The sequence below is a fragment of the Oryza sativa genome, chromosome 3 (assembly GCF_034140825.1).
Source record: "Oryza sativa Japonica Group chromosome 3, ASM3414082v1".
NCBI classification, from domain to species: domain Eukaryota; kingdom Viridiplantae; phylum Streptophyta; class Magnoliopsida; order Poales; family Poaceae; genus Oryza; species Oryza sativa.
Window position 1 is genome coordinate 22,992,328 of NC_089037.1, and position 140,153 is coordinate 23,132,480.

The window sequence follows — 140,153 nt, forward strand, 5'->3', positions numbered from 1 at the left end:
GATGAAGATGTCGGGCCCCAGCGTCCCCATCACCGTCTTTGGCGATGTCAAGGTCGTCCTGGCCTGCGCGGAGCAGCGCGTCGACAACTTGGCGGCAGCCACCGAGCCGCAGGCCCCGGAGGCATCCGCATCCCGTGCCTCCTAGAAGCGCCTCGCCTCGGTCGACGAAGTGCCCGTCAAGGAGATTCCCCTTGGCGATGATCCGTCCAAGACCGCCAAGATTGGCGGTACCTTGGAGGCAAAATAGGAAAGCGTGCTCGTCTCTTTCCTGCGGGCGAACTCCGACGTCTTCGCGTGGAAGCCGTCGGATATGCCCGGGGTCCCCAGGGAGGTGATTGAGCACCGCCTCGCCGTGCGGCCGGGTGCGTGACCCATCCGGCAGAAAGTACGGTGCCAAGCCCCGGAGCGACAAGCCTTCATCCGAGAGGAGGTGACGTGGCTCCTGGAGGCCGGTTTCATCCGAGAAGTCATCCACCCAGAGTGGCTGGCAAACCCGGTGGTCGTCCCGAAGGCCAACGGCAAGCTCCGGATGTGCATCGACTACACGAACCTCAACAAGGCATGCCCTAAGGATCCCTTCCCTTTACCACGCATAGATCAGATAGTCGACTCCACTGCGGGGTGCGACCTTTTGTCTTTCTTAGATGCCTACTCCGGGTATCACCAGATCCGCATGGCTAGGGAAGATGAGGAAAAAACTGCTTTCATTACTCATGTATGCACCTTTTGTTATACAACTATGCCTTTTGGTCTCAAGAACGCATGTCCTACTTTTCGGCGCATGACTCGCATTACTTTGAGTAATCAAATAGGGCACAATGTAGAGGCATACGTCGATGACCTAGTGGTAAAGACGCGCCACCAGGATACATTGTTACAGGACTTGGCCGAGACTTTCGACAGCCTTAGGTCCACGCGCAATAGAGAAAATATGCACAATATGCGCCTTAGGTCCACCAGCAAACTCCTCGGCTTTCTAATCTCCTCCCGAGGCATAGAAGCTAACCCCAAGAAAATACGCGCAATAGAGAGGATGCGCCCCCCCAGCAAGCTTAGGGATGTGCAGTGCGTCACGGGATGCATGGCCGCCCTAAGTCGATTCATATCGAGGCTGGGAGAGAGGGCGCTGCCCCTATTCAAGCTCCTCAAACGCCCTGGGCCATTTGTATGGATGAAGGAAGCGGAGTTGCCTAACCCCTGGAATATCGAACACCTCCGCCGTTTCTATCCATAGGGTCGTGCATTTTTTGCTTTCTTGGAGCTCGGACCTACCCCCGCACATCCCTCGGCCTGTGCGGGCTTGGACGGGGGATGCCACCTGTTAAATTTGTTGTATCTAGTCCTTTCCTCAGTAATAAATTTTCCTGCTTAAGCGGAAGCCGTTGCCGCCCTTTCTTACTCCTTCCTATGGCTCGTCCTGGCTCAAAGGACGATTCGCACTTACTCCGGACCCCAAGTGGCGTTGGGTGACCTAAAAACCACCGAAAGGGAGCCTGAACGCAGGCCGCACCCCAGACTGCGCCGAACCCTGGGGGCTCGGAAGGGCCTGCACATGGCCATCCCCGACCCCCGGTCGTCGTAGCCTCAGTCTGGTCAGTCCCGCTGGGCAGCTCCCCTGGGGTGACGGTCTCGCCCCTCGCCACCTAGGTGCCTCGGGCCAAGCGCGAACTCCCCTTTTTTACCGGAACGAGCCCAAGGAAGGGGGGACAAAGGGGGTAGGAACGGGAACTTGGTCGCAAGAAAATCAATTAAATACGTTCGCCTTGGTTTTTTCTTCTTCCCTTGCAGCAGACATTCAAAGGAGAAAGCAAGAACGTAAAGGTGCGAAGGGGAAGCTTTATTTACAACCAAGATGGCACGATGGCCTAATGTTTGAAGCATTCGCTGCAAGCACATAACAAAATAAAGGAAGAAAGGCGGGGGCGGTTACGGAGTGCTCGAGCCCCCGAGTCTGGCGCCGCTGACCACCTCGTCCCAGTCCTCGTCACCATCACTGCCACCGCCGCCCTCGCTCCCGCTCTCCTCGTCCGAGGCAGCCGCCTCAAGGACCCGACGGGCGTCCTCGACCCTCTTCGCCAGATCTTCGGCGTGGGCCTCGTACTGCAGGCGGATGTCGCCCAGCGCCTCATATAGGGCGCTTGAGGCGATGAGCGCCGCCTGCCGCTCCTCCTCCGTCTCCCGCATGACCGAGTCCAGCGTCTCCTCGCGTGTCTAGATCTTCGTCAATTGGGCTTGGCGCATTTTGCGCCCCACCACCACCATGTCGTCCACGGCGCGGCGCCCCTCGTCAACCCGCGCGCGGTCTGCCGTGAGCTGTGCCTACTCTGTCTCCAAGGTCGCCCGCTCGTCCGCCATGGCTTGAACTTGGGCGTTGAGCCCCTCCCGTACGGTGGAATCGGCGGCGGCGAGCACCTGCAGGAGTGGCTCCATGCTCGCGGGAGTCGGGGAAGAAAAGGTCGCGGTCCGCCCCCGGGACGACAGAGTGCTGTTGGACCCCCCGCGAGACTGGGGGCTGCTCTCGGCCCCCCTTCCGCGTGGCCAGCCCCGAGGGCGCCCCAGATGCAGAGAGGAACGGTTGCCGCCGTCGTCCCTTGCCTCGGTCCCCCGGGCAGACTCGGCCTCGGCCTTGGGTTCGGGCCCGCCCCCAGCCTCTGTCTACGGGTCGCGCCCCGCCTCGACCCCCGGGGCGCGTTCCACCTCAGCCTCCAGGCCGCGGCCCGCCTCGGCCTCCGCCCCCGAGTGGCGCCCCGAGTGGGTTGCGCCCTCGGGGTCGCCCCCGGAGGGGGCGCCGCTGTCGCTGTCGCCCACGGCGGGTTACGCCTCGGCTGTGGTGGACTCGGAGCCAAACCCGGCGTGCGGCCCGCGGGCCCCGCCGAGAGACCGCGAAGACTCTGCAGCGCCGGATCGGCCAAGTCCCGGCCGCTCTGGTTGCTCGAACTTTGACCCCTGCGAGGGATCGGACGCCGAGACCCCCTGGGAGGAATCCCGCTACAGAAGAATCCCGATCACGTTAAGAAGGAACAAGAAGCCAAGATGGATGGAGAGCACTGGGTCAGGCGTTGGCGATCGTACCTACGAGGGGGGCATCTGAAGGTCCACTTCAGGGGCTCGATGAAGCTCCCCCGGCATGGCTCCGTCTGCCCTATCTTCCGGAGCCGCTTCTTCTTCCGTCCTGCCTCGGACGCGGCGGGGCATTTGTGGCCCGCCGGTGGTTGGCCCGCTATTCGCTCGGCGCCCCCTCCGCGCGGGGGAGAGGGCGGCCGAGATTCGGACATCTTTCGCTTCCCTTTCGGGTCGCCGGCCGAGTCTCCCCCGGGCCCATGGCTTGAACCGGGCGGCCTGGAGCCGCCGCCCCCGCTGGAGCCACCGGTCCGACTGCCGCCCGCGGTCGCGCCGCTACTACCCGCGCCGTCGCCACCGCCGCCACCAGCGGTGCCCCAGCAGGACCAACCCCTGCCAGCACCGACGACCGACATCACAACCAGAATACTCTCCCGGTCGCGGTCGCTGCAGAGGGAGAGGATCCCGTCGGGAATCAGCGTTTGCTCGACGGTGTCCAGGGCCAGCACCCGCCGAACCACCGTCTTCGCGTCCTCCTCGCCCCAATCCCAGCGCTTGCCCACGTGGGTGCGCATGGGATCGTTGTGCCTGGTGTATTCCCACGCGCTGCGGGACCGCTCCTGGAGAGGCGCGATGTGACGGCGGAAGTAGTCGCCAAACACCATCGACGCCGTTAAGCCCTGGCTCCGCAGGCCCCTGAGGCGATCCCGCACTGCGTCATACTCCTCGCCCAGCTCCGAAACCGCCAACCACGCGGCGGATCGTTCGGGAGGGCTGACGGGGAGCCGAAGTCGCGGACGATCCGGCAGCGCGGTGTAGAACCAATCCTTCTTCCAATCCTCCCACTTCCTGCGGAGGTGACTCTCAATGTACTGCCCCGCCACGCCTGGCCGGGGCTGGAAGTAGCATCCTCCCACCACTGCGCCTTGCAGCAGCTGTGGAACGAAGGACTAGAACAGCCGCATCGTCGGCCGCGCCCTGACGAACATCTCGCACAAGTGCGCGAAGATGGCCAGGGTCATCACGACGTTGGGTGCGAGATGCAAGGCATGAATTTTGTAGAAATCCAAGACCTCATGGAAGAACCTGGAAAATGGCAGGATCAACCCCACCATGGCGAAGGACAGGAGGTGCACGGATCGCTCTAGTACCGCGGCCGCGGCCGAGACTCCCCTACCATCACGACGGCGTCCTCCGCCATGATCTTGCAGATGAGGCTAAGGTGCCTCTCCACCGTGATGCGCGACGCCGGGAGCACCGCGTCCCCAGCGTCTTGGGCCATGATGGCCGGCAGGAAGCGGCGAGGAGTTTGGCGTACGGAACAGGATGGAGGGAGAGAAGCGCTAGGGCTTGAGGAGCGAGTATGCGGGTGTGCAGTCGGCAAGAGAAAGGAGACGAACTCTCCGCCTTCCTTCCCTTTTATCCCCGCCTCGCTCGCACTCGCCTCCTCGTTTCATGCCCCTGGGGTTGCCCCCTCGATTCCTGCGTCTACAGTTGCCTCCTCGATTCTCGCATCCACTCATCACGTCGCCCCACTAAACCCGCGCCCCGCAGTTAGTGCGCCTGTCAGTGGTACACTCGGCGTGGGACGTGCGATGTTCACGGGCGTGGCTAGGCGGGCCCGCCGTCGGTCCCATCGCGTGCCTAGCAGGCGGGGGAGTCGAGGCGGCGTTGGATGACGATTATGAGTGTGGTCTAGTAGACCCCTTGACTTTCGCGCCCTAAGTGCCCCCGTGAACGGCGCGGTTAGTGGCGGTCAAATCGCCGTTATGGCTGATGCGCTAGCCTGGCCACCCGGCGGCGACCGTCTGGATTCCCCGCCGGGCCCACACCCACGGCACAGGAAGTCGTGAGGCGCCACGTCAGACCGCCCTCAGGGGGCCGATGTCCGACGCGGTGCCGGGGGCTACTGTCGGTGATATGGGCCCGGCGGTATGCGAAGTACGGGGGAGTTACCTCCCGATCCAGCCACGTGGCCCTACAGCCTGGCCCTCCCCCCGCGCCTCAGAAGACGCAGAGGCAGCCAGGGGGCCTCAGGGTGCCACGTCACGCCCTTCGGGCCCTCGCGCTGCCTCGCCCCGAGGCCCTCGCCTAGCTGCCATGTGGCGAGGGGAGCGAGCGGGGAGGAGACTCAGACTGAACCACTATCAATGCGCGGCGCCCCAACCATCCCTCACCGCATTTAATGCGGTAAGGGCGGACGTGCGGTGCGGCCCGATTGACCCACGTCAATCGGGCATGACCAGGCTATGACTGGCCTGTCGCCGGTCACAGCCGATCGAACGGGCGGCCGTGCCCCCACGATCGCCCCTGTACCCGGCGGAGTGGGGGCAGGTATGCTGTGTCCCATCGAAGCATCATCCGGAGCGCCTTGTCAAGACGGTGTAAAGGGACAGGAGGACTGGTTTCAACGCTAGGTGTCTTCGTGGTAAGGGATCTCTGGGTAAAACACTTGGTGATATTATGTACCTGATATCAACTTTGTTGTAGTAGAGGTAGTGGGAGAATCGCTACACCTCTAGTCGAGGACCAGGTAGTAGTCGTAACTCGACCACTTGAAGTAAAAATAGTGGGAGAATCACTACACCGCTGGTCGAGGACCAGGTAGTAGTCGTAACTCGACCACTTAAAGTGGAAATAGTGGGAGAATCGCTACACCGCTGGTCGAGAACCAGGTGTAGTCTAAACTCGACCACTAGAAGTAAAGTTAGTGGGAGAACCGCTACACCGCTGGTCGAGGACCAGGTAGTAGTCTAAACTCGATCACTAGAAGTAAAGGTAGTGGGAGAACCGCTACACCGCTGGTGGTCGAGAACCAGGTGTAGTCTAAACTCGACCACTAGAAGTAAAGGTAGTGGGAGAACCGCTACACCGCTGGTTGAGAACCGGGTGTAGTCTAAACTCGACCACTAGAAGTAAAGGTAGTGGGAGAATCGCTACACCGCTGGTCGAGAACCAGGCGTAGTCTAAACTCGACCACTAGAAGTAAAGGTAGTGGGAGAACCGCTACACCGCTGGTCGAGGACCAGGTAGTAGTCGTAACTCGACCACTTAAAGTGGAAATAGTGGGAGAATCATTACACTGCTGGTCGAGGACCAGGTAGTAGTCGTAACTCGACCACTTAAATTGGAAATAGTGGGAGAATTGTTATACCGCTGGTCGAGGACCAGGTAGTAGTCATAACTCAACCACTAGAAGTGTGGCGAGAGAGATCACTACGTCCTACTGGTTTGAGAACCAAGAGTAGGAATCTCTCAATCACCTATAGGGGCGCTAAAGTTGGTTTATTACATGTGCATATCATGTGGCCAGCATGACTCACATACCTAACTTATAGCATATCCGGATGTCCGCTCGCAATCATGTCGGGTGATCAAGCCAACGACGTTCGCGAGGAATTATCCGTTAACAACCTTTTCTCGAGTAGTCCAGCCATGGCCGGTGCAATGAGATAGGTCGTCGGTCTTCGTTGGCAAGTTGGGCGCGACGACTCTGCATTTGTCGAGATCGTTCTCGATAATGGGGTGTACTCGACCATAACCTATTCGAGTGCTCAATTGTTCCTTAGTAGATACATGCCGGATGTATCTACGAAATTAGTAAATTAATTTAGAAAATCAATTTACTAAATACCTCTGTCAGCGATGCTAAACCGTATTGAATTTGCATACACCGAGGTCAGCATGCACATGTATCCCATGCATGTACGTGAACATATTCAGCTAACAAGGCCTTTAGTTCTTGTACTGTATCGTGGGTCCTAGTGCATGCTGATGTTGGCGCCATGTACTGTAGTCCAAAGCGATCTCGGCAAGGCAGCAAGGGCGATGTATTGTGATTTTCCGTCCGTTTGGCAAATCACGAGTCCGAGAAGGAGTTTAATCAAAGCATATATCTGCTCTGGGTTAGCCTCACAGTAATCGGACTCTGTTGGTTATAACATGACGAAAAGTTTGGCGTCGACATCCATCGCGGCGGCGGGGTTGGTCAATTTATGGCGAAGCACCACGACTGACAACCTTAAAATCGACGTGATCCGCAGCGGTGACGTTTTGAAGCTTGGTCGATCTCGCCAGATCGAATAGTTGATGACGATGATTCCGATCTCGTCGAGATACGTACTCCGGTCGAGTTAGATCTCCTCACAGCCGAAGTCGTCGAGTAGCTTGTTGTTGAAGAATCCATCTCTTAAACCCATCTCGTCGAAACCTTGAAGCACGAAAAAATCCACTACCTAGCGCGCCACTGTCGACGTTTGATGTCGCGATTCCGGTATTTGCACAGTATGGAAATACGCGAGACTAAGGTAAAAGAGACAGAGATGAGGATTTTTATACAGGTTTGGGCCCCTGAATTGTCAGGTAATAACCCTACATCCTGTTGGCCGAAGCCGGTCATTGCTCTTATTCATCATAATCACACCAGTACAATATTTGGAGTAGCCTATCTAACTGTTGTCGACATGGTGGTCTGAAGGTCTGACTCGTAGTCGACAACAGGGTAGCCTTCCTCCTCGAATCCGTGCCCGGCGAGATCAGAGATAGCGCTTTCGTCTCTCCTGACAGTATCCGGAGACACCGTAGGGGACTAACCGTGCTTATCCCTGAAGTCGATATCCGGTGTCTTGTCTTGGCGTATGTTGGCTTGTATGTTGTGGCTTCTGTTGTTCCGTGTCTTCTATGGTGGGTGTCCCCTCTCCTCCTAGGGGGTCTTGTATTTATACCCATAGGTGTCCCCTTGTCCAAGTAGAACTAGGGAAACCAATATGGATACAATCCGAGTAGTCCTTGTCGTTTCCATGTAGAACTCTAGTCATCCTTCCTTATGCGAAACTCCTCCTATATCCGAAGGTTGTATCCATATAAGACATGGTATGTGGTCAGTCCTGCCAAGATTTAGTCAACTACTATTAGGTATTAGGTATGTGGTATCTATAACCCTGACAATTATAGCTATGAATTTGTTGTGCGATACATTATTTATGTTAAAAATTATTTTTAGGTAATGAAATAAAAATATATATTTCTTTTATTTTTTAAAAAGTCATAAAAATAAGGAGTATTCATACAAATATAGAACTAGGAATGCTCACGATATTTTTATTATGAATGCTCCCGATTAAAAAATCTACTGTCAGATCTTTTACATTCATCTCAAGAGTTGGAAGCTCTAAGTGGAATACCTTCAAATGATGAATTGGATTTAATTATAAAGCACCTGCCTTTAGATAGAGCTCCTGGGCCAGATGGTTTTAATGGAATGTTTCTCAATAAATGTTGGAATATCATCAAACAAGATTTCTATGAGTTGGCTCACCAATTCTTTCTAAACAATATTCCTTTGGATAATCTGAACCATTCTTTCATTACCCTCATCCCAAAGAAACCTTCCCCTGAAACTACAAATGACTTCAGACCAATTACCTTACAAAGTTTTGCTCTAAAATTTCTCACAAAGATCATGGACAATAGATTGCAACCAGTAATCCAGAAACTTATCCACAAAAATCAATATGGTTTTATTAAAAGCAGAACCATACAAGATTGTCTAGCATGGAGTTTTAAATACCTACATCAATGCCAGCAAACTAAGAGAGAAATAATCATTTTGAAGATTGACTTTGAAAAAGCTTTCGACCTAGTTGAACATGAAGCAATCCTTCAAATCTTGCATGCCAAGGGGTTTAACCAATCTTGGATTAACTTGGTCAACAATGTCTTAAAATCTGCTTCCACATCTGTTATGCTAAACGAAGTACCTGGAAAAACCTTCAAATGCAAGAGAGGAGTCAGACATGGCGACCCACTTTCCCCACTGCTGTTTGTGCTAACTGCACAGATGTTGCAATCAATTGTAAACAAAGCACAAACTTTAGGCCTCCTCATAGCCCCAATCCCAATTGGAGATAATCAATTCCCAATCTTGCAATATGCTGATGATACTCTGATAATCATGAAAGCGGACCAAAAGGAGGTTTTTACTCTTAAAGCCATGCTCAACACTTATGCTCTCTGCACCGGGCTGAAAATCAATTTCCATAAATCTTGCATGATCTTTTTAGCAGGAACTTTTGGTTGCTCAATAGGCAAAAGGCCGTTTACCTATCTTGGACTACCTATGGGAGAGTGACTTTGCTCCCCTAATCGACAGAGTAGAGAGAAGGCTTCCCTCCACAACAATTTTTCTAAATCATGGACAAAGACTCTCAATGATAAACTCAGTTCTATCATCTCTGCCAACTTACTATATGTGCACATTAAAGCTTCCAAAAAAGGTTATTCAACACATTGACCATGCTCGAAGACATTGCTTATGGAGGAAAAACTCTAAAATGGAGACTAAGACACACTCTTTGGCAGCTTGGGATATAGTCTGCCAACCAAAGAAAAAAAGGGGGACTGGGGATAATAAATCTAGAATTTCAGAACATTGCCTTGCTCATCAAACATCTGGATAAATTCTATAACAAAAAAGATTTACCTTGGGTACATCTCATTTGGAACAAACATTATCTTGAGTCAGACAAACCCCCTCATGCTCACAAAGAAAAATGATCCTTCTGGTGGAAAGACACTTTCAGATTAGTACCCTTGTTTAGAGCTTTTTCTCAGGTTAATATGGGTCAAGGTGACACTGCTCTATTGTGGAAAGACAAATGGACTGACAATTCCCCATCTTGTTCTCATATGCAAAAAAACTAGGATACCTCAATTCAGAATTTCACTATGGCATCTGATTTGGATATGCACTTTCATCTTCCTCTCTCAAACCAAGCTATGCACGAATGGGAAGCTTTACAGGATAAATTGCAAAGTGTACAGCAAAACAATGAGCCAGACAAATGGACATTTATATGGAATTCGGATTAGTATCAATCCAAAAAAGTATATGTTTTTTTTGATCATTTGCAACCGGATAAACCTCTAACCCTACTCTTGGTTAGGCCAAACCAAGAGTTCAGCTGACCCCTAGGCCCCACCTCTCACCACCAACTTTCATCGGGGGATGCCATGTGGGCCCTTATGGCGGTTGAGGATGGTTTGGCCCCACTTTAGGTCGGTTTAATCTAATTTGTGGGCCTATCGATTTGTGTGGTCGCACGTTATTCACTGAAGGCATGTTTCTTTGCATGTCGGCTAATTTCTTCTTCACTTTTGTGTATGCTCTCTGCATACAAGATATTTCTCCAAGACAAGTGGAATTATATTATTTATAACTAATATATGTGTAAAAAAATGTTAGTTCTCATTTTATTTATTGAGGTAGTTGACGGTCAAAATCGGTACTTGATGACCGTCAATAATGACCATGGTAGTTATATACTTCCTTTGCTTTTAATATATTATACTGGATACATTTAACCATTCATCTTATTTAAAAAAATATGTAATTGTTATTTATGTTACTGTGACTTGATTTATCATTAAATTTTCATTAAGCATGAGTTATATTTTTCTAGGCAAATTGGTTTTGTATTATCGAAAGTTTTCTTTTTTATTTTTATAGGGTGAAAAGTTTGTTTTTCACTTTAATATCATCGAAGTTATCTGTATTACTTTTTTCAGCACTCTTTAGAACTTCTGTCACTTTAAAAAGCGAATGGTCAAATGTATCAAAATATCACGATGTCATATATTAAAAAAACGAAGATAGTATATGGGAAACTCTTGACCTGTATGCACCAGCCGTATTGCTTCTTCCTCCGTAATGCCATGAGCCATGCAGTATCATGGGCTAACATATTTTTGGGAAACTCTTCACCTGTATGCGCAAGCCCTATTGCTTCTTTGTCTTTCAGTTGTCTTGCACTGTAATATACTCTAGTTTTAGAACAATAATTTGCAAGTTTTCAGAGACACTTTAGTGAATCTGAATTTACTGTCAGCTGTAACTCTGTTTAAATGTCCATGTAAAGAAAGGAACTTGATGAAGAAAACATCCGGTACACAAAAATCCAACCAAAACAAATGACTAAATGAGTACTGGTACTATGCAATCAAGCTGCAAGTAGTAGGATCAAGATGCAATGTCAAATCAAAAGCTCACAGCGCCTAGAGCAAATGTGACGTCAAAATTATGAAATTTCTCATCAACGACACAGTCTCCTTCCTCAACCACAGCGGCTACTACGACGCGTCGAGCAGCGCCTTGCTGACGGCGCCCAGCCACCTCCTCGCTGTGCACGCGTGGCTATGCATCCCCCGCTGCCGCCACTGGCTACCGTGGTAGAGAGCGCCGCCGCGCCATTGTCATCTGCGGTGCTCGCCTGCCGCTCCAGCTCCGGTGCCCACCCTCCCTCCCGCCGCCGCTTCAGGTCTCCCCGCAGACGTCTGAAGAGGGATATGGGAGAGAGAGAAAGATAAAGAAGGTAGAAGGGAAGGGAAGGAGAAAGGGAGAATGATACGTGGGTCCTACAATATTCCTTTTTCAATGATAAATTATATATATATATATATATATATATATATATATATATATATATATATATATATATATATATATATATATATATATATGGACCATCCATACATGCCAAGATGTATGCGGGATAAATGTTCCTTACTCATCATAAATGAAGTACTACCATAGGAAAAGGCTGCATGAAGGTACACAATGCTACGGTTGCTCCTCCCTTACTTTTTCAGCATTCCAAATTTACCCTTGACATGGATTCTGGTTCATTTATCCAACTTTTTGTTCACGGTTCATCACATCAACAAATCTCATCTGAGTATGTAAAGTCTACAGTACTCATTATACCAATAAGATGTTTGGTATAACCCGCACGATACTTTTGTGCTCTTATTTAAATTTTGTACACATTCCAAATGACATTTCACAAATGTTATCTATTTAAAATACTAATATTACCTCATTTCTTTTAATTTGCCAACAATATAACTCTAGACGACAATAAGAGCATGATATATCTATAAATGACACTCTGGGTTTGATATTACCTGTAAAAATGAGGGCCACAAACGATATATCATATAATGAACTTGAAACCCAAAGATTTGCAGAGTATATGCAAAAAAAAAGATATATGCCCCAATCAGAAATCAGGTGACAGAAATTAAAAAATAGATATATGGAAAAAAAAGCACATATACTGAGATTTTTACTCATGGAGCTGACAGGTGAGAGAGACCAGAAATTAGTATGACTAATCACCAATCATAAATCAACAATCCGAGCTCACTTGATCTGTTCCTCTCGATTGAATCAAGAATCCTTACTAATCCCCAAATTACCAATCATAAATCATAAATTCATGCTCCTTTGCATGTAGCTCAATATTTTGAAAATAAGTTCACGACAGCATGCACTTGCAAGATGGAAGAAATATAATATGCAATATTGCTTTCCAAAAATAATAAAGAAAAAGGTTGAGCGGATGTCTACCTGCTTTCCTTAGAGACGAACAAGCATTCCAAATCAGAGAACTTAAAAAACCAAAAAAGAAAATCAAATAAGACAGTAGCAACAACCTCCACTGCCGTCATCTGTACTCTAGCACAAATCACCAACCAAAAATCCAAGAATCAAACATCACAAATCACAAATCACCATCCAAATCCTTGTTAATTATCTTGCAGGTATGCAGCTCCTGCTCACCTCCCCACCTGGCCGCATCAAAGTCGCACAGACGTGGCCGGCCATTGGTAGGGTTTATTGCTACCTACTTTTAAGAAGTATAATGTGCATTTTGTTTTATTAGGATGTCTCGATACAGTAGCATTTTCTACGTTTGAAAAAAAAAATCTCATTTTAAGACATGATGTGATCTATCTTGATACAACAAATCTGAATAAAAGCTCATTCAGATTTTTAACCAAATTTTCATAATATGTTAACGTAGTGTTTGATATTTTAAAGTACGACTATATATATTTTTATGCAAAGATCATACTCCCTTAGTTTTTTAATATATGATGTTATTTGCTTTCTAAAATACGTTTGACTATTCGTCTTTTTCAAATAATTCAAATCATTATCATTTATTTTATTATGATATGATTTATCATCAAATGTTCTTTAATCATGACATTTTTTTAATATTTGTTCAAATATTTTGAATAAAACGAATGGTTAAACTCTTGTAAAAAAAATCAACGGCATCATATATTAAAAGACGAAGGTATTATATCCACATTTTAAAATAGATAGAGTATTTTGCGATATTCTTTTTATGCAAAGAGGCATGCCGCAATGCATATGGAATGGACACTTCGATATGCCATCCTCACTTAACATGGATGTGACAAATGGTTTGATGGAGCAATGTAACCTCTTTTTTTGTCAGAGCAATTAAAACACTCAATGCTATAAATAATCAAGACCACTTTTTGAAATGGGAGGAGGCAGGATGTCAGAGGGAGCACGATGTGCTAGTTGAATGGGAAAGAAGAGTACTACTGTACTAGTAGCTGAATGGGAAAGAGGAATACTAGTTGGGGGGCATATCAGGGAACGTGTTTTGCAAAATGTACCTTGCCCTCCAGGGTCTATAGAGAAAAAAGCAAGGTTTGGTGCATATTAGTATGGTTGAAAATGTACCTGCCTAAGAAATCGTTGGCACACGTGTAGAGCATAGGATTTGGGTGCATATGAACCGAGGTTCATATTATCCAGCTCCTATATATATATATATATTCTAATACCACATAAGCGTCACGTCAACACCACGTAGGACTAAGATCATATCAACGCTGCCAAGTAGTTGTCACGTCAATGTAACCATCCTCCAAAGCCATCGAAAGAGTTAAGCTGGATCAGTTTTAATATTCGGAGTCGAGATATCCGGTACCGTTGTTTAGGCATACGAATCATATTCCGCCACTAGCTAAGGGAGCCAAAGTAAACTTATTTCGTGGAGAAATAGGCCCGGGCTATGTGATCCAATGGGCCAGACCCCATCCGGCTCATGGGCCTTCTCTGATTTCGGATCGGGTGAAAATGGGATCAACCCATGCCATTGCCTGCCAAGAAGAGCTGCGATTGCGAAAGCGCAGCCGCAGTGGAATCCGAGCTCCAAGCTGAAGCTGCAAATCCAGAGCGAGAGGGGAAGGGGAGGGGCCGATCCACCGAGGCCTCTCACCTCCGCGGGGCTCCATGGCCGCCTCTCACCCTAAGCCGGCGGAAGCAGTCCCGCCACCGGAGGATGCTGCCACGGCCGCCGCCGCTGCCGCCACCGAAGAAGAAGAAGACGAGTGGGGTAAAGTTAACAAAAGAGCCTATCTCATCTCGCCACTTCCGTACAACTGTTGCTTCTTGCTTGTGCCCATCGGGGGCACCCGCTTGGAATTGTAGTTATCTAGGACTTTGCTTGAGGCGCCGCGAGCGTGTTATATATCTGTAGAATTGCAGAGTTCGTGGCAATCTGACATTCTTGGTTAGGGGGATGTTATTGCGAGATTGCGACAAACAGACTAGGGTTCAGGGGTTGTTGATGTGTATCTTTTTTTCCATATCAGTGTCAGGAGTCCACAAATTAGCTAGCACTTGTAGTATGTTAGAACACAACTTCGACAAATTAGCTGGCACTGGTAGTATGTTGGAACAACTTCGATAATTTTGAGGTGGGGAAGCATGCAGCTTTTTGTCCATGTTGTGCTTTCGGGAGATAATCTATCAGTCTAAGAATCTGACTTGTAACATTTCATCCAAAATTTCACTTGAAATGCAATTGTTTGGTGCGTTGGGTGCCAAACAAGTTCAAACTCAAACTGCAATTTTATAGCATTTGGCACTTGATTCTTGATCTTCCAAATTCAATGTTACAACCTTATTTTTTTACAAACAGGACTCTTGCATTTTTAAGTTGCTCAACTAAATAACAACTCACAAGGATATGTAGGCCAGGTTTCTGTGTCAATCTTTTTTCTTACTAAGTGATGCTTTTGCTTACATATTAAGCTTTTTTGAACTTTTCTAGTGTCTAAAAATGTATATAATACACAAATGCATCATATACTATTAGCTAGCTCTACAACCAGTGGATCAGGAAAAAAAAAAGAATCACTCAGTATACTAGTGATTTCCAGTGTTTACATATCAAAAACTGAGCACCTACTATTTACCAAATTGCAGTTTTAATTCCTTGAATTTGAGTACCATGCTGAGTTTTGCTAAAGGTGGTGCCATTTTTCACTAGGTTAATTTTATCATCCTTGAGAAAGTACCGGGATGTATCATATTTTTTAGTGTAAAACTTGGTTTCTGGAGGTACACGTGTACTAGATACCTCCAGGTACCAAAACTTTTAGTGTAAAATTTTGGTACCTTAGAGATACTTTCTCAAGGACTGTAAAATTTCTCTTTTCACAAAGTTTTATGGTACACTTGCAGATGCTGATGGATTTGTTATTCCTAATTTGACCACTCAAGAAGATGACGTTACTGAGCATACTGCCCCTAAACCTAAGGATCCTGAACCTCTGAAGGTAAGTTCTAGAATGTCCTTAGATCTCTATGACTCTATCATGTATTTATATGTTAGTAATTTTATCTTCATTAAAAACTGTACTGCAGTTGATCATACTTCATTCGGATGTAAATTCAATTTGAACAGGAGAAAGAGGAGAAGATATACTTGGGACCTCATGGCGCTCCACCATCTCAAGCAAAGCAGCAGGAGATCAACATAGTTGGCCGTAAGCAGCGATTCAGAAACAAGCTGAAGGAAGCAGATAACAAATTCACTGGCAATGCTCAGGAGAACAAGGTGGAAACCCTGAGGGAGCTCATGGGAGCTAGAACACATAGCAAGGGCGTGCCAAAGAGCTCTCCTCGTGATTGGCTTGATCCTCACTGTCATGAGTCTGAATTTGATAGGAAACCACACTAGGCAACCTCCAAATGATGACCACCGTTACTTCAAACATTGATAAAATGTATATCTGTGGGTGTTATTGCTCAACAATATATATATACACATGGTCGTCTGATATGCGAAAGAAAAATGTTTATGTGGTGTAACCCGCCGAGCCGAAATTCTATGGCTTCTTTCACCAAATCAGATATATCTACTGAAATTGCGTTGACAGGTGTGTTTTTAGGTGTATAACCGTGGAGAGAAATGGGGGAAATAAGCTGTTGAAGCAGCTGTTATATCCGTAACCTGGAAGATATATCTACTGAAAATTTAGTATTTCAGGTTTGCTTCAAATGATTCATAGATGATACTGAGATTTGCATTTATGCTTTTGCATTATTGGCCTGTCTGGCTGGTTTCTATATTTCACGGCTGTATGTCTGTAGTTTGATCGGCAGTTCAGCATAGTCCTTGTTCTCTTTTTTTGGCAATCCGTTGGTTATGTAATAACTGCACATAAGCTGTTTTTACTGCAGACCGAATTGAGATTTGAAAGACCGTAATCAAAGAAAAGAGAAGCTGTTTTACTGCAGACCTTGTTGAGATTTGTAAACTGTAATCTAGTTCAGATTCTGCAACTTGCACGTTAACTGAATATCAACTGACAAAGCTGATGCCATAAAAACCTCCTCTTGTACATGACAAAACCTCCTTGGATCAGAAGCAGGAAGGATGTTAATATGAACTGTAATTACTTACAGATTTACAGTACTGGGAAAAAAGGTACTTGTTTATCACATACATTACGTACTGGTATGCTCAAGATCTCTATGAAATTTTACTCTTCAGGGCTCCCGGTAGGAGTGCAGTGGTCGCAGTGAGGAGTTTCTTGGCAGCAAGTAGCAACCTTCCAAGATTTGCTGATGTGATGAACTGATGATGATGCGACATGGACGGGAGGAGGTTCACCGGACGGGGACCTTGATCCAGCCATTAGCGAAGGCGATGGCGAGGATGACGAAGGGCGTCGACATGCCAAAGATGATGATGTAGGGCAGCGGCGTCTTCATCGGGTTCTCGCCCTTCCTCTCCCCTGCCGCCTGCCAATACCTGCATTTCCATCAGTTAGCAAGATCACAGTTTTTTTCTCTCATGTTTATTTCTCTCAACCACACATCTCTCTGAGAAGAACATAGTTCAGATTTTTTTTTCTTTATGTTTCAGGGAAGAAGGGTAAACAAAAATGCAGAGCTGAGTTGAGTTGAGTTGAGTTGCTTACTGCTCTGGCTCCTCTTCTCTGGTGATGAACTTCTTCTTGTTACCTGCAGGCTTCACCTCCCCATCTCCACCTGTACGCATCACTCAAAATCTTAGGAGTTGTTCAGATTAATATCATTTTAAACCATACCAATTTTTGGTAAAATTGTTAAAGATGTGTAACTATTTAGTTTTTTTTTTTACCAAACTTTGGTAAATACATAAGCAATACTGCCAAAACTTGGCAATATTGCCAAATAAATTTGGTAAGATTATTTAAGTATACTTCAAAGTTCAAACAGCTTGCACAGAAAATGGAAGGATACAAAGAGGAATTCAGGAGACCATTATTACCGAGATTGGCTGAAATCCTGGGCCGCCTGACGGTGATGACGCGATTGCGAAACAAACCGGAGCCGGTTTTCTTCGACGGCTGAACGGCGAAGGCGGCGGCGCCACCGACGGCGAGGAGGGAGCTGAGAGCTACCTTAGCCATGGCCGGCTTGGTGTGGAATGGAGGAGGACGAAAGCTCTCAGACTGTCACACATGTCACATGATATGAGCCAGAAACACAGAGATTATTTTGGATAAGATGGCTGCATCCCTGGCTCATTCTCTTCCATAGCAGAAGGCCATGGCTCATAGGATGTTAGTGACGTGGACCAGCTACATGCTGCCACGTCAGGCTCCATTCTGCAATGCTACTTAACTTGATATCAATAGTTTCGATTTTGATACAGCAAGAGCAGCTAACATAGTTGAGTTCAGTGCAGGTGAAAGCTAAGCTATGTTTGAATGGAATTTCATAAGGAATCGATCACAAACTTTCACAACAGATTTTACTTTTCAAAAATGTCTTCACAATCAAGTTTCCATTTCGACAAATAATGATGGATATGGGACTATTACCTATCACTGGTGGAGAAACCATATTTGGTCGGTCGACCCACCGGGACTAAAAACAATTTTCAGTCCCGGTTCCATTAAAAACCGGGACTAAAATTTTCAGTCCCGGTTCCATTAAAAACCGGGACTAAAAATAATTTTCAGTCCCGGTTTATAAGAACAACATGACTGATGATCTTTACTCTAAAGATGATTTTTAGTCCCGGTTTGTAACACTAACCGGGACTAAAGATCTAACTTTAGTCCCGGTTGGTGTTACTAACCGGCAATAAAAATCAACACGTACTATATAATCCCTATTACTTATCCTCTTCTCTCGTCCACATAACAAACTCTCTCTCTCTATCTCTTTTTTTCCTCTCTAACTCCCTATCTCTTTGCTGCTATCTCTTTCTTTTTTGGATCGATCGAGATCGAGCAAGAGCGAGAGCTGGCCGGCCGGGCGGCGGCCGTCATGGCAGCGGGCGGCGGCGCGGCGGTGGGCAGCGCCGCGGAGGGCCGCGCGACGGTGGCCGGCCGGCGCCTATGTGAATTTTTTTTTAGAATTTGTGATTTATTGCATGATCCTGTGATGTATTTGATTTGTGTGTGATGTGAACTTGTGATGTATTTGCGATGAATTTTGTAGAATGTAATTTGATTTGCTGAAATTTTTACATTTTAGTCTTTTTTGAAAACTTATTTTACAAATGGACCCCTAAGAAAACTTAAACCGGAAATGGTCCTTTTTAGGGCGCCAGAGTGGTTGGCACCGTCTCCCAACATGGTGGCGCCAGCCACCATGGCGTCATGCCCGTGCCACCGTGGCACTACGGCGTATGTGGCCGTGCTGACTAGGCAGAGGGGGGGCGCCAGCCACACTGTGCCGCCCCACGCACCACGGCGCCAGCCATGCTGGCGCACCCCTTCAGCGTGGGCCACCCTCTTTAACCCGCGTGGACCCCACCATCTTCTTCTCCCCACCCTCATTCGCACCCATCTCCAGCCCGAGCAGAGGAGCAGCAGCTCTCCCCCTCTCTCCCCCTCACCTCTCCACCTCAAATCCACTCCATTTGAACTCGTTTTTCGCGGGATTTTTTGTGAAAATCGAAGAGAAAGGTAGACTCCTCCATTCCCCCCTCTTTTTTTCATTTTTATTGGTTGAATTTGTAGATCGGAGGGTAACCCTAGAACCCCTTTTTTCCCAAATTTGTGATTTTTAGCATTTGTTCTTGGGATTAGCTTGTTGTAGTGCTACATGTTTGCAATGTACTCATTACGAATTTTTGAACCATATATGTGGTAGTGTTAATTTTTGGATGGTTTGGTTGGATGGATGGATGAAAAATTAGGGTTGAGGCATGAAAGTAAATTTAATTTGATGGACTTGATGCTATAGCCTATAGGTTAAACTTTTAACCATTAATTATACGAAGGGGAGACAAATTTGGTTGCATATAGAAATTGATTGTAGTTAATTAGAACTAGGTTGGGTTGTATGACAGAGTATTTGTAATATTTTGATGTGTAATGCACTAGTAAACTTGTTGATATTTGTACGTGGATTAAATATTTTTTGTGGAGTACTAGCTTTGGGACAATTTAAGTTATGCATTGGTTATAATATGTCGGTTTGGACTACATTTAGGAAGGAAGATTTAATTTTTGTTGTAAAGTTACATTTGATTTTTTGGTGTAGATGGATAGACTTGTTCGTGTTTACTACGGTGGTAGAGTGGTGGAACCTTACGTTGGTGCACATGTTGAGTTTGAGGATATGTCATTAAAGACCATTTTGTTTCCCACCCACTCAACTCTTGATGAACTAAGGTCACGAGTGAAAGAAGTTCTTGGATGGACCGAGGATAATGTAGAGATTCGTTTTTATGGGAGATACGATGTTGGTCAAGGGCATAAGTATATATTAAATGTGATAGGTCAGTTGGAATGGGAAGTTTATTTTGATTTGATAAAAGAGTCTCAGTTTAGATCTCTAGAGGTGTTTGCATCAAAGTTGGTACGTACCGTAGAAATTTTGGATCTAAACAAATCTCCTTATCATTACGTTGAGAAGAATTTTGTGACATATTCTTCTCGTCGTGGAGGGGGTGCAAGTAAGACTGAGTTGGTACGAGAAGACTTGGAGGGGAAAGGAGAGAAGAAGAGACCTTTGTTTGGAAATGATTTAGGGGAGGCAGGACCATCAAAGAGACATTGCGGTAGTGATGATATGGACGCAGCGAGGGAGATGAAAAGGGAGTTAGTACAAGAGGGGCTTGATCTAAGTGAATATTTGTCGGAGAGTGTACATTGGTCGTCGTACGGAGGCAACCCTGAATACCCGACGCAAGTAGCAGGCCAATATGTGAATCCAAATGATTACTTTATTGTCGAATTGAGTGGTGGTCACGATTCTGTCTCAGTAGAAGTCAATAGAGAGGAGGTTGACGAGGAGGCAAGTGTTGAGCAATATGATGTTGAATTTGCTGAAGACTCCGATGATGACCGTCCATTCCCTCCACTAACTAACAATGACAAGTTAGCATTAGAGGAATGTCGTGCGTTTGAGAAGGTGTTTGGGAGGAAGCCGGACATTCCTGAGTTTAGGGACCTAACACATGCCCATGGTGCAATACTAGATGGCGGCATCAACCTAGATCAGTTGCCAGAACCATTCCAGGTGGATGGTCTCAAAAAGGGTTTAGAGTTCCCATCCATGGTCGCATTGAAGCTATGGCTCAAGGAGTATGCCATCGTGCACCATCGTCCATATCGTGTTGTCAATTCTGCCGCAAATAGGAGGTACACTGTTAAATGTGAAAACCCACGGTGCAAATGGAAGGTCCATGCAACTAAGAGGTCTAGTGGCACGTGGAGGATATCACAGGTTGGTAAGGCACATAGTTGTGCTGCTGCCGAAGGTTCAAGGAGCCACCGGCAGCTGACATCTAAGTTCATAGCAAATAGATTATGCAATGCCATAAAATTGCAACATACACTCTCTGCTTCTGCGTTAGCTTTGTATATATTTGAGGTTTTCCAGTATAGGGTGAAGTATGGCAAGGCTTGGAGGGCACGAGAAGAGGCTATGAAGCTCATTTACGGAGAATGGGGTGAAGCGTACGTCCATTTGCCCACTTTGCTACAAGCCATTAAGCAGAGAAATCCCAGTATGGTCTACCACATCGATACTCATCCTGATAGGGTTGTCAACATTGATGGAGTGACCAAAAAAATTTTTATGCGTGCATTCTGGTGCTTCGGTCCTTCCATTGAGGCTTTTAAGCATTGCAGGCCAGTACTAGCTATAGATGCAACCTTCCTAACTGGGAAATACAGTGATGCCTTTATGACTGCATTATCAGCTGATGCGGAGGACCAACTTGTACCTTTAGCTTTTGCCTCGGTAGAGAAAGAGAATTCACGAGACTGGTGCTGGTTTATCGATCTTGTCCGACAGGTTGTGGTTGGGCCGCACAGGGAGGTTTGTATTATCTCAGATCGACATGCTGGTATAATGAATGCCATGAGGGCTCCTGTTCCAGGATTGTCACCGATTCACCACCGATGGTGCATGAGGCACTTCAGTGCTAATTTTCACAAGGCCGGTGCGGATAAGCATCAGACAGAAGAGCTCCTAAGGATATGTAAGATTGACAAGAAGTGGATATTTGAGAGGGATGTTGAGGCACTAAGACAGCGTATTCCTGAAGGTCCTCGTAAATGGCTTGAAGATGAGTTGTTGGACAAAGATAAGTGGTCTCGTGCATATGATAGAAATAGCTGCCGGTGGGGTTACATGACAACCAACATGGCCGAACAGTTCAATAGCGTGCTAGTTGGTGTTCGTAAGCTTCCAGTGACGGCCATAGTGGCATTTACCTTCATGAAGTGCAATCATTACTTTGTGAACAGACAAAATGAAGCAGTGAAGCGAGTCCAGTCAGGGGAGCGCTGGTCTGCCAAGGTCGCTAGTAAGATGAAGGTGCAAAAAAGCAAGGCGAACAAACACACTTCAAGGTGTTTCGATAAGCAGAAAAAGACATACGAGGTCACAGAGAAGGGTGGTATAACGCGTAGTGGTGTTAGATTCGGCGCAAGAGCCTTCAAAGTTGAAGGTGAGGGGAACTCATGTTCTTGCCAAAGGCCATTGCTCTACCATATGCCTTGCTCACATCTCGTCCACGTTTATCTAATTCATGCAATTGATGAGGAATCTCCCAACCGAATATCGTATCAGTTCTCTTCAAGAGCCGTTGTGAACACATGGGCAAGTCGCTTTGAGCCATACCTCGACCCCACACAGTGGCCACCGTACGATGGTGAAGAATTTGTTGCTGACCCAGATTTGAAGATTAAAACAAGAGGGAAGAGGAGATTGAAGCGATTCAAGAACGAATGGACTCGGGTCTTGGTGGTTCTAGAAGGAAACCACCTTCAGGTGTTCAACTTGATGCTGTGCTAGTGCAAAATAGATGCTCGTTATGTCACCAGGAGGGTCACAAGAAACCTAAGTGTCCTAAGCATCCAAAAAAGAAGAAGTCCAAAAAAAATAGAAGTGTTAGGGAGGCTTTTGTTTTCCTACTTAAGTCAATGCATGTTTTATTCTTGTCTATTTAATGTCTATTTATTTATTTTGGATTCTCACATTCATTTTATTTTAAGTTATGTCATGTTGGTAACTAACGGTGAATTTATTACTTTTTCATGTAGGATGGCCGAGGAGGGACAACCGCCGACTTACCTAGCCTTGGAGGAGTACTACGAGGCCCGTCATCGCGGGGCTGCGATCGAGGCGGGGAGGGTATGAATCGGCATCGATTCACTTGTATCTAAGTATCGGTAGCGTGTGTTTGATATTATATTCACTAATTGATTTACAATTGCTAATGCAGGTACTTCAACCGCTCCGAGTTAGAGCTCATGCCCCCCCAGTGTTCGACGATAGGTACATCCCGTACCTAAGGGCGGCCGGGTTGCTCGGGGTGGCCTTGGTCATGAACAGAGGAATGCCAGTGTTCAACACTCCTGCGTTGACAACACTTGTGGGCAGATGGAGGCCTGAGACACACAGCTTCCACCTCACCAGTGGTGAGATGACCATCACTCTTCAGGATGTGGCTATGATCTTGGCCCTCCCATTACGGGGGCATGCAGTGACGGGCAGGACAAAGAATCCTGGATGGCGTGCACAAGTGGAGCAGCTGCTTGGCATTTCACTCAACATTGAGCAGGGGCAAGGGGGCAAGAAGAAGCAGAATGGAATACCCCTGTCTTGGCTGAGCCAGAACTTCTCACATCGTGACGACAACGCTGAGCCATGGCGTGTTGAGTGCTATGCCCGTGCATACATCTTGCTCTTGTTGGGAGGAGTTCTGTTTCCAGATGCTAGGGGTGACATTGCTTCGGCGATATGGATTCCTTTGGTCGCCAACCTTGGCATACAAGCATTATGTCAATGAGATGGACTGCTTACAACCTCAACATGTAAGTACTTCCAATATCACTTCTAGTTAGACATTTACTTCTATAATTGAGATACTAACCTACGACATCTCTTCAACTTTTGTAGATTGGGTGGTTACCATACCACACAATGAGGCTTCAAGTCTGACCCTGAACTCGCTGTGCAATCGAGACTCCGATTACTTCATGTACCAGTGCCCATTGATTTGTTTCTGGGCAGTTGAGTACCACCTTCCGCACCGTGTCATGCGACAGTTCGGGAAGAAACAAGATTGGCCGGTTGAGAACATCTCAACTAGAGTTGAATTGGACAAGTAAATATTTCTTATCTTTGTTTGCTTTCATTGTCAATGTTCAATTTTGTACCATTTGACCCTTGTCGATGCTCACTTTGCTTTCATCACCTTCCACTTGTCAAGGTACGACAGGGTGAGAACAAAGAAAGTGAAAGACTGGGGGCTAGAGCATAATAGATACATTGATGAATGGAGGACAGCGGGAAGGAACGACAGGTACATCGAGACAATACACCAAATCATCTTTTCTCAGAGTACCTTCATTGGCTGCATAGGACATATAGACTATTCCTATGCCCTACATGGACGGAAGCCGACATAGAGGAAGACCGCGATTCTAATGAGGGGCGGAATCCCTACGACGTCTAGACTAGGGTCGGTTATCAAATGGAGCACGCCCCACTTAGAGATAGAGTCGTAAGTTTTCTTGCATTTGTCAAAGTGATTTCCATTTGCACCCTAAACCCTAACATACATCTTCTCACGCTTTCAGTCCAGAGAGCTCTTTAGGAGTGTGAACAAAATGGGGCATGCCCTCCAATCTTCGAGGGGTGGTGAGGAAACGGAGAACACACTCCGCAATATCTTAGAGGTAAAATTGATTTAACACTTCGCATTACTTGAGTTATACCTAACAAACTTCTTTTTTTAAAATGCAGAAAGTTCGTCAAAGATGCCGGAAACTTGTTGCAAGATTAGGTTGCGGGTCGGTTGGATTGGAAGACGTGTACCAACCGCGGAGAGTACCACCACCACTACCTCAATCCGCACCTATCTCCGCGCGTACAAGTATCGCTCGACACTCCATCAGGATAGAAGAGCGTGAAGAAGTTGGTGGTTCGTCGTCGTCACGCATTCCACAAGGGAGGGGAAAGGGGAAGGCGCCGGCTCCACCTAGCGACGACAATGACGACGACAATGACTCGACGAGGAGGATGAGGACTACGTCGCACCAGACGCTGAGGAGATAGACATGTCGCAGCTTCCCGATGCGCCTCAGGGGACGCAACCCACCCAATACAACTTGCGATCCACTCAGGCAGCGAAAAAGAGGTAAAATGAGCTTACCATTCTCAAATGTTATTTGATTTCACTCATTTTGTTTTTTAAATGTTTTAAACATTGGATTTTTAAATGTAGATACACTCCGGGCTCGCAAGCTATTCGGCGCCAACGGAAGAAGTGATTTGTATGAAGTTAATCTATTTGTTGGTAGTATGACGTATGTGGTGCACTATGTGATAGAAAATGTGATGGACTATGTGAGGACTATGTAATGGACTTTTGACATTGTTTGATGTGTGGAATATGTGATGGACTTTTGGCATTGTTTCATGTGTGGAATATGTGATGGACTATGTGATGGACTTTTGGCATTGTGATTTGTGCAATTGGAACTTATTTTAGTCTGTATGAAACTGTCAATTGTGATTTGAATTGCGAACGGTGAATTGGTATATTTGTGCAATATAGATTTTCGATTTGCAGGGAGGCAGAGGGTGGTGCCAGCCACCCTAGCGCCACAGTACGTGAGGGCGGCGCCAGCCGCGGCCCGGAGGTAGAAGGTCCTCGGAGGAGAGGGGGCGGCGCTAGCCGTTGCCCGGAGGTAGAAGAGACTTGACAAAAATGGGAGTGGGAGGAGAAAGTTGGTGGGGCCCACAGAGGAGGGGTGCGCCATACATGCTGGCGCCGTCGTATGCGGTGCGGCGCTAGTGTGGCTGGTGCCCCGCTCTGCCGAGTCAGCAACGCCACGTAAGCCCTGGTGCCACGGTGGCATGGGCAAGGCGCCAGTTTGGCTGGCGCCGCCATGTTGGGGGATGGCGCCAGCCACTCTGGCGTCCCAAAAAGGACCGTTTCCGGTTTAAGTTTTTCCAGGGGTCCATTTGTAAAATAAGTTTTCAAAAAGGACCAAAATGTAAAAATTTCAGATTTGATTTGTGTGTAATTTTTTTTAGGATTTGTGATGTATTTGATTTGTGTGTGGATTTGGATGTTACTTTGATTTGGGATTTGGGGTTTAATTTAGGGATATGCATACCACTTGATTCGGGAGAAAATAAAAAAGAAAAAAAGAAGAAGAAAGGGGACCATCTGTTATCCCTCTTTAGTCCCTCACCAACCGGGACTAAAGATACCGGGACTAAAGATCGATCTGGTTATTTCACCCGGGATTAAATATAGTGATCTTTAGTCCTGAATTCGTAGTCCCGGTTGGATAATCGGGACTAAAAGGGGTTACGAACCGGGAGAAAAGATAGTTTCCACCAGTGTATGAAAAGTAATGCAATTGCTATGTAGGTTTGTTGGTTTGTGTATGCCAACTGAAGCTGATTAAATTAACGTGTCCACTAAGTTAATGCAAGTTTGCAATATTTTTTTATAATCTAGCAGCGATATGGTAAAAGAATGACTTAGGTTGCTCTTGATCTTTGATAATTTTTGAGAAATACGTTGCGGACGTTTTTCTAATGGGTAACTTTTACCAACCTTGAAAAGATATCGATAGATACCACATTTTCTAAAATTTGGTACTTAAAAAATTAATTTTCTGACTGACTTACTAATAAGAAAACTGATCTATAGGTGTAATTAATTTTCTTGTCCATATTCAGACTCCATTTTATTCAAGAAATACCATATAGTACTCACTGACATACAACATATTAATTTATTAATCATACGGAAAGAGATGATCAAGAGGTCTACTCCTACATGGCACTCACAGAAATAGAGGAATATTGATCTGTTCATCATGCAGTCCGAATAAAAATCACTGCTGCCGCAGCATCGCCCTGGCCATAATCTTGTACTTGTCCTTTGGCGTGAAGAAGGCGGCGATGCGCTCTCTGTTGGGCAAACACAGCTTCACGGCATCGTTGGCCGTGTACTCGTTGGTCCACCGGCGCAGAGCGGGATACTCGTCATCGCCATCGTCGCCGGCGACCAAGCTCACTCCGGTAACCTCCTCCAGCACGCCGACCCAGTGAGCCAGCCCACCGGCGGCGATGTCCAGGTAGCCGATGGAGTCACCTGCAAAGAACCTCTTCCCCCCGAGCTGCGCTTCCAGGAGAGCCAGGTTCTCCTTGGTCTCCTTCAAGAACCCCTTCTGCTCCTCGCCCTCCAACCACAGCGCCAGCCATGACGGCCTCGTGCTCTGCACACGAACGATCAATATGGTAACAAACGGGAAAAATATGTAGTAAAATTTAAAAATTAATCTCATATCTAAGTGCAACCTAGAGATTTGTCACGTCACAGTAATCAGGAGTAAAAGTTTAACTAAAAGTAAAGATTTTACTCATGGACTTAGTGTGACATGGATAAATTTCGAACGTCCATTTAAAAAAAAAATCTATGATCATCTAGGGTTACATTACATATCGAATTCGCGTCGCATATTTTTCTAAAAGAAAAACATAAAATGTGTAAATGATATTACGTCCATCTTAAAATAAACCGACGACATACATAGGATTTAAAACTATGACAAGAAAATATTGCCTTGTGGTCGATGAAGTGAGCCCAAAAGCGAGCCATGGCGCGGTGGTAGGGGTCGGCTGGCAGGAGGGGCGGGCCGTTGAACGCCTCGTCGATGTACTCGACGATGACGAGCGATTCGCAGACGGCGCGGTCGCCATGGAGGAGAACGGGAACCTTCTTGTGGATGGGGTTCTTGGCGAGGAGCAGGTCGCTCTTGTTGTTGAGGTCCTCGTGGATGAACTCATAAGCTACTCCCTTGAGCCGTAGAGCCACCTCAGCTCGGTGCACGAATGGGCTGCCAAAAGCGCCGATGAGCTTAACCAGATTGGCCATATATGTGCTTGCTTCCAAATATTGTGTTCTTGTTTTGTATCATGGCCAAATCGTGTACCATTGGTATTTATAGGGGTACGAGGGGTATTCGATCTGCTTGCCTCAAATCTTTAATAAATTTCAAATGGTGTACTTCTGCTTCTCCTAAAAAAATGTATGTTTTTTTAAGAACAACCCGTACAAGATAGTGCGACGTTTCTATATATTGATATAACAAAAAAAAAGGGTATAAGGGTATAGTCCTTAGAGACTATAATCAAAAAAGAAAAAAGACAACAACAACACGCGTTTATGTCTGATCCTGCCACTGAAAAACAAAGTAAGGACACAACACCCCTAAGGAATGGATCTTCTGAACAATGTCTCCAAGGAGGAAAACAACGCCAAGAGCGCCGCCGCCGCCTGTCCTAAAGAATCAAGACATGGGTTTCACCTGAAGAAACCATTGTGGGAGGGGAAAAAATGTAACAATACCCCAAAGGGAATGCGGCGCCCGTTGCTAGCTCGCAAGCTAGGCCTTTGCCCGTAGTTTTCCTACTCACCCACCATCACCATCGCCTTCGTCCTTCCACTGTGGAAGCCTTGCCGCTGCACCACCCTAGCCTTGTCGTGCTCCCACCATGGTAGGCTCGCCACCACACCGCTCCAGCCTCCACGCCGGCCTCATCACCTCGCGTCATCGGCCTTCTACCTACGCATTGCGGCCTTCACCTCGAGACGTCAGCATCCTCCTCATGCACCGCCAGCCACAGCCTCCACGTATGGTTATAACACTGGCGATTGCCTCTCTCCACTAGCTCCGGCAATGGCCACAACCTTGTGCGCCACCTGTACGCCGCCAACCTACTCGTGCATTGCCTGCCATGGCCTTGCATGTCGTCGGCCTCCTTTCACGCTCTCTGCGCCGGCCACACGCAGATATCACTGCCCATGCGGCACTCCTGCACGTCGCACCTCTACTGATGCTTCCGCGCTCCTCGCTGGACCGCCGCACATCATTCCCATCACCACCGGCGTGACGCTAGATCCGGCTACGTGGGGACCGGATCCGGCCTCACCGACGTCGGATCTAACCGTCACTCGAGGTCCTTCCTCCGGTCTTGGCAACGCCCCGGCCGCCTCGTCTGCGGGAGGAGGTAGGGAGTCTTGCTGCCGCCATCCTTGCATCCACCCAACTTTGCCTGCGGCTGCTCGAGCGGCGGTGAGACAGAGGGGAGGAGAGGAGGGGCTGGTTGCCGCTCGTGCTGTTCTGGGGCTGGGCGGCACTAGCGCTTTTTTTTTAAAGGTATGTGTTTTTATTTTGTCTGGGTTCTTTCTATCAGCCTAGTCGGCCATTCTGCTGTCAGTTACTTCGCTTGGTTCTAATAAGCATTGATGAAGGCGTCACTGTACATGTTTGGGCACAATAATAGGATGCTTTTGGTAAACCATTGATGGAAACGATAATCTATTCTATGTTACCATCATCTTCATGCGCACTTAGACTAATGCAAGTGTGTGCATCTTAAAACATCAAGATCAGATTTACCAAAAGATATGTACTTATGTACATGAGTAGGTCGGAACGATAATGTACTATGTACATGCAAAAGGTCAGAATGATAGCTTACTGGCATGATAGTGATTTACTACCTCCGATTTAATGTTTAACGCTGTTAACTTTTAAACATATTTTTGATATTCTTTTTATTTAAAAATTTATGAAAATATGTAAAATATAAGTCATTTAAAGTATGAAAATATGTAAATTAATAATAATGATATACATTTTTTAATAAGATGAATGATTAAATAAAGGTATAAAAGTCAGCGACATTAAAAACTCGAGGTATTATTACTGTAACGTGACAGTACTGTACGCTGTTTATGAGTAATGCTATCCCAAGTCAAAATTTCTTGATGAGCAAGCTGGAAAGGAAAGAAAAGTATGACCACATGCAATGTAAATGGGCTTATCCTTATCTGTGGTGAGGACAAAAGCGAAATATTCTCTCCGTTCCTAAATATTTGACGCGTTGACTTTTTTAAATATGTTTGACCGTTCGTCTTATTTGATTCATTGTTAAATATACTTATATGGATACATATAGTTTGATATATTTCACAAAAGTTTTCGAATGAGATGAACGGTATACGCTAAAAAGTCAACGATGTCAAATATTTAGAAACGGATGGAGTACTCGTGTATGCAAATCAAAATTAATTAATGCATACATGAGGTATAACCCAAATAATGATCATAATTTCCATTCTAGGAATATCATGATAATTATTTCTGACGTACTGTATGTTTGAATCATTTGTCTCGTGGTTGACGTACGCCTCTCCTCTACCGGCCGTATAGCAATTTACCTTTGACTAGCTAAAATAACAGTCTATTAAGAGAATGAGGGAGTATAATAATTGCATTTCACCATCACCATGATTCAGGTTTCAGCGATCGATAATACTGGTAACCGCACACAGGTTTCAGCGATGGCCAATCCGCCAAACTTCAGTCTTGCATTGGCCATGCATACAGCCAGCCGGCACATAAAAAATACTTGTACAGTGTCTACTGTCTAGTAAAAGATCAAACAGATACTTCTCGCCCGGAATGTGTTACGACAAACACCAGTTTACATGTGGAGAAAACCTGATATTATTAATTTCAAAATTCTCCACAGCACATTGATCGACATGGAAGAAAGTCCATTAGTCACAAGCTAAGCTGAGGTTAATAGTTCATTTATTGTTGTACGAGGCCCTTAATGAGAATGAATTAAAGTGTATTCGGGCTTGCAAAAGCTGTTTGAATTAATGGATGGGCTAAGGCCCACTCGAAGATTAATTATTTGAAAAATCACAAAAGCATGGCATGCATGGAGAGTTTAGTATCACATTGTTTATTCTCAAATAGAGGGACCTTCTTAAAAGAGAGAATGTCCTCCTAGCCACTTAAAGCATGTGTGGTGGAGAGAAGAGGGGAACACATGCGCTCGCCTCGCCTGGCAGGGCAGGCATACGTGGAATAACATAATACATCGTCCACCGGCGCAGGCAAGGGCACTCCTCATCATTCAGAACGCACCAGACTAGTTTCCTGTTCTCTGATAAAGAGATAACACTAACTTAAAAGGCTCAAATTCAGTTAAGTTGCCCGCTAAACTCAATTTGCTACTAAAGTTATAATAAACATCAACCATGATTAACGGTTGAAACCTTGCATATAACAAGTATCAGTAATTCAGTCATCGACAAATATTCTCACTACATAAAGCTCTGATGCATTTGACTTGATAGTTGGAGCTACAACATAATCAAAAATGGCAACAAAAGTTCCCTTTGTGGCATTATCTAAAATAGAAATGCCGTTTGTGGCTGAGATTCAAGGGGCGCAAAAAATCTGCTTTGTGATGGCTTGCAATTTAAATGCTCCCAGCGTTACTTTTGTTGGATTGGGATTCAGATATGATGTATTTTGCAACATCAGCGCAGCAGGAAAGCTTGTCGGCTTTGTCATCAGGAATTTCAACGGAGAATTCTTGCTCAAAGGCCATGACGAGTTCCACCCGATCTAAGCTGTCCAAACTCAGGTCCCTTTGGAAATCTGCTGTCTCAGTTACCTGCAGCCATTTGAATGGTAAATGTGTGTCACATTCCTTGTGCTGACACATGCAGATGCAAATAGGTACAAATTCTAAAGGAGAACATATCATATGCACATAAGTTTCTGTGCACACTCCGCGTATATCAAATAGCAAATGTCACGGAAAATTCTAGAAAAAATTGGACATGTACTGATAATATTATTACACATATCTGCAAAATCTCATATTCAAATTCATTATTGTCTAGCCATAACAAAAAAGTGAAAAAATCTGACTGTTTTAAGAGTAAAAATCTGTCAGAATTTTATCTTTTTTTGTTACGGCTAAAATATAATGAATTTGAAGATAAGATTTCACAGATAGGTGTAATACTATTGGAAGTATGTGTCAATTGTTTTTATAAAATTTTCTATGATATTTGCTAGTTTGTGTGCATTGAAAATTTGTGTGCATAGGATATGTTCCCATTCTATTCTTAAAAATACTTGATAAGCAAACATCGTAAATAGACATTTTCACTTCTCAAGGTGAGTAATTTTGGACTGGAATCAACATAAGATCTAGTTCGCCCTCATCTAAAGAGGAAACTAGGCTTGACAGTTCAACTGTGACTTGGGAGTTACTTTTTAATGTAACTCCATAGCTGTACAAGATTTCTAAGCAACTAAACAGAAAATTCAGTAACCTACAAGTATTGTATTGTTAAATTGGACATGTTATGCATCAATCAATTTTGGGAATACAACTGTTCAGTGTTCACCTAATTGCCTTCATCTGGATGAACTCCTCTGCCTTCCTCTTCCCATTTCATTTTACACCATTTTAGATCAATGAGAACACACTACACATTTTGGGCCAGTGAATCAGTGTTGTAGATTTGATAGTGTCTTCCAATTTTCCATATAAAATGATGAATTATATGATCATAGAAGCTTAAACAATATTATTCTGCTAAACTTTTGTTTCCATGTTATATTCTAGTACCTACTCAAAATTGTCTTCAAATTTTGTATTTATCACAGATCTAAGTATCACCGTACCTAAAATGATTTTGTCTTGTAACAAATTATTTCAATTTCCTTCTGCTAATCTCAGGCTGCAAACAGTGAATTTGCATAAAGCAGCCATGATGTGCACAATAAAATGTCCAACGTACTTTTACTTAAAGCTGTAAATCATGCAGGTAAAAAGAAGAAAGAATACTAATCAAATAGGTGCTATTTTCAATGCAATCATCAAGAACAGCAGAAAAGTACTTCTCTGTGTATGAATGCATATTGATACTTCCTAGTTAACATTATGATGATATCTGGTAAATTGTACAAATTTTACTTCAAGGAGCTATCAGTTCTCAAATATGCAACGTAGAGCTCCATTTTCCCCATTCTTGGGAGGCGTTGACTTTCAACAGTCTGAAATAGTTTAGCTGTCAAATCAACTGGAATGACGCTTCTTCCTCTACACCATCACTAGCTAAGGCAGTTCTCTAATATGTCTTTCAATTACTCAGTTAAACATAGCACTCTACTTTGACAACATAAATATGTACCAATCCAAAGATAACAAAGTGGATGAGCTCATAGGTGGTAACAGTGTATTTTTCATGAATTCATAACTATGATGGATAGCAGTTTTGCTCCACTGTACATGAAAGCCACATGTTGCTATAGTTTTTCGGGTTTGTTGCAACAGGATTATGGTACGAATGAAACACCTGTCATCTGGCAACATATACCACATTTTATTATTTTACATGCTACCAAAGCTAAAGAGAGTATTGTAAATATCGTATTTATGAAACAGATCCTGAAGCAAATACTTGCAAAACAGACCAACAGCCTAGGCAGAAACTAAGTTTAAAGAGGAGAAATCATGCATGTTGTGGGGCAATACTTGCCAGACAAAACAATCCTTCTACAGAAAGAGAACATCTTGGCATCTTGTTTTCTGGAGAAAAGCATCAGGCAGCATGCTGAAAATTTTGGTAAGCTCTTTCTTATAAAGCTATATGTACTTACTCACCACAACTCCATCTTATTAAATTGATATTAAATATATTTTTTATATTACTGATAATTGGTAATATCGGCTGTGTTTTGACAGCATACAAAAAAAAAGTGTAATAATCAGAGCACCAATGGTCTATGACTGTCAATTCATCATCTGGACCATACAATGGATTGTGCAACTTGAGATCTTGCAGAAGGCCATACCAAAAGGGGACACAGGAGTCTAAATTTCACTAGATTAATAAGTTTGCATTAGTGATTAGGTTGCATTTTAAGTGCCGCCACCGGGTGCTTGTGCTTCATGATGGTCATTAGTTTTAGTTATTTTTCTTGCGTCAGGGTTATGCTGAGCAGGGCTACTGATGCGTAAATGCTAGAGCTAGCTATATCACAAGTGTTACTGGATCCTAACCTGAGAAAGGGCCCTTTAGATGTTGATCAACATGAACGTATTACACCAATGAATTATTTAATCCTAACACAAAAGGTGCACTAAATGTTCCTATGCAAACAAGAGACTTTATTTCCAGTAATAAATTCACTGAAAACAACAGAAGTACCTATTGAACAATGAACATCACCCTGAATGTCCCATTGTTAAGGATTAGTTTACAACGAGAAAGTTCCTCCGAGTCCAAGATAAACCCAAAAAAGGGCCATTTTATCAGATAAACCATACCAACAATGCTAAATGCTACATCGATGTATCATCACTGAGTGAAGAGCTGGAAATATCAGTTTTTGACTTTGTCCACAATCTTTTCCCACTATTAGATAGTAGTCAGTTCGGGCCATTTCAGCCATGATTCTTGTAAGCACATTTCAGTTAACCATCCTAGCACGCCTCTGTTTATATGTATTATCGCAGACTAAGTGATTAGGCTGGCCATGGTAACAGCTTCACCTCTATGACATCCAATTCTTGACTGACATTTTACTGCAGGAATACAAACCACAAGCATTGGCTATTTGGCTCATGGCAGTAAAACGTGTCACCAATGGCGAGCTAACAAAGCACAAGAATCAACTTCCATAAGCAATAACTAATAAACCATACCAGTAGCAACTGAAATAGCAAGCATTTCAGACGCCATATCACAATGTGGCGAAATTGCAGAGGCAACGAGAAGGACAACGAGATAAACGAAAGGAGCAGAGAGAGAGAGAGAGAGAGAGAGAGGAGCCAAGAGGCGACCTTGTCGGCGTCGATCCTGTCGAACTTCTTGACGAGCTCGACGACGCGCGCCCTGACAGCGCCCTCGGAGAAATCCCGCGGCGGCCCACCCTCCTGGCCCGCCGACGCGGCCATCCCCCGGTGGCCGGGGGCGACGCCGACGACGCGGTACACCGCCGGCCTCGCGCCACCACAGGCAGCAGCCGAGGGCGGCGCGCGGCGGCAGGCAAGACGCAGGTGCCGCAGCACCAGGGTTCTCACCGCCTGCATCCTGCACGAGGCCTTCCGCTTCTTCTTCTTCTTCTTCTTCTTCCCCTGCGCTGCGCGTGCGGCTGCGGCGGCGTGGTGACGGAAGAGGTGGAAGGAATGGAAGATTGGAAGTGGGCTTACGTCTTATGTGGGCCTAATCCTCGGAACCCAACAACTTCTTTTCGCCTTCTCGGCCTCATCTACATTAGTGAAAAGTTAATCTTGAGATGTCACCTAAGATGAGCCACGTCATACATTAATTCATCATCATTGGATTGAGAAGTACAACAAATCCTAACCGTCCCATCCAATGAAAAAACAGAGGAAGCGTTATAAAAAGAAAAAAAATGCCCAGCATCAGATGATTCCATATCCTTCCCTTCGGTCAGGAGGAGAGCAGACAAAAACAAAACGAGAAACTTCCCTGAAAACAAAAACAAAACAAAACTATGAACTGCTATCTATATTATCGCTCACAAACAGAGTTTGGATGTGATTATCTTTTTTATTTTAGTCCTAAATTTTTTTAACAAAATTTTGTATTGTCTTTGCGATTAATTTATCTTTTAACAAAATTTTGTATTGTCTTTGCGATTAATTTATCTTTTAACAAATGACGAGGCATATGCTCTGCGAGTTAAGATGTAATTGTTATTTTTTATTTTAGTCCTAAAGTAAATTGTAACTTACAAACTACTACCTCAATTCCAAAATATAATAACTTTTGGCTACGAATCTGGACAGACAGTTGTCCAGATTCATAGCTAAAAATACTTTTATTTTATAACGGAGGGAGTAATCCTTCAACAAAAGAGAATATGTTGCGCAGATAGGGAAAGCCAAACAGTGGTCAAGATGAATAGAAAATGACATCTCACATTACAAGCGTATTCAAAATACTATAAATGACACCTTTATAAATGCTTAGTAAATTATTTATTATTATAATACTAATTAATCATAAATTAAAATAAAAATATTATGATGTATAGCTAAAGTTACTTTAAAAAATACATGTTTCACGAATACTTATTTAAACGACACACATAATAGAGTGAGGTTATAGTCGCGCAAATAGACTTAATGAGCTAGTAGTAGCTAGTGTTAATTAAATCTTGATATAGATTCATGATGAGAATCTTGCGACTTTTGAATTGAAAGAAAATAAAAAACTGCTTTGAAGCCTATATCCGTACACTATAAAAAACTTATACTGCAAAATTTAATTTAGTTATAAAGATGCAAAATTTAATTTAATTATATAATAAAGAGAAAAAAGAGCTTGAATTCATTTGTGGGTACCTCCTCAGAAGAGTCGGTTCCCTCCAAAAATTAGCGTATGCTGCTAATTGCGGCGCGCACACGGTATTCTTTAGTAAAAGGCGAAAGAATAGTTCGCTTTGTGCTCACCGCGCAGCTGCGTGGGTTCAAGCGGTGGCACCAGGCCCCTATATATAGCAGAGCTCCCTGTGCCCTCCGACTTGGGTAGGCGAGGTGGGACTAAACAAGCAGAGAGCACTCTACTCTCTAACTGTTCGCACCGCGTCAGCTGATTCGGCCCAGATGCAAACGAGGAGGCTTACATGGGCCGCCCAACCTGTAGGCCCAAAAGCGAAGGCATCATGCTGAACTTGGAGGAAACAAGAACAGTAATGGTTTTATTATGTTTTTTTTTTTAAGAAAGCATGAGAAATTGAGAATAGATCTCCTGGGAAATGATCACGGCCAATTCCATAAACAGAAGAGATCTCCTGTTTTTTATAAACCATGGGAAATGATCACGGCCAATTCCAAATCCAAGTGCTACGGCAGTACCATTTCCCATGGCACAGTATATTTTCGTCGCAAAATGAAGATATCTGTATATTTGCCAAAGAAAAGGAACAAAGGGAGAAAAGAATAGACATTTTCACGAAGGTGAAGCATGCAGACATGCTAGTTATTATGGAAAGGAAAAAGTACACCGTCCCTCAACTTCATCGAGTTACAAAATCGTCTCTCAAACCACAAAATTAGATATATGACATCCTTTAACTTATAAAACAGTTCACTTTAGTCCTTCGATGGTGTTAGACCCTGGTTTTATCCGACATGGCAGTTGAGTCAGCGCGTATCCACATGAGCCTCACCTGTCAGGATGCCACGTCATCACCCTATCTCTTTCCCCTCCTATCCCTTCCTCCTCTCTCTCTCTCTCACTTTTCTCCTCTCTGGGCAAGCCGGCCGCCGGGTGGGGGAGGAGGTCGCCGGGGCAAGGCGGGAAAGGAGGAGGTCCGGCGGCGGGCGACGAGGCGGCGGTGGCGGTGGGCTGCGATGCAGCAGCTGGCCGCCGCGCCGGGGTTGGAGTCGGGGCAAAGATAGGCAACTGCTGAGGGAGATAGGAGGCGTTTGGCGGCGAGGGCCTTAGTCGGCGGCCTTGGCAGCGGTGCGACGTTGAGGAGCTCAAAGCATAGTCGGGAGCCGGAGGTCGCCGCGTTTGGCAGCGAGGGTGGCGGCGGGTGGTGGCGGGGCGTCATCGGGAGTGGGAGGTCGGGGCAACGCGAGCGACGGAGATCGCTGCTTTTGGCGGCGAGGACTGTGGTGGTGTGGGCGGCCGTCTGGAGCTGAGAGCCCCTCGTCATGGAGCTTGGCGGCGATGCGGCGTGGATGTTGTCAGGGCGTCGTCGGGAGCCGGAGGTCAGAGTGGCGTCGAGAGACGGAGATCGCCGCGTTTGGGGGCGGGGGCGGTGGCATCGATGGGAGGAGCTAGCTGCGCGCGGGCGGCGGGGGGAGGAGCTAGCTACGCTACGCGCGGGCGGGACGAGCCGCTTGAAGGCCTCCGTGTGGTGCTCGTCGTTGTTGCCGGCGAGGCGACGCATGTCCACGGCGCCGCCTGAGTCGTCGTCGTACTCGGCCTCGATGAACATGATGCCCGGAGGAAGCACATGCAAGATGGCATCTTGTGTGAGCCGCGTACGTAGAAATAGTTCTGTTAATTAATTTTCGGGGAGAAAATGGAGCTTCAAAGCCTTGGTGATGACTGACTGACGTGCTTGTCCAGCTCGGACAGCGGCAGCCGCTTGTAGCCGTTGTTAGCCCAAACACTCACTTGCACACACACAGCTCTCTCTCTCTCTCTCTCTCTCTCTCTCTCTCTCTGTCTCGATGAAACACACACACAGAGGATGCAATGACAGAGGAAGAAGATGAACAACACGCAATGAAACAAAGAGACGCAAGGAAATTTCTTGTCACTGCACACCAGTGAACCACCACACACTTCACTTTCTATTCTCCACACCTTAATCACACACTGATTACATGCTTAAATAGCACACACGCGCAGCAGCACACTAGCCACGTTTTTGCCGCATTGACTCGGCCACTACTCCCAGCGGATATCCACATATAACTTCCTACATGCAAGCACTTACATGCAGATCATGGATTTTCTTGATCAAGCTAACTCATGCACGCACTAATCACTACTCACACAATAAATAACAAGATTAAGTCTAACAGCCGTCAGCCTCCTCCTCCATCTCCGGCCACTTGTTCTTCCTCTCCGGCGCCACCTCGCCACCGGCATGGGCGCCATGCGGGCCGTGAAGGCTTGCCCGTCGTCGCACAGGCGCCTGAACAGGTGCAGGTACTGCTGTGTGACGCCGACAGCAGCTTCAGCGGCGACATGCCGACGACGTCGTCGTCGACGACGAGCTCGACGACTTTCTCGGTGACTTGCACGTACCGGTGGTCCTGCTTGACGACGAGGGACACCACATCGACGTGGCGATCCTTGATCAGGGCGTCGCCGACGCGCGGCGCGCCGAAGGTCACGGCGCGGACGGGGACGTCGGCCAGAGCCGCCTCGAGCGGTACGGTGCCGGGACGGCGTCGATGGTGGCGTAGAGGTTGGTAGTGGCCAAGTACAAGTAGCCGCCGCCGCCGCCGCCGTAGTAAACCTCCTTCTCGTCGGCGGCGAAGGCCTTGTAGTTGTAGGCGGCCTCCACCATGTCCCCGTACATGAGGATGTCGGCTTTGTGGTCTGGATGTTTGTGATTGATCGGCAGTTGATAGTCCTCACCGCCGCCGCCACCACGGATGCGCTGGAGGAAGGTGGCGAAGCCGGCGAGGAGGCTACCCTTGTTGCCGTCGGCCATGTCGTCGTCGATGAGGAAGGGAGAGAAGAGGGGAAAGAGAGATGAGGAAGGGAGAGAGGAGGCTGATGTGGCCACGCTGATATATGGGGCTCACGTGGTCCTACGCTGACTCAGCCGTCACGTAGGATAAAATCGGAATCAACACCATCAAAGGATGTAAAGCGAACGGTTTTGTAAATTGAGAGATGTCCTATATCTGGTTTTGTGGTTGGGGGATTTTGTAACTCGATGACAATTTGAGGGACCTTCGCTGTACTTTTTCCTTATGAAAGGAAAATTTCTCGCCTAAGAGCAACTGAAAATTTTCAGACTTTTTTTAATAGCACCTTGCAGTCTTGCACACCAGACATTTCTATCATCAATGCCAACGCTTATGCAAAGCTTGGAACCCTGTAACTCCCTGTAATCAACTCCCCTCCAGCATCACAGCACAACCTGAATCTTTCAAAAACAGCTATGCAAACCTAATGTCTGTCTCTGTCCGAAAGTTACAACGAACAAGAGAACAGCCCAACACTCTCCAAGCCCCGATACCCACCCCCGACACCGGCGATGTTCCTCCTCGTCGCCGGCCACCCACCATGGGCTCTCCCCTCACCTTTCGTCCCCGGTTCTCGAGTCCTTTCCGTCCAATGCAGCCGCCTTCCCCAGCTCGGCCTCTCTCTCCCGCAGAGAATCCCTTGCCCGTTGGAGGATGGTGAGTTCGTGCCACCTCTTGTCCCAGATCCATCCCAGATTTTCAAAATCAAAAATCCCCAGGTGTATTCAAGACCGGATCCGGAGCTACCCCCCTCCTCTCAGGCTCAGAAATTGTGCTCTGTCGAAGATCCAAGTAAAGATTGCGCCGCGCCCTTGCAGGAAGATGTGTCAGCTGCAGATTTGGGGGCAAATCGAAATCTGTCTATGAAGATCCTCCACCCTCAGAGCAAGATTGTGCAGATTCGAAGGCATTACTCCACCATACTGAAGAGCGACATTCAACCCCACGCCGCGCGCCGTCTGTCGGTTGCTGAACGCCTTAACCCTCCGGTATGGGGTCGCTGGGCTACGCAGCCTCCGTCTAGATCCCTGGTTCCCAGACGTGATGCAGATGTGACTACACAAGGCCTTAACTCACGAAGCTCTACTACCCAGGTGAAGGAAGATCAGTGGAGTGAAGTCAAGCCGAGATTTTGGTGGAGAAAGCAGCAGTCTTTTAACCCTCCCAACAACCAGAAGCCGATGCATTCAAGGAAGCAGCTCTTCCTCAAGCATGTGGTTGGAAAATGTTTTCGCTGCCTCAGCTTAGATCATAAAGTCACCACCTACAGAGAGCCTCTTCACTGTTGGATGTGTCGAGGTTTCGGTCATATCTCTTCCTCTTGCAAATCCAAGAACTATAAATCCCAGCACCCCCCACTCAATCCCCCTCCACTCTCCTCCACCACCACTTTTCCTTCTCTAAGTGTTTCCAATCCCTCCCCCTCACTCCACCACTCCCCCACGACAGCAATGGCTAGGGTGCCGGGCGATCTAGCGGCTCGTCCTGCCCTTATTTCTGCATGGTGGCCTCCACTGGAGAGACTGAGCGATTGCGTGAGCTTTTCACTGCCCGCTCGGTTGTCGCCTGGGTTGAAGAAGGGGAAAGGGTGGAGGCGAGCACATTTGCTGATGATGTGCGCACTGCATTCCGCATCCGCCGCTCTGATATCCAAGTCATGAAGTTCCATCCTGAAGATTTCTTTCTCACGCTCACTAATCATAGTGATCGGGAGGCCATCCTGCAAGAACCAAGACTGATGCTGAGAAATGGCCGTGTGTATCGCTTCCGTCCATGGGACGAGAGGCGCGGTGCTGAATGCGTCGACGTTCGCTTCAGGGTCAGAGTATATGTGGAAGGAATCCCTATGCATGCAAGAACAGATGCAACTGCGGCAAAGATCATCGGCAAGAAGAGCTCCATCCACTACATTGAAGAATACTCAAGGCGTCGAAACTACAACCGCACTTTTGACTATTGGGTATGGAGCTCAGACCCGAGCTCTATCCCACGAGCAACAAGGTTGACAATCACGTCAGCAGACGAGGAGGGGCTCCCAGTTGACACTCCCTTCCCGGAGCTGGAAGCTGTGCATCCTGCCCCTTCTGACACAAAAAAGGTCTCACCTATCCTGTTCTTATTCATATTGACACTTTGCAAGACCTGGTGTCCCGACAGGTCCGCTGCTTCCAGTGGCGTTATGGAGTAGCAGATGATGTTGCAAGAACCAGGGTAATTGCTTTACCCCTCCAAGCCTGCAGAACTGATGAACCCTGAGTTCCTCTCGACACTCAAGGCTGTTGTTGGCCCGATCTTTCGGTGAGTTGTGATAACTACGATTTGGGAGAAACGTTGACGATCCGACTACAACCGTACGAGACGTTGTGTTGCGCCTTAGCGATCGATACACCTCTCCGTGTATTGTTGATCTTGCCGGTGCAGATCAACCCTATTCCTGCAAGCAAATCGAAGAAACAAGCTAGAACAAGATAAAAGCAATCTGATATTACGAATAGGAATTTAATACAAATGATAAGTTGGGGTTCCGAAGAACAAGCAAACGGACGGTCTAGCCGACACGCGCGCTGCAAGCAAGTAGCAATGGCTAAACTTTAATCTATCAAAACCCGCGATACCCTGAAGGGGTACCAAGCTATTTATAGAGATAGGAGGACCCTAGGTCGTCCTCCACCTGATTGGGGCGCACCCCACATGGGCCCCACTTGGGCCGGGGTCCCAGACGAAGTTACAAGCCCATAGGCCCATTACAGGTGTTGAAGCTCCTTGTTTCTTCAGTTGCTGCCGACTGAGATAGTATTTGGCAATGAGGCTTGATGCATTAGAAAGAGGACTCCGAGAGCTTTCCATCAAGTACTCATGGGCTGAAAACAAAGGTCGTATGAAGATTCGGCGGCCGTTTGAAGTCAGCAGTGTAGTAGGTGGCCGAATCGGATTCCAGCACTTGGAGGACTTGAACTTGATATCTTGTTGTTCATCCATGATGTGAGTAACGGATGTATCCGTAGTAGCCATGGTCACATCATCCTCCCCTTCTTCACGGAAAACCGTCCTCGGTTTTTCCATATGGTGCTCGGCGCGTGGTCGATTTAAAACAACCTGTTTCATCCAATCAAAACAAGACAAACTAGAAGTAATATGATTAGAAATTACATGCCTCTCTAGCTTGCAAGTTTTATCCACATGTACAGGAGGTTCTAAATCCGAGCAGATGTAAACTCTATGTACAAAATATATTCCAAGATCATTATATTCGCCAAAGATGTGAAATATAACATTGGTTGGATATGGCAAATCAGACTTAGCAAATAATTTCTCCTTCAAATTATCGAGCTCACAAAAATCATCAAACTGAACATAGCCCAAAGTATTTAAAGAAGATCTCAATTCACGCTCCTCTACTTCATTAGCAATGTGAACAACATGCTTAAAATCAGCGCAGTATGAATTAACAGTAGGAATAGCATGTTCATTCACTAGTTGTGGCATGGATATAAGTGAAGCATTATCACATAACTCTTCTTTATCACAAGGAACAACAAACAAATCAACTTGTGACAAAGGAATCTCAGCAGTTGGTTCCACTAATGGTTGCTCTGCTATAGCATGAAAAGTGGACAAATTCAATTCATTAACAACACACTCACCTTTATTAATTTTAGCACCATTAAGTTTACCTTTGATGCCCTCTTCAGATGATGGAGGTGCCTCGACTTTGAGTGTGATCAATGGGACTGGCGGCTCTTTTATGTCTCTCTCCTCCTTTTCATGATTATGCACTTCCTGCAAATGGTTAGTAATAGAAGACAAAAACATAGCATGTTGCTTCTTCATGTCCTCCTCTATTTTACTTTCAGCATTGCAAGCAAGTTGTAACAAATGAGAAAGAGATGTATATCTTTGACAATCAAGCATATCCTGAATTTCTTTGTTAAGCCCACGTAAAAACCTCAATTCTTTAGCTTCTTCGCATTCATCTAAACCACAACGTAATAAACAAGCTTGCATATCATGATAGTATGAAGTAACAGTTCTGGTATCTTGTTTTAAACATTGCAGTTTGTTGAACAAAATGTCAGCATAATACATGGGAACATAAACATCTCTGAAATATCGTTTTAGGTCTTTCCAAGATTGTGGTATTTTGTTATGCCTACAAAGATGTTTCCAATCATTAGAAGCATGTTTAATTACTAGAGGCACACATAACCTTTTGTTTCTCAGACAAGACATGCTTTTGAAAGTCACTATCAACCGCTAGCTCCCAATTAATGTAAGCATGAGGATCATAGTTTCCCTCGAAATAAGGCAGTACAGATTTGATCTTACCTAGAACATTATCACTTACCTCATAATGGTCATGTTGATCCCTCCTCATGTCTCGACGAAGATGTCGATGTTGAGCACAGCTATCCCCAATTATCTTGCGTATCCCTGCCATTGTTAGTAGAAAATAAGAAACATACACAAAAATATGCGCGTTCCTATTAACTACTAGGTAGTGGCAGCTCAAAAATCACACACACTCAAGCTTTTAACCAAGCTCTTACAAGATCTTACCAATGCAAGTGGAATGGTGACATACACCGACTCAACCAAGCACCCCAATGGAGGTTGGATGTATCGATGCCTTGGCAAACACTTGCGGTATGGCTGTAATCAAATTTGTGGAGCTCTGGGTAGGCTTAAATATGTAGCAAAGGAATAGCAAATGCTCAAATCAGATAATGCAAAGTTGAATAATTGTTCAAAGTCAAGTACCGTGCTGGTCCTAAGCTAGAACATACTAGAGACGCGAGCCTAGACACAAACGATACCACAAGATAGCACTAGGAACAACTCATGCACAATTCTGATATATGAAGTTCAGCTCAATGATAACAAAATGATTTTCTCCTTTTCTTCTTTCTTTCTTTCTCTTTTTTTTTTGTCTTTCCTGCTTTTCTTTTCTTTTTCTTTTCTTTTTTTTTGGTGCGGCTTTTTTTTCTTCTTTTTTTAAGCACCTTTCTGCCTTTTTTTTAACAAAAACCGACTCAAGGACCTCAATGTAAGGTCATAGGGACTCAAATGTAAATATAAAATTTACAGGGACTCAAATGTAAAAGTCCACACCAAAATTAAAAATTATACAAAAATGGAATGCTGAATTTATGTCGGTTCCGTTTTTCCAAACAGATATCCAATCCGACACTCCGAAAATTTTCACCAAGGTGTCTAGCAACTCGGCAGAACTGGTGGGGAGGTGGAGAGGTGGAGGTACGGTGGGAGGGAGTCGGCAGATTGGAAAGGTTCGGTCTAGGCCCCCACAAGTGGAAACCGAATCCAATCAAAAAAAAAATTTTCCCCTTCCTCCTTCCTCACTTATGGAAACTGAATCCAATCCACGAAATTCACTCCCCTTCCTTCTTGCTAGCGCACACATACACGGCAAAAACTAACGCACGGCAGGATCAGCAAACTCTAGATTCAACTCAACAACTTCGAAACTAACCGACAGAAACTTCTGAAAACTACAAAAATAGAACCGTGGCAGCGAGCCGATTCCGTTTTCGTAGGTCCTGACGACAACAGAGACACGGAGGCGACGATGACTGTGGTATAAAACGTGACTAGAACTCGAAACTCTAAACGAACTAGATGCTAAGACCAGCAAGACGACGTGATGATGCAACACAAAATTCAACAAAGCAAAAACTGAAAAGAACAATGCAATGGCACAATATGGCTAGGTAAATGATACAAATTTTTTTGTATGGCTATTTTCTGGTTATGGGTAGATAAAAACTCACCGAGCAACGAAAGCTCTGATACCACCTGATGAACCCTGAGTTCCTCTCGACACTCAATGCTGTTGTTGGCCCGATCTTTCGGTGAGTTGTGATAACTATGATTTGGGAGAAACGTTGACGATCCGACTACAACCGTACGAGACGTTGTGTTGCGCCTTAGCGATCGATACACCTCTCCGAGTAATGTTGATCTTGCCGGTGCAGATCAACCCTATTCCTGCAAGCAAATCGAAGAAACAAGCAAGAACAAGATAAAAGCAATCTGATATTGCAAATAGGAATTTAATACAAATGATAAGTTGGGGTTCCAAAGAACAAGCAGACGGACGGTCTAGCCGACACGCGCGCTGCAAGCAAGTAGCAATGGCTAAACTTTAATCTATCAAAACCCGCGATACTCTAAAGGGGTACCAAGCTATTTATAGAGATAGGAGGACCCTAGGTCGTCCTCCACCTGATTGGGGCGCACCCCACATGGGCCCCACTTGGGCCGGGGTCCCAGACGAAGTTACAAGTCTATAGGCCCATTACAGGTGTCGCAGCACCTTGTTTCTTCAGTTGCTGCCGACTGAGATGGAATTTGGCAATGAGTCTTGATGCATTGGAAAGAGGACTCCGAGAGCTTTCCATCAAGTACTGACGGGCTGAAAACGGAGGTCGTATGGAGATTCGGCGGCCGTTTGAAGTCAGCAGTGTAGTAGGTGGCCGAATCGGATTCCAGCACTTGGAGGACTTAAACTTGATATCTTGTTGTTCATCCATGATGTGAGCAACGGATGTATCCGTAGTAGCCATGGTCACATCAAGAACCTTGCCGGAGCCAGATCATCGGTCAGACGAAGAAGATGAACATGAGAGAAGATCAAGGAGGAGACACAGAAGCAGGTCACTTTGGGACCGTCTTGGTGGCCGTTCTGCTAGCAGAAGCAGGGAGCCGGACAGGGGCGATCGCCCGCAGTACAATCAAGACAATAGAGGGCGGCAGAGAAGCAGAGCTACAGACGAGAGCCGAAGCCGAAGCCGCCATCTCTCGCGCTCTGTAGAGCCGGGAGAAACAAGACTGCGTAGGCAATCAAGAGAGTCTACCCCCGCGGCTAAGGAGAAGGAGATTGTGCAGGTCCAGTCCCCCTACAAAACCCCTCCTCCTTACCGAAATGATAGCCCTGATAGGGGTTCGGCCTGCAACAGAATTTCTTCCTCCGTGACACCTGCTGATCTGACTTTTTCTTCGCAGGATTCGGGTGCGATCCTCAACTTGCTGGAGAAACACCTGGATCCCATGCTCCATGAAGCTTCCATCCGCAACATCGTCTACTCTCCAGACACTTCCTCGTCGGCACCTGCTTCCCCTGTTTTCGTGCTTTCGTCTGTTGCAGGCAACCAGGCCCCGGAGATGGTGGCGAATCAGAGTGTGGCTGCTGATTTCCTCAACAACCTCTCCACCCCGATGCAGCAGCCTCTACTCAAGATGCCGAAGACAAAGAAGCGTCGACCTTGCCTTAATAAGGTGACTTTCTCACCGCAAAGGCACAGCGTACATTTAGCATCTAAGGCTAGGCGCAACTCAAAACTTGAAACAATTGCTCAGGAAATTCTCTCAAATAATTTTGGTCTGCTTGATGTTGGCAAACCTTTTGATGACCGCATAAAAAAACTTTATCTGCAGCAGTACAAGAAACCGTTGTCCCCAGCTGCTATGAAGACCATTTCGGCCTTGGTGGAGAAAGGCGGCTGCAAGGCAATTAGGCTGAACGGCAAGGGGAAGGGGAAGGTTGCGCAAGCGCCTGCAACAACTCAGACCTGAAGAACCATATGAAGCCTGAGCAGCAAGTAGAAGAACATCCATGGACATGAAGATGTGGTCCTTAGTTTTCTTTCCTTGTCATCGCCACCCCCGAAGCAGCGACTTGTTATCTACAAAATCTCTGTGTTTCTGCCACCTCTTCTGGCTGTGTTTCAGAGTTTGTAGTATGCAGTTCCCCACTCTTCAGTTAGCAGGGTCTCGGTCTTTTGTGAAACAGGCTTGCTGCCCCTTTTGCTTATGTCACAGTTAAATTGCTTCATCCTCAATTGGAATGTAAGAGGCCTTAATAGTCAGGCTAAGCAAGATAATGTTAAGTTGTTAGTGGATCAAATGAAAGCAACAGTAGTTTGTTTGCAAGAAACAAAGATGGAAATGGTGTCTGATTCTGTGATAACTCAATTCTTGGGGCAGCGCTTTGTGCAGGAATTTGCTTTCCTCCCTGCAATTGGAACGAGAGGAGGCATCCTTCTGGCCTGCAACCACAACTTTTTCTCAATCTCATATGTTATCCTAAAAGACCACAGTCTGACTGCTTCGGTTACTATGAAAAGTGATAACACTTGCTGGTCCTTAACTGTAGTATATGGACCGCAGGCAGAAACAGAAAAAAACCTTTTCCTGGATGAACTGAGAAGTTTAGAAAGCATGGTGCACCCTGCCTGGCTTTTACTTGGAGATTTCAATCTAATTTATTTGGCCTCTGGTAAAAACAATGACCGTCTTAACAGAAGAATGATGCAGAGGTTCAAAGGAACAATTGACAGGTTAGGGATAAAGGAGCTGGCTCTGAATGGTAGGCGTTTTACTTGGGCTAAAGATGGAGCAAACCCGACACAAACAAAAATTGACCGAGCTTTCTGCAAGCCGGACTGGGACATATTATTTGGATCTGCTTACATGGCTGCTTTATCCTCATCAAGTTCGGATCATGCGCCTCTTTTCTTGGTGGGCTGTGAACAGAGGGAACTAAATACCTCTTTTCGTTTTGAAGCTTACTGGCTTAAATTCCCTGAGTTTTTGGAAGTAGCCTCTGAATCTTGGAATAGACCAATTAGAGGGTCAAATCCCTTTGCAAAGCTCAACTTGAAACTAAAAAGACTAGCAAGAGATCTGAAGAGATGGAGTAAATTTCGGATTGGAGATATCAGATTGCAGCATGCAATCGCAAATGAGGTTATTTTCCAACTTGATGTGGCCCAAGAAGAGAGAGCTCTTACAGACGAAGAGCTTCTGCTGAAATCTACTCTAAAATCTAGAGTTTTAGGCCTTGCAACACTAGTGAAGATAAGAATAAGACAAAGAGCCAGACTAACTTGGTTAAAATGTGGTGATGTTAATTCAAAATTCTTCCATTTGAAAGCAAACTCAAGAAAAAGGAAAAACTTCATTCCGGCTCTAATCACTCCCTCGGGCATAGCTGTAACCACAGAACAAAAGGAGGCTGAACTTGAGAGATATTTCTCCCAGAGATTAGGGCAGTATGTCCCACGCTCCTTAACTCTTAATTGGTCAGAATTAAGTCTCCCTTCCCTTGATCTGTCGGAAGTGGAGGAAGATTTCACAGAAGAAGAATTAAAAGAAGCAATATCAAACCTTCCCCCACAAAAAGCACCTGGCCCAGATAGCTATATAGGGGCTTTTTTTAAGAAAGCTTGGGAGGTGATTAAATCAGATTTGCTACAGGCCATTAACCATTTCAGCTCTCTGAACTCAGATAGACTGGAAGACCTAAATTCAGCAAACATTTGTCTAATTCCGAAAAAGGGTGAAGCAACAAGGGTGGAGGACTTCAGACCCATAAGCTTAATGCACAGCTTCGCCAAGATATTAGCAAAAATGTTGGCCAATAGATTGGCGCCTAAGCTTCATGAACTCGTCTCACCAAACCAAAGCGCGTTCATTCGAAAAAGAGCAATACATGACAACTTCCTGTATGTGCAGAACATGATCAAAAACTTCAGCAGAAAGAAAAAACCGATGCTTTTCATAAAGGTCGATATTTCCAAAGCCTCTGACACCGTAAACTGGCCGTATTTGCTGGAGGTACTACAAAATTTTGGGTTTGGACAAAGATGGAGAAATTGGATTTCAAATATTTTAGGAAGTTCAAGCTCGAGAATTCTCCTCATTGGAATCCCTGGTAAAGCAATATGGCACATGCGAGGTCTAAGACAAGGGGATCCACTCTCACCGATGCTTTTCATACTCGCAATGGAACCGCTACATCAGATTTTCAAAGCAGCTGAAGAAGCTTCTCTCTTGGCAAAGATAGACCCAAGGCGTAGTAGATTCCGATGTTCTCTCTACGCGGATGATGTGGCTTTATTCATCACTCCATCTGAGAATGATCTGATAGCGGTTAAACGCATTCTTTAGACTTTTGCACAGATCAGTGGGTTACATACAAACCCGGGCAAAACTGAGATTTACCTTATTGCTTGCAACAACTTAGACCTCGGCAATCTCCTTTCTTCTTTCATGGGAAACCTAAAGACTTTCCCTTGCAACTATCTTGGCCTTCCTCTGCATACAAAGAAACTGAGAAAAATTGATTTGCAACCTCTCTTAGACAAGGTTGGAGCAAGGATACCAGGATGGAAGGGACGCTTTTTCACGTCAGCAGGGAGAGATGTCTTAGTAAAATCAACTCTTTCAGCAACACCAATTTATCATTTTACCTGCTGCCATAGATGAAATGGGTGTTTAAAAGAATTGATCGTTACAGGAGAGCTTTTCTTTGGAAAGGTGACGACCCGGAGAAGGTTAGTGCAGGCAGCAGCCTTGTCAACTGGCAACAAGTTTGCAAACCCAAAGACTTGGGCGGTCTTGGCATTCTAAATTTGGAAAAGTTTGCTAGGGCCCTGAGGTTACGTTGGCTCTGGTACAATTGGAAGGAGGACCAAAAGCCATGGGCAAATATGGATCTTCCATGCGATGAGATGGATAGGTGCCTTTTCAAAGCTGGAACGAAGATAACTGTTGGAAATGGTATCAAAATATCTTTCTGGAATGATAACTGGAAGGATGGACAATCGCCAAAGGATATAGCACCAGCAATCTATCGATTAGCAAAAAGAAAGTCAAACAGTTTAAAGAAGGAATTAGAGGACAATCACTGGCTTGCAATGCTCCACCCGATCACTTCTTTAGTGGAAATTGAAGAATTAATTCAACTGGGAGGTTTGTTACAAAACGTTAATCTAGTTGCTGGACAAACTGATGACATTTCCTGGAGATGGACAGCGAATGGACAATATTCAGCAAAAAGTGCATACCTTGCACAGTTCCAAGGATCCAATGCTTTAATTGAATTTACACCTTTGTGGAGCGCGTTTGCGGAACCAAAACATCATTTCTTTGGATGGCTTATCCTTCATCAACGAACTCTCACTGCTGAAAATTTGCTTCGACGTCACTGGCCATGTGATTGGATATGTAGTTTGTGCAATAGTGCCTTTGAAGATGCAGCCCACCTTGCAAAAGAATGCCCTTTCACAGTGACCGTGTGGACGCAGATTTGTATTTGGATGAATTTTCAGCTTCCTCAACATCATTTGCAAGGAAATCTATCAGACTGGTGGAGCAGTTTCTGCACTATTTCGCCAAGACAAAACAGGAACAAGGTTCTGGGAGCTCTCATCACAACATGGTGGAACGTTTGGCTAGAGCGAAACAGAAGAATTTTTCAACAGATTTCAAAGAATGAACTCCAAGTCGCCATTCTGGTGAAGGAAAATATCGACCTAATTGAGCAATCTAGGATCTGACCCCATCATGATCCCCTTTTTAAAGATGTTTCTCAATACTTTATGTTCTAGCTGATGCTCCTTCCCTCCCCAACCCTATGTTCACAGGATTCTTGTTTGTACTTTAACTAAACTTTTATTCCTTCTAATATATCCAGCAAATCTCCTGCCGTCTTTAAGTTTCAAAAAAAAAAAAGAAATGAACTTTCATAACATCACAGAGTAGCATCTAAATCATTAACATTACTGTATTTTGCGAATATTCATATAGCCTCAACTCTCAAATGTGCACTACAATGTCGCCAGTAGAGACAGACAATGTCTGGGAGATATGAATACTTGCTTCACTAATAGGCAGCCTCATCCAACTACATGTCAGGGGACGAATTCTACAGATAACGATACCACGAGCAGGGTCCAGATCTCACTCAGGTGTTTCTCTTCTTGTGCGTCTTCCACTGCTTCAGCAAGTAACTTGCTGCCTCTGGCATAGGGGCACTCCGGTTCTGCTTGAAGTTCCACAGCTCAGGGACAGGATACATGCCACTGGGATTGTATTCATTCATTTCAACAAGGGCCTTAACGACAACGTTGCAAGCCTCATCCCCATATTGCGCCCTCAAAGCCTGCAGCTTCCCATCATCTTCCTTGATTATTTCCTGAATCATTGGATAAAAAAATTTCAGCACAGATTAGCTGTAGAACAATGGCTACCTTTTTGTAATAAATAAATTATTACTATGTACATATTTGATATTGGACTAATAAATCTCATCTGGCATCTAGTTTTTGCCAACGGTAAATAATTATACAGAGCAAAAATTGTTTCAGTTCAGACATGTAACATTCAGAAATATTGTTACTATATAATACAGGAGTATGAATTATGTATGCAAAGTTAACATTGTAACTTAATCTCATGCATCCACAGTGATAATTGACGAATTACAAATAATGTTGCTAAAATTGGAAGTTCATCCCCATTCATTATATAGCAGCAAACACAGATCCAGAGTGAAGAAAGCTCAAGCTAAAATATTAACAGTAAACTCCAAGGTAATAGTTATGTGAAGTATGAACCGGTATTTTAACCTTCTCTTTTGTTCCTCAAAAATCCTGCTTGAATGATTTTCCTGAAAATGATACCATACACAAAAGCTATATTTTAAAGTCTAAAGGAGAGTGTACTGCCCTCCCCTGTTCCTCAAAGGCAGAATTCAGCTATTCAATATTCAGTAGCAACTAACATTCTTCTTTTTTTCAGGGGAAGTAGAAAAGTAGCAGCATACAAAGTAGCCACCATACGTACCATTTTAATCAGAAGAGTTCAGTAATAATTAATTACGAGAAAATAATTTACAGAATATAATTTATCAAATGCTACAGAAGTAACCTCACTATTGGAATAAGAGGCCAAGTAAGCAATCTAATGCTTATTGTCGTCAGAAAATTATGGTAATAATTTTAGAATACATACACAAAGGCATAATTATAGGGTACGATTATGGGAATGCATACCTTTGTCTGTCCAGCAGTCTCGATAACTTTGAAAGGATGCCATTCTGGTTTTGTTATCTCATCTTCCCATTTTGAACAAACAAGTGCCAATTTCATCTTATTATTTGGCATTTTATTTTTGCATGCATTATAAAAGGCCTTCTGATCAAGCTCACCCATTCTCTTCACACCTATAATGGATCGAACTCCTGCCATTTTTTCTAATCCCTGCACAGCAAGTGAATGGTCCTCGGAAAAGGATGAGCGGATAGCCGGATACATGAATTATGACAATCATAGGTTCATAGCAAAGTAATAGCGATAAAACGTATACATTTATCAGTTCTTTCTTGGCCTTTCTTGGCCTCTTTCAGCTCATCAATGGTCCTTTGATTCTTAATAATCAGGGCCTGGTTAAGAGAATCCATGGACTCCATGTCATCATCTTTTTCTTCCAGCTTTGTACGCAACTCATCAAGTTCCTTCAATGTTCCATCTTCCTCAGATCCCATCATTTTCATTACCTCTATCTTTCCTCTCAACTGTTCTTTTTCCAGCTCAAGTTTTTGTCTCCAATCCAACTCGAGTTCTAACTCGACTTGTGTCGGTGACATGGGGCCGGGGGTATCGTGACTAGAGGCTTGGGTAGCCGCGATCACTCACGTGGCCCGACCCCCTCGGGGGGGTCGGGCCCGACGGTGACGTGGCCACCCCTCTCTCTGTCTCCCCGAGGGGTCAGGCCGCTCCCGTTTCGGCCCCGAGGACTGGGGCACCCCGACCCCTGTGGTGTTGGCGCCACGTGTGTGGGTCAGATGAGCACAGCGGCGCTCACCTAACCGCATTTATAGCGGGTTAGACGAGCGCGCCACGCCGCATTCAATGCGGCGCAGCGCATGCTTATCCGGTCTGTGACCAGTCGCGGTATGTGACCGGTCACAGACCGGTCAGATCGCGGGTTAGGTGGCAACAGGCGGCCTGTCGCACGCCTCGTCCCGTCCCGTCGGAATGATGAGAGCTTCCTGGCTCTCGTCTCTAGCCGGAGCTGGCGTGCTGACTCCTGGAGTTGGTATGTCAGTCCCGGTCAGATCCATTCCAGGCTTCAGCGCAAGCATGGCAAGAAAGTCGCTGGCCATTGAATGAAGGTTGAAACGGGCGTCCACCGGGAGAGCTGACGAGCGGAGCAGGAGGCGTGTGTACTGCTTGTCAGAGGTCATTTCCGGCTGTAGATGAGCCCTAATTGTAAAAAGCATGTTTCTTTTCTTAGGCAGCTAGAGGCCCATGTGGTGACCCCTAACCAGATAAAAAAAAGGAGGCCCAGGCCTAAGAGGGGGGAAGAAGGCAGGCCACTGGATCGAAGAGCCTGAACTCTCTCTCGCTCTCGAGCTCTCTGGCTCTGGAGCTCTCTGCATTCCTTCATACACAGATCCACCAGAACACAGGAGTAGGGTATTACGCTTCTTAGCGGCCCGAACCTGTCTACGTCACCCGTGTCTTGTGCGCTTCTTCTCGCTGACATTCCTCAGATCGAGGGCGAAGAACCTCACTTAGCGCCCCCGGCCGAACCGGCAAAGGGGGGCCTGCGCGGTCTCCCGGTGAGGAGCCCCACGCTCCGTCATCTGGCGCGCCAGGTAGGGGGCGCGCGTGTCTTTCGAAGCCCTCGTCCTCTTTCGTGTGCGCCAAGCTTCGCCCGCTCAGCCCAATGGCCGAACGGGCAGTGGCGCACAACCTCTCTCCGAAAGCTAGCGGTGACGACGGGGAGCAGAACCCGCGCCGTCGGGCTCGCACCCCACCGTCCCCCTCTCGCCGAAATCCTGGGCGGGGGGAGGCGCTCAGGGAGGTCGGAGGATCCGCGACTTCGCCACTCGCGGGCGACGGGGGAGGACGGCGAGACGGGGCACGTCGCCGCCTCGTCTACGGCGATGGCGGCACGCCCCAGGGCGCGCTCCAGGCTGCGGGCGCGCTCCTGTGTCACCCACCCGTCGTCCCCGATCCAGAGACTCCAGCCCGACGTTGGCTGGATGACGTGGCCGACTTGGTCATGACGGCGCAGCAGCGACTAGGCGCCGGCGGGCGGTCCTCCGCCACCGAGGCCTCTGGCGCTGCCGCCGCCAGCTCCAAGTCGTCGAGGCGGAGGGCGCGGCGAGCGGCGGCCGTTACCCGCCGTTCGTCCGCCATTCCCTCGTCAACGCCTCCAACCCAAGAAGATGTGTGTGGGGGGCCGGATGCCCGCCTCGATATCGAGCGCCGGCGCGACGCTCGTCACGCCGCCCACGCAACGGAGGGCGCTTCCTCGTCCGGAGCGCCACTTCGGTCCGGGCACGGGGGCCGGCCCCCCGTGTCCCCGGTTGGCGGTGCCGGCTGTCGAGCCTTTGTGGCGAGCCTTCGGAACGTCCGTTGGCCCCCAAGGTTCCGGCCCACCATCACCGAAAAATACGACGGAAACGTCAACCCCGCCGAGTTTCTCCAGATCTACACGACCGGGATCGAGGCCACCGGGGGTGACGACAGGGTCATGGCGAATTTCTTCCCCATGGCCCTGAAGGGTCAGGCGCGGGGTTGGCTAATGAACTTGCCACCCGCGTCGGTCCACTCTTGGGAGGATTTGTGCCAACAGTTCACCACGAACTTCCAGGGCACATATCCGCGCCCAGGCGAAGAAGCGGACCTGCATGCGGTACAGCGAAGGGACGATGAGTCTCTTCGCTCGTACATTCAGCGGTTCTGTCAAGTCCGCAACACCATACCGTGCATCCCCGCACACGCGGTGATCTACGCGTTCAGGGGGGGCGTGCGGCACAACCGCATGCTCGAGAAGATCGCCTCCAAGGAGCCCCAGACCACCGCGCAGCTTTTTGAGCTCGCGGACCATGTGGCTCGCAAGGAGGAGGCCTGGACATGGAACTCCTCCGGTTCTGGTGTGGCAGCTCCGGCCGCCCCCGGGTCCGCCGCTCGGTCAGGGCGGCGGGACAGGAGGAGGAAGAAGGGGTCGGCCCGTTCCGACGACGAGGGTCATGTCCTCGCCGTCGAGGGCGCTTCGCGGGCCCCCCGAAGGGGGAGGCCTGCGAGCGACAAAAAGAAGGAGGCCGACGCTCCCAGCAGGGAGCGACCGACCGGCAAGTGGTGTACCATGCACAACACCTCCCTCCACGACCTCGCGGACTGCCGCGCGGTCAAAAGTTTGGCTGAGCGGACGAGGAAGTGGGAGGAGGAGAAGAGGCAGGAGCGCCGTGATGGCAAGACCCCGGCAGCTCCTGCCGACAACCGGCGAGGTGAGGCCAAGCAGAAGGCCACCACCGAGGACATCGACGATGGCGACGATGACCTGGGGTTCCAGGAGCCTGAGGCCACCGTCGCCACCGTCGATGGGGGAGCGTGCGCTCACGCTTCTCGCCGGAGCCTCAAGGCCATGAAGCGAGAGCTTCTGGCCGCGGCCCCTACCCATGAGGCGACGCGGCGGGCGCGGTGGTCGGAGGTTGCCCTCACCTTCGACCAGACCGACCACCCGCCGTGCGTTGCCCGGGGAGGACAGATCGCGATGGTGGTTTCCCCCACCGTTTGCAATGTGAAGTTGGGGCGTGTCCTCATAGACGGGGGTGCAGCCCTCAACATCCTTTCCCCCGCAGCCTTTGGCGCCATCAAGGCCCCGGGGATGGTGCTCTGGCCGTCCCAGCCAATCATCGGTGTGACGCCGGGGCACACCTGGCCGCTGGGTCATATCGACCTCCCGGTCACCTTCGGTGGTTCCGCCAACTTCCGCATGGAGCGGGTGGACTTCGATGTGGCGGACCTTAGTCTGCCCTACAACGCGGTCCTGGGGAGGCCCGCGTTGGTGAAGTTCATGGCGGCGGTCCACTACGCCTATCTCCAGATGAAGATGCCGGGCCCCGGTGGCCCCATCACCGTCCATGGCGACCTCAAAGTCGCGCTTGCTTGTATGGAGCAGCGCGCGGACCACCTTGCCGCGGCGTCCAAGCCCGCGGGTGGCGACGAGAGGCTCAGCACCTCCGTCCCGGCCGCCCCAAGGCAGAGGATGGTCACGTGCGACGAGGTCCCAGTCAAGGAGGTTGCCCTGGGCGACGGCCCGTCCAAGACCACATGAATCGGTGGTCTTCTGGACGACAAATAGGAAGACGCGCTCGTCTCCTTCCTGCGGGCAAACGCCGACGTCTTCGCCTGGAGATCGGCGGACATGCCCGGGGTCCCCAGGGAGGTGATTGAGCACCGTCTCGCCGTGCGGCCGGGCGCAAGGCCGGTCCGGCAGAAAGTGCGGCGGCAGGCCCCGGAACGTCAAGCCTTCATCCGCGAGGAGGTGGCGCGACTTCTGGAGGCCGGATTCATCCGTGAGGTCATCCATCCGGAGTGGCTGGCGAATCCGGTCGTCGTTCCCAAGGCAAACGGCAAGCTTCGGATGTGCATCGACTACACCGACCTTAACAAGGCATGTCCTAAGGACCCTTACCCCCTGCCACGCATAGATCAGATTGTCGACTCCACCGCGGGGTGCGACCTTTTGTGTTTTCTAGATGCATACTCTGGTTATCATCAGATTCGCATGGATAGGGAGGATGAGGAAAAAACTGCATTCATTACCCCCATAGGAACTTATTGTTATACGACAATGCCTTTCGGGTTAAAGAATGCAGGTCCTACTTTTCAACGTACTACTCGAATTTCTTTGGGTAGCCAGATAGGACGCAATGTTGAGGCCTATGTTGATGACTTGGTTGTGAAGACGTGCAACCAAGAGACCTTACTCTCGGATCTAGCGGAAACTTTCGAAAGTCTCCGCTCCGCCCGCATAAAGCTGAACCCCGATAAGTGGGTGTTCGGCGTGCCTGCGGGCAAGCTTCTCGGGTTCTTGGTCTCTGCCCGAGGCATCGAGGCCAACCCCGAGAAGATAAGTGCTATAGAGCGGATGCGCCCCCCAGCAAGCTTAGGGATGTGCAGTGCGTCACCGGCTGCATGGCCGCCCTAAGTCGGTTCATATCAAGGCTGGGAGAGAAGGCACTACCCCTATTTAAGCTCCTCAAACGCTCCGGGCCGTTTACCTGGACGGAGGAGGCTGAGCGGGCCTTCACTCAGTTGAAAGCGTACCTCAGTTCTCCCCCAGTCCTGGTCGCCCCGGAGCCAGATGAGCCGTTGCTACTCTACCTGGCGGCAACCCCGCAGGTGCTCAGCGCGGCGTTGGTCGTGGAGCGCGACGAGGACAACCCTCACTCCGTGCATCCCCACCCTGTGTCGACTCGACCCGGGAGAGAGCAGGGAGGAGAGGCCCCCGAGCCGAACGGCGGCCCGAGGCCCCCGACGGCCGGAGCTGGCCCTCCGCCTGCTTGTCCGACGGTGCCAGGCGCCCCCGACCCCCAGGATGGCCCCGGGGCCACCGCGGGAAGGCCGCGCCTGTCGCCCTCTGACCCCGAGGTCGTCGGCACAGAAGCCGAGTGCGCCCCGCGTGGCCTCTCGGACGAAGAGCGCCGTGGAAATGCGGCCCCTGGCGAAGAGGATCGGCCCCGCCGAAAGGTGCAGCGGCCCGTCTACTTCGTTAGCGAGGCCCTCCGGGACGCCAAGACCCGATACCCCCAGGCCCAGAAGATGCTTTACGCTATTCTGATGGCTTCGAGGAAGTTGCGCCATTATTTCCAGGCGCATCGGGTCACGGTGGTTACGTCTTACCCCCTCGGCCAAATCTTGCATAACCGAGAGGGTACTGGGCGGGTGGTGAGATGGACAATCGAACTCTCTGAATTCGATTTGCGCTTTGAATCACGCCACGCGATCAAGAGCCAGGCCCTCGCCGACTTTGTGGCGGAGTGGACCCCAGCTCCCGAGCCCGTCTCCGCCCCCGAGGCCAGCTCGGGCCCCTCGCAGCTGCCCCACACCGCCTACTGGGTGATGCAGTTCGACGGCTCCCTGTCTCTTCAGGGCGCCGGTGCGGGGGTCACGATGACCTCGCCGAGTGGAGACGTCCTCAGATACCTGGTCCGCCTCGACTTTCGGGCGACCAACAATATGGCGGAGTACGAGGGACTCCTTGCGGGACTCAGAGTGGCAGCTGGACTGGGGATCCGCCGCCTCCTGGTGTTAGGCGACTCCCAGTTGGTCGTTAACCAGGTCTGTAAGGAGTACCAGTGCTCTGACCCGCAGATGGACGCTTACGTGCGCCAGGTTCGGCGTATGGAGCGCCATTTTGACGGGATAGAGCTTCGGCACGTGCCCAGGCGGGATAACGCGGTCGCCGACGAACTCTCAAGGCTCGCTTCTTCGCGAGCCCAGACCCCACCGGGCGTCTTTGAAGAAAGGCTTGCCCAGCCGTCGGCGCGACCCGACCCCCTAGGGGAGACGGACGCGCCTGAACGGCCCCCGAGGCCCGTCGGAGTCCAGGCCTCGGGACCCGAGGGGAGCGCTCCCAGCTCCCCTAGATTGATTGCTTGGATCACTGAGATCCAGGCGTACCTCGTAGATAAGACTCTACCCGAGGACCGCGAAGGGAGTGAACGCGTCCGGCGCATCTCCAAGCGCTACGTGCTGGTGGAAGGGACCCTCTATCGGCGCGCGGCTAACGGAGTCCTCCTGAAGTGCATTCCTCGGGAACAAGGCGTCGAGCTTCTCGCCGATGTCCATGAAGGCGAGTGCGGAGCCCACTCCGCCTCACGCACCTTGGTTGGCAAGGCCTTTCGCCAGGGTTTCTATTGGCCGACGGCTCTCAACGATGCGGTCGACCTAGTCCGGCGGTGCAAGGCGTGCCAGTTCCACGCCAGGCAAACCCATCAGCTGGCCCAGGCCCTGCAGACCATACCTCTTTCGTGGCCGTTTGCTGTCTGGGGCTTCGATATCCTGGGTCCGTTCAGGCGGGCCCCGGGCGGGTTTGAGTATCTGTATGTCACTGTCGACAAGTTCACTAAGTGGCCCCAGGCTTATCCGGTCATCAAGATCGATAAGCACTCCGCGCTTAAATTCATCAGGGGCATCACTGCTCGGTTTGGGGTGCCTAACCGTATCATTACGGATAACGGCACCCAGTTCACTAGTGAGCTCTTCGGTGACTACTGCGAAGACATGGGCATCAAGCTCTGCTTCGCCTCCCCCGCCCACCCCAGAAGCAATGGCCAAGTGGAGCGCGCCAACGCGGAAATCCTCAAGGGCCTCAAAACCAAGACCTTCAACATCCTCAAGAAGCACGGCGACTCGTGGATCGAGGAGCTGCCAGCGGTGCTCTGGGCGAACCGAACCACGCCAAGCCGAGCAACCGGGGAAACGCCTTTCTTCCTCGTCTACGGCGCGGAGGCGGTCCTCCCATCTGAGCTCACCCTGAGGTCCCCTCGGGTCACCATGTATTGCGAGGCTGATCAAGATCAGCTTCGCCGAGACGACCTCGACTACTTGGAAGAACGAAGGCGGCGCGCGGCCCTCCGAGCCGCGCGCTACCAGCAGAGCCTGCGGCGCTACCATCAGCGCCACGTCCGGGCCCGATCACTCTGCGTCGACGACCTCGTCCTACGCCGCGTCCAAACGCGTGCTGGACTGAGCAAGCTCTCACCAATGTGGGAGGGTCCGTATCGAGTGATCGGCGTCCCCCGGCCGGGCTCCGTTCGGCTGGCCACGGGCGACGGCACAGAGCTGCCTAACCCGTGGAACATCGAGCACCTTCGTCGCTTCTACCCCTAGTGGGGGTCGGGTGTCATGTCTCGGGCTCGGGCCAACCCCGCACCCCCCCCCGGGCGTGCAGGGTTGGCCGGGGGCTACCACATGCATATACTCACCTCTTTTCTCTCCCGTATTTCAATAAAAGCATTTTTCGATTTCCTGAGGACTGTGCCTATGCCATCGTTTCCTTTTGAAGAATCTTGGCTTGAATTAGCATGCTCGTGCTCGACCCTGCCCTCGGTGGCCCGGGCCGGCTAAAATCGCCAAACGGGGCCCAGAACCGAGCCGTGCCCCGGGGCGTGGTGAACTCCGGGGGGGAATCGGCAAAGGCCCACAATCGGGTCATCTATAACCCTCGGTCACCATGCTCCTGGCCTGGCCAGTCTCGACACGCGGATCTCCCCAGGCACTAGCCCCGACCCGCGCCGCTTGAGGTTGGGACCTGGGCACGAGCCCTCGTTCAAGCCAAGACACAGAAGGACCGCGGCACAGACCATCCTCGTCTCATACACATAACAAACATAACTGACGTAGAAATTTCCTCTTTATTTGATTACAGATTAAATCAGTCTATACAAGAAGGGGGCCCGAAGGCCTCGGAAGAAGAAGGAGAAGTTATTAAGATTGGCGGGGGCCTGGGGGCTCACTCCGGCGCCCCCGGGCCGTCGGCCTCGTCGCCGCTGTCGTCCGCACCGTCGTCACCGCCCTCCTCGTCGGAGTCGAGCGCGAACGCGAGCCGAGGGGCCGTACCCTCGAAGCTGTGGACGATGTAGTCGGCGGCGTCCCGGACCCGCGCGCGCGCGCCATCCTCGGTTCCGGGAGGGAACTCTTCCAGCGCTGCCCACGGGGAGAAGTCAGGGTCCCTGGCCTGGTAGCTTGCCAGTACGAGCTCCACCGCCCCCCGGGCGAGGTCCCTCGAGGATGACTTGATCGTCTCCTCGAGCTCCTCGGGGAGCCGCTGGAGGGCCCCGGCCATCTCTGAGAGGCACTGGGCGAGGCCCCCCTGGTTGGCGGCGTACTTCGCGTGCCGCCCGCCCCAGAGACCCGCCTGCCGCCCGGCGCGGTCTAGACGGGAGACGGCGTCCCGAAGCATGCCGGGCCCTACCTCACTCGCCAAGCGGAGGGCCTCGACCTCCCCGGCGGACGAGTCCAGCGCGCCCTGCAGCTTGGCGATGGTGTGTTCGGCGGCTGCGAGGCGGGCGGCTAGGTCGCCGTGGCCCGCGGCCGCCCCGCCGCTGTGCGCTCTCGCGTCCAGCTCCTTCGCCCGCGCCTCGAGCTCAGCGGCCCGCTGATCCAGTGCGGCCCTCTCGGCGCGGGCGCCTTCCAGTTTGCGGCGTGCCTGCTCCTCCCGCGCTGCCTCGCGGAGGAACAGGCTGTCCGCCAGCCGCTGCGCCGCGGCCTCGGCCTCCTCGAGAGCTCGCTCCCGTTCGGTGAGCGCGTCCTCGTGGAGGCGGAGTGCGGACTCCTCTTCGGCGCAGGCGGCCTCGTGCGACGCCAGTGTTGCCTCCCGGGTGGCGACGGCGGCCTCGCGGTCCGCCAGGTCTCTCTCCTTCACGTCCAGGGCGCGGGCACGCTCCTCCAGCGCCGTGGCGCGAACCTCAAGGGCCTCTTCGCGCTGGCGGGACGCCGCCTCTTTCTCCGCCGCCCGCCGTTCCCGTGCAGCGGCGGCATCAAGGACTCCCCGGGCGGCGTCGAGCTTCTCCTCTAGCTCCGCCGCCCGGCTCCCGTATTGGAGGCGGAGGTCGTCCCGCGCCTCGTCGAGCACGGCGGTGGCGATGAGGGCAGTCTCCCGCTCCTCCTCCACCTCCCTAGCGATCTCCACCAGCTCCCTACGACGGGCCTCGAGCTGTGAGGTGTGCCGGTGGTGCGCCTTGCGGCCAGCCTCCACCATGGCCTCCACCGAGCGCCGCCCCTCCTCGACGCGCGCCCACGCCGTGTCGAGCTCCGCCCGCTCCGCCTGCAGGGCCTCCATCTGGGCACTTAACCCGTCCAGCACCGTGCTGTTCGCGGCGGCCAAGGCCTGTAGGAAGGGCTCCACGCTCAGTGGGGCAGCGGAAGACGTGCCGGACTCGGGGGCGTCCCTCGAAGCTGGCTCGTCCCAAGTGTCGCCCGAGGGGTCGGGCCCGAGCGGCACGCCCGCGGCCTCGTCGTGGGTGGCCTCGGAAGTTGTCGTCCCCTCGGGCGGAGTCGGGTCGGGGGTTTGGCAGGCCGCCTGGCGTGCGCGCGCCGCCTCTGCCTCCCGGACGGACTCCCCGGCCCGGCGGAGTCTGGCCTCCTCCCGAGCGGCCTTCTCAGCCTGGCGAACCCGGACGGCCTCCTGGGCAGCCTCCTCGGCTTCCCGGAGGCGGTCCGCGGCTTCTCGCCGGTCAGCTTCCCGCCTCCGGGCCTCCGCTGTCGCCGTCTCCTCGGCCTCAGACCGGCCGGACTTGGAATGGCGGGGGGGGGGCGCGACGGGATCTCGCTGAGGCAGAAGAAAAACCAGAAGACAAAAAGAAACGGGTGAGTGAAAACTCGCCTTGGGAGATGGGAGAATAAATACGGCCGCGGTGGGCGCGGGGACGAACCTGCGGGGAGGTCGGCTAAACGACCACCTCGGGGGCGAGATGAGGTTCCCCCGGCATGGCACGATCCCCCCCATCTTGCGGAGCCGTTTCTTCTTTCGCTCCCCCTCGGGCTGCGGCGTCGGCACGGCACCCTCCGGGCGTCTGCTGCTGGCACGCACCGCCCCGCCCCCTCGGGGAGGAGATGGGGGAGGGGTGCCCTCCTGCTTCCTCTTCCCCCGGGCGTCGGCAGGGCGGCTGCCCCCCGGGCCCCCGTCGCGGGGCCCAGAAGCACGACCCCCTCCCGGGGTAGATTGTTCCCCCCTGCGGCTCCCGCCCTCGCCGTCGTGGCCTCGGGGGGCCCGCTCCCTCGATGCCCCGACCTCCTGCATGATGGTCAGGATGTTGGCGCGCTCTGGATCGCAGCAGAGGGGGAGGACCCCTTGGGGGATGAGGGATGCCTCCACGGAGCTGAGATTCAGCACCCGTTGGACCACCATCCTGAAGTCCTCAGGGTCCCATTTGCGCCCCTGGTGGGTCCTCATGATGTCCTCGGGCCCGGTGTACTCCCAGGCGCCCCGGGCGCGCCGCTGAAGCGGCGCGATCCGGCGACGAAGGTAGTCGCCGAACACCATGGCCCCCGTGAGCCCCTGGGATCGCAGACCCGCCAGGCGGTCAAGAACGGCGTCGTAGCCGTCTCCCAGATCTACCGCCGCCCGCCAGCTGGAGGCCTGCGCCGGAGGCTGGCTCGGAAGTCGGAGGCGCGCTTCGTCGGCGAGGGGGGTGTAGAACCAATCGCTCTTCCAGTCGTCCCACTTTTTGCGAAGGACGCAGGGAATGTAGCGGTTCAGCACCTGCCCCCGCGGCTGGAAGTAGCAGCCACCGACTTCCGTCGGCGGCGACACCGGCTGTACGGTGAAGAACCACCGGAACAGCCGGAGAGATGGGCGCACCCCGATAAACATCTCGCACAAGTGCGCAAAGATGGCCAACGTTATTATCGCGTTGGGGGTGAGGTGCGCCATCTGGAGATCATAAAACTCCAGAATATCCATGAAAAAAATAGAGAATGGCGGGACCAGCCCCGCCATTGCGAAAGAGAGGAAGAAGACGGACCGCCCCGGGTAGTGTGGCGCCAGGCGTCCCTCGCCCAGCGCGACCACCTCCTGGCCGGTGGCAGATTCCGGCATGAATCGGCGCGGCAGCCCGGCCTGCCTCTCGCTCAAGATGCGGGAAGGCGGCAGCACGCTACCCTCGAGCGGTGCGGAGCCCCGTGCCATGACGCCGGCGGAGGAGGAGCTTGAGAGCGAGCGAGTATGGCAAGGGTAGGGCGCAGGAAACGGAGAGTCAGAACACAAGTGGCGAAGGCAAGGGGAAGAGTGGCGAGAGGAAGGAAACAAATCCCTTCCTTGGCGTCTTTGTACCCTTGCCAACGCTATGCTCGGCTCCTCGCTTCCCGCGCCCACTACCTCGCCCCTTCGTTTCTCGCGCCCACGCCTCCACTAACCCCACTCGCCCGTTTGCGGCGCACGCGGCAGATGTGCGCCCGTGGCGTTTGAGATGGGGTAGATCGTGCGCGCATTAACCGCGTTCGCCAACCGTGAAAAACGCCATCATCATGTCCCCAGGCGAAACAAACCGACTCGTACCGATTCGCGCGCTGCTCGAGTAATGTAGCGGTCTTGAAGAGGCCGCCCATTATTGTCGATCGGTTTCTCCCTTGCCGATGCGCGCGATTTGCGACCGTTGGGTTTCTGCCCACCTGTGGGGACCGGCCCCACCTGTCACCGGGCCTAAGGAGTGGCATCACGCCCGAGCGCCTCCCTCGAGGGGGGCGGTTGCCCTGGCGTGATGCCGGGGGCTACTGTCGGTGACATGGGGCCGGGGGTATCGTGACTAGAGGCTTGGGTAGCCGCGATCACTCACGTGGCCCGACCCCCTCGACGGTGACGTGGCCACCCCTCCCTCTGTCTCCCCGAGGGGTCGGGCCGCTCCCGTTTCGGCCCCGAGGGCTGGGGCACCCCGACCCCCTGTGGTGTTGGCGCCACGTGTGTGGGTCAGATGAGCACAGCGGCGCTCACCTAACCGCATTTATAGCGGGTTAGACGAGCGCGCCACGCCGCATTCAATGCGGCGCAGCGCATGCTTATCCGGTCTATGACCAGTCGCGGTATGTGACCGGTCACAGACCGGTCAGATCGCGGGTTAGGTGGCAACAGGCGGCCTGTCGCACGCCTCGCCCCGTCCCGTCGGAATGATGAGAGCTTCCTGGCTCTCGTCTCTAGCCGGAGCTGGCGTGCTGACTCCTGGAGTTGGTATGTCAGTCCCGGTCAGATCCATTCCAGGCTTCAGCGCAAGCATGGCAAGAAAGTCGCTGGCCATTGAATGAAGGTTGAAACGGGCGTCCACCGGGAGAGCTGACGAGCGGAGCAGGAGGTGTGTGTACTGCTTGTCAGAGGTCATTTCCGGCTGTAGATGAGCCCTCATTGTAAAAAGCATGTTTCTTTTCTTAAGCAGCTAGAGGCCCATGTGGTGACCCCTAACCAGATAAAAAAAAGGAGGCCCAGGCCTAAGAGGGGGGAAGAAGGCGGGCCACTGGATCGAAGAGTCTGAACTCTCTCTCGCTCTCGAGCTCTCTGGCTCTGGAGCTCTCTGCATTCCTTCATACACAGATCCACCAGAACATAGGAGTAGGGTATTACGCTTCTTAGCGGCCCGAACCTGTCTACGTCGCCCGTGTCTTATGCGCTTCTTCTCGCTGACATTCCTCAGATCGAGGGCGAAGAACCTCACTTAGCGCCGCCGGCCGAACCGGCAAAGGGGGGCCTGCGCGGTCTCCCGGTGAGGAGCCCCACGCTCCGTCAACTTGAGGAGCCCCACGCTCCGTCAACTTGCTTCCTCAAAGCCTCTTCTTTCTCTTGCTGCAAAATTCAGTCTGTGATAATGTATTTTCTCCAGGAAGAGAGAGAAAAATGTGGAAATAAATACCTTGTGTTTCTCAACAAGCCGCAAAAGCTCTTCATCTGCCTCCTTCTGCTTTAGATTTGCTAAATTAAGAAGCTCATTCTCCTTTGCATTCTATGAGAGTTTTGAACAACATAAATATACATCAAGATCAAGCAATAGTGACAACAACATAAATAATTCATATTCCTCGAAAAGATCTAGAAATACCTTTTCTTTCTCTGCTACGAGTTTTCCTCTGTCAATATTAGTATTTGTAGCCAAATAATTAAGTTCCTTACATCTCCGGTCAATTTCATGTTTCTTAGCCTGCAGTTCTTCATACAGATTTAGGTTTTCATCAATTATTCTCTTTGAATCTTTGCAAGCATGCTGCTGCAGTTCTATTATATCTGGTCACAAAGAGGAAAAAGGCAAACCCAGAAAATACAGTGAGTACATGCTAACACTATACGGCAAAAGGACAGTGACTTATACAGATCGTACCTTACACATTTAAGAAAACAAGTAGGATATTTTATACTTTGCCCTATGCTATAAAAAAATTAAACATGACCAAGATATATATGTACGTACTTCTATTATGTTCTTCAAACAATTGATCTTTCTCTTCCATCATCCTTTCAAGTTTTAGGCCATTTTGGTTGTTCATAAGCTTCAACTCTTCTAAGTATTTGTTCTTCTCTTCGATTTGGCAAGCATAATGACCCACATGCCTGCCCATTTTTCGCTGGCCTTCATGTTCCAGATCACATACACCTTTAAGCTCTCCATTTTTCCTCAAGTACTTTCCCGTTGGCTCAAGAGAGTTATAGTCATCACTTCTTGCAACCCACCCAAAAAGATCATCTCTTCTACAGTTTATTTTGTTCCAATCAGTTTTACCATACCTCTCCACATTGAAATGCTTTTCAAAAGCCAATGCATCCTTCATTCCATTCCAGTTTTCAGCAAACTTCACGATAGCATAATCTGCATTGTCTGTTGAATTCCAAAGGATAGTTACTTGGAGTGGTTTGAATCGTGAGAATTGTGCTCTTAGCCTCTCCTCGCTTTCCCCAACAAATCCTTTCCCTTTCAACTCAGTTGGCAGATTAACCAGTATACCCATCCATGGCCATACATACTTCTCTTCACTCCCAGGAGGTTGATGCTCAACGGTAGCAAGTTGTGGTGATGATTCCAGTGAGCCAGCTAGATCAACCTTCAGATAGCGAGCAAGTGCTAGGTGTGTCGCCTTAACCTTCGCCTTGCGCTTCGAAGCAGCCCCTACTCCTGAGGCATGCTGCAGAAGATCCTTGGAGCTGTAATCCTGCTTCTTCTTCCCTGGGCAGAATGGGCAACGAAATGTGTTGTTGCCATGCTTCACTTTCACTTTTTCGGCTCTCAGTTGATTATAAGTCTTTTCCTCGTGCACACCAATATCTGAATCACTAACATCAGATTCTTCTGAAGAGCTATGGTCCATTGGAGGCAAAGGAAGAATGCCCTGAGGATGAATATACACATGCAGAACAAAAAGGAGAGCAGGAGGAAGTCAGCGTGTTATCAACTCGGGGGGCGAAAATTGGTAATATGAAAAATAATGTAACTAGTTACATAGTACTACAGAATGGAAAGATAGCTATTAATTTAATTTCAATCATTTTCGCCCATCAATGCTAAGGTAGCTCCAAAAAATTGATAGCTGAGCTGAGTTCATTTATGTGCTTGCCTATTTGGAAGAAGCATCGATTTTGTTTGGTATGTAAAATTAGTGACATTGAACAGTCAGATAGTCCAAGAAGCCATTCAAAATGTTCATTAGTAAAGGAAAAATGCTACATATTTCTACCATGATCAGCGCAGCATAAAGCAAAAAAGAATCATGCATATACTACGGTACATAAATTTCAAAAATAAACTACGGTACATAAAAAAAATTGGTGAAACTCTTTTCTCATATTACTGCTCGAAAGGAGAACTCCGTACAAATCGAATTGGTTGGGTACACAAGCACGATAATAGAACATGTCATCAATCGACAAGATAAGCCAACCAAGAACATAAAAAGACAACGCAGAAGAAGAATCCCAACTCCCCAACTGGTTCTACTCTTTTTCCCAGTTTACTTTTTTCTTTTTTTTCTTGACAAACAACTGGCTCTGCAACGAGTTGAGGTGAGAAGTAACAACTTACCACAACAATTCTCGCGGAGATCGACACTCGACCAAGCAGATGAAAACAATCTCAATCCATGCCTAAAGATCAAAAGTATATATAAAAAATAGGCATCAGGTTAGGGTTTTTCCCCTCGCAAAACCCCAACAACTCCCAGGCCAAGCAAAAAAAAAAGGGAAAAGAATGCAATGCGAACCTCCGCGGAGCTTCTTGCGCTGTCCTGGATCGCTGCTCCGCTCCTCCGAGCCTCCGAGCGATGGATCCCCCCTCTCCCTCACTCTCTCTTATTATTACTGCACAGGTAGAGTGGGTGAAAATCGAAAATGAATTCGGATGCGATCGAGAAGGTGAGGAGGAGGAGGATCGCCAAGAATGGAAACGCGACGCGGGCCCGCATGGCGTTGGGGGGTGTTGGCATTTTGTCTTTCAAAGGAAAGTTGAGATCTGGACCGTCGGTTGGACAGCCGACGGCTGGGATTCGGCGAACCCCGTGATGCTTATCCAACCCACGAGACCAGCAGAGTACTCGTACGGCTATGTTCGGGAGGCAACCTCCCGACATTGAAAACAAAGCACGTTATTACAATGAGATTAATTACGTCTACAAAACTTGAAAATAAATTAATATGATTTTTTAAAGCAACTTTCGTATAGAATTTTTTTGCAAAAAATACACTGTTTAGCAATTTGAAAAAACATGCGCGTGGAAAACAAGATAAGTGAGTTGGGAAAGAGGGAAAAAGAACACATAGCAGCAACAGCTGAGGAAGAAGAAAGGGTGGAGTGTGAGACCAGCGCCGTGAGAGTTACTACTCCGTAGTAAATACTCCCTCTATTTATTTTTTTTATGTTAGGTGAGAAAGAGGTACTCCAGTAACAAACCATTTTCATGTAGACGGGTGGAAATCGTAAATGAGGAATAAAAAGACAGTGGTGGTAGCGGATCCAACATAAAATTTTAAATTCTAGAATCTACAAGGCACTGTAAAGAAAATTATGTTGTAGATTAGAATTTATTCAAAGCATTTTTGAAATTTAGACTGGATTTTTATAGGCCCGATTGTGAAATGAGTGTCAGGCATTGTGAGAAAAATACGTCAAAGAATTGTGCATCTTTGCATTAAAACTTTGAAAATAAGTAAAGTATTACAAAATTATAGCCCTGAGAGACTATACTTATAAAAAAAACACTACGCCATGTGCCCACACCACCACAACACCTTGAGAAACGCAAGGCCACGACCAAGAATCTCCAAAACGACGTCTCAAAAATATTGCGATATTAAAAACGCCACCATCGTCTATCCCAAAAGAATAATGTTTTCACCTAGGGGAACCAATAAAAGAGGGGGAGGGAGGCACTTCGACAACACCATCAAGAGGGTTGCGACATCTAAAGACATCTCCGGTGTGACCCAAGAATTGTGCTGAGTTTCGCCTAGAACCAGCCTGCGCCCCTTTTGCCGCTACCTCACCAACCACCAGCTTTGTCAACACGTGACCGCCATTGTAGTGACTCCCTCCCATTGGCTGGTCTCCATACGATCGTCCCGCTACCAGCACGACCACGACCACTCAATGCCACATGTTGGTGCGACCATAGCCATGACCAAACTTGTGACCAACCACGGCTGTACTACAACGACTAATTAGCATTTCTCACATGCCACCACCTCCAACGAGGGAGAGGTGACCACCACTGCTCACCACTATGCGTCGGTGGCCTCGTTCTTCCTCTCCTGCTGCCTTCACCGTCTCGCCATAGAGCTCCCCACAACTAGGTAAATCGCCCAAGAAGGGGAGGAGCTCCAAGGAGATGAGGATGCATCGGAGACAGAGGGCGACCCGCCGTCATCACTGCCTGCGATAGTGGTGTTGTGCGGCCAAATCCAAGCTCGGGCCCCCAGATCCAGTGGCTACTCCACCAGCCAACACTTGCTACACCGCCACAAGTACAGGTCAGCGCGCATCTAACGGCTCAGGGCTCTTTGTCATAAATTATATAGAACAAAAACTTAGTGAAGCACTAACTAAAACTAATTAGAAGGCATGGACAGTTTGGTTTTATGCGTTTATGTGTTGCTCAATAAAATCACAACTCAATAGCTCACGCTTGTTTGCTTGCGCGTCTTGCATGTCGGCTCTGCGCTCGAGCCACGTTTGTTTTCTCTGCTTGCTTTAGTGGCCCACAAATTCCTAATAACTAGGTGATTCACCGTGTTTTGCTGCGAAAATTACTAAGCAATTTTCAAGAAAATAGAACATATCTACTTTCTTGTATATACATATATTTCTATTAGCATATGTATATAAAATTGATTGAATGATGGTTGGAATAGTAAATATGATCTGATATCTTGATTGTATTTTTTTCCAATTGACTACTTGATTAAATATATAGCATTTATATGGGGTGGTGATTAATGGTGTTGTTTAAGGGGACTTTTATCTAACGGTTAATACTGGAAAGACTTGTCGATCCAACGGTTGAAACTATTTTGATGACGTGGCTAAATGTGGTGCATGTTTGTGGTCACTTATATATAGAAAGTATAGATCAGTGGTTAAATATGCTGGCCAATAGGGCCCAGCGGTTAGGAGGTAATCCGCAAGGCCCACGACGACTCCGTGAGGGCTTGTGAGCTCAGGACATGGAGCGCGCTGCTCGCCAGACCCTACCACTCGCGCTAGAGCCTTCACTCGGCCATCACAGCTCAGCTCAGCTCAGTGCTATGGGATCTCATTGAGAAGATTGGCTGTCGAACACAGCCTACGTATATGTGATGTTTTTAGTATGACAAAATACAATATTATAATTCTGGGTGGCTATAGTCAGAATAAAAGAAAGAGAAGCAAACTAACGCTAAACTTAGGTTGTGAAATGGGGTCTCTCAGCCCCGACACCCACCCATTCGCCGGCGTGCGACGGCGGCCACCAGATCCCCTGTTGCTCGTCTACCACTCTCCTCCCCCATCCTTGAGCGCTTCTCCTCTAGCTCTTCCCCACCTCCCCAATCCCTGCCCCAGTTGAGCGTTCCTTTTCCCTCGTTGGAAGATGGTGAGATCTTTGTTCCAGAGAGTTTAGATCTTGCTGCTCTGTCCCCGAAGAGAGCCGTCACCCTGCGTGACATTGCTGCCGTCTCCTTGGATAGGGTTCCTCCTAGCCCTTCTATGGCTGAGCGAGGAAAATCTGCTGCCCAATCACGCTTGGTTTTTTCAAATTTCCCTGAGCAGATGGCGCCAAAAGAGGCCAGATCTACAGCACTGAATCGAGATCCTCCCAGCAGCCCTGCTTTGCTAGTCCTCTCGAGTAAAGATTGTCCTCTTTACTCTGCCGTACTGAAGAACGACGCACAACCACCCGCGGCTCAACTCGTCCAGTTGCATCCGCCATCTCCGAGTAAGATTTTGCAATCTATTGCCCCTTCTTTCGATGGACCAAAATGTGACAGTCAACTACTTCCTGCTAGTCAACGTAAGCTGCAGGGGTGCCTTAGGCCCTGTTTAGATGGGACTAAAACTTTTAAGTCCCTATCACATCGGATGTTTGAAAATTAATTATAAATATTAAACGTAGACTATTAATAAAACCCATCAATAATCTTGGACTAATTCGCGAGATGAATGTATTGAGCCTAATTAATACATGATTAGCCTATGTGATGCTACAGTAAACATTCTCTAATTATGGATTAATTAGGCTTAAAAAAATTGTCTCGCGAATTAGCTTTCATTTATATAATTAGTTTTGTAAATAGTCTATATTTAATACTCTAAATTAGTGTTTAAATACAGGGACTAAAGTTAAGTCTCTGGATCCAAACACCACCTTAATCCGCCGCTCCTTGGCCAAGTTCCAAGACAGCAGAGGCAGATCCGGGGGAAAGGGAGCAATCAAGCTTTGCAGCATCGCCTACACTTCCCAGATCATACAGAGCAGCTAGAAGTTAAGGCATGGCAGGTTGTCAAACCAAAGTACTAGTAGAGGAAATGTGATGTAACAAATCCTACCGTCTTCAAGCCCGCCAACAACTTGCAGGAATAGCATTCAAGGAAGTTGCGTTACCTTAATCACATAAGAGGTAAATGCTTCCGTTGTCTGAGTTCAAAGCACAAGGTGCAGGATTGCAGAGAGCCTCTCCGTTGCTGGTTTTGTTTTGGTTTTGGCCACCAATCCACAACCTGCAAGTCGAGGCTCTATAAATCCCAGAAACAGCAAGCTGATGCACCCAACTCGCTTGACTTCCCACCCCTCCCAGCCAGCAGAAATAAACCCCCTGAAGCTCCCTTGGTTCCCAACATCTCTACCCCGCCCGACATGGCTGGCGTCCCTAGTGACCTGGTCTCAAGGCCAGAATTGAGCTACTGCATGGTGGCTGGTACTGTCGAAGTCGAGAGGCTCCATGTGCTTTACACGGTGCGCTCGGTGGTGGCCTGGACAGGTGAAGGGCAACATGTTGATCTCAACACCATTGCAGATGATGTCCACTCGGCTTACCGCATTCATCGCAACGACATCCAAGTCACCAAGTACCATCTGGAAAATTTCTTCCTCACGTTCACCATCCATGGTGATAGGGAGGCAGTCCTGCAGGAGCCAAGGTTGGTGACCAGAAGTGGACGGGAGTACTTCTTCCGGCCATGGGATGAGAAGAAGAATGCAGAAGCAGCGGATATCATTGAAGGTGTCCCAATGCACGCACGAACAGAGGATTCAGTGGCCAAGCTCATTGGTCCTTGGTGCTCGGTGCACTACATTGAAGAAGACACGCGTCGCCGCAACTACAATCGCACCTTTGATGTCTGGGTGTGGACGTCGGACCCAAGCTCCATCCCGAAGGTTTTGCGTCTCACTGTCACTAGACCAGATGAAGAAGGTCACCCGATGAACACTCCTTTTCCTGATCTTGAACCAGAGCAGCCAGCACCAAGGGAGCCGAAGAAGGGTCTTACTTATCCGGTCATCATCCACGTCGACTAGGTCCAAGACCAGGCTGCGCGGCATTACAGGGGCTACCAATGGCGATACGGGGAGGTCGACAATGCAGCAAGGGCACGGATGGTCTCCAGGCCGCTTGAGCCCTGCAGGGCTCTTACAGCGCCTGAGAGACGTTCGGATGATGAAGATGACCACGGCGATGTCTGCTCAAGAAGGAGGCATAGAAGCAGATCTCTCTGGGACCAGCTTGGTGGTCGCTCCTCCAGTAGGAGCAGGGAGCCGGAGTGCCAAGGGAGCAGAAGGTACAATGAGGAAAACAGAGGAAGACAGAGGATGCGTGAAGAGGATATCAACATAAGTCACAGCCGGAACCTCTCTCGTTCAGTGGAGCCTGGAGAGACGAGGATTAGAAGACAATCTGCGTGACAGCTGATCAGCGAGGCTCTCCCTCAGCGCCTGCTATTCAAGCTCCAACAAAGGTCACCTCTCCTTGCAAGCCACATAGATGCAATAGAAGCGAGAGTCCTGACGCAGGCTACACGCCTGACCTCTCCATCACTCCAGTTGTTTCTTCCTCACCTGATTGGGTTCCATTCATGCATGTCTCGGGTGCTGTTCTCGATCTGCTGGAGAAACACCTGGACCCAATGGTTCATGAAGCTGAGATGGCTCACTCCATGTACTCCCCTGACACTACTATCCCACGCCCTGTTTCCCCTGTCTTTATCCTTTCAGCTGCAGGGCAAGGCTCTCAGGCGACAACTAGAGGAAAAGGGGAGCAGACTGCTGATGTTTTCTTTGCTGAACTCTCGACGCCGGTGCTGCAGCCTCTGTTGCCGGTGCCTGGACACAAACAGCACCGCCCTTGTCGCAACAAGGTGACAATCTCTGCACATCGTCACAGCGCACGCCTAGCTACCAAAGCTAGATGAAACACAAAACTAGAAACAATTGCACAGGAGATTCTTGCAAATAAGTTTGGTGTTCTTGATGATAACAAACGTCTTGACACCCAAATTAAAAATCTTTACTTGCAGCAGTAGAAGAAGCCTCTTTCTCCTGCAGCTGTGAAGACCATCGCAGCCCTGGTCGAGAAAGGTGGCTGCAAATCAGTCCGCCTGCGTGGAGGAAGGAAGCTGGCGGCTGTCTCGCCGGCGTGAAGAACCTCCCACAGTGAAACAGTTGTGCTTCGCTGACCATGCAGTGGAGAAGATATTCCATCCCAATGGAAGCTCTCAGCACGCTGTCTCTTTGTGTTTCTACCAAATGTTTTTGGCTATGTTTCGGAGACAGTCGTCTATGCCTTCCTCCACCAATTTTTCTCCTAAAAACTGCATGTATCTCCAGTAGATGTGTCTTTTGCTTATGTCTCAACAATCATGTTTCATCCTGTATTGGAACATAAGAGGGCTCAACAATCCAGCAAAGAAAGACAGTGTTAAGTTGCTAATTGATGATATGAAAGGTTCAATCGTGTGCCTGCAGGAAACAAAACTATAAGTAGTTTCAGATTCTGTGGTGCTCAGAACTCTAGGTAGTCGTTTTGTCTCTGAGTTTGCTTTCCTCCCAGCAATTGGAACCAGAGGCAGTATGCTGCTGGCCTGTGATGACAATTTTTTTAGCCTCTCAGATGTAGTTCTTTAGCAGTATAGCCTTTCGGCAACAATCACAATGAAAATGGAATCGATATCTTGGTCAATCACAGTGGTATATGGGCCTCAATTAGAAGAGCAAAAAATTGAATTCCTGGAGGAACTTCAAGAACTAGAAGCAAACATGAGACCGGCTTAGTTGTTAATTGGTGATTTCAACCTAATCTACAAAGCTGCTTACAAGAACAATGATCGTTTGTATCGAAGAATGATGCAGCGTTTTAAGGGTGCAATTGACAGATTGTGTATAAAATAACTAAACCGGAAGACGTTTTACTTGGGCAAGGGATGGGACAAACCCTACACAAACTAAAATTGACAGAGCCTTCTGTACACCTGATTGGGATACCCTATTTGGCATGGCCCACATGTCTGGTCTTTCCTCTTCATGCTCAGACCATGCGCCCTTGTTCATCGTGGGCTGTGAACAAAGAGAGATAAACATGAATTTTCGTTTTGAGGCTTTCTGGCTGAAATTGCCTGACTTCATGGAAACTGTGGCTAAATCTTGGAACAGGCCAATCAGATCCATCAATCCTTTTGCAAAACTTCACCTGAAGTTATGTCGGTTGGCAAGGGACCTCAGGAGGTGGAGTAAATCACATATAGGTGACTTGAGACTGAGACTAGCCATTGCAAACGAAGTGATTTTCCAGCTCGATGTCGCCCAGGAGGATAGAACTTTATCTGACGAGGAACAGTGTTTACACAAAGATTTAAAACTGGAAGTTCTTGGTCTGGCTGCCCTACAGAAGATTAGAATTAGGCAGCGCTCGAGATTGACTTGGTTAAAAGCTGGGGATGTTAACTCTAAATATTTCCATCTAAATGCAAATTCAAGAAAAAGAAAGAATTTCATTCATTCTCTAGAAACACCAACAGGAACTGCGGTAACAACAGATCACAAGAAGGCATAATTGATTAGATTCTTTAACCTCATATTGGGGATTCCTTCCAATAGAACAAGCCGACTAAACTGGGATAGAATAAATTTGCCTTCGGTTGATCTCTCAGACCTAGAGGCAGATTTTGATGAAGAAGATATCAAAGAAGCCGTCTCTAATCTGGCAGCAGAAAAGGCACCAGGGCCTGATGGATTCATTGGATCCTTTTTTAAGAAAGCTTGGGAGGTAATAAAATCAGATATTATACTTGCAGTCTCACACTTGGGTGATCTCAATTCAGACAGACTTCAGGATCTAAACTTGGCAAACATCTGTTTGATTCCCAAAAAAGAAGAGGCATTTAGAGTATATGACTTCAGACCGATCAGTCTTATGCATTGTTTTGCCAAGATTCTATCCAAAATTCTAGCAAACAGATTGGCCCCCAAGCTAAATGAACTAATCTCTCAGAATCAAAGTGCTTTTATCCGAAAGAGGGCGATTCATGACAATTTCTTATACATTCAGAATATGATTAGACTGCACTCCCGACAGAAAAAAACCTTCCCTCTTTATCAAGGTTGATATTTCAAAAGCGTTTGATTCAGTTAGCTGGGCATACCTCCTAGAAACGCTTCAAAACTTTGGCTTTGGACAGAAATGGCGAAATTGGGTTTCAAATCTCCTTGGGACCTCATCTTCGAGGATTCTGCTTAATGGCAACCCAGGTGAACACATCTATCATGCACGTACGTTAAGGCAAGAGGATCCTCTATCACCAATGCTTTTCATCATTGCGATGGAGCCGCTACAACATATTTTTAAAGAAGGTAAAAATGTAAACATCCTTGCTAATCTTTTTGGCTGGCAGAGGCATTTCCGTTGCTCTTTATATGCCGATGATGTGGCTCTATTTGCAAAACCTTCAGAGGATGAACTCACAGTGCTTAAAAGAATTCTACAGTTCTTTGCTCAGATAAGTGGGCTGGACACAACATGAACAAAACTGAAATTTACCCAATATCCTGCTCAGGGCTGGACCTCGATGGAATCCTGACTTCTTTCCCTGGAAATAGAAAGTCTTTCCCCTGTAAATACCTTGGCCTACCACTTCATACCAGAAAGCTAAGGAAGATTGATTTGCAACCACTGGTGGACAAAATAGGATCGAGAATTCCAGGATGGAAAGGCATGTTCTTCACATCAGCAGGAAGGGAGGTTCTTGTTAAATCAACACTGACCTCTACACCAATCTACCACCTTGCAGTTTTGCCACAAAATAAAGGGACAATTGCTTATTTGACCCCGTTTTGAATTGTAATTGCCAATTTGACCCTACTTTTTGAACTTTGCTTATTTGACTCTCCTTTTCGAGTACGAAGCCTCCGTCTGACCCCCTTTCGATGACTCCGTTAGGGTTCGATTTAAAAAAAAAGAAAATGTTTCAAGAGTTCCTAATGGTGAAAATACCCTCCAAACCATATTATGACTCTCTCTCTCTCACTCGTGCGTGACTCTCGCGGTCTGACCTCTCTCTCACTCGTGCGTGCGGCGGCAGCGGCGAGCTACGCGTGCGGCGGCGGCTAGCTAAGGGGGCGGCGGCGGCGTCAAGCACAGCCCCGCCAGCGCCCGCTCGTTGTGGTGGAGGGCGGCGGCGGCGCTCTGAGGGGGTCTGGGTCGGCGGCAGCGGCGGTCTGATGGGGTGCGGGGCGGCGCTGATCTGAGCGGGCGGCGGCAGCAAGCTGTGGGGGCGGCGGCTACAACGGCGAGCTATGGGGCACGGCGACGGTGAGCTGTGGGGCGCGGGGCGGCAGCGGGTGCTACACGCGGCGACGGCGTCAAGCAAATTTTGTCAAAATTTTACAAAATCTTTCATAATTGTCTCAAATTTTGTTTAATTCATTTTGTCAAAATTCTGACAATTTTAAGTCAAATCTGCCAAAATGAATCAAATTTCTCAAATTTATGGCAAATCTGTCATAATTGTGACACATTTTATTTAATTTATTTTTACAAAATTATATCAAATTTAAGTCAAATTTGACAAAATGATTCAAAATTTTCAAATTAATGACAAATCAGTCACTTGAGCAAAAATTATTACAAATATTTCAACATTCTTGAATATGTACACAGTATAACAAAATAGGGTCAAGCAAGCAAACAAACAAGATATAACAGGGTCAAATAAGCAAGGTCAAAATGGACTATTTACCCCAAAATTAACACCATCACCTCATCCAAACAGAATAGGGTCAGACCGGAGCTTTGTACTCGAAAAGGAAGGTCAAATAAGCAAAGTTCAAAAAATATGGTCAAATCGGCAATTACAATTCAAAACGGGGTCAAATAAGCAATTGCCCCAAAATAAATGGCTTTACAAACGTATTGATCGTTTTAGACGAGCTTTCCTTTGGAAGGAAGATGATCTTGACAATGTCAGTGCTGGAAGCTGTCTCTTGAATTGGAACTATGTGTGCAAGCCAAAGGATTTAGGTGGCCTAGGAATTTTTGAACTTGGAAAAGTTTGCGCGAGCCCTCAGGCTGCGATGGCTCTGGCTAGTCTGGAAGGATGACCTGAAACCCTGGGCAAATATGGAAACCCCATGCGATGATATCGACAAAGCTCTCTTTAGAGCAGGAACCATCATCACCATTGGAAATGGAGAAAAAATAAAATTCTGGTCTGACAATTGGTTAGAGGGAAGCTCACCTAAAGAGATAGCACCTTCCATCTTCAACTTATCGAACAGAAAATCCAAATATTTAAAATTTGATTTGGAAAACAACCACCGGATGGCTATACTAAAACCAATTACCTCGGTTGCTGAGATTGATGAACTTGTGCACCTTGGAAGTATGCTGCAAAATGTCACCCTTGCACAAGACTCCCAGATGACATTCGCTGGAAATGGACTGAAAACGGACAATATACGACAAAGAGTGCTTATCAAGCACAGTTCCAAGGTGAGACTACGCATGCTTTGTTCAAACCAATCTGGAACTCGCGAGCTGAGCCTAAGCAAAGAATTTTTGGTTGGCTTCTACTCCATCAAAGGGTACTTACGGCTGACAATCTATTAAAAAGGCATTGGCCTTGTGATTGGATCTGTAGCCTCTGTACAGATGCTTTTGAAGATGTAAATCATCTCGCAAAGGAATGCCCTTTCACTCTTTCGGTTTGGAACAAGGTGTGCCAAAATGGCAGGGGCACATTTTGGTCCCTTCTCAGCAGCTCGCACTAAACCTTTCAGATTGGTGGGATTTACTATGTCACATTTCGCCTGGAGCAGCAAAGAGAAACATACTTGGGGACCTTCTTATAACTTGGTGGAACGTCTGGCTCGAATGAAACCGAAGAATTTTTCATCAATCTCCTATGAACGAACACCAGGTGGCCTTTTTAGTTAAGGAAAATATAGACCATTTGGCACTTTCTAAAAGGTCGGACTAAAGGCCTTCTTCAGTTGTTAAGAGTCTTTTGCGCCACACTCTTATCTTGGCCAGACTCTTTAACGTAGTTGCTCTCTTTTTCTTTTGTCTGTACTGTGACTTTTACTCCATCTAATATATTCGGCAAGTCTTTTGGCTTCAAAATTTGGTTTCAAAATTCAAATTTTAGCTTATAATCATGAGCGTAAACGAAACAATGAGGCTGTTAATCTTGATCCTAAGACCTACTACTCAATCCACTTCTCAACCAAAATGATCTTTTTATATAAACAAATTTAAGGAAGGTTAAAACTAATCTAAATTAGTGAATGAAATGGCAGCATTGCAACAAGATTCTGCATCTCCATTACACGGCCTACTTCTGAAAGGAAGAAAACTCATTGCAGTAGTGGACTCTCCACTCTCTCCTGGATGCCATATTTGACAGATGTCCTCACAAACACACCAGTATCTGTCGTAACAGACGACAAACTTCTGTCTCTCTCTCTCTCTCTCTCTCACACACACACACTTGGTTTCTTTTTTAGTCACAAATCAAAGATGCAAAAAGTGTTCAACAAAGATCATGATTCCAAGCAGGAGGCTTAATGTGACTTATCTGACCTAAACCGGGACAGGATCACAACACGAGGATCATCAGCTGTCCAGTTTGCCCTCCCACTGCCTCACAAACCCTGCATCCAAACAATCGTGATCACGATGCTCCCCAAAAGAATCTTGAGAGTTTTGTTCTTGGATACTAACACAGTCTGTCTCGGTTCGCACGCACGGCCGATCAGCCGATCGTTATTCGTCCACGTGGCACATGCCCCGGTGCAAAGGATCTGGCAAAACCTGAAACTTTCCAAAAGTCTGATTCCGAGTTGCGAGCAGTTGGGTGACAGCCTCAGTGCTCCCAGCTATTAAGATAATGATCTGCATCTGGATTATTCTCCTTCGAGATCATGATGCGGTTTCCCTAAACTGACACTTAGCTGCATCATTTAGCACACTGCAAACATCACATGTGGGTTTGTCTGCAGAACCTGTCTGGCACTCGGATTTAATCGGACAGTCGTTTGTTTTGTGCTGCTGGTTGTTGATCTGAATGTTCTCTGCAGTTTCATGGTCCTTCTGTTGTTCAGACTTCAGACGGCTGAACCTTGTTTTTTTTCCCCGAGTGAATTGTTCAGACATGATTATGTGAACACAAGAACATTGTCAATGTCACTGAAATTCTGAATGTGCTGCCAATTGCTAAGAAAAGAAAATATAACCTGTCTCCGTGACGGCGTCATTTTTACCTTACAGAGTAATTAAGTTTCATAACAGTCGCTGTCAAAGCTGAAGATTTTGTGTGCAAAGTGTAGCATCTCATGTCCTTCATTGTCTGCAATGTTTAATTCCAGGCTAAGGCATCAGCAGGTTCCATGACACTTCCTGTTGAAAAAAAAAATACTACCTCCGTTTTTTAATAGATGACGCCGTTGACTTTTTCTCACATGTTTGACCATTCGTCTTATTCAAAAATTTTATGCAAATGTATAAGATATAAATCACGCTTAAAGTACTATGAGTGATAAAACAACTCATAACAAAATAAATTATAATTACGTAAATTTTTTGAATAAGACGAATGGTCAAATATGTAAGAAAAAGTCAACGGCGTCATCTATTAAAAAACGGATGTAGTATATAGCAAGGAAAGTACAACTACAAGCATCTGTAACTGCTCCTTTTTTGTGCCCTAGGAACCAGCCATCCATGATTGCGTGTAGAATTGCAGGGTTTTCAAGTTTTCAAGTCAGTATAAATAGTAGTAGCTCATAGCTAACCTGTCTTCAGAGACCAAAAACCCCTTCTCTCCCATCTTTCTTCTCTCTGGTTTGTATCTCCTGCAAGAAACCAAAGAGGATGATGGATCATCACCACACGATGCAGATACAATTCCATGACCTGAAGCACTGCAACCCAGGCAGTGATGCAAGGATCACAAGGAGCAGCGGCGTCTCGCAGGTCGCGTTCGTCCTCGCCGCCATTGCTCTGATCTCCTTGGTTTCGCCTTCCTCCGTGGAGTACACCGTGTTCTCCTCCACTCTGCCTGCTCCCCTTCGTGCACTGGGCAGCTTTGTCATGAGCAAGAAGGCGCTGTTCGTACTCTCCAACGCCATCTTCCTCTTCCTCGCCGCCGATTACTACCGCTGCTTCTTCAGCTTATCCCCATCCACAAGTGATTTCACAGCCTGTGGACACACTGGTGTAGGAGACAAACAAGAACAGCATCATCATCAGGTTGGGGTAGAGCCATCTTCTGCCACTGAATCTTGTGTCCCTGATCATTCAGAAGCTCCTTACCGCGACAACGATGACGCATCGGAGGATTGCTCTCATGGTGAAAGAATGGATGGTGAAGGAAGCAGGAGAAATATTGTGAGAACACCTGATGATGAAATGCCATCAGGGGAACAGAAGGCTCATGGAGATATAGCAATGCCGTCGCAACCGGAGTTCTTCAGGCTCGATGAAGATGACGTCATCTTGGAGAGTGCTGTCGTCAAGGAACCATCGTGTGGAACAACAGGTCAGGAGCTTGACAAGTTAGGGATCGATGAGCTGAACAAAAAGTTTGAAGAATTCATCAAGAGCAGAAGAACTAAATGGGAGAAGGAGGAGGCTTCATTGAGTTAGTGGCAAACTGTCAACAAATGGAAACACTACTGATTGAGTTGAGTTTTTGTTTCGCTTTTTTTTCCCTTTTTTTTTTCTTGTAAGTATTTTAGCATTGGCCCAGCAACGCTACTACTAGAGGTTGTTTGTGGTGTGATCGTGTCATGTTTTTGTATCCAGTGAAGAATGATAAGCTCATTTCACAACATAATCATGACCTGTACATCCTCGCAAGCTTCAAATTTGCATTTTATGGAGTTTATAGAAGCACCTTGATATAAGCAGTGCCGTTAGTCAGCCAGGCACCACTGGATATGAGGTCAGCATACTGGCTTGCACTTCCTCCACAATTATATTAAAAAAATTGACCCAAAAAAAAAAAGAACTCGTGAAAAGAACTGCAAACAGTCTGTATGAAACCATACAAAATTTCTCTAACTATAGATGATCACAGGTGTAACATTATGCCTATGTGAAGCACAACCGAAACAGGCAAGTAAAAACAGAATATTACCTGTTAGTCAGTATGCTGAGGTCGGAAGTTATACTTTGATCGTCAAAAAGCCATGCCAGGAAGTTAAGATCTTACTATAAAGTGCTCACTAACTTCAAGTGTACCATATTAGCACTTACTAGCAATTTTTATTTAGAGTATTTCAAATTACATACAAGTGTGCCACATCATCATCCACTAGAAATTATTATTTATTTTTAATATCATGCAAATATGACATATCATTTACAATTTTGTTATATTTCTAGAACTCAATTGCAAGCAATATCAAATCATTTTCTCCACATCATTTTCACATTATTTAAACATATACATCTACCACTTGCCCAACATGCAAGTGTCACATCATCACCCGCTAGCAATTATTATCATAAGTATTTTAAATCGCATGCAAGTATGATATATCATCAGCCACTAAAAATTATTATGCAGAGAATTGTCAATATCATGCAAACATGACATATCATTATAATTTGTTTTATTTTTAGAACTCAATTGTAAGCAATATCAAATTATTATTTTCGTACTCCCTCCGTCTCAAAATAAGTGCAGTTTTGCACTATTCACATTCAACGTTTGACCGTTCGTCTTATTTGAAAATTTTTTATGATTAGTATTTTTACTGCTATTAGATGATAAAACATAAATAGTATTTTATGTGTGGCTAAATATTTTTAAATTTTTCACAAATTTTTCAAATAAGACGGACGGTCAAACGTTGGACACGGATATCCACAGCTGCACTTATTTTGGGACGGAGGTAGTATTATTTAAACATATACATATACCATTTCTATAATGTATAACATGTATTCATCCACATATCCCGCAACAAAGCACGGGGTATCAACATGTTGTTAAAAGGGTAAAGTTCGAATTACCCCCTCAATTATTGCTTTTGTCCAAATTATCCCTTCAACTACGACACTGGACATTTTACACCCAGATATTCAACAAAAGCAGCCGGTGCATTTGCAGTTGCTAAATAATCCAGTCTAACGAAACTATTAGCCGTGTACATTGAACATAGGTGACTAATTACTACTCCCTCCATTTTATATTATAAGTTGTTTAACATTTTTCCTAGTCAAACTTCAGCAAGTTTGTTCAAGTTTATAAAAAGATTAACATCATCTAAATATTAAATTAGTTTCATAAAATCTACCATTAAATATATTTTGATAATATGTCTGTTTTGTATTGAAAATACTACTGTATTTTTCTATAAATTTAGATTAGAAAAAAATTAAACGACTTATAATATGAAACGGAGGGAGTAGCTTGTTTTGTTCATGAAACTAAAACTAGAAACATACTAAGAATCTAATATGCATATGGCAGTGGCACTAATAGTGGAAATCTATTTATGGAAGAAAAAAGTACACCAAAGGTCCCTCAACTTGTCATCAAATTTCAAAATCATCCTCCAACCACAAAATCAGATATAGGACATCCCTCAACTTACAAAACCGTTCATTTTAGGTCCTTCGGTGATTTTGTCCCTGGTTTTGTCCGCCGTGGCGGCTGAGTCAGCGTGGGACCCACATGGGGCCCATCTGTCAGACTGTCCACGTCATCACCAATCTCTTTTCACTGTTTTCTCACCTCCTCCTCTCTCTCACTCTTCACCTCATTCGGGCAGGGCAGCGGCAGGTGGGGAGGAGGCCGGCGGGGCGAGGCAGGAGAGGAGGTGCGGCAGCCGATGGCGGCGGTGGTGGGAGCATGGGGGGAGGCGAAGGGGGAGCATGGGGAGGCCCAACTGCCCGTCTGCCCCGACGCCGCTGCGGCGCGCCGTCGTGGTTGCGGGAGAGGCTGTCGACGATGAGGAACGGCACGGCGCGGCACAGGGCAGGAGGCGAGCGCGGTGGTGGGAGGAGGAGGGCGACCCTCGTCCCCGCCGGATGGCGGGATGGCGGCTGATGGGGACATGGACGCGGTCACGGCTGCTGCGGAAGATCAACATGGAGCAGGAATCCTCCCCGCCGTTCCCCAATCTTGCATCTAAATCGCCTATTTTGTCGTCGGCAGCGGAGATCGGTTTCCGCGGAGCTCGCTTGCGTGGTTTTCTTGGGAGAGGAGCAGGACAATTGCGTGGATGATGTATTGACCGGCGACGGCGGCTATGGCCACGGACGGGTGGATCGATCGATTCCGCTGGAGGACAAAGTCGCCCCATGACCATGAAGATCGAGAGGGCAACCATGAAACAAAAACACACACCAAAAGCTCTCAAAATTCAGAGTATATATCAATATTCAAGATGGGGTATTGGTGGCTGGGTACGAAAACGGCGCTCCCCTGTCCTCCTGGCCGAGGTAGGCGGCGGCGGGGGGAGCAAGGCCCCTAGAGGTAGGCGGCGATCTCGACGGCGAGCAGCAGCAGGGATAGGACGAGGAACACCCGGATGCAGCCGTAGGAGCGCGCCCGCAGCGCTGTGCTCTCCCCCGGCGCGGCATCGGCGTCGGTCCGCCTCGCGATCTGCTCCGGGCGCGCCACCCGCCACAGCGGCCGCCGCCATTGCAGCCTTCTCCTCCGGCGCTTGGCCCCGCGCAACGGCACCATGCTGCAGAGGCATCCCGCACTGCACCGGACAAATTAAATCAGGAAGAGCAAGTTTCTCGCGGGACCTGACGAATCAAGAAGCAGCAGCGAACATGGACACAGGGGAAGTCTCGCCGAGGAGGGATGTCTTACGGTTGCGACGGCAAGCATGGCGGACGCGGCGCCCGTCAGCCGCCCCGCGGCGTGGTACGCCTTGACCGGCAGCACCCACCACCCTTTGACGCGGAGCTCGCGGCCACGCAGGAGGAGCTCCCCGCCGGCCTCCTCCCCACCCGCCGGCGCCCTGCAGAGACAAGATTGAGAGAGAGAGAGAGAGAGGAGAGAGGGAGAGAAGATGGGAAATAAAGGGTGTTGACGTGGCACACTGACACGTGGGTCTCACATGGGTCCCACGCTAACTCAGCCGCCACGTAGACCAAAATCGGGGTGAAAACCACCAAAAGACCTCGGGTGGCCGGTTTTGTATAGTTAAGGTACCTTCGGTGTACTTTTTCCTTTATGGAATGAATGTGTGCGGTGACTTTCAATGTAACTTTCTGGGTCATAGTGGTAGGCCAAGCAGTATAACTAAACGCCAGCCCACGAGCTTGGCTAACGCTGTGAACTTCGCCTGCCTCCACCAAGAGAGCACGCAAGGGAGAGAGCAGCAGCAGCAGCCGGCTAAAGAGAGATACGAGGGATAAGGGCATTTTGGTATAAAAAATAGAAAGTGCAGCGAAGAGATACGTAGGTGAAATATGTTTAATACCTGTAAAATTACAATGTTATTCTTGTTATTAGCTGAGTATTTTTCAAACTGGTAGAGTTACAAACTTACAATGACATGTATCCAATTAACCCGCCAGGGGGACGAACGTAGATGGGCCAGGATTTCGGTACATCCCAGCAAGACCTTACCATGGTTCATTTTTATAACTTCGCTAAGGATAATTGCAAAGTCTAGTGTAAAGTGTTATATAAACAGGGGTGCCCCACACCACAAGGAACGTGCTGCTAATTCCCATATAGGCTAAAAGCCTAAAACGACCCGGCACCGGTAGACTGTAGCTCACAATGAGTTCAAGTCTATATTTGGGCGGCACAATCAACATAACTGCATCCAAGAAAAAAAAATACTCCCTCTGTTTCACAATGTAAGTTATTCTAGTATTTTCCACATTTATATTGATGTTATATCTGTCTAGATTTATTAACATCAATATAAAGATAGAAAATACTAAAATGACTTGCATTGTGAAAAAGAGGAATTACTATCTCTATTTCAGGTAAGACTTTCTAACATTGCTCACATTTATATAGACATTAATGAATCTAGACACACATATGTCTAGATTCATTAACACACACATACATACATATACATATACATACATACATACATATACATATACATATACACATACATACATATACATACATACATACATACATACATACATATATATATATATATATATATATATATATATATATATATATATATATATATATATATATATATATATATATATATATATATATATATATATATATATATATATATATATATATATATATACATACATATATACATACATACATATATATACTTCCTCCGTTTCATATTATAAGATTTTCTAGTATTGTCCACACACACATATATACATATACATATATACATACATATACATACATTTACACACATATATATATACATATACATATATATATGTATATATATATACATATACATATGTATATATATATACATATATATATGTATATATATGTATATGTATATGTATATGTGTATATATATATACATATATATATGTATATGTATATGTATATATATATGTGTGTAAATGTATGTATATGTATGTATATATGTATATGTATATATGTGTGTGTTGACAATACTAGAAAATCTTATAATATGAAACGGAGGAAGTATACAGCTGGTAGACGCATTACATCAGGCACAAACGGCATGTTGCACGGAAGCGAGATGCCAGAATACAGAGAAGGGCAAGCAATGAAGCAACACGCAGAGACAAAATTACAGCCTAATACGTCCACTTGTTATTCAAACCTATGACGAACATGATTCATTACATGATGCTCTGCCACATCCCATTGCAGAGTTTTTGGACATCAACAGTTACCTAAGAAATTGCCTCCCAAGTCAGCTACAGGTGTAGGGCTGCCTAAGCGAACCTTGTTTTTGACATTACCAAACAGGGATATGGTTTTTGGCTATCTGTGGACACGGATTAACAATAATTAACATGGGGGCTGCCCATGATGCAAGCACAAGGTTCGGCATACATGCAGGTACAAAATAATAATTAACAGCGGATAATAATTAACAGCGGGTGCTAAACCTACGAGGTTTCACCAATGCTCAGCTCAGGCCACCACCTCCTTGGCTTGATGTTGTGGTTTTTTCTTCTCAGCGTCTTCATTTCCATCCTCGTCCTCATCCTCATCGTCGTCTTCTTTCGACAGCCTGGTTAGCTCCTCTTGGATCATGATTTTGATAGCTGACTTTCGTGGTGTCAGGTCAATCTTGTAGCGATCCTCTACAAGATGAAGATTGTTGATGGAAGTTATGACAAAAATGCTTCACTTCACCAGAAAAAGAAAAAAAAAGACAAGCATGGTTGACATTGAGAGGCATGCTTGAAAGGCTTACCAAGCTTTTTAAGAATGTCACTGAAAGTAGCCTGCAAAATCAGATTGCCAAACATGTCAGCTCTTCTGTAAAGTGTACGGTGTAAAAAAAAAAAACAAGAGAAGCGAGCAACTAGACACCAAAGCAGTCAAAACAAAAGGGGGTATAAACTGTAAACTGTAAGCTCAAGCTACAACACGGAACAAATGTAGAAATGCCTGTCACATTGAGTCAAGATAACTAGTACTAGCTCCCACTCTTTCAGATTACCCGTCATAGCTAAGCTTTAGCTTTTGTATTTTACTAGATCTTGAACGCAAATATGTTTACAGTCATCCAGAATGTTATGGCATGGAACCATACGATGTGGATAAGCAGTACGCCCATGGCAACTGCAGAGGCTTCGAGCAGCATTAACTGCTCATGAGGATTTGGGTAGTGCTGAGCGTTGGTTACATTTCAGCAGCAGCATTTCATGTGTTTGCATATCTCAAAATATGGCAGTTGTACACATATTGTACTTTGATTAGATGCACCTTTCATAGTTAGCTACCATCCTTGGTACTAGTCCTATTTCAAAAGGGCATCTGCAGCTTGGACAGGTTGTTAAACAAAGGTTTTGAGTCTCTCTCTTCTTCAATAAGCATCAGCAAGCCAAGGGCAAGTGCGCTACTATAGTTTCCCAGGCTTACTCAGAGCAGCCTCGAATGTTTCAGCCAATGACATTGGACATCTGTAATTTTGTACAATATGGAATATCCATTCTGAGGTGGTGGCTCTATCCAAGATATCAGTCACAAACAGAAGTGTTTCGAGGACAAGCGGTCATGATCCTCGCATGCTGCATTATCTAGAATCGTCACCATAGGAGCATCTTTGATAGAGACAGCTATCTTTGGCATCTTCTAGGAAGGAATAGATCAATTTAGAAAACAATATTGCGCTGGTTATCCATCAAGCAAAGCCAGCAGTATATGATTATTTCAACTTGCTGCCTCAATAAACGCTTAATCTGTGTCCCTAATGGACTTAAATATTCTCTCTACAACATTTGCACACAATTCCTTTATAAATTAAAATGGACCTCCTCTCCTGTTTTCCCTTGAAAAAAAAAAGATCCTGACTACAAATTCGATGCTTTTTTTTAACGTAAGCCATTCAAGATACTTTTCAGTACTGTAAAGGTCAAAATTCAAATAAATTGATAGCAAACAGTCAATGGTGATGTTAAACAATGTAGTGGTATTTTCAGTACACTAAATAAAACACACGTAACTCACCGTGTTGAAATCAACTTTTTTAAGGATTTCAGTTATGGTTTTCCTCAGCTCGTCCTTACTGGGTAGACCTACTTCTGCTGATTCTCCTTTACCCTTTGTCACCTTTTTACCTTCAGGAATCAGAATGATATGATTAGTTGACTGAGTTGAGACCACACTCCCAATGACATTTAAATAATAAAAATGGAAGGTATCATGTAACTATGCGATAGGAATAACTTAATATCCACAGAAAGAACAAGTAATGACACAGCAAATGATTCATCACTGCACTTGTCCATCAAGTATATGCTTTAGTAGACAAAAATTTATCATAATAATGTAAATTCCAAATCAACAAATGCTGTGAGAATTTAGCACAAGCAGAAAAGCAAAATAAACTGCAAATTATAAATATGAACCCCAAATATAAGCTGCAGCGCAAGTTTCATTCAGCTAGATTTGAGACACCTGAGAACCAAACAAAACAACAGAGAAAATGGAATTCTACTAGCATGTTACAACTAGGAAAATAGTCTAATCTCCATGGGGGAAATAGAAATATGTTGATAACAATTACCAAACATCAAAGAAATGGGAAGATTTCGAGTATTATACAGTGCTGCATGTAAACTAATATAGTATGATGCTACTACAGTTTAAGGACAAAAATTACCTGATGACTTCTTGTCTTTTATCTCCTTTTCAGAGCTTGAAGGACGCTTTGGTGTGACAGATTTCTTCTTCCTAGAGAAGACTTTTGCACTGTCCTCAGGGCTCTCCTTTTCCTTGGAAACTTTTGAAGATGGTGTTTTGCTTGAACTCTTGCTCACTGTCCTTGGAGTACCTGTCTTGTGGCTGCTCCCTGTTGCAGCCTTCTTTTTACTAGCGGTATCTTTTGCATCTGAGGAGTTCTTCTTTGCCTTCTCTTTCTCAGAATCATAGTCATCTTCCTCACTATCTGACTTCATGGGATCCGCATCATCCTCATCTTCATCAGTATCATATTCCAGAGCTTTATTCCGCTTTTTACTTGGAGTTATGTCGTCATCATCATCAAATTTCTGAAACACCGACAATGCAAACAAGGTTACAAGAATAAATAACCACAATCATTAATGTGTCAACACAATAGATCATCACATGTACATCTTGGAAGAGACTAGCAAAACTTCAGTAGTTCAGTTATATAATCAGCAAAAAGACACATGCTGATAAAGATTGCATATATTAATAAGTCACATTAAAAAATTCCAATTAAAAAATACTGTCAACAGGTTGGATCTGACAAACTTGGCACCATACCTTGCTAGAACTCTTGGGTGTGCTTCCTCTCTTGCGTTTCCGAGAATTCGACCCCTAGAAAGCAGAAGAAAGTAGAGCACAGAGAAAAATATGGTAAATTCCCAATCATTCAAGAACTAATAGCAACTGTAAGTGGCGGTGAATATAAACACCCAGACAGGAATATTAACAAAACAAGTTATCACATCTTGATCTTGCCTGATCATCCGAATGCCCGGAATCAGCCATAGCATGAGGTTCAGCAATGAAATCCAACAGCTTTGCCACAATATCTTCCTACATGAGTTATGAACTATATTAGCGACTAGCAAATCACTATTCAATAAGGTCTTGAATTCCATCTCTGTTCTAACAAAAAAAACACATTTGGGAAGGGGGAACAAGACATTATATACCTTTCTGATGTTTGCTTTTGGAGTCGGAATAGCAAGGATCCAACAGAGTTCCAACAACATGTCTTTCACACATTTGTCAAGCTTCTCCTTAGCCTTCGCCCTCTGCTTTTCCTACAAATAGATAATAATAGGGCTCTTTAAGTATTAAACAATTACTGTCAGCTAAATATAATTGAGTTAAATTCATTAAAAATTTGGATGTATTGAAGAAGCTTACATCACTTTCATGCCACACGAAACCAGAGAACTGGAGTATATGACCTTTAAAATCAACAGTCTGGTACATTACACAAACAGTATTTGTCAGTATCATACACAACAGTTTTGCTTAAGCAATCCAAACCAATAACTGGCAATCTTATGGTCACCTAAAAGGTCAAAAACTTAAGATGTCCATCACAAACGGAAAATGAATTTATAGTTGAATAGTATCCTGCCTACGCAGCTTCTATGGTATTTTGATAACCCAATATTGGCTGCAAGGCTTTACACACTGAGAAATTCCTCTTCTTTTTTTTTTCTTTTACTACCATTTGTAACTTGAAAGTTGAAACAGCATGCTAAAAAGTTAGGGTTGTGTTATTTTAGGGCTTCTGGTTCACTTCTTTTGATACAAAACAGCATATGCACTGGAGTCAAAACATAGTGGTGTACCAGTATTGCATATACACCATGCCATTTTAAATTCATTCTTCAGTGCTGGTTAAGTTATATTAAAACCTATTAAGGGAATCACATACTTCTAATGAAGTTGAGTACATAAGTTTGCTTGAACACTTTTAATTCAACTGGAATGGACACTGTTTAGGTGCTAAAAGCTAGTATAGACATCCTGCATCAGCTATGTCAAAAGAAACATTCTCATATGCCATATTTTACCTTGCCTTTCCTGCCAAAAAGAACATTGTGAAGAAACTTAAGATCAGCAGGTTTTTTCCTTGATATTCTGTGCGCCACTGCAAGCAAGTTGCAAAAAAAAATCAGTCCAAAAAAAAGCATTCAAAATGCCACAGAAAAAGAAAGATGTTTAATAGACTGCAGGATGAATCCAAACCATAAAAATAGATATAAGCACAAATCTTTGTTTATATCAACAAGCTATGAATATTAAATGCAGTCAGTTTTGTCAACCAGATTGTGATCAAAGCAGACCATTCTTGAGCAGTTAGATGATAATGCAATTTGACCTCAGCGAGCAAAGAAAGCAACACCATTACAGAACTCATTCGTAGTGACTGATGGCTGCCGAAAAAGTTTACGAAGGGCATTAACACTCATCCACAAAGATGAAGATAAATTTGCACTCATAAAATGAAGATGAGGGCACCAACAAGAAGGGAAACAAGAAAACAACATTGCCTGTCAAATATCACTTTCATATACTCAAAAGATTTAAGTCGCACCAGACATGTTGTCTTTGTTAGATGCAATGCAAATGGAATATAATTAATTAACGCAGTAATTCATCAAAATATAAATCAAATCTGCCCCATCAATGATCAAAATGTTTGGGTTCATCAAAATTCTGCCAAAGAGATCAGATTAGAGTTTTGAAACTGAAAGGATCACCAGAGTCTTTTGGCCTCCTCTTACCGGTGAGTTGTGCATCTAACAAGATTAAAAAAAGAAAAAGGTATGTGGTATTCGTAGTCACCCACCTTGTAGCACTTATAAGGCATAACCAATTGCTTATGTGGCCTAAGCAGTACAAGATTGAGGCAACCATTCTTTGTATGCAGACTTGTCAACCTTTTTTAGAACACTGGAATCCAATTTAGTTCCCTTATAATTGAGCTTCATTAATGGCTTTGTGCATTCTTGCGATTTTATTGCCTTAGGAACAACTCCTTTTTGGATCACATTCAGTACAAAAAAGCTGCAATATTTTTACCATCCTAATCTAAAGTTTTAACATAGATGTCAATGCTGACTTTGTTCACAAAACTTATTCCTAGAAAGAAAAACATCCACTGAGTTACTTAAAATGTAGATAAATAGTTCTTTGAACTAGCAACTACCGAAACTGGGAAATCTGAGCAAGTGTTCAGTTCAGCTCTCAATATCTGATACATAGCATGTATTGTATCGATAAAATAAATCAATCAATCAAATTCCACCAATATAAAAACATGGCTATTTCATCATGCAGGAAATAAGCACTTATTAGTTCAACTTATAGATTGAGACAAAGTTGATCAAGAAATTTCATTTGTCCAGTTAGACTTAAGCAAGTTTCGAGAGACCACATAAGTCCAGCGTGTGTAAGGGGCAGCATTTTAGCGGGAACAGGAGGTTCCTAAAACAGGTCTTAAAGATTCTCAATCATTCTTCATAACAAATTACCAATCCAGATGATGAAGAACAAACGAAAAAGGAAATTTAAAATGGTAAACCAAACGATAAGAGAGGGTTATACCACTTGGTATATCCTTCAACGGAGTACCACGACCCTGCAATGAAAACATTTGACAATGTTTATTGACCTGTCAAACTAAAATAGTGTTACAAAATGAATGCAAACAACAGACCTTCTCAACTACGAAGTTCCTGTTGGGCTCCTTTTCAATCACTTCAACCAACCTCTCCACTGTTTTCCTCTCACGCTGAGGGCGATCAGTACCATAAGGGCTGGCGGTGTTCAGTAAGCTCTTCGCTTCCCTGGATTTGGACCCATCCTGTTTCTTATCCTTACCTTGGCTTCTATCCCTTGCACTTCTTGCCTTCTTGTTCTTCGGTGTTTCCTCCTTATTCTCTTCTACCTTCTTGTCTGCTTCACTGACCTCCTCTTCTTCTGCTTCATCTTTGTTTCCATCCTTTCCACCATCTTTTTTCAGATGTTCATCACTGATATTTGCATTTTTGTCTCCTTCCTCGTTGTCATTATCAGCAGAGCCCTTTTCCTCTGCTTCCTCTTCCCCTTGCTTCTCAGCACCACTCTCTTCTTCTGCTTTCTTTTCCTCGTACTCAGCTAAACCACTTTTATCTTGCTCCTTCAATTCCTCCTGCTTTTCAGAACCACTTTTATCTTGCTCCTTCAATTCCTCCTGCTTCTCAGAACCACTTTCTTTTGCATCTTTCAATTCCTGCTTCTCCGTATTGGTGTTCTCATCTTTATCTTCCTTCTCTGCTGTATCCTTGACATCGGCATTTCCTGCCTCGGCCTCAGCCTCAGCCATCTTGACATCTTCACCTTCTGTGTCCTTGGTATTCTTTTCTTCATTTGCATCTGCATCCTGCGCACCATCCTTTTTCGCATCCTCAGTGTCCAACTGCTTCACATCACTCTCCTTTGCAGTCTCAGCCTCCGCCATCTCAACATCTCCATCAGATGGACCCTTGGTACCATTCTCTGAGCCTCCTTTATTCTGCTCTTCAGCATTCTTATTCTCTACTGCTACCTCGTTGCCCTTGCCAGCTTTTTCTTTAATGTCATTGTCCTTATCAGGAGCAGCAACATCATCAGCTGCTCCTCCATTCGCTACAGCGGTCTCCTCCATTGCCGATGCTGGGTCTTCCTCAGGCATCCCGAGAAACCCTTATTGCACTACCTGCAGACAACCAGTTACCGAAGTAAAGACGCATACTTAATTTTGGGAACCGAAATAACATAAATGGCAGAACAAGGGCACACACACAGCATGTCATACTTAAAATGTGTACTACCATCATCCAGAACAAGTAGTAAATGAACAAGTACCAAAGTGGTCTCGAGGTAACTAGAGAGATGCTAGTAAAAGATAGCCATGGCAAACAAGGACAGCAGAAGAGGAGACCAAATTATGGCCCCTAGGCCATTTCCGCTCCACGAGCTTTCATACACCACTATACTGACACACTCACACAGAACCCTAAAACCTGCGCTTGCGGTCATAACCACAAAATTCCAACCCCATCCCCCGGAACAAGCATAACCTTGAGCGGAGGCCAGCGCGAGGCCAGGTACCCCCAAATCGAACCCAGCGGGAGCGCAATTGAGCAGCTAGGGTACCAAAAGACGGCAGCCTTGACGCCTCCTGCAACTCAAGAAGCACCCCCCCCCCTTGGAGCTCCACCCGGAACCCAGGAGCAAAGCAAAGCGCAACACCCAAAACCCTCGCAGCGGCCAAACCCTAGCAAGCCCCGGACGCAGCTTCCGCGCAGGAGCGAAGCGAATCCCGAGCCGCCCCGGAGCGCGAGATGAGACTCGGGTGGTGGCTGGCTGGCTTCCTCACCTGACCTAGGGCGGAGTGGAGCAGGAGCAGCAGCAGCAGCAGCTAGTCGCGTCGCCTCCTCGGCTTCCTCCCCCCCTACCCGTCTCCTCCACCCTCTCCACCTGCGGTGACTGCGAGAGAGAAAGAGAGAGAGAGAGAGACGGAGAATTATTTCGGGATATTTATTTTTACTTGTTTTTGTTTTTTTTTTTGGGTGGAAGTTTTTAACCCGGGAGGGTGGTTCGGTTCGGTGGTCGCGGTCGGTCGCGTGGGTGAGTCGACTACTCGACTCACAGCCGCGGTTTGTTGCTGCTGCTAGTCGGTCGGTCGCGTGGGTGAGTCGACTACTCGACTCACAGCCGCGGTTTGTTGCTGCTGCTAGTCGGTCGGTCGGGCTCGGACGGGACGGAGGAGATAGGCTGCTAGGGTTTCCAGAGGTCACGCGAGTCGACACGGACGGACGAGTCCGGCCTGCGCCTTGCGCCTGCGCGCAGGGGGATTCGTGGTCGGGGATGATTTGGCTGGTTGGGTGGTTTCACACGTTCACGCGATGCAGGTGGGCCTTGGGCCTTGCCGCACGATTCCTGCGGGGAATAAGTTCACTTTAGGTCTCTCAATGTGTCGCCAGTCCGATTTTCGTCCCTGAACCGCAAAACCAGATACAACGCATTCCTCAACTTACAAACCAGTGCACATAAGGTCCTAAGGTGGTTTAGATGGCGGTTTTCGCTAATGTGGCGCCCATGTGGCTAGTTCGACTTTGTCTTTGTCCTACGTGGCAGTGATGTGGACTAGAAGTAAAAATGTAAATTTTTAAAAAATGTGGGTCTCACATGTCAGTCATACAAAACATAAAATTAGTGGATCCCACATGTCAGTCAAACAAAACATAAAAAATGGTGAGGCCCACATGCTAGTGGGTCACACCCTCCTCTCTATCTCCACGGATGGTGACACTTCATAACTCTCCATCCCGGCAATCCCTCCTACCTCCTTGAGCTCCCTCACCGACGAGCTACCGCTGCCACGCGGAGCTCTTCGGCCGCGGCGCTCACGCGATTTGGAGCAGGTGGTTGGTGGCGGCGGTCACCGTCGCGTCCATAGGAAGCGGCGGTGGTGGTGGGAGGTCCATGGCGATGGGGCTTAAGGAAGCAGCGGTAGCGACGGGAACGGCGGGAGAGGAGGCGGCGCGGCGGCCGAGGGAGGAGGAGGCGGGTGTGTCGCTCTCCCCATCACCATCACCACCACCTCTCCCCTCCCCAGCGTCCGCTCCGCCCCTATTCGCCGATGAGGCAGCTCCCCAGACCCTAGCTCGATCCCGACGATGGCCATGGTGACTACGGGAGCTGGAGGTTGGTCAACGCCGGCGCGCCCATCGACTACCTCCATGCCTACGTCGTCGACCTCGGCGACCACCACGCGCTCGAGCAACTCCGGCGGATGTTGCGCCTACTCACGTCACTCAAGGTCGTGGCCGCTGGGCCGGGGCAGGACCCGGGGCCGCTCTCGCTCCTGCCGTTCGTGCTCCTGCGCATGCCCGAGTTGCGTGGGTGCGACCTCTCCACATCCGCTGCTTTGAGGAGGAGGCGTGGGAGTGGAGAGGAAGGACATGGGGAAGCCGCGAGCGTGCGGGGAAGGAGGAGGCAGGCGCCGCCCCTCGCCGACCGCCGCCCTTTTCCCTCTTTGCGCCTGTCTTCATCCCCCTCGCCGGCCACCAGCCTTCACTCTCTTCGCATCCGTCTCTGCCCCCCTCGCTGGCCGCCGCCCTACTCCCTCTCCGCGCACGCTTGCCGGCCGGCGAGGGAGCTCGACGAGGAAGGAAGGAAGGATAGCAGGGAGAGAGAAGGAGGTGCCGAGCCGCCGACGCGCCGTCGTCTGTGGATAGAGAAGAGGGCACGTGGGTCCTACTATTTTTTTCTTTTTTCTAACTGACATGTGGGCCCCATATTTTTGTTTTAGTTTTAAATTTTTATATTTTGCTTCTAGTGCCACCTCATCGCTATGTAGGATGATGACTAAGTCAAACCAGCCACGTATGTTCCACGTCAGCCAAAACCACCATCTAAACCGCTAAGGGACCTTGCTTGCACCGGTTTTGATAGTTGAGGGACCCGTTGTATCTGGTTTTTGGGTTGAAGGACGAAAATCAGGTTCGTCGACAAGTTAAGGGACTTCAAGTGAACTTATTCCTTCCTGCGGGTATATCATGGGAACCCTAAACCCTTCAGGCCCAACGACAAATGCAATGAGATACTACCATGTTGAAATTTTTTTTAAAACATTTTATTTATTAAATTATTTACAAAAATAATTCTCCGTTTGAAAGTTTTACTATACTAGTAGCCTCACACCCTAGGAAAGAGCCTTTTTTTGTGATGTGTCATACGGTCGTTGGCCCCCGCCGATAGGGGTACATTTTGTAGCGGTCCCCTTGCCGCCCAACCAGAGGACGTTTTTTATGCGAGAGGGGGCCACCTATAAAAGGGCGGCGAGAGTTGTCTGGCTATTTTGCAGATGGCACCCTTGGCAGTAAGGCGGCCTCCTGCAAACCCCAGCCAAGGGGGCTGACATTTTGCTAGCGACCCCCTTGCCACCCTCAAGGAGGATGTTTTTTTTTTACCCTTGGGTATAAAACCCCTTCACTCTCCCCCAAATTTTCAATATAATCACTCAAAATTCAGGAAAAAAAGAAAGGACGAAGGAGGGAGGGGTGAGAGGGGATAAAGGCAGCGACGAAGACCTGCCAGTTTGCTGCCTCCACCGCTGGTTAATACATTTATCTTCCTGTCATTGTCAATTTATGTGGCATTTTAGTATTAGTAGCATATATTTTAGTTAGATCGAAGATATAGATCATACAACATATTTGTAGAATTTGAGACCTAGGCATGCAACATGTTTATATAATTTGAAAGTTAGGGCATAGTAGAAATTGATGAATGTGGCATTAGATCTAGTTAGTATGATTTGAACTTAGTTAACCTACATTTTTTATCAGGCAAAATGTTAAGTATGGTCATATTTCAGTTAGTTCACAGTGAAGGCAATCTTAGATTTGGTCCAGATGGTGTTGATCTGTCGGATTTTAGCAATGACATCGAAGGGCATCTAAAGACCGACTAAGAGAACTTTTTAGTCAATTTATAGTTGGTTGTTGTGAAGATTAGAGTTGACCCAGAAATCAACACAATGTACGTATCTATTGTAGTTAGTCGTGAAACAGAAGGTTATTTCTAAGAACTAATGCTGATAAATAGCACTGTCGCCTAGAGATGATATGTGGAGATGACTTTTGAATAGTCATTGCCCCTTATTATTTTTGTGTTTGTGCATGAAAAGGATAACACTATTGCAATGGAAACATAAGATGTTGAGGGTCCAAGCCATGTGGGGGATTCTGTTGCAGCATTGATGGAAAATAAGGGAAATCAAACAGAGGTGGTACAAGCCATGGGCGTGGCAAATGAGGGGGAGAGAGTTGGAATAATCATTGATGAAATGGAGAGGGAATATTCGTATAACAAGCAACCAGAGGGCAATGCATCGTCTGACGAGGAAGATGATGTAATGCTCGTTGATTGGAAAAAAAAGGACTTCTTGGGGACTCGTTATCTCTAAGTGGGTTGTTGATGGTCGTTAAGTACAAACTTTAACCGTCAACTCCTATATAAAAGAACTAAAATATTATATCAAAACTTAGTGGTGGGGATTTATTACTAACCATTTCCACTAGCTTTGGTAAATATATGTACGCAGGTCATTTATGGATGAAAACACACCCGCCATGCGACAAAATGAATCTCCGACCAATCACAAGTGAGTACAAGGATAAGAGGGCCCACTTAAATAGTCAAAACTGACATAAAGTGGGGCTAAACCATCCTTAACCACCATAAAGGCCCACCTGTCAAAGACTGTAGAAGGTCGGTGGGCAGGGGAGGCTGACCTGGTTCGGCCGAAGCAAACTTGCCACCCCCAGCTCCCCCTTGCACGTGGCAACATCTCATTGGATGTCAATGGCGGTTATGGATGCACCTATCTTCCTAACCGCCATTCCAACTGTCATTGGCATAAAAGGAGGAGGCCTTCACACTTGGAAAACACAACTTGATCTCAAGTAGAGTACAACTCACTTGTTAGCATTACTTTAGTATGTGGGTTTAGTGAGAGAGTGAGGGAAAGCTCCAGAAGGAGTGTTCCAAAGTATCGGAGTTTTCTCTGAGAATTTCTGGAGGAGTGTCGGGTTTGTCGACATTCTTCCAACGGAGTTCCGGAGAAGTACCAGGATTGTAAGTGTTCTTTTCGCTTGTACATCAACATATGCTTCCTTTTATAAAGTAAGTGATTGAGATTCTTTTATGTTGTTTAATTAGTTTACTTAAGTGAGATATATTTTCATCAATGCAGGTTCGTCGCTTAGTTTATAATTAAGTGCTCTGGTACTATGACTCTAGATAAAGAAGAAAGTTCCTGCATAAGGCTAAAGTTGTATCCAATAGCTTAGGCGTGGTGTCTAGGATACTGATTACCTTCGTTTGTTGTGTGCTCCACGAAAAGTGAGGTAGGCGGCAGGTGGTAACAACATTATCATTTGTCACGCTCGGATATTCTATCAAAAATTCTGTACGCTCATGGGTGTAAAACCCTCATCCAGGAATCAGTCAAGGCACACAATAATAAATTGGTGAAAAAGTACAAGCCTTTAACTAATTATTAAACTAATATAAAGTCATTATAAAGGTAGATAGTTCTTCTCAGACATTAAAATTCTAGGCAGCGAAAAACAAAATAAAACTAGCGTAGCATACTCCACTCCACAAGAAGCTTGACTACGACAAGGCCTAATCCTCCAGAGCATCACCTTCGCTGAAGTACTCCTTCTCTGATGATGATTATTGCAAGGTGAGTACATGAAATAATCAGCAAGCCACACAACAAATATGAAAGTGCACAAGAGTACAAAGGATGGCATAATACATGCTCATTTGCATAAACGACATTTAATAAACTTTTTTAAAATTTATAAAATAATAAAGTACTTAATTAAACAATTTTAATCCACCGCTATACAACATACCCGTTGCATAGGTCCAACCATATCTGAACAACCATGCCCGGTTGAACAGACCCTATCTCCAAACCAGGAATTAACCATTCCAAACAAGGATTTAAAATAATTATCACTTATTATTATTTGTTGAGTAATTGAGACTAAACACGAAAGACATTGCTAAGCTCGCCCATAACCACGGGCATGGCTATTCGAATAGTTTTACTCTGGGAAGAAGTGTACAAATTTACCCACAAGACACAGCCCCACAACATGTTGCCATATGTCTTAATACCACCATGGTATCTCGGAAAGGAGCTGTGACAAGATATCTCGCATAACACAATTCAAAGTAGTGCACCATTCCCGAGTCATAGTCACCCCCTTTAGACCAGGGTATGGACTCCCCAGCGACCCCAGTGGGCTTATCTCTGCCACTTCTTAGTCTGACACTCCACCATGAACTATGCTATACAACGCATTTAGCCATTGCCAACGTTGGCTTGTGGTTAGTACGATTAATACTTCACAACAGTAGCTCGTGAACTAATCCTTAATTGTCATGAGCACGACCATCAAAACCATATGCTCACAACCTACCATTATCAGATTTTAGTTGGCAAATTCATTATTTGAACTATCACGATTGACAATCGTGAGCTACCATTAAATGAACAGCAATAAGTGATAGTGCAACATAAGTTATCCCATTAATGCACCGATCTTTCTAAGTAGGGCTAAGCATCCTAATAGCTTTAGCTAAACCGCACATAGTTCTAACTAATCAATTTATGTGCTAAGTAAAAAAAAAATGGCACTAAAGTGCCGGAGTAACCAAGTAATTACTAACAGAACTATACATCTTTTTTTTAAAAAAAAACCACAGAAAACATGAACATGATATAATTGTCCAAGTGATGTAAAGCCAGACTAGTAACTAAAAAAATTATAGAATAAAATCAATAGTTGCACAAATTTATATCCAAAATTGCACAAATTTGTAGTTGAAGTTGCACATGATTGAAAATGGTAACTTCGATGATTGGGGAGTGCAATTTGCATGTAAGGGTTCATTATTAGTCCCTGACTTCTAAAATCAAGACGACTTCCACCTGCAGCAGTCTCTCGCAAGACAGAACTAACACCAAAACAGAGTTTTTTTTTTGTTTGAATAACTAAGGCAGAGTATGGAAAAAAAATAGACTGAAGTATAACTCAGATTTCAAGATGTCGTTTATCGGGTAGCAACTATCTAGCAAATGTGTTGACAGAAAAATGAGTTGGTAAATAAATTAAAATTATGTTTAGCTTTCTTCAGTGGAATCAGCATCAGAATTCCCCATGTCTTCGCATACATCATTCGACGTGTAGTTGCCATCTGAATTCTGAATCTACCAAATCTCTTTGTTATGCTGAAAATGACAAAAGTAATGTATACATCTGTAGAAGTGTCCCCTTGAACAAAATATTAACCATTCCACCTCCCCAAAATAACAAATACACTTCAAAATCACCAAGAATATAGGAGTACTGTCCGTGTAGTTCGTATTCAAGAAACCAAAAACCGCATGCCTGATAAATTTCGACAAAATCAGCAATGAAGCAAAATCCATGTAATCTTGCTTTCTCACCATCCAATAAACCAAAACTCACAAAATAATTTGATTAGCAATAAGCAAAAACCCATAGAATCCCCTTGCAAATGTACAGAATGTCGATCCAATCAACCAGAACTTATCCAAATTCAGTAAGAACTCGCAAAAACAAAAAAAAAAGGGGCAACCTAAAATGATTTACAAAATGCATCATCTACATGCAAAACAAAAACAAAATCACCACCCTTAAATCTGCCAGGAGATCAAAATCGTCTTTGCACGCGGAACCCAAAAAAACTGCATGTTTGGATAATTCGTCAAAATCAGAATCAACAAAATATATATGTTTCTCAGATGAAAAGTGCAGAGCCGTGCTGCCCAGAGGAACTGATGGCATTGATGCTCTTGCACATCGATTACGACTCCAGACTCTAAGCCTCTACTAGCTCCTCTTTCGTGTCTTCACTTGCCACAGTACCACCAAAACTACCAAACCAACAGCACACATCAAGCACCAAAGGATCTTCGATCTAGCAGTAACCTGAAGATATACCACTCGATGTGTGCCACCAAGCTTGCCTCCCTGGCACACAGTTTCCCTCACGCATGCATCTTCGATAATCAAGGCCACCGCCGCCACCATCGACAAGCCTTCCTCGCTTGTTTCGCAATGGGATTATTCTGCTCTCTTCCCCCCAAACACCTCCTTCTCAACCCGTCCAATCAGCCAAAAAAAAAAAGTAGCAGATGCACATAGATGACGACTCATATACCTGAGAAATTGGTGAACGCTGGCTCGTAGACGCCGCCGGTCGCCGGAGTTCGTCTCAGATCCACGGGGAGGAAGTCTGCAGCAAATGTGGAGAGGGGAGCATCTTGATTTACAAGAGGCAGTTGGTGGAAAAAACAACATATGCTACTAGGGGAGCATCCATGGCCCATGGGTTAACGGGTCTGGTGAAGCAGCCTGTAACCAAATGTGCCTCCACTGCGTGCACAGATCTTGAAGCAGAATCTACTGCCAACAAAATCGACTGATGGATTAGAAAAAACTGCAGGTGACTGTAAAATAGCAAAGCTGAAACAAATTTGAGTCCAACTGAAGGATGTTTGTGTGCCATTGTATAGCACTGTATGGAAAAAAAATGGTTGAATTAAGTAGCATTCACGGCAAATTATCTGTTGTACACCTACCAATTGCATCAGAGTGTGTTCTACTACCAATTGAAGCTGCTGGTGTTGTGGTCAGAATAACATAAACTAAAATAAAACACTGGCTAATGTGTTAGTGTATTCAGATTTTGGTTTTCTGAACATCCAACCAACCCCTGTAACAAAGCAAATACCTTCCTAATACTCTACACCCAAAAAAAAATCCAGAAAACAATAGATCAAGAGTTTATTGGATTGCAGTAGTTTATCAGATTGCAGGAATCTGAACAGGACATGTAAATACCTATTCCAGATCCACCTTCCTTCATATTCTGCACAAGAAATTCAGACAAAAAACTTTAGAACATTGATGTTCAGATCTTTCTAGTTCCAGATTTCATATCAGTATAGGTAATGGCCCTTTCCCAAATCACCAAGAAAGACTTCTCCAGAAAATTATATCACTTTCTAGACTCGATTTAGTCAAATTTACTCATCACTATAAAACAGAATTGTTATCTATTACTAGGTACCATCTACCAAAATTAGGACACCACATAGCTAGAATTTTCCTTCAACTTGACACATGTAGCATTTTTAGAACACAAGATGCATATAAATCTTTGTTGGAATAGGAACAAGTTAGTAGAGCAAATCCAAATCAACATGATCCATCAAATACTATACATATACTAGGTCAATAAGTGAAGCATGGTAATTTCTGACATTGATTAAAAAATATGTGGATTGGAATTTAAACAAAACTAACATTTATTTTCATGAGAACATGCATGTTTTAATATTTCAGATTTCTAAACATGCTCTGTGCTAACAAATAAATTATCATCTTTAACAAATGAAAATTGTAAAAAACTAAAGTATATGACTAAAATAAGAACTTCAAATGCCAGCCTGACCAAATATAGATGAAATTTTCAGAAAACCAAATATGTGTCTGAATTAAGAATTTGTAGTACCTAACCAAAGGAAGATCAGCCAGATCAAAACTAATTCATATTTTAGAAGGTTACAAAACTAATAGAACTATTTTAGGAGGTTACAAAACTAATTAAGTTGAACATATTAGTGAACATTTTAGAGTACTAGGATATACTCAGAAGATATTTCTTCTATGGGACAACATCTCATAGAACGAAGGGTTGGGATCTAACTGTACATGATAGCCTTAGGTTCGACCATATGCAATGAAGATGAATCAGGCTTTTATTAGGGAATAGAAAATGAATCAGATTTGATCAAAATAAGCGGATGGGATCTGCAGCCACTGTTCGTTAAGGCGCTAGGTACTAATCTGGCAGCAGACAGCACCTAGCACCTAGATTCTGTTCCAATAAGCTAAGTTTCTGCACCAAGATGAGCTTCTTCATGCTCTGACTTCATCCCTACCGAGGAATGAACACAATCACCTATTATAATCAATTTAAGACTTTCATTCCCCTAAGCAACCAGCAAAAATTCCATCCACTCTTTGAGATTTCCCTAATACTATTCAAGTAATTTGTCCCAGTTATGTATTCTGCTTCATCGGTAACTCCATTGAGGGTTGTTGATCTCCAGGAAACGGCCAAAGGTTGCTAATGCATCATAAAATTTGCGGATCTTGAGATATCCCCTTATTGCAGAAACATCAGACTCTCTGAGGTCGACCTTTTCCATGATTATTTCAATGGCTCTAATGAAGTAATCATCCATACCCAGGTTTAATAGACCTTCAGCTAGCATACGGAAGGATGAGAACTCTGGTATGAACCCCTTATCAACCATCTCCAACATGAAATCAAAAGCTTCTTTAATAGGCCCTCCACCACGACAGAGCCCACGAAAAACAATCTTATATGTCAAAGCATCAGGAGGCTCACCAACCTCTGCCATCTCCCTGAAAAGACTCAGGGCATCTCTGATATTATTCCGTCTGAAGAGAGACTGGAGCACAGGATTGTAAGCTTTTGGAGTAGGCCTCATCCCTTTTATCCGCATACCTCTGAGTACCTTCAAAGCAACCTGTGTCCTACCAGCCTTGCATAGACCGTTAATCAGAGTACCGTACGTAACAACATCCACTTCAAATCCATTTGCAGTCATAGTTTCTAAAATATCCGCAGCCTTTTTTATGTCACCTTGCTTGCAATAATGAGTTAGAATAGAATTGTAAGTGATATTGTTAGGTTGCAACCCTTCACTTATCATTTGATTAATAAGCTCAAAAGCATCATCAATCTTTTTGTCCTTGCACAAACCATCGATGAGAGTATTGAATGTGATTGCATTCCTCGAAATGCCTTGCAGATCCATTTGATCAAAAACTTCTTCTGCTTCTTCTATTCTCATTTTCTTGCATAACCCGTCAATTATAGTGTTATATGTAATTGTACTTCGAGGACAACCAGTGGACTCCATATCTTTTAACAAATCCAATGCTTTACCAAGCTTCCCAAGTGAGCAAAGATTGTCAATCAAAGTATTGTATGTTACTTCATCCGGGGTGCATCCACTGTTCTTCATCTCTTCAAACAATCGAAGTGCAAGATGAGGATCGCCTACTTTGCAGAGCGCGTTAATCAGAATATTGAAAGTATAAACATCTGGAGAGACTCCCTTCACTGTAACCTGACGTGCAAGGTCCAAGGCTTCCTCAAGTCGATTCCCCGTGCATAAGGCAGCAATGAGAGTGTTGAATGTGGTAATGTCAGGCAAACAACCCCGATCCACCATCTGATTCAGAATTCCTTTTGCCTCTTCAAGCTGTCCATTTTTACAAAGGCAATTCACAACGATATTGTAGGTGAAAACATCAGGATCATGGCCCTCCTGAACCATCACATCCATGACTTTGAGGGCATGGCCGACATGATCATTTTGGCAGAGACCATTAACAAAAGTGTTATATGTGATCTGGTCAGGCTCAAACCCATCGGCAATCTCCTGCTGTATATACCCAAGAGCATCCTCCACCCTCCCTAGCTTGCAGTACCCATTAATCAAAACATTAACCGTCACCTTCGTCGCCGAGCACCCCATTTCCAACATCCTGGCTTTGACCCTCAGTGCAGCCTCGATGCTCCCCTCCTCGACAAATCCTTGCATCAGGGTGGTAAACGTCGTCTCGTCAGGCGCCACGCCTCTGCTAGACATTTCCTCGAGCATGAGAACTGCAGTCCTGACCTGATGTGCTCGGCACAACGCCTTCATCAGTGTGTTGAATGTGACAACATCAGGCTTGATTCCCCTAGCACCCATCTCCGAGTACACTGATTCAAGGAGTTTCATTTTGCTCCCCTCCACAAGAACATTGAGAAGGTGATTGTACACCACGGTGTCTGCCTGAATGCCAAACAATGGTTGGAGTTGATTCAGAATCAGGTCGACGGCATCGTCGAACAGCTGCTGCCCCTCGTAGCTGTCCAAGAAGGAGTGGACTACGCCCAATTTCACCTGGTGCCCCTCCCGCCGCATCTCCGCGACGAGCACCTTCATGAGGTCGAGGGCCCCGACCGCGCCGAGCTTGCGGATGATCTCCTCGTAGACCTCGGGGCCGGGCGCGAAGTCGTCCCGCGCCAGCGCCGCGTTGAGCATCCGGAGCGCCGCGTCGGGGTCCGGCTGCTCGCGCAGGGCGGTGAGGAGCTGCTCCTGGCCAGCCGCCCGGAGAGGGCCGTGCCGGGAGGCGCGCCACCTCGGCCGAAGCGGCCCTACTCCGACATGGCACGGGCACGGCGGCGGCGGCGCCCGAGGGGCGGCGCAAACGCGGGGCATTGGGGTTCAGTTCAGCTCAGCTCAGCTACCTGAAAATCCAGCGGAGCCCTCGGGTGGTCGCTCCTTTCTGCGTCAACCCGCCGGCGATGTCGTCGTCCCCGCCTCAGCCTGCGCCATGTCCGGGTCGTCAGGTCGTGGGCAACTGGGCAGAGGAGCAGCTAAAGTAAAGTACAGGTGGGGAAGAGAGCGCATGCACAGGGAGAGGGAGGAAGTGGCCGCAGGACCCGGCGGCGGAGCGACAACTTTGCGGGCGTGCGGCGGCGTGTTCTCCGTGAAGGCAGGCAGAGGGGAACAGGAGGAAGGGATAAGGCAACAGTTTAGTTTTTTTAAGGATAAGTCAGTCCGCCTTTTAGTGGTGTTTTGGGAATCACTCCTTCACTCTTTCCCAAACACCACCTTACTACCATTGTGGATAATACTAGAATATGACTATGGTACTTTAGTTTTTTCGGTTAATACAGGATAATTTATTCAATTGGTCATTCTCAACGGATGTTGTACAGAATGGTTCTTTCTTCAACGCACCAAAATTTGTTGAGTTTCCAACATCCGCTAGAAAGCTTATGCATATTTCTACCTATCTTCAAGGTTTGCCAGACGAAAAACCTCCATTGCTTGTCAAAACACATGGTAAGTAAATTATGGAAGCCTTGAGATGCATCATGCCATGGAATAACTTTGTAGTTTGATAAAAAAAAACAACTAAATGTATTAATAAAGAGGTGAGTTCTGAAACTGAATAGCAGCTAAATGTTTTTTTGCAGCAGGGTGACTGATTAGGGGTTGGTAGAGAGAGAGGAGGTGGAGGGGTGGCGCAGGAGTGGATATGTAACTTTAGAGGGAGACTTGCATCGCGACGATGATGGAGATCATGACCGGGGGAGTGGACTGCATCGCAGCGGCGAATCAGTGGGGACAACAAGACCTTCGCGAGGGAGGGAGAAGGCAGCGGCGTTTTCGGAGTCCGCCGCGCGGAGCCCTCCCTACGCTAGCGATGGTTCGACGGAGGTGGTGGCAGCGGGGGACTGGACGGCATGGGGGAACGGGCAACGACGCGGGCACCTCCCAGCGTTGGCGACGGAGACGGTGGCAGCAGGGGACTGGACGGCGTGGGGAACGGGTGACGACGCGGGCACCTCCCAGCGCTGGCGACGGCGATGGTGAATGCCCTCCCCACGCCAGCAGAAGGAGACGAGCGCGTCGTCGGTTGGATCGGGAACCGGAGTCCTCCCTGCACCAGCAGCGGTTTGACGGAGGCGGTGGCGGCAGGGGACTGGACGGCGTGGGGAATGGGGCAGGGGGAGCGACGGAGACGAGCACGTCGGCGGTTGGTGATGGGGGTGATGTAGGAGGAGGAGGAGCACGATGCAGTGATGGGGCAGATGCGTAGGAGGGGAGCGCGTGGGATCTCACGATCGTACGATTAGTATTACGCGTGTCTGACAGGGTTGAAATCACCGTCACCACTACGGTTTTTTTAAGTAGTAGTATAGATATAGATATGAGCTAACAGTGTGGTGACAAAACTAAGTACTTTTAGCTTACAAAACAAAACAAAAAAAAAACAAAACGATAAAATAATGCAGCTCATGAATATTACACACAAAACGAACAAGAGTGTGCTTTTAGTACTCTGTGTTCTTACCCTAAGTTTCCCAACTCATCTCCCTCGTTTTTCGCGCGCACGCTTTTCAAACTGCTAAACGGTGTGTTTTTTATAAAAGGTTTCTATACAAAAGTTGCTTTAAAAAATCGTATTGATCCTTTTTTTTAAAAAAAAATAGCTTAATCACGTGCTAATGGATCGTTCGTTTTTCTTACGCACTGTTCCGGTTGGGAACATGCTCCAGCGAAGACAGCTAATCCAGCAATCAACCGTCGAGCTAACCAACAAAGCAACCATTGGGCAAAATACCAAAACTACGAATGGGACACACAACCTTTTTGTTGCAACTTTTTTGAAAAAAAAAACACAAAAATGTTACATAACTATATCAATTAAATTTGGTGACCAAAACAAAGAGAATAGTGAAAGGAGAAAATCACAAACAATGCATTCTAATAAAACAAGGTTAGTAGGCTTGCTAACAAACTACACAAAAACTAAGTATAATTAGTAGGTTAATCAGTAGGAGGTACTGTCCATTTACACAAAACTAAGTACAATTGGTATCAAACAAAACTGTCTTATTAGTATCTTCATTGCTAACAAAACTGACAAAACTAGTTACTCTTCACCAACTACCTACAAAGCCATAAATTAGAACTGACGACCATTCTTCACAACTTTGTTTCTATATTATGATTAATAAAAATGGAAAACTATAAGATAAAAATTCAGAGAAGATGTCAGGACCTATAAAATTTAGAGAAGCTGAAATGTGGGCTATATATTCTGCAAACCATGAGATGCAAGCTGTGCAAACAATTGCAGATTGCAAGAAGGCAAATCATAAAAGAAAATATAATCATATAAAGATACAAAGACAAAACTAGTTAAGTAGTGTTTGTAGGAGAGACAAATATATCCATGTAAATTTACAAAATTAAATGCTATTAATCTCCATTGAACAAAACTGAATTGAAGTGAATTCAAGTGAAATGCTATTATGCTAAACAACCAAAACTGAAGATTATTTATTATTGTGTTAAAAATTGAACAAAAGTAAGCCATCTTCAGAAGTAAACGAAACATACAGAACTAGCTTTATCTGTATGATCTAGCATACATATGCATGAAAAATCAGGATCGATCGAGAGAGCCAGGGAGATCAGGTGTCATGGGCATCCCTTGATTAGCTGCTTGTATTCTTGTACTAAGGAGAAGCAGAGGAACTATGTATTCTTGCCGTGCTACATGCTGTGTGGAATCAAACAACAATAATACAATCTTTTTACTGACAGTTACCCAAAAATAAACAAATCAGTGAACAAATGGATCATTCCCTCAATTTGATCCTCTAAACCTAGGGAGACTAATCCCCATGGCTAATCCTCTAAAACCAACCAGACTAATCTCCAAAGGTAAAATTGCAAAACAAATTAGGTAGTGATTTTGCTCTAATAAAAGAAGTGTGAGATCAAGCTCTAATCACACAACCTCCCTATTTGCAAAACAAAGTGGAGACAAACCAGCAGCTCTATCGATAGATCACTTTCGTGTAGTGGCTAGCTGAATCTGAGGTAGACATTCCTCCCCCATTCGAAAAATATTTGCTCAAATAGAAACAGAATCATGTATATAATTATTTTAAACTTAAAAAATGGAATAATATGATATTTTAAAACAACTTTCATATAGGACTTTTTTGCAAAAAAGCACGCAGCTGTTGCCTAAGAGCGTGCTGATGCTGCTGAACAGCGAGCAGTAGCGATGTTTGAAGCAGCCAAACGATCCTTTGTCCCCTGCTTACCTACGGAGAAATATATTTTGCAACACAGTTTACTCGATGATTTAGCCATTTTTCATATTAGGTGTAAATGGATCCACAAAATGCGCTTCTAGTTGGTACTGCACTACAAGGAGTTCTGAAGTGTGACATTCAAGTTCATAGCGACGCAAGAAATAAATACATGAAAGTAAACATTTAGCACTTTGTAAACCACTAATTCAGAACACTCATCCCTGGTTCTTCCTCTTCCTGCATATATTGAGGATTCTCATACAAATTAGAAACGATCAGAGCAGTACCACAGATGGTTATGGTATCAATGATAAAATGGATTTGTACAAAACGTGAGTTGGATACGCTATGCAAATCTACAAAATCGATTCACCCATATCTTGAGTTATTTTGATAACGTTGGTGCTTACCAAGCACTACAGGGAACAAATATTATGATTATGATGCAGTATGAAGCTGTATCAATTATGCGGATACGTAGATTGAAATAGCTACATAATTAAAACATGTGAACCGATGATCACTTCGGTATTTCCAAATACTTGTACTGGTAGTGACATGGTAGTGATCACTTTTAACTAGGAATTGTGCCGTCTATAGGGCTTCTGATTTATTCTCCATTTAGATTGAAGCCAATTTGAATATTGAATATCCATTAGCAAGAAAGGGGTAGCATGTGAATCAGGGATTGAGCTTGGCTGCAGTACCATAATACATAGCTATGTGTATGCTTGTAAGAGCCACTATCACTGAATTAGCCCACGCACTGATGCTATAAGAATAAAACTGACATACTTCAATTCTACATGCTTAATTCCAGTGGACAATGCAAAGACACCAAACAAGGCTGGAATTCTCTTGTGGAACATCAAAGTGGCGTCCTAGTCCTAACACTGACACCACCAATAATGTAGAAACAACCTAAATTGCTTAATCATTTCAACAGGACACAATTGCTTTTACCATCAAAACCAACAGCATTTCTAGACCACAGTCGCCCTACCTAGCATCAAAAGCTGAGGCTCTAGCCTAATTAAATTGCAGATGCACACCCAGCAGGTAATTAATTAAGATGCAGGTGTATGTATACCATGTTTAGGCCTGGTTTAGTTCCCAATTTTTTCTTCAAACTTATAACTTTTCCATCACATCAAAACTTTCCTACACACACAAACTTTCAACTTTTCCGTCACATCATTCCAATTTCAATCAAACTTTCAATTTTGACGTGAACTAAACACACCCTTAGATTGAATTGAAGTACTTGGAAAACTCTGAGGGGAGGAAGGACTGGGGATAGCCCGACTTCGCCCTGACCATGTCGGCATCCTCACCGGAAAGGTCCTCCTCCCCGTTAACATATGGAACAACCGACAACACTATCTTGCTGGCTATGTCAATGGTCACCACCGACATCTTCCTGATCATGCGGTCGTAGTCGCAGGTGAGGAAGTGCATGACGCTCGGCGTGTCCATGCTCACGGTAGGGAACAGGAGAACCTCACGAGGCTCGAGCTCGGGGGCGCCCTCGAAGGACCGAAGAATCTCGTCGGACGCGATCGCGAAGTCTTTGCTCCAGCTCCACTCGTCATCAATGGCGGCCGCCCCTAACGTCGACCTCAGAGTGTGGCAGGTGATGGTGTAGCCTCCTCGTCCTTGTTCTAGGGAGCCCAGGAGCTTGCCGTCGTGCCGGCTGACGTCGGCGAACTTGAGGGCGGCGCCGCCGGTGGCGGCGGTGGTGACGGACACGCCGCGGTACACCTGGGAGAAATTGCGGCGAGATCGTCTGCCGGTAGGGATGATCGAGCTGTCCAGAGGAAACCGGAGGAAGGCGACTCTAGGGCTTGTCCGCAGCACGTCGCAGAGGAGCATGCCTCGGTCGTAGTCCACCCAGCAGAGGTGGTCTTGGAAGGCGATCACGGCGTCGGTGGTCCAGTAGAAGATGTCGCAGCGCTCCTCGTCGCCGTCGTACACGATCGGCAGCTCCATGATATCCCACGGCCGCCGGCCGCCGCCTCCATGATCTCCATCTTCTGCTTCATCTTCGTCTTTGGAGGAGGATATGGCCGAGCGGAGCACGCACAGCCTGGCTTTGACTCTGCCACTGGCGGTTCTGAGGACCTGCAGCTCGGCGACGGCGAACTCTTCGCCTCGGCACAGGATGCCGACGGACCGGAACTCCAACGGATACCGCATGGATAGGTCGTTGCCGTCGCCCTCATCATGGTAGGTACATGGGGGGAGGGCCTTGAGTAGCGGCGAGGGAACTGGGTGGTGGTCGACGTCGCCGTCGCCGGAGCCGGACGCGGTGAAGATGAAGTAGTCCTGCGGGCAAGCCGGGCCGGAGGGGGACTCGACGATGTAGCAGAAGCAGACGAGGACGAGGTTGCGGTGGGTGGCGACGAGGGGGCACGCCACCATCTCCTCCGGGTCCGGGCCCTGCGGCCACCGCACGTACAGGCGGGAGATCGCCGGAGGGTCGGCGATGCGGAAGGCGATGGTGAAGGGGGTCCCGTGGGATCCGGAACCGGATGCCCTCAGTACTGTAGCCCTGGTGTCGTCGTCCCTGCGGAAGACGAATCGCTCCAGCATCACCCAGTTGGGGAAGGAGGAGGCAGAGGCGGAGGCGGCGGCGGCGGACATCGCCATGGATCGGTAGAGATCCTGAGATGGATTGGGGAAGAATAAGTCTACTTTGACTCCCTAAACTATTGAATTTGATTCGTTTCTCTGGATTACAAAACCGGATATCTCGACCCCAAACTATTGAAATCGCTGCAATTTTACTCCCTCGGCGGTTTTAGAAGACTATTTTGCTGACGTGACACTTACATGGCGATGTTGACCTGGTCTTTGTTCAACGTGGCAGCAACGAGGCATTAGAATTAAAAAAACTATGTGGGACCCATTTGTCATTCACACAAAGAAAAATTGTGGGACCCATTTACATGTGGGGCCCACATATCATCCTCTCTCCTCTTCTTCCTCCTCCCTCTCTCTCACTTTTCTCTTTCTTTCTCTTTTTTCCCGTTGCTCTTCTCTTCGGCCGTTTGCAAGGAGCGGGAGTGGACCATCGGCAGCGGCCTCCTCACTTCGCCGTCCCTAGGCCTTGCATGTTCGCCAGCCGCATCAGCTGCTTCGCCTCCTTCGCTATCACCTCTACCTCACCATCCTTCCCGGCACCGTCGTAGGCTCCACAGCCGCTGGGAGCAAAGCATACCGGCACCGCTAGAGCTTCCCTAACACCGACACCGCCGTGACGAAGCGGACGCGGAGGCAGACACTGCGGTTGTGGTGGCAGCGTGGAGAAGGAAGCGGGAGAAGTGCCACATTGACATCGCCCGTTCTGTCTCTTTCTCTGCTTGAATCGCGTGAGCAAAAGCGGGGGGGGGGGGGGGAGGGGGTAGGTTGGGGAGATGATAAGGGACAGGGAGGCGGTCAAAGTGGGTAGCGGGGAGGCCGTCAAGGGAGATGGGGAGCAGAAGGGATTGCGGCGATGGTCGAGGGAGCGATGGGGTTGGTGGTGGTGTGCTTCACGGCGGTGACAGACTTCGTGGGTGAGTGGATGCACGGTCGGTGTAGTCACCTCGTCTTCGCCACTCCATCTTGAGGGTGAGCCATTGCTGCGCCTTGAGGCCGCCACTCCGTCTCAGGTGGAGCCCCCTCACGGATCCCTCTCCCCAGCCATCACTGCCAATTGACGATCCTTAAGTACCGAATTCAACCGTCAAAACCTGCATAAAAGCAAATGAAATAATATAAAATGGAACGCCAAAAGTGGCTATTACTAACCATTTCCGCAAGTCTTTGTGAATATTTGTATGCAGGTGAATTATGGACAAAAACCACCCACCATGTGATAAAATATACCTCCGGACAATCAGGACGCATTTACACGGATTGAAGAACCCATATGTCAATCAAAACCACTTAGAATTGAGCCCAGCCAAAGTACAATATGCTAGGGGCCCACCAGGTAGCCTCCCAGCCAAAAGGAGTGCCCAAGAGGTAGGCCAGAAGTTCGACAGAACTCCTAGCTCTGCTGAACCAACTTTGCACCCTCTTGTCATTTGCTTCCACGTGTACGCTCCTGATGACTCCCCGACGGCGGTTATGCGTGGTTCCGGGCTTAATCGACTTCCAAGCCGTCATTACAACACTGTAAAAGGAGAAGCTCTCACTCTCAAGCGCACACAACTCAAGTGTAGTACAACTCACTTTGATATTTAGGCTACTCTCTAGTAGAGTTAGAAATGGGAAGAGAGTGAGGGAAGCTCTGAAGGGAGTGCCCCAAAGTTTGGAGTTCTCTCCGGGGAGTTCGGAGGAGTGCCGGAGTGTCGGCACTCTCTCTGATCTTGTGTTATTTAATTAGTTTACTTAAGTATTCTTATCGGTGCGGGTTCGTCGCTTAGTGTCTAACTGAGTGCTCTAGTACTAACTTACTAAGATTTTGGATAAAGAAGGTAGTTCTTGGCCGAGGCTAGAGTAGTAATTGATAACGTAAACGTGATGTCTAGGTTAGAGGCTACCTTCATTTGTTGTGTGCTCCACGAAAAGTGAGGTAGGTGGCAGGTGGTGACATCCATGTCCGTCCGTTGCATCTCTCCACGTTATGATACATCATAGAGCTCAAGATCAGACTTAGCTTGGCAGACCAGGGGAGGGCCGGTGTCTGAAGCATTCGATAGAGTTTTACCTTTAACTTAGGTTAGCCAGTTGAATCCATAGAAATCCTCTCTATCCTAAGCCTACCATTCGATAGAGTTTTACCTTTAACTTAGGTTAGCCAGTTGAATCCATAGGAATCCTCTCTAGTTAGCCAGTTAAATCCATAGGAATCCTCTCTAGTTAGCCAGTTGAATCCATAGGAATCCTCTCTAGTTAGCCAGTTAAATCCATAGGAATCCTCTCTATCCTAAGCCTAGGTTAGCCAGTTGAATCCATAGGAATCCTCTCTAGTTAGCCAGTTAAATCCATAGGAATCCTCTCTATCCTAAGCCTACCATTCGATAGAGTTTTACTTTTAACTTAGGTTAGCCAGTTGAATCCATAGGAATCCTCTCTACCATTCGATAGACCATTCGATAGAGTTTTACCTTTAACTTAGGTTAGCCAGTTGAATCCATAGGAATCATCCCTACCATTCGATAGAGTTTTACCTTTAACTTAGGTTAGCCAGTTGAATCCATAGGAATCTAGGTTAGCCAGTTGAATCCATAGGAATCCTCTCTATCTTAAGCCTAGTTGTTATTCTTGGTTGAATCCTGTTATTAGATATATACACATACCGATACCCTTGGAATATTCTAAGGGGAAGTATTGCAACGGTATCCATGCGCTGACGAATTTATCTGTGTGCGTAACAAATACTAACAAGCATTTCTGGTGCCGTTGCCGAGGAAAACCCCAACTAACCTTAACCTCATAGCAACTCATTGATAACAATCCGACCCAGGTAGGGTTGGCCGAGGCCCAATAACACCCCAACAGTTCTTTGGCACACCCACTCAGGGAAATGCCCAATCTCCCTAAAAGACTAGTCCAATAGGGGAAGGGTGGTGGCTCTCCCTTTTAAGGTGGCTTCCTCCTCCCAAGCTAAGCAATGTGGGATTATTCAGAGGCTCACACGGTCGCCGCCCGACTTTGGCGTCTTTGCCAGCGGGTAATAGTGAAGAATGTCCTCATCATTCACTTAAGGTTGCCCGGACCCCAACAGTTCTTTGGCACACCCACTCAGGGAAAGGCCCAATCTCCCTAAAAGACTAGTCCAATAGGGGAAGGGTGGCTCTCCCTTTTAAGGTGGCTTCCTCCTCCCAAGCTAAGTAAGGTGGGATTATTCAGAGACTCACACGGTCGCTGCCCGACTTTGACGTCTTTGCCAACGGGTAATAGTGGAGGATGTCCTCATCACTCATGATGTTGCAAACGATCTCACTACATTATGGCGACCGAATCGACCCAAAGATATATGTATCCAATGTCGAAGTGAAAAAAGCCACAAATTTCCTAGGAGAATGACTTCTCTCATGGCGAGAGACGTTCAAGGAGAAGGTAAAGACTATGTTAATCAACCCTCCTCTCCTAGCCAGTAAAGACTACGTTAATCAAACCTCTTCTCCTAGCCATCTCGTGATTGCTAGGGGAGAAGAAGCGTGAGGTGCTCACAAATACTTTATCAGAAACGAGGCATATGTGAGTAGGACATGAGAGTACTGCCATACCGTTATAAGGCCGCCACCATTGACAACACACATTCAGTGTAGTTTTCCCATTGCAATGCACGGGCACTTTGCTAGTCAAAGTAAAAGTAAGAGTAGAACTCATGAGTCCTACCAGGACAAAATCCCTCACGTTCCAAGGTTTTTATACTGTTTTATTTACAATTGTCCAAAATTGAGCTCTCTCTGCCTGTCAAAAAAACAGAAAAACTACTCAACCGTATCCCGTGGAAACATAATAAGTGGATAACGCTTCGATCTTATCCATTCCCCTTCACTCTCTGAGTCTTCGTCTTCCTTCTCCGCCTCTCCTATTTCACCCTCTTTTCCCCCCTCCCCCTCCTCCCTGTTGCAGAGAGCTTCTCTATACAGGCATGGCGGCAACAAAGCAAGCCCCCGAAAACGGATCCCTTCCCCCTCTTCCTCACTGCTAGATCTACCCTGAGTGCACGTTGACTACAAGGTCCTGTTGCCTCCTCCTCCGTCTCATGCTTTTGAGGGCACCCACTGGATCTAGCTCCCATGGAGGAAGGGGGCAACCAGCTAGGAGGGAGGCTATCGGGAAGGAAGCTGACCAGCGTGGACTTCTCGACCTCCTTTTTCTAGGCGCGTTGCCGATGGTGATGGAGGGGCAACCTACGAAGCTTCTAGATCTAGAGCTTTCATTGACGGCGACATGATCGTGAGCCATCATGATCATTGCCGGAGCGTGTGTAGGTACGTCGTGCTATGTATCGGGTCTGATACCTGGTAGGTACCATGGTTAGTACCCATGGTATCATGACTTACCCATAGATAGCAAACCTGATACCTGGTACCTGCGAGGTATCAAGTATCATGGCTGGTTGTGAGGTATCAAGTATCATGGTTGGCTGCAAGGTATCAAGTATCATGGCTGGTTGCGAGGTATCGGGTATCATGGCTGGCTACGAGGTATCAAGCACCACACGCCCTCTCTCCTCTTATCCCTCTCTCCTCTTATCCCTTCCCCTCGACTTGATCCTTGTGTCCTACTACTACTGCAACTTCACGGCTAGGGACTAGTCGACGTTTGAGATCGCAACTACGGTATTTTGCATAGTATGGGGATTGTTGGCTTGTCTTGGCGTGTGTTAGCTTGATCTGTTGTATGTCATGTCTTGATTTGTTGTTGTTGTTGTTGTTGTGTCATCTCTCCCCTAGGGAGTCTTGTATTTATACCAATAGATGTCCCCTTGTCCAAATAGAACTAGGAAGACCAATATGGATACAATCCAGGTAGTCCTTGTCGTTTCCATATAGAACTCTATTCATCCTTCCTTATCCGGATCTCCTTCTATATACGATGTATGATTCTCTATAAGACTTGGTACATAGTGGGTCCTGCCGAGCTTAGTCAACTACTATTAGGTATGTGGTATCCATAACCATGACAAATGTCACTCTCTACGTCGCCCTAAGTGTTGGTTCAAGACGTCAGGGGCGCGATACCAAGGAGGATATTGGAGGAAGAGGGCACTGCTGCTCTGGTTAGCTGCGGTGGCACTCCCTCGACGACCTAGGAGGATCCGGCTAGGGAAAGTAGCGAGGAATCGCGTGGACAGCAGGCGACACGGTTGAAAATATCTATTAATTTATCGGGTGTTTAATTATCCAGTGAAAAATCAGCATTATTTACAATTGTCCAAAATTAAACTCTCTATGCTGGTCTGCGCTAGCTGCCCTCCTAAAAAAAATCAGCATTATTTACAATTGTCCAAAAAATCAGCATCCGGCCACATAAAATCTGAATCGGCTTTCCGTAGGCTAAACCGGGAAACTACTTCTCCCTCCATAATCTTAAACGGAAACCCAATCCTTAATATAAAGTTGGACACATATTCTGAATAATAGTAAGTGTGCACGTGCAAGGCACGTTAAACATTCATGGTTTTACACTAAGAATTGAGTACACCCTATTTCAGCTAATATGAAGAAAAATAAAGATGGATGAGATTATTTATACTGTTTGGAAGGTGCTATATTATTATATCCCTCGTTTTTCTGGAAGGAATGGATCACAAGAAAAATATGTGTGAATGTATGGAAACCAAATAATAGAGAAAATTACAAAAAAAGAAAATATGGCATTGTCATCAACAGAGTTGTCCTCCAGCTTCAATTTAAAAGAAAATTGCAGCCCGATAAGAGGACGAATACTAAAAGCAACTTATTTTATAAAGTAGTATTTCATAGTATAGCAATAGTACCAAGCCAAGCTTTCATATTAAGGCCAAGGATTAAACCACATTTCAATTGGACACAGTATAAGCAAAGCGATTCAATCCATCCATTATATTATATCTTGAATGGGCAGTGGAAATCGAAGAGACATTCAGAATCGCCAACAATACACAACGCATCTAGCTGAAAATTTTGAAAACTTGGCTTACTTACAGTTCCGGATGACTAAGGCACTCCTTTTATCCAATTTATTCAGTTTAACCTGTTGCAGTAGTCAAACTAAAATTAAATTCAAATCAAACCTACAAATATTTATGAAATATCAGTAAAATCCAACTTCTAAAATATATCCAACTAAAAAACATAGTAAAAAGCACATCAATTTTAGAAATTGCTTTGGCATAGAAAGCTACCTGAATGTCAGTTTTTGTGGACGCAATATCAGAAAATGATGGGCAAATGATAAACCATTAGAAGACTGAATTTAGACTAAAAATAAAAAGTAAAACCTATTGTGACCAACCACAACTGCCATCTTAGTCTACCCGTTGGCATGGTCATCCCAAGGAACTCAAATAATAAGTGCTTGCATTATGACATGAACTTGACATTAAGCTTTGTCAAGAGATAGTTCCATGTGATTCCCTTGAAAACTTTAATATATTCAACTTGCTCCTAGCATTTAACTCAGTGAACATTTTGACATATATCCAATTTATCAATACATGAACTATTTTATAAGTATGGTCACTGCTTCAGAATTGTGGAGACAATTGCTGAGAAATCCATCCTCTCTGGCATTTAGCTGTGGAGTAGTTCGGTGATAAAAACATTAATAAATCAACATCCTATATATTTAGGCATCTGTAAATTATAAATTATAAGTAGTGCAATATATAAAATAACAAGTTTTTTTTTAAATTAGTACTACTTTCTTCTGGATGATATTGATCTGGAGCCCTTGCCTCGCTTGTAATCCATCTCCTAGAGTGGCCAGAAAGGAAGAGCCAAAGATGTGCAGTGGTCAGGTGCAGCAGCTTTGCTGCTCTCCCCTGCTGTCAACCATCCATATATACCAGGCCATTATTAGATTTACATGGGAAAAAATAATTAATCCAAACATATAACTTGGCCATAGCTGTATATGTATAACATATGTAACTTGTTTGTCTGCAAATTTAAATGGTAAAGTTTCACAATTTGTTGGAATTGAAAATTATATTTTGTATAGCTCACTTGACACTGATCATCCGTCAGTAATCAGCTCGTTTCAACCTGTTGTGGATGCTACATATTGTATCTCAGCTGAATTGAAATGCCTGACAGAGGCAATAAGATATATTGAGCTATTTCTATAGGAACTGCAGAAAGCACTGCTTTTTTATTCCCTAAAGAAACAGTACCCATTGTTTTCCTTTTGGAAACCTACATTGATATAATCAAATATAGAGAAATATGGAGCAATATAGTTTATTTTACTCCTATGGCAGTAGATGATTTGTGATCTTCAGCTTAGTCTTCAGGACTCACTGTATCAACATATTTTAGTAACAATATAAACCAAATTTAGTAAAATCTAAGTGATTGGTATATGAAGTCCAGAATTAAAAACATCTCCAAATCTAAGCCATCATACCAGTTTCATCTCAGAGTTAATAGGTGCAAAATCTAAACAATTAGAAAATTAGGTTGGACATATCGATAGAGATTAGTAAAATCTAAGCTAGTGCTACATGAAGCCCTGAACTGAACTAAAAAAAATCTCCGAACCTAAGTCATCCTGCCATGTTCATTTCAGAGTTAATAGGAACAAAAATCTGAAAAAAAAATAGAAAATTAGGTTGCACATATCAACAAATTAAGATTAGTAAAATCTAAGCGAGTGATATATGAAGTCGTGAACTAAAAATAGTCTCCAAACCTAGGCTATCCTGCCATCTTCATTTCTGAGTTAATAGATACATACATCCGAGCAAATAGAAAATTAGGTTGGAGAGGGTATTCAATTGAACCTAGCTTTTTAGCAGAAAATGAAAAGGAAAAGAAAAGTTATTTAATTGAAGATGTACTTGCAGCTCTGAAATTAAAAGATATTCAATTGAACCTGACTTTTAGCAGCAAAACAGAACCATCGCATCAAGTGCAAGTTGGGGAGCTGTTCAGAAGCAAAACGCCACAGTTGGAACACTTTGAATTCAGATGAATTTTACTGAATGGAGGCAAACATGTCATGCCAATCGGTCTGGCACTACTGCTGAATCCAAAAGAAATTAATTATTAACTGATCTATAAAACAGATCTTAGCAGCTGAGCAATTATACCTCTAAGTTTACGACTAAATGCTAATCAACTAAAAATCTGTGAGTGTTTCAGTTGCAACGGAGTAAATTAGTAACTGCAAGAACTGAACCTATGGCCAAATGTAGATTGCATACCAGTATTTGTGATTTGGGTTCCAGGTAATCAAATAGTCTACTTTGTCGATAATATAGTGGACACATACATTCAGAAAATAGGAACAACGCGATTTTTTTTAGTTTCAGTGTGAGAAAGAGAGCAGACCTATCAAGCCTCAACAATCATCAGATCATGGAGCGATTTTCTTTATTTCTTAGTAAAGCTTCCTTATGGACAATTTAAGTTCCTGAATATGCCAATCATGACTCATGAGCGGTGTGCCATTCTCAGAGCCAAGAACGAGATCGATGTCACAATATGTAGAACCAACTTTGCTGCAGTAAACTGAAGCAAAGCAAATGAGCACAGATGATATGACGATGCCTGGCAAGCTTTCTATGCTGCGATTCATCCCAGGGAGATGATCGGTACGGAAAACAACAGTTCTACCAAGGTCACTTCGCTATTCTCAGATAGTCAGATGTATTATCATTATTCACAAATCACAACAGCAGCAGGAATCAAGTCTGCCCTGCATTTGGGTTGGTTCCAGAACCGTGCGGTGATTGTTGAAGAAGAGGAAGGGGGAAGCAATGGATGAGTACCTGCTTGACCACCATCGTCGGCGAAGCGAAGAACGTGTAGCACGGCCTGCCCGCTGACCTGAACAGGATGGAGGAGCGGGAAGCCTCGCCGGCGGCCGTCCTGACAACCTTCTGCGGCGGCGGGGTGATCAGCTGAGGAGGGGGCGATGGGGTTGGAAGGGGCGGTTGGAGGAAGGGCGGCGTTCCAGTGGTGGCGGCGGACCCGGCGACGTGCGGTTGCCGCGGAGGACGTTGATGACGGCGGCTGCGGAGGGCTAGAAGGGAGGGGAGGCAGCAGGACGGATGTGAACCTCGCCGTTCCGGCGCCGGCACGGTGCAGCACCCGTCAGCAGGGGAAGGGGGGATGCGGGGCGGTGGGGGGCGGGCGCGTTACGCGCGTAGGAGGCGGCGGCGGCGATGCGGCCCGCTTCCTCGGCAACGACGACGGCTCCGGCGGGAGGCGGCGGCCACAGGCGATCCGAGGCAGCGGCGGGGTAGGGAAATCGGGAGCGCAGCCACGCGAGCGGAGCGGCGCCGGCGGGCGCGCAGGAGGCGAGCGGCGGGCGGCGCCGCGCAGGAGGATAGGTTTTCCCTTTTTTTTTTCGGCGGCGGTGGGTTCTTTTCTTTTTTTTTTCGCTAACCGCTGTTTACCACGTGGAATCGCTAATTGCATGAGTTGATCCAACTTTTAATATAAACCGTTGGATGAACAGATCTATGGGTCAGGAGAGAGAGGTGTTAGATGAACTGGTATTGGCATATATATATATATATATATATATATATATATATATATATATATATATATATATATATATATATATATATATATATATATATATATATATATATATAGAGGTTCATGTAAGTACTATTCTCTGTCCTCTGCTCATAGATTCCTGGGCCCAAGATATGCCCTCTTATAGATTCCATTATTTCTTTATGTCCCATTCAATTTACCTTTGGACCTTTGTAGATTTTCAGAAAATTTCTTTATTCATTATTCATGGATTTAATTTCCAATGTGAATTTGTGGGATGCTATTATTTTTTTTAACCATGGGCCTCGGTGCCTATCATTGTTTATATGTAGCAAAATTTGTTCTATGGCACTAAAACATAAATCTGAATATAGGCCCCCCTGTCACACTTTTTTTCGTGATATCTTTAGTGGAAGTCATATGTACACTGTTGTGATCATATTGTTTTTGTTTGAACCTGCAGTTTGGTGGCAATGATAAGATATGGTTTGCAGACCAGGGGCCTGGTATGCCGCAGCTTACGCGCTGCGAATACAGTTGTCTGAAGAATGTGCACATTACAGGGTACAAAGGGGCGAGATGCCAGATTGAGTTTCTTCTGCACATAGTGGAAAACGCCCCTACACTGGAGGCATTGACCGTAGACACAACTCAGGTACTATATGAAGATTATTATGGCGCCAGAATTGGCAGCAAGTTCTCCGAGTGTTTTGCTGTAGTTTCTAGGGATTTTCTCCGTAGAAAGCTCCCGACAAAGGTGAAGCTCCACGTCATGTAAGACTTGTTTAGGGCTGTAAAAAAAAAAAGCTGAGGCTCGTGAACTGCTCGAGCTGAAGCATCATCTCCTTTTCTCCGTGGAGCATCGCTAGCTCTGATCTGATTCCCATAGTCAGGGATCACGTTTCTGACGGAAAACGGTCGAAAACTATGAAATTTCAAGGTTTCGACGTGGGGTGAAAGTTGATTTCCAAATTTACTGGCTCATCATATCATTGTGCCAGACTGCTGGGTGCTCGTCTTTAGATGTATTTTTCCATATATTTTTTTTCCAAATTTGATGCGGTGGTTTACTGGGAGGAGGTAATGGAAACAAAAAATGATCTCATTGTTAACTTAATTGAATTTGGATATAAATTGAGCTGATTGTCTGACACACCAAGCCAAAAGCCATTGTATATAATGTCCTAAAACCAAATCAAACCGAAACATCATACAAATTACTACTAGCAGCACACAATGGAAATATAGCTTCTTTGCTTCAAATCGTCCAATGAAGATTGCTGAACGAAGATCAATTAGCACCATCAGCGTCGTCAGGCCAGATGGCCACCTCGTGGCGGCCGCCCTCCGTGGCGCACGCCCTGAACATGCCGGTGGTGTTGTACGCCATGGCCACCTCGCCGGCGGCCGACACGGCCACCAGCCCGACCTTGCCCGGCGGCACGCCGGCCACGACGCGCGCGGCGGCGTCCCCCAGGGAGAGGCCGGCCGGCGGGGCGTGCTCCAGCAGGGCCGCGACGTCGCGCGCCACCGTGTGCCGGATGATGGCCTCGCCCACGCCCGTGGCCGACACGGCGCACAGCGCGTTGGCGTACGTCCCGGCGCCGATCACCGGCGTGTCGCCGATCCTGCCGGCCATCTTGTTCACCAGCCCGCCGGTGGACGTCGCCGTCGCGAGGTTGCCGGCGGAGTCGATGGCCACGCAGCCCACCGTGCCGACCCGGCTGTTGTCGTCCTTGGGAATTGGTTGGGTGTAATCCACCTGGCAACAAGCAAGGAGGTTATACTAAAAGTCCTGCTCCCTCTGAAAATCCGATTTCATTTCAAATTTTCTCAATTTGAAATGAAATCAGATTTTGACCGTTAACATGTTGTTTTGTGATGATTTTATCGAAACAGCTCTAATCTTATAAAAATTATTGTTTTTCTGAATCAGGTACACTACTACTAGTATGTTTCTTATTTGACTCATCTTGAACAATAGCTTAACGAAATGGGTGAAGCTCCTATGTGCATTCTTAGAGTGATTAATTTGGACATAATCGTGCATATCCCGTACTGAGTGTATGGGGGAAAAAAATGCATGGTGCACAACAAAATCCGATTTCATTTCAATTTTTTCTCAAATTTATTTAGTCATTTCTGATGCACTTGGCAATATAAATTCAGACAAAGACATGGCAACAAAATGGTAACAGAGGAATAACTGCAAAATGTATGCTTATCGTGCTACATATACACATGTATGAACCACAGACTTGTCAGGGCCATGTGCATCGCTTAGAAATCTGAACAGGTTTGTGGGTGGGGGTGGGGGTGTAGGAATGTGATATCTAATCCAATCACCTTGTAGTAGCTAGGAAATGTGCTAAAACCAAAACTTAGCAACGAGCCAGACAAAACTGCGACAGTATGAACGGCAGATGCTTAATTATCTTCCTAAATATACATATGTATGAACCATAGATTTGTCAGGGCCATGTGCATCAGATATATTTCGAACTTTGAACAAGATTGGGGGAATATGATATCTAATCCAATCACCTACTCCGTAGTTAGGAAATGTACTAAACACCAAAACTTAGAAAACAGACAGACAAAACTGTGACAGTACCTGCACCCTGTTGGCTTCTTTTGCTTGTCTGAGCCTCTCTTTGTTTGCCTCCGTAATAAAGTGGCTTGGATCTTTAGTCTCCACTCCCTGACAAGTGACTAGTTATCACCATATAATCAAGTAAGGCATCTAAGCATAGTAAATTCTTATTCTTTTTTTAATAAAGAAAGTAATGCATAGTAAATTTCATTCTTTTTAAGATTATGGATAGAAATCCAGCGTCCAAATGGATATACTTAATTCCAGGTCTTAAAAAGTACTTCCTCCGTTTCACAATGTAAGTTATTCTAACATTTTCCACATTCATATTGATATTAATGAATCTAGACATATATACATTCATATTGATATTAATGAATCTAGATAAATATATATGTCTAGATTCATTAACATCAATATGAATGTGGGAAATGCTAGAATGACTTACATTGTGAAACGGAGGGAGTAGGTCTCAAAACTAAGGGAAAACAAAACTTAGCGTGTGTTTGGTTTTGGGACTAGGTAGGATGGGATGAAACCATTCCTGATTTTGGGGTTGGGATGATTCCATTTACGTGTTTGGTTTGTAGGATAGGACAATCCCAATTTTTTGTTTGGTTGAAGGGATGAGCTAGAGATGGGATGGGCGCCATTTGCTATCACCGTCAGCGAGAAAGAGGAGAGCGAGCGGAGGTGCGACGATGGCTGGCGGCGAGGAGGAGGAGCGGCGCAATATTGCGAGCAGGCGGACGAACAGAGGAGGAGCACGGACGGGCGAGCAGGGGTGCGGTTGGAGGAGCAGGCCGGCGGCGAGGAGGAGGAGCGGCGCAATATTGCGAGCAGGCGGACGAACAGAGGAGGAGCACGGACGGGCGAGCAGGGGTGCGGTTGGAGGAGCAGGCCGGCGGCGAGCAGGCAGAGGACGCGGATCCGCCTCCACCGCCCTTCCCACTACTAGATCCTCCGTCGCCGTTGCTGAGCCCCCCGCGGTCGCCGTCGCTGAGCCCCCACCGGTCACCGTCGTCCAGTCCCCCGCGGTCACCGAGCCGAGCCCTCCCACGGCCGTGGTCGCCGTCGCCGAGCCCACCGCGGCTGCCATCGCTGAGCCCGCTGCGGTCGCCGTCGACGTCGCTGAGCCCGCCGCGGCCACGGTCGCTGTCGTCGAGCCCACCGGTGTCTACCGCTGCTCCTGAGGGCGAGTAGGGCGAGCGCGCAGGCTGGCCTCGAGCTCGAGCGGGTCACGCCGTTCGCTCATCCCAACTGGGACGAGTTCGTCCGCCAGAATTTGCCGGATCGGTTGGTCCCGGATCTGAGAGGAATATTCCTCTCCAGGGACCAACCCATCCCACTCACCGCTCAACCAAACAACCTCAAAAGTGGGTTCGTCCCATCCCATCCTATTCCATCCTTGCAACCAAACGCACCCTTATAGAAGTTCTCCTAAGCTAAGTGGTGCACACAATACGTGTGATACTCAACTATTTCCATTCATGCAACACACACCTGAACTCATGTAGTGCCAGTTGTCTCTACTAATAAAATCAATCATACGTAGTAATCACGCCAATTGTATTCGATTCGGTCTAAGAAATGTGACGCAATCTTGGAGAAGAGGGTCTTCTTTCTACCATTTCCGAACAGATCATCAGAGCAAGGAACAAAACAGTGGAGTTGACCTGAATTTTATTGCTGATTTACCGATAGTATTAAAATAAAATTCAGAGAAAGAACTTTATTTTACGAGAAGATAATCAGAGCGAGAAATTAGCGATGAGCTAAAGATAATCAGAAATTATCTGAATCTTCATGGAGTGATACTGTAACTGTAATATTCGTGTGCAGTCTGCAGAAAGGCGAGGGGATGGTGGTGGGAGCAATGGTGATTTTATTGACCTGCTCCCTGGCGAAGGCCTCGGCGCCATCGAAGGCGAGGTAGATGTGCGGCGTCTTCTCCATGACGAGCCTGGCGAGGGAGACGGCGTTGACGACGGTGGAGAGTCCGGAGACGGCGCCGCAGCGCAAGGTGTTGCCGTCCATGACGGCGGCCTCCATCTCGACGGTGCCGTCGGCGGTGAGCACGGAGCCCACGCCGGCGTTGTAGTGCGGGCAGTTCTCCAGCTCCCTCACCTGCACACGCATAGATCGATCGATCGATCGATCGATCAGTTCTCCATACGTGTATGTATGATGGAGAAATTAATAAGGTGGGGGCAAGCAGAGGCAAACAGTACGCACGACGAGCTCGACGACGTCGAGGGCAGCGCGGCCGGAACGGAGCGCGGCGGTGGCGAGGTCGAGGCAGCGGCGGAGCGTGGCGAGGCGGGGCTCCCTGCGGTCGGGCGGCAGCGAGCGCGGGATGTCCCCGGCGCCGCCGTGCAGCGCGACCGCCCACCCCATGGATCTATCTATCGCCAGTCGTGCCCGCACTTGATAGATGGGAGGAGTGCGCGAAGCAACAGCGACAACTACTAGTACATATATATACCCTGGATCTCGCGCGCGCGCGCGGAAACGAAGAGAGAGAGAGAGAGGGACGACGCGGCGTCTCCCTCCCCCCTCCCGCGGTCAAAAACAAAGCAAAAGATATAAAATAGGGTGGATGATGATGGATGGGCAATGGCGTCAGGAGGTAAACGTACGTCGATCGCCAACTGCCGCCACTAGCGAAATGGCTAGGGCCCTCGCCGGCCGGTGATGGGTTTGTGGGCGGTGACGACGCCGGCGGGGGGCGTGATTGGTGGTGGGAATCAGGGCAAAAGATCCCACCAGAATCAGATCACGCCGTTGGATAGGGACGTGCCGAGCCGCTGCCCGCTGATACTCTAGTGAGGGAGGCTGCTGCTGATCGAGTCGAGCAGTTGGGTCCTCCCGGTGACGTATGGAGGTGGTGCCGTGGTGGGGTCCCTCCTTGAACAACGGGCCAGCTTTTCTCTCCGCGACTCCAACCTGGCCCCAGGAATCGGTAGCATCTCTTCAAAAACAATGCTCGATCAGCCGGTAATTGAACATATTTATCATTTAAACTACTTACTGCTGGCATTATACTACAATGAAAAAAGAAATTAGAAAAAAAAATTAAAAATAGCCAAAAACGGTACAGTTGAAAACGGTACCCCTATACGAAAACGGCATTCGGTCGATCGGGAATTTCCGTGACCGTTTTCATCCCTGCCTAGCACCACATCCAAATCCAAGGCCATCTTTCTCTAGAACCAACTTTAGGCCCATCTCACCAGTTCACCTCAAGCCAAACTATTTATACTCCATCTGTTTTCATACGCTACCATTAACTTTTACACGTACGTTTATAATTCATCTTATTTAAAAAAATGCTTATTTAAAATTTTAATAACAAAATAAATCATAACAAAATAATTTTTTAAATAAAATAAATGATCAACGTCTGTTTAAGAGTTAACGGTGTCATATATATTAAAAAACACCTTCTATACGTAAACTACAAATTTTTTCCCGATGGACTAAACTACGATATTGTATTAAGATTGGCCATATAGAGTTTACAATAATAATAATAATTTTTAGTGTACCATAAATATATTTTTTTCCAAAACATGGTTGATTATTATAAGAAAAAAAAAGATGATTGCAACCTACAGTTACAACAACAATATAAGTAAGACCTACCAATACAAGTACAATACAATACAAAAGAGGTATCTTAAAACTCCACAAGAGATATGGGGAGGCGAGTGCAGCTACAATGCTGACCGATTTGGAATTCAGCACGTGTAAGAGTATATGAACGAACATTGGGCGCCATCTTTGATCATTTGGTAGATTTGCAAGCCAGCGTCACCGAATAGGTTGGCAGATGATCCAATAATGGGTTCACGTCCTCTGCCTTTGAAGCCAAAGAGTTTGCCGTTGCTGCCATCCACGCCATCCATCCCTCGATCAACCGTTAGGCCCTTCCGTGACTTACTACCAGCTATTTATTTGATAGAATTTACTCTCCAGAAATATAAAGAAAACAATCTCCAGAGGCAAAGCAGGAAAAAATAGCGACACAATCTTCGCTTTTTGGAACCATTGGTATCGATTCATTCAAGAAACAATAAAAATTCCACTGTACAATACCATATTTTTGTTGTTTTAAAAGAAAAGTACGGTCTCATCTTTTCGCTTATGCTTATCAGCTAAAATTTGAATTTTCAACCTAAAATTTAGAGTTGATTTTGGGGGTTTTTTCATCGAAGTTTATTTTGCCTTTGCTTTTACATAGCTAAGAACACGAATATAAAATTTTTATTCATAAATTATTTTTCGTTTTCAAATATGCTGCACAGCTAATCCTTAGAAAAGGCTATAGGAAAAAGCGCTCTTACTAACTTCTATAAACACTGATTCGACCTGGTGTGAGTAAATATAAATTTCTACAAATAGTTAAATCAAATGGTATCAGGAAGTTTTGTGAGGATTTCTTAAGTACGTGTGGCAATACTAACGATCCATCTTTAAATTGGTCCAGTACAACTGATTTTATTAATTAATTGGCTGTTAGTTAACCTTGAAATTGGAAAAAAACATGCAGAGCCGTTGAATAAGATATGGATGGGATGGATGGCAGCAACGGCAAACTTTGCCTTTGGCCTCAAAGACAGAGGATATGAACCCTCCAATAACATAACAAAAAGAGGAGTAAGGCAAATGGAAATAATAATACCCAAGTAAATTAGTTAATTATTATTACATAAACAGATGCAAAGGAGATTCACTAACCGGTGTGAATGGACAATTCAGATGCTAAACAGCAGTGTGCTCCAAACAAAACATGTCCAGTAAATAGATTGTAAAAAAAATCCTAACATTTTGCTTTGTAATTTGTTTTGCAACACAAGCCAAGTTGTGTATCTACAGTTATTCTCATACTGTAGTACTAAATCGCAGCCACTCCGCAATTTGTCCTAGACCGTACATTTTACTTGAAACAACAAATATATTTGTTGTACATCATTTCGCGAAGATATTTTTATTTTTTTTAACCTTTTCTACTTAAATTTTTGTAAATATACTCTCAAATTTTATTTTCAATTCTAAACCATCTGACTACACTAATGTCGAGCAAAACATTATTGCCACACTAATCCCTTGACATGGAACCATTATATGGCCACACCACCGCGTGGCAAAGGTTTTACCACGCCATCTAGGTTGGCATGGTAAAACAACACTGACATGTCCGCCGTGGGTGTGCGTGGCAACGTTATTTTGCCATGCCACCAAGACTAGCCTGGCAAAAAGATTTAGAATTAGAACTAAAAATAGGTTTCAGAAGAGTTTTTTGTAAAATTAAAATTTAAAAAGTTAGCAAACAATAAAAAAAATCCATGCAAATGAGAACCCACGTAAGATATAGAATGTTCTCATCCAACTGAAAATCCTAGGCTCCAGGTTTGTCACCTACAACAAAACCTCCGGACTCACGGCTAATCCTAATAATCCTCACCAAAGACGGCAACTGCAATACTCAGATACTACTATCTCCCAGAGACCAAACAACCTTCTCTCTACGACCTGTATTGACGACCTTAATTACGCAAGAAGCAAGGATATGACGAATTCCACCACTGATATCCACGCCCCCTGCCTTGGCAAATCCACCAGCACCACATCCTGAAGCAGCTAGCTGCCAGCAATATGTGTCTTTTGTCCTGTGGCAAACTAGCTGGAGTTACTTATTAAGGGCAGCTTAACAGATCTCTGTAATCATGTAGTTGCTTGCAGATTTTTCTTCACCTTTGTGCCAGCCCTCAGTTTGCCGTTCGTTTTGAGAGTATCCACAGCTGGATGTCCGCCTCGCAGAATTTGCATCGTCTCCCTGAGTTCTGTGTGATCCCTGCAACAGGTAAACGGTAAATTAAACCTCTGTTATGTTCTGTCGGTCTTTTATTTTCCTGTGTGTGTTATACAGCATGCTCGAGGGTAAATGACATGATATCTGTTGGAAGCATCTATGCAAAATGACATGATATCTGAGTTCGGCTGTTGTAGCATCCACGAACAACTTGTACACAGTTAGCTTTCCAGCACAAATAGCAGGGCTAAAAGGTTCACATATGGAAATTACCAGATGTTTTATTTTTAAAGTTGTACTTATAATGGTTCAAGGAAAAAATGAAACATCCATTTCCCTATTGTTCACTCCCCCCCCCCCCCCCCCCCCCCAAAAAAAAAAAGTATGATCTGATCATACTGGAAACATGAAAGGTCTCTTAAATTAAAAGTATTCTGATGATTTCGGTATTTTAACCTTAAGCATTCCAGTTAAGTGCATCAAAGAATACATAAATAGTCTGAGCCCTGCACCAATTAAGCCTTACTTTTTGGTATTGTTATGTTAGAAATGCTATTTACAGATAACTCAGATCTCAAAGGTTGGGTATAAAATGTTGATTGATGCTAATGTGACGAAAGTTGCACTCCCCATCATCATTCTCTTTAAGAATAACTTTTTACAACCTTTCTACAGTCTAAGATGAAATTTTGAATTAACATTAAACTGGTGGGTAAGCAATTCTTTTCTTGAGAAGGTTAAAACTTAAAATGATATTTTTTTATCGTGAATTACACTAATTAGTTAACCATATGTAACTTTGTTCAATTTGAGTATAATTTTACCAATAAAATAATGTGAAAATATCCAACGATGTTAATTGTAACTTAATGATTAAGAACCTTGGCATGTCAACTAACCTTCCTGCGCCATGGTTGAATTTACTTTAGCCTTCTTAGATGAATCATGAATGAAATGAATTCTTTTAATCATGTGTTAATTTATAAAAACCAAGGTTATAGTGATTTATGGTTTTTTGTTCTCTAAGACTCTTCTGCTTGTTTCTTGTGCAAACTACTCAGGAGCCAGGACTTCCTAGGATCGTCATAAGATCAAATATGGGCTCCGATGACAATAAAAGATTTGATGATTTTCATGTCATCACAAACGGACCAGGAAGTGATGCCTATTCTAATGAGGAATCCATCAATCTAGTAAGCAAGTCTAACGATTTCAGAATTATTTTTATACCCACCAAGCCCCATGAACTAATGCACCGCTACCAATTGTCTCTGAAAAGGATTCCTATATTGCACCAAGCACATCCTTCTGTAGCAAAATCTACAACCCCCAATTATACGTGGAGAAAGGAAATGGGACAACAGATTGGTGCCAAACTAGTGGAGGAGACTATCCTGAGAAAAGCAGCATAAATTCAGATATAACTCTCAGCTACATAGATAAGATACTGATGCAGGAGGACATTGATGACAGAGGCAATGAAGATACTGCTCTTCAAGCTATGGAGGAGCCCTTCTATGAACTTCTTGGAGAAAAGTATCCGGCATTCCCTCAGCAACAACCACTTTGTGTATGTGATCACCTGCAGAACCTCAGTGCCAACACTGACAAGTCTAATGGTCACGCATGCAATACCTGGTCTGTCACTAGAATGACAAACATTAGCTCAAGTATGAATTCCAATGGCAACTTTCAAGGGTTTCAGTTTCCATGGAGTTTGTCTTCCATTACTAGAGAGACAGAACAGTTCACTCATCACTCAAATAGAATGGTTGTTGGTCTAAAAGTGGATGGCCTTTCCATTTCCGAAAAGCCTAGCCAGGACAATTGTTCACTTCAAATTGATGCGCATTACATGAGGAAGCATCCATTGTTTGAGGTTCATGATAGAAAAAGTTATCCGTGTATTGAAGATCTTGATTTGTTAGAAGGAAGGAGCAACAAGCAGTATGCTATTTACTATGATGAACCGATTCGGGATGAGATGTTTGACAACGTTCTACTATGTTCTGATCATAAGCCTCTAGATGAAGGTGTTAGTTTGAGCAGAGCCATGACAAACAATTCAAGCAAGTCTTCACAAATTGGACAAGGAAAAACATCAGCTCGGCGAAAGACAACAGGCAAAAGGATACAAAAGAGAGATGTTGTGGATCTAAGAACCCTCCTTATCAATTGTGCACAAGCAGTATCTGTGAGCAACCATAGCCTAGCTAGTGACATACTGAAGATAATAAGACACCATGCTTCACCTACCGGGGATGATTCCCAAAGGCTAGCACTTTGCCTAGCGTATTGCCTTGATGTACGATTAACGGGAACTGGAAGTCAGATATACCACAAGTTCATCACCAAAAGGAGGAATGTAAAGGATATTCTAAAGGTATTCCATGTGTGTCTCTCTACATGCCCTTTCTTAACAGAACTATCGTTGATGTCTCAAAGGGAAAACCACAGGTCCACATTATAGATTTTGGCATTTGCTTTGGTTTCCAATGGCCATCACTATTTGAAGAACTTGCAAAAATAGAAGATGGACCACCTAAGCTTCGGATTACTGGTATAGAATTACCTGAGTCAGGCTTCCGACCATATGCTAGAAGTAATAATATTGGGCTGCGATTAGCTGATTATGCTAAAACATTTAACATACCCTTTGAATATCAGCATATATCATCAAATAAATGGGAAGCCCTCTCTCCTGAAGATTTTAATATTGAGAAAGATGAAGTTCTCATAGTCAATTGCATTTACAGAATAAAGGATCTTGGTGATGAGACAATATCAATTAACAGTGCAAGGAGTAGGGTGCTCAATACAATTAGAATGATGAAGCCCAAAGTTTTTGTCCAAGGAGTGTTGAATGGATCTTATGGTGTCCCCTTCTTTTTAACACGTTTCAAAGAGGTCATGTACCACTACAATTCATTATTTGATATGCTTGATAAAAATATTCCACGAGATAATGAGACAAGAATGATAATAGAGAGAGATATCTATCAATATATTATGCTAAATGTCATTGCATGTGAAGGACCAGAGAGGATTGAGAGGCCAGAGAGTTACAAGAAGTGGAAGGTAAGAAACCTTAAGGCAGGACTGGTGCAGCTTCCATTGAATCCAGCCATCGTCAGAGAAACACAAGATATGGTAAGAAAGGGTTATCACAAAGATTTTCTTGTCGACGAGGAAGATCAATGGTTAGTGTTGGGATGGAAAGGAAGGATACTCTATGCATCATCCACATGGCAACCAAATGATTCAGGTGACAGTGATTAAGAATGCGGGATTTGCTACTTGACTACAAAGAAAGGTTTGACACACAATGCAATCTGCCATTTGCATACTTATAGGGCTCTCAGTCTCAGATTTCATTGTTTGTGTGCAACTAACAGTGCATTGCCAAACTAGTTGCTATACATGTTTTTCAGACACATGTTCATCGTTATGTACTTATGGACATACCTGTTCCTAAGAAGTCAGCATGTTTAGTAGCTTTTTTGGTGATAATAACTGATATGTGTTTTTATCGTATTCATACTTATCTTCAGAGTTCAGACAAGGCTAGTATAAGATTATGTTTAGTATGTTACGGCAACATATGTAAGTTGGAAAACATTTGACCAGCTGTTTATGTAGCGGGGAATATCAAATCCGAATTATGTTTGAGCTACATATCTAAAACTATGTTAACTAGTACCAACTGTCAACACCGTTTATGATACTTCTTTCGTGGGAAAAGAGAAAAAAATGCATATGAATCACACAATCAAGATCCTGTAAATTCTGCAAGAAAGAAAGAGAACATGAAAATGAACAGCCAAATAGGGAATGCAGGCATTGAAAGCTTAGGTCGATCTGCTAGCCACTGTTGGGGATCACATCAGTTATAACCATCTCAAAAAAAAGAAGAGAAGATATTGTCTCTAAAATCACCATAGCTTTAAGCCAGTAAAACAAAGATTAGTTCACGCACTACAAGTCTACAAGTCCAAGAAGCACATACCTTGCCACGCATTCTGTCGAAAAACTGCAGGACGCCGTCCCCCTCCCTCCCAATCCAGTGCGATCGAACGGCCCTCGATCACGAGAACACCTCGTAAGCCTCTAGCTAGCTTCTAGGTTGGCGATGGCGGACGCGAGTCGGAAGCAGGCGGCGGCGCGGCGAGCTAGCGCGTGGTATCGGCGGTGGCCGCGACTGTGAGGGGGGCCTCGATCTCGTTTCTGACAGTGTCATGGCCGCACCCACCTGAAGCTGAAGGTACATACTGGAGTGGAGTGGAGTCTGATAGAGTCTATAGAGACTGTTCTCTTAACAATAGAGGGCCACTATGCAACGGAATCCCGTTTTTAAACGGGATGATACCGGTTAGGTTTTAGAGGGTTTCAGAACATGATACCTCTGAAACCTAACCGGTATCAAGTAATACCTATCATGCATCAGACGATTCCTACCACGTATCAGGTGATACTCGTGAGGTATCATGTGATACCTATCAGGTATCAGATGACTTCTACCACGTATCAGGTGATACTCGTGAGATATCATGTGATACCTATCAGGTATTAGACGATTTCTACCACGTATCGGGTGATACTTACGAGATATCAGATGATACCTACCGGATATCAGGTGATTCCTACTAGGTATCAGGAGCTGAGCATCGAGGCGGTGTCGCCGGCAGCCCCACCCTCCACGCCCCATGTCGGAGGTCGTTGCCGGTGGCTGCATCCTCCGTCATCCACGCCTCACATCAAAGGTCGTCGCCGGTGGTTGCGTCCTCTGTTGTCCACGCCCCACGTCGGAGGTCGTCGCCGGGGCCACGTCCTTCGCCACCACGCCCACACCAGGCTTGTTGCTGGTGGTAGCGTCCTCCGCCGCCATGCGCCACGCCGGGCTCGTCGCTAGCGGCCACGTCCTCCGTTGTCCATGCATCGCGTCGCGTCGAAGCTCGTTGCCAGAGGCTGCGTCCTCTGCCATCCATAGCCACGCCACGCCGGGAGCTCGTCGCCGGCGGCCACGCCGGAGCTCGTCACTGGAGGCTGCATCCTCCGCCGTCCATAGCCATGCGCCGGAGCTCATCGTCGGAGGTTGCATCCTCCGTCGTCCACAACCATGCCACGCCGGGAGCTCATCGCTTGAGACTGCGTCCCCTACCATCCACACCCCATGCTACGCCGGAGCTCGTGCAGCAGTCATGCTTTGAGAGAGATAAGGTAGTTTGGTAGAATGTATAAGGTAGAAGGAGATAGAATCGGTGGATTGGTTGGTTGCTGCCCTATCCCGTCCATCATGGTTGGGACGGGATCTCATCAGATAGCATTTCCGTAACAATAAGATATCTTTACGTAAAAAACAATAAGGTATCTTAACTACTAATACATAAATATATTTTTTATTTTTTTTCTTTTCTCTACCTCATGCAGCAAAATTTTAATTTTCTCTAGTAAATGTTAATAGTCGACTCTAAGCCAATATTATGTATAGCGACAGTGTTTTCCTTTCTTCCCACTCTCTTTTCCACATCACCAAATTATTTATATCAATTCCGCTAATAAATATTAAATTATCACAAAACTATATATTTTAGATAATATATTACAAAACTACATATTTAATAATAACATTATCATAAAATTACATGTTTAAGGGTAAGTATCGCAAAACTACAGATTTAATAATAAAACTATCACGAAACTACAAATTTTGGGGTTTAAATCCTTAACACTAATACTATGTTTGAGTTGTAAATGTCCAAGTTTTGTGATTAAATTGGTATTAAACCTGTAGTTTTATGATAACTTTATTACTAAATTTGTAGTTTTGCGATATTCCACTTTAAATTTGTAGTTTTGTGATAAATTTAGTATTAAATCCATAGTTTTGTAATACACCATGTTAAATCCGTAGTTTTGTAACACATCATGATAAATCTATAGTTTTGTGATAACTAACCAAAGTAACTATAGTTTTGTGCAAAAGTAAATTACACCAACGGTCCTTAAACTTGTAAGAAGGTTTCACCTAGCTCCACAAACTTGCAAACCGCTCATTGAGATCTTTAGGCTTAGTTTATTTTATCATCGCAGTTAAAAGCCTCATTTGACTTTGATCTTGTCAAAGTGGCATGCCACGTGGATGATCACATGGAAAAAAATCCCCCCCCCCAATTTTCTCCCTTTCTTCTTCTCTTCATACTCCACCACTAAATGCATCGGCGGTTGACAGTGGTGGGACTGACTGCAGACAGAGAAGGGGGGGGGGGGGGTGGGGGGAGGCAGCGAGAGAGACGATGTCGGCCATCAGAGGCAGAGGTGCCGATGGCGGGGTCAGCCCGGCAAGCAAACGGAAGCTGGGAGGGAGGGGGGGGGGGGTAACGGCCTCATATTGGTTGAAGCTTGGTCAGGTTGGATTTGAGCTGGAGTGGGGGCCCTAGCCAGCGGAGGAGCTCGCAGCCAAAGAAGATGGGTGTCGGTAGATGCCTGCACCAGCAAGTGGCACAATGCTGTTGCTACTCCCTCATCCGCGACCTATCGTGACTTCGTGAGCGCTGCTGCTGCCACTGCTTCTGCTCGGTTGGGATTCCTCCCTTCCAATCCGATTTAAGTGGTGGTGTGGATGGTGTAGATGGGGAAAATGGCATGGAGCTGTGTGGAGCGTCGTGTCGGAGTGCTCGTAGCCCTGGTGCCGCTGGATCCCGTCCCCTTGTGTCGGTTGCGTCAGATCCGACCTGCCCGATGGATAGCGGCGTTGGATCTGCTGTCTCCTTGCATCACCGGCACCCTGTTTGAGGGATTGTGGCTACAGACCCGCAGGGGACAATATGAGAGAGGAGCACCTCGGTCGGGACCGAGCCCCGTGACAGGGTCATAGGCTTGGTCCAGGCAGGCGTCTCGCCTAGCTTCCTCTGGATCCACTCATGTGAAACAAACGCCACCGCAACCACCGAATCCGCTCGCCGTTGGGCCGTGGGTGAAGCCGACAGGCAACACGACATGCACGGTGGAGGCAAAGGAGGAAAAATGAAAATTTTGCCTTGGTATCGTCCATGTGGCATGCCACATAGGCAAGACCATACTCAAACAAGGCTTTGGATTGGGATAATACAATAAACTAAGTTTAGGGATCTCGATAAGGGTTTTGTAAGTTTATGGATCTAGGTGAAACCTTCTTATAAGACGCAATTTACTCTTTGTGAAATTTATTCTAAAGATTATTATACATGCTCTCATAAAGGAAAAAAATTAATAAAATATTGTTTATCGATCTTTCTTTCATAAATATACTGGATGTAGATTGATTTGCATAAATATACCATCGAAATCGTCATTAGAAAGCGTGATACCGAGGTTCGCAACGGGAAAGTGCGATATCGCCACTGTATCGCATTACCAATGCGCGAGAGCATGATGGTCTCGCGCGTCGAATGGGCGAGGAGATTTGAGCTGGCGGTGTCGCTTGTTGGCTATGCGATATCGACGCGGTATCGTGTTTTCATAGAGTGAGAGCGCCACGTCGTACCGATTTGGGATGGAGTAGCGCCATCGGTCTCGCTTATTAGTAGCGCGAGAACGGGATCGCTATCGGGTTTAGACGCGCGAGAGCGTGGGCCCGCGGTGTTGCACGCCCGAATCGCGAGAGCACAATCGATATCGCTCTTTCAGAGTGCGATAACAGGTGTGGAGTAGGTCCCACAGGATTTTTTTTAGTTGGGAGATCCGGCAGCCGTGGTATCGCACGGTGGGAGCGCGAGATTGCTCGGAGAGTCGGAGGGGAGGCGCGGTCTCACACGTTGGTTTTGCGAGACCGAAGCTGATGTGACACTGACACCCTCCCGTCAAGCATTCACTCACACGCATTATCAATAAGCACACATGCAATCACAGTAGCAAAAATGGAACACGTCAATAGTAAACCACTGCATCCGAAAAAGTTTTTCAATTAAGCGATGTACGAAGATTGTCATGAAATAAGCTGCACACCCCTTAATTTCTAATTGCTCACGCGTGATTAATTTATTTTTATACGAAGTTTTCTACGTAATTAACTTAACATTAACACCATTAGGCACGCAGTGGGGCTCACCTGACCGCTCTCGCGTTCCTCTAGCGCGAGACCGCGCCGTCGCAGTCAGGGGCCCACCGCTCTTGTGTTCCTGTAGCATGAGACCGCATGGGTCGCAGTCACAGTTACTGGGCCCACCGGCTCGCTCTCGCACTTTTAGGCCATTCACAGTGGAAGCACCGGCTATGAGGTACCACACAGTGACACGTAGGATGAAGAGCTTCAGAGCCAATTTCTTCATAGTGCAAGCACTGAGTGGGACCCACCGAGTGGGACCCACGGATATCCTTCCCCCCTCCCCCTCCCCTAAAGAATTAAATTTGAAAATATACTGTTCATTCAATTTTTTCTCAGGAATATTCGGGATGCAAAAACTTGTGCAGAAATATACCATCGATGTCGCACTTCCATTGCGCGAAAATGACGTGGGGATGACGTCGCGGACAGTACCGCGCGGCGAAAGCGCGAGACCGCACGGGTAACGGCGCGAGACCGCACGGTCTCGCGTAATGGAAGAGCAAGACCGAACAGTCTCGCAGAAGCCATCAGCGACACTGTCCAATGGGATCCATTTGATTAGTGATTAAGTACTTAATTAACAATTAACTAATGATAATTTGTGATTAATTATCTTAATTAGTGATTAATAAATAAATAATTAATTAATCACTAATTAGGATAATTAACCGCTAATTAAATCGGGGAGGCACGGTATCGATCTTTGCTTGAGCGATAGCGTTGATTGCTTGAGTGGTATCGCTGTTTGCTTGCGCGAGACCGTGCGGTCTCGCACTTTCCCTGCACGATACCGGTCGCGACGTCATTTCCACGTTATTTTCGCGTAATGATTGTGCGAGACCGATAGTATATTTATACAAAAGATTTTGCATCCCAAATATTTTAAAAAAATTGAATAAATAGTATATTTTCAAATTTAATTCCTCCCCCAAAATCCCCAAATCACTCCCACCAAATCCACCGACGCCGGCTCTCTCCCTCTGTCCCCGGCGGCGACACGGATCCAGCTCCTCGTCTGCCGCGGCCAGCAAGCAGGACGGCGCCACCGACGTTGACTCCGGCCGCGCCATCCCGTCGTCGCTCTCTGTCCCTCCCCGCCACGGCCCAGCTCCTCGTCTGCGCGCGCGGATCCGGAGCGCTGGCGCGGGAGGACAGTGGCGGCGGCGCGGATCCGGAGTGGAGCGGCGACGGCGTCCTCGTGCTCGTGGTCGTCGTCCTCGGAGCGGTCATGGCTTCGGCGGTGGAGGTCCTCGAGGCGATGGCTCAGATCTGGACCTCGGCGGCGGAGGTCCCCGAGGCGAGCGGCAGACCCCCTCCCTCCTCCCTCTCTTTCTCCCGCGGCGTGCGGGAAAGCAGGACGGCGGCGAGCCGCGGAGCTCCTCCCTCCTCCCTCTCTCTGTTCCACGGGGTGGGAGGAGGAGGATGAGGAGGTGGGGGGAGGGGCCGCGCTCCGGGCTCACCTGCTCGTCGACTTCAAGCCGGCGGTGTCGACGGAGGGAGCTGGCAGCATCGACGTCTCCTCGCCGGCGCTGGCGTTGCCCCACCCTCCTCACCGACGATGGCGCCGCGCCGTTTCTCCCTCCTCCCCATCCACCGGCGGCGTCCTCCGGGCCGTGCAGCGGCGGCGTCGATTTTGTTGCAATTTTGTTGCGATTTGTTACCGCCATTTTGTTGATTTGTTCCGCGATTTTAGGGAAAACCTTCCACGGGCGGCGCACCGGCGAGCCTTTCCCCTCCCTCTCTGTCCGCCGCCCCTCCGCTCTAACTCCCCCACTCCATCCTGCCGCCGCCGCCATTTTTGTTTCTTGGGAGCCGGCGCCACAGCGCGAGGGAGAGGGCACGGGGTGGCGAAGGCACGCTGCCCACAGCGCGCGTGTCTCGCGATTTCAGCGTTGCCCTCGACTAAGTTTCGCGTCGCTCTGTTTGGTCCCGAGTTTCTCTGTTTGGTCCCGGGTGCAAGCGCCACATCGACGAAAATCCTAGGTGGCAAAAAGGTTCCGTTGCCACGTCCTTGCACTGTGAAGGGCCTTAGAGTGCGACACCATGCGCACTCGCTAATCGGCAAAGCGATATTGTAGCACCGCCTAGGCCACCAAGTGCGCTCCGTCCTCGCTGACCGAACGAGCGATACTGTTCTCGTTCTCACGCCTCAATTGTGCGAGACCACGGTCTCGCTCAACGAAACCGCGACGGCGGTATATTTTTGCAAATCTTTACTCGTTCGGTATTTTCTTGTAAATTCTACAGAAAATACGTATATCTCTAAAAATTTTTCCTTATAAAGCTTACTACTTCCTCAATTCTAAATTGATCTACATATAGTTTTTTTAGGTTATTCCTAAATAATCTATATATTTGTGTTCATTTATTAGGTCTATTCGTTATTTGTGCATTGGAGTAAATGGACATTTATGCATGCATCTATGCACACATGTATTTATAACCCACATGCAATATCTTAATTTTCTATTGGCTAGGAAATAGTGGGGATGGTGCATGCGTTGAGTTTGTTGCTAGAGTAAATATAGTATGAGAGAGTTATTAGCTTTTCTTGGTTTGGTGTACCTATGAAATATGTAGATCAATTTGGAATGGAGGAAGTACTCTATAATCAGAATTAATTAAGCTCCTATTAAAAAGGGGAATTCATTAGTCTTACAAATTGACCTGTGTTCACCAGAATTCAAGATGGCCCAGCATCAGAATATATAGTCATTTGAGCCTGCGACTATTCAACTAAAGTCTAGCAGGCCCAAATACGTTACTCCCTCCATGATAGTTATATTTTATCTTAGCACACAGACAAAGATAAGTAATTTTACTTATTATACATTTAAATATGCTACTAGTTATTTCTCGTAAACAAGCGATTCATTAATATTTACATTTCTCGATGCTCATGTAGCCAATCTTGTGTGGAAGAATGGAGAGTCACGCATTAAATCCGAGAAAGTCATTAAGATGATAAGTTGTTGGATTGAAATATGCCTATCAAAAATAAATTTTTCAGATTTGAAAATATGCCTATCAAAAATAGATGGAGGGAGTATTGTTTTATAACACTTTCCTTAAAAGTGAGAAATTAAATTAACCTCTTGCATGTGGATTTCTTTTCTTATTGTTGTTTTCTTTGGTGTACTCC

The 140,153-nt window shown here is 46.4% G+C and overlaps 13 protein-coding genes, 4 long non-coding RNA genes, 1 other non-coding gene and 1 pseudogene across 22 annotated transcripts; 4 read left to right on the top strand and 15 right to left on the bottom strand.

Moving 5' to 3' along the window:
* The first annotated feature begins 14,048 nt into the window (after positions 1–14,048).
* Positions 14,049–16,042, top strand: LOC4333369 (uncharacterized). Its single transcript, XM_015772866.3, has 3 exons — positions 14,049–14,279; positions 15,413–15,507; positions 15,636–16,042. The coding sequence occupies exons 1-3, from the start codon at positions 14,177–14,179 to the stop codon at positions 15,909–15,911; spliced, it is 474 nt and encodes a 157-aa protein (XP_015628352.1). The 5' UTR covers positions 14,049–14,176; the 3' UTR covers positions 15,912–16,042.
* Positions 16,043–16,529: 487 nt separating this feature from the next.
* Positions 16,530–17,696, bottom strand: LOC4333370 (uncharacterized). Its single transcript, XM_015772867.2, has 3 exons — positions 17,490–17,696; positions 17,158–17,227; positions 16,530–16,988 (listed from the first exon to the last, which is right to left on the bottom strand). The coding sequence occupies exons 1-3, from the start codon at positions 17,629–17,631 to the stop codon at positions 16,844–16,846; spliced, it is 357 nt and encodes a 118-aa protein (XP_015628353.1). The 5' UTR covers positions 17,632–17,696; the 3' UTR covers positions 16,530–16,843.
* An 8,663-nt stretch (positions 17,697–26,359) lies between these two features.
* On the bottom strand, positions 26,360–27,628 carry LOC4333371 (probable glutathione S-transferase). The gene is made up of 2 exons (XM_015774611.3): positions 27,285–27,628; positions 26,360–26,937 (listed from the first exon to the last, which is right to left on the bottom strand). The coding sequence occupies exons 1-2, from the start codon at positions 27,594–27,596 to the stop codon at positions 26,554–26,556; spliced, it is 696 nt and encodes a 231-aa protein (XP_015630097.1). The 5' UTR covers positions 27,597–27,628; the 3' UTR covers positions 26,360–26,553.
* Positions 27,629–30,780: 3,152 nt separating this feature from the next.
* Positions 30,781–34,737, bottom strand: LOC9268250 (uncharacterized). The gene is made up of 3 exons (XM_066308780.1): positions 34,391–34,737; positions 31,947–32,027; positions 30,781–31,201 (listed from the first exon to the last, which is right to left on the bottom strand). The coding sequence occupies exons 1-2, from the start codon at positions 34,637–34,639 to the stop codon at positions 31,947–31,949; spliced, it is 330 nt and encodes a 109-aa protein (XP_066164877.1). The 5' UTR covers positions 34,640–34,737; the 3' UTR covers positions 30,781–31,201.
* Positions 34,738–35,918: 1,181 nt separating this feature from the next.
* Positions 35,919–36,037, bottom strand: LOC112938464 (U5 spliceosomal RNA). Its single transcript, XR_003241663.1, has one exon. It is a non-coding gene; the product is annotated as a U5 spliceosomal RNA (small nuclear RNA).
* Positions 36,038–37,847: 1,810 nt separating this feature from the next.
* LOC9270791 (uncharacterized) lies at positions 37,848–39,334 on the bottom strand. The gene has a single exon (XM_015773830.3). It carries the CDS (start codon positions 38,755–38,757, stop codon positions 38,431–38,433), a length of 327 nt encoding a protein of 108 aa, XP_015629316.1. The 5' UTR covers positions 38,758–39,334; the 3' UTR covers positions 37,848–38,430.
* Positions 39,186–41,143, top strand: LOC4333373 (uncharacterized; annotated as a pseudogene).
* A 2,815-nt stretch (positions 41,144–43,958) lies between these two features.
* On the top strand, positions 43,959–46,680 carry LOC107280320 (uncharacterized). Of its 2 annotated transcripts, none has more exons than XM_015774092.3 (3): positions 43,959–45,700; positions 45,818–46,090; positions 46,250–46,680. In XM_015774092.3, the coding sequence occupies exons 1-3, from the start codon at positions 45,377–45,379 to the stop codon at positions 46,385–46,387; spliced, it is 735 nt and encodes a 244-aa protein (XP_015629578.1). In that variant the 5' UTR covers positions 43,959–45,376; the 3' UTR covers positions 46,388–46,680. The 2 variants fall into 2 exon arrangements, with proteins under 2 accessions (XP_015629578.1, XP_025879621.1); XM_026023836.2 differs by having other exon boundaries at positions 45,250–45,700; positions 46,253–46,680.
* A 3,676-nt stretch (positions 46,681–50,356) lies between these two features.
* LOC4333375 (factor of DNA methylation 5) lies at positions 50,357–67,320 on the bottom strand. Of its 2 annotated transcripts, XM_015773863.3 has the most exons (8): positions 67,132–67,320; positions 66,954–67,015; positions 65,352–66,264; positions 64,986–65,167; positions 64,800–64,889; positions 51,652–51,858; positions 51,226–51,266; positions 50,357–50,792 (listed from the first exon to the last, which is right to left on the bottom strand). In XM_015773863.3, the coding sequence occupies exons 3-8, from the start codon at positions 66,241–66,243 to the stop codon at positions 50,786–50,788; spliced, it is 1,419 nt and encodes a 472-aa protein (XP_015629349.1). In that variant the 5' UTR covers positions 66,244–66,264; positions 66,954–67,015; positions 67,132–67,320; the 3' UTR covers positions 50,357–50,785. The 2 variants fall into 2 exon arrangements, with proteins under 2 accessions (XP_015629349.1, XP_015629347.1); XM_015773861.3 differs by lacking the exon at positions 51,226–51,266.
* LOC107280254 (uncharacterized) lies at positions 59,770–63,311 on the bottom strand. Its single transcript, XM_015773864.3, has one exon. It carries the CDS (start codon positions 63,089–63,091, stop codon positions 59,915–59,917), a length of 3,177 nt encoding a protein of 1,058 aa, XP_015629350.2. The 5' UTR covers positions 63,092–63,311; the 3' UTR covers positions 59,770–59,914.
* Positions 67,321–69,806: 2,486 nt separating the features above from the next.
* Positions 69,807–73,324, top strand: LOC9266875 (uncharacterized). The gene is given in 4 exon segments (XM_015773400.3): positions 69,807–70,335; positions 70,718–72,297; positions 72,300–72,752; positions 72,912–73,324. Coding segments are annotated over 3 exon segments (1,503 nt in total). The 5' UTR covers positions 69,807–70,335; positions 70,718–71,253; the 3' UTR covers positions 72,918–73,324.
* Positions 73,325–83,225: 9,901 nt separating this feature from the next.
* Positions 83,226–83,884, bottom strand: LOC4333377 (uncharacterized). The gene is made up of 2 exons (XR_001544206.3): positions 83,718–83,884; positions 83,226–83,604 (listed from the first exon to the last, which is right to left on the bottom strand). It is a non-coding gene; the product is annotated as an uncharacterized lncRNA (long non-coding RNA).
* A 1,739-nt stretch (positions 83,885–85,623) lies between these two features.
* Positions 85,624–93,522, bottom strand: LOC4333378 (DEK domain-containing chromatin-associated protein 4). 2 transcript variants are annotated; one of them, XM_066309133.1, is made up of 12 exons: positions 93,414–93,522; positions 91,726–92,745; positions 91,614–91,647; positions 90,077–90,153; positions 89,415–89,474; positions 89,198–89,308; positions 89,001–89,078; positions 88,803–88,856; positions 88,174–88,561; positions 87,519–87,628; positions 86,260–86,290; positions 85,624–86,146 (listed from the first exon to the last, which is right to left on the bottom strand). In XM_066309133.1, exons 2-12 carry the CDS (start codon positions 92,719–92,721, stop codon positions 85,974–85,976), a joined length of 2,112 nt encoding a protein of 703 aa, XP_066165230.1. In that variant the 5' UTR covers positions 92,722–92,745; positions 93,414–93,522; the 3' UTR covers positions 85,624–85,973. The 2 variants fall into 2 exon arrangements, with proteins under 2 accessions (XP_066165230.1, XP_015631223.1); XM_015775737.3 differs by having other exon boundaries at positions 93,409–93,522.
* Positions 93,523–100,271: 6,749 nt separating this feature from the next.
* On the bottom strand, positions 100,272–105,248 carry LOC4333379 (pentatricopeptide repeat-containing protein At3g53700, chloroplastic). Its single transcript, XM_015776254.3, has 2 exons — positions 105,152–105,248; positions 100,272–105,063 (listed from the first exon to the last, which is right to left on the bottom strand). Exon 2 carries the CDS (start codon positions 104,953–104,955, stop codon positions 102,727–102,729), a length of 2,229 nt encoding a protein of 742 aa, XP_015631740.1. The 5' UTR covers positions 104,956–105,063; positions 105,152–105,248; the 3' UTR covers positions 100,272–102,726.
* Positions 105,249–109,588: 4,340 nt separating this feature from the next.
* On the bottom strand, positions 109,589–113,129 carry LOC4333380 (uncharacterized). The gene has a single exon (XM_015773884.3). It carries the CDS (start codon positions 111,006–111,008, stop codon positions 109,605–109,607), a length of 1,404 nt encoding a protein of 467 aa, XP_015629370.1. The 5' UTR covers positions 111,009–113,129; the 3' UTR covers positions 109,589–109,604.
* A 4,294-nt stretch (positions 113,130–117,423) lies between these two features.
* On the bottom strand, positions 117,424–117,875 carry LOC136355908 (uncharacterized). The gene is made up of 2 exons (XR_010740472.1): positions 117,745–117,875; positions 117,424–117,584 (listed from the first exon to the last, which is right to left on the bottom strand). It is a non-coding gene; the product is annotated as an uncharacterized lncRNA (long non-coding RNA).
* Positions 117,876–118,688: 813 nt separating this feature from the next.
* On the bottom strand, positions 118,689–120,321 carry LOC9266967 (uncharacterized). Of its 2 annotated transcripts, none has more exons than XR_010740471.1 (2): positions 119,782–120,321; positions 118,689–119,030 (listed from the first exon to the last, which is right to left on the bottom strand). It is a non-coding gene; the product is annotated as an uncharacterized lncRNA (long non-coding RNA). The 2 variants fall into 2 exon arrangements; XR_010740470.1 differs by having other exon boundaries at positions 118,689–119,033.
* A 1,285-nt stretch (positions 120,322–121,606) lies between these two features.
* LOC4333381 (isoaspartyl peptidase/L-asparaginase 1) lies at positions 121,607–125,562 on the bottom strand. Its single transcript, XM_015773171.3, has 4 exons — positions 125,349–125,562; positions 125,007–125,240; positions 123,135–123,221; positions 121,607–122,282 (listed from the first exon to the last, which is right to left on the bottom strand). The coding sequence occupies exons 1-4, from the start codon at positions 125,508–125,510 to the stop codon at positions 121,812–121,814; spliced, it is 954 nt and encodes a 317-aa protein (XP_015628657.1). The 5' UTR covers positions 125,511–125,562; the 3' UTR covers positions 121,607–121,811.
* A 2,887-nt stretch (positions 125,563–128,449) lies between these two features.
* Positions 128,450–133,165, bottom strand: LOC9272293 (uncharacterized). Its single transcript, XR_003241272.2, has 2 exons — positions 132,935–133,165; positions 128,450–128,970 (listed from the first exon to the last, which is right to left on the bottom strand). It is a non-coding gene; the product is annotated as an uncharacterized lncRNA (long non-coding RNA).
* Between the last annotated feature and the right edge of the window lie 6,988 nt (positions 133,166–140,153).

Bases quoted from the DNA above. Each gene is read 5' to 3' on its own strand.
- LOC4333378 (XM_066309133.1), bottom strand. From the start codon at position 92,721: ATGCCTGAGGAAGACCCAGCATCGGCAATGGAGGAGACCGCTGTAGCG. The intron at 89,309-89,414 runs GTAAGCTTCTTC...ATCTATTTGTAG, and splicing joins TCGTGTGGCATGAAAGTGAT to GAAAAGCAGAGGGCGAAGGC. The intron at 86,147-86,259 runs GTAAGCCTTTCA...TTCATCTTGTAG, and splicing joins TGACATTCTTAAAAAGCTTG to AGGATCGCTACAAGATTGAC.
- LOC4333375 (XM_015773861.3), bottom strand. From the start codon at position 66,243: ATGGACCATAGCTCTTCAGAAGAATCTGATGTTAGTGATTCAGATATT. The intron at 64,890-64,985 runs GTATTTCTAGAT...AAACTCTCATAG, and splicing joins TCGTAGCAGAGAAAGAAAAG to AATGCAAAGGAGAATGAGCT. The intron at 50,793-51,651 runs GTATGCATTCCC...CCAATGATTCAG, and splicing joins AGACTGCTGGACAGACAAAG to GAAATAATCAAGGAAGATGA.
- LOC107280320 (XM_015774092.3), top strand. From the start codon at position 45,377: ATGGTCACATCAAGAACCTTGCCGGAGCCAGATCATCGGTCAGACGAA. The intron at 45,701-45,817 runs GTCCAGTCCCCC...TTTTCTTCGCAG, and splicing joins AGGAGAAGGAGATTGTGCAG to GATTCGGGTGCGATCCTCAA. The intron at 46,091-46,249 runs GTGACTTTCTCA...CTTTATCTGCAG, and splicing joins GTCGACCTTGCCTTAATAAG to CAGTACAAGAAACCGTTGTC.
- LOC4333380 (XM_015773884.3), bottom strand. From the start codon at position 111,008: ATGGCGATGTCCGCCGCCGCCGCCTCCGCCTCTGCCTCCTCCTTCCCC.
- LOC4333371 (XM_015774611.3), bottom strand. From the start codon at position 27,596: ATGGCCAATCTGGTTAAGCTCATCGGCGCTTTTGGCAGCCCATTCGTG. The intron at 26,938-27,284 runs GCAATATTTTCT...GTTCGTGTGCAG, and splicing joins CTCACTTCATCGACCACAAG to AGCACGAGGCCGTCATGGCT.
- LOC9268250 (XM_066308780.1), bottom strand. From the start codon at position 34,639: ATGCAGGCGGTGAGAACCCTGGTGCTGCGGCACCTGCGTCTTGCCTGC. The intron at 32,028-34,390 runs GTCGCCTCTTGG...CAAAATGTGTAG, and splicing joins ACAGGATCGACGCCGACAAG to TGTGTTCTCATTGATCTAAA.
- LOC9270791 (XM_015773830.3), bottom strand. From the start codon at position 38,757: ATGGCCGACGGCAACAAGGGTAGCCTCCTCGCCGGCTTCGCCACCTTC.
- LOC4333381 (XM_015773171.3), bottom strand. From the start codon at position 125,510: ATGGGGTGGGCGGTCGCGCTGCACGGCGGCGCCGGGGACATCCCGCGC. The intron at 125,241-125,348 runs GTGCGTACTGTT...ATGCGTGTGCAG, and splicing joins TCGACGTCGTCGAGCTCGTC to GTGAGGGAGCTGGAGAACTG. The intron at 122,283-123,134 runs GTACTGTCACAG...GCTTGTTGCCAG, and splicing joins AAGAAGCCAACAGGGTGCAG to GTGGATTACACCCAACCAAT.
- LOC4333369 (XM_015772866.3), top strand. From the start codon at position 14,177: ATGGCCGCCTCTCACCCTAAGCCGGCGGAAGCAGTCCCGCCACCGGAG. The intron at 14,280-15,412 runs GTAAAGTTAACA...GTACACTTGCAG, and splicing joins AGAAGAAGAAGACGAGTGGG to ATGCTGATGGATTTGTTATT. The intron at 15,508-15,635 runs GTAAGTTCTAGA...CAATTTGAACAG, and splicing joins AGGATCCTGAACCTCTGAAG to GAGAAAGAGGAGAAGATATA.
- LOC107280254 (XM_015773864.3), bottom strand. From the start codon at position 63,091: ATGGCACGGGGCTCCGCACCGCTCGAGGGTAGCGTGCTGCCGCCTTCC.
- LOC4333370 (XM_015772867.2), bottom strand. From the start codon at position 17,631: ATGGCTAAGGTAGCTCTCAGCTCCCTCCTCGCCGTCGGTGGCGCCGCC. The intron at 17,228-17,489 runs GTAATAATGGTC...TGATGCGTACAG, and splicing joins CAGGATTTCAGCCAATCTCG to GTGGAGATGGGGAGGTGAAG. The intron at 16,989-17,157 runs GTAAGCAACTCA...ATGGAAATGCAG, and splicing joins AGAGAAGAGGAGCCAGAGCA to GTATTGGCAGGCGGCAGGGG.
- LOC4333379 (XM_015776254.3), bottom strand. From the start codon at position 104,955: ATGCCCCGCGTTTGCGCCGCCCCTCGGGCGCCGCCGCCGCCGTGCCCG.